This window comes from Eumetopias jubatus, unplaced genomic scaffold, assembly GCF_037043125.1.
Source record: "Eumetopias jubatus isolate StellerSeaLion01/CBP00866 unplaced genomic scaffold, mEumJub1_p1.0 scaffold_11, whole genome shotgun sequence".
In the NCBI taxonomy this organism is placed as follows: domain Eukaryota; kingdom Metazoa; phylum Chordata; class Mammalia; order Carnivora; family Otariidae; genus Eumetopias; species Eumetopias jubatus.
The window spans coordinates 35,730,187-35,874,365 of NW_028274817.1; the positions used below are offsets into that span (position 1 = coordinate 35,730,187).

At 43.2% G+C, this 144,179-nt stretch overlaps 1 protein-coding gene across 5 annotated transcripts; it reads right to left on the minus strand.

Moving 5' to 3' along the window:
• Positions 1–2,291: 2,291 nt before the first annotated feature.
• PAK3 (p21 (RAC1) activated kinase 3) lies at positions 2,292–89,743 on the minus strand. Of its 5 annotated transcripts, none has more exons than XM_028092279.2 (16): positions 89,569–89,743; positions 70,259–70,359; positions 67,643–67,705; positions 65,996–66,040; positions 64,716–64,869; positions 62,846–62,883; positions 53,072–53,203; positions 52,025–52,190; positions 43,016–43,079; positions 27,169–27,217; positions 26,665–26,777; positions 23,941–24,058; positions 22,390–22,489; positions 21,677–21,873; positions 6,446–6,583; positions 2,292–2,381 (listed from the first exon to the last, which is right to left on the minus strand). In XM_028092279.2, exons 1-16 carry the CDS (start codon positions 89,741–89,743, stop codon positions 2,292–2,294), a joined length of 1,743 nt encoding a protein of 580 aa, XP_027948080.1. The 5 variants fall into 5 exon arrangements, with proteins under 5 accessions (XP_027948080.1, XP_027948082.1, XP_027948081.1 ...); XM_088028943.1 differs by lacking the exon at positions 2,292–2,381 and adding an exon at positions 6,017–6,115; XM_028092281.2 differs by lacking the exon at positions 67,643–67,705.
• Between the last annotated feature and the right edge of the window lie 54,436 nt (positions 89,744–144,179).

Sequence of the window (144,179 nt, forward strand, 5' to 3'; positions counted from 1 at the left end):
CAAAAGACCTTTATGACATATAAGGGATGCTAATCAGCAACTAGGACTTCCTGACTAGCCCTGTGGTTCTCTCCACTGGCAGGGCCGAGTTAGTGTACTGAATTCTATTCACACCCCAGGTATTATTTCATTGAATTCCCTGGCACTATGAATGAAACACTAAAAAAAAAAAAAAAAAAAAAATTTAACTTTAAATGAAATAAAAATTAAGGCCTCTCTCTCTCTTTCTCTCTCTCATTGGAACAGTGTGGTGTTAAAAATTTCAGGCTGAACCACCTTTCTGTCAAGTAGAACACAGCATGCTTCAAATGAATGTTACCATTTGATTTTCTTTTTCACATCTGTTGTTTTCTCTCACTGTGGGTGTTTTCGGGGGGGGGGTGTCAAGCCCCTCCCAACTTTTATAGACAAAGAAAACAATAGGAAAATGGGAAATCCACCAGCGGTGCCGTTTCCTCAACATAAACATGTGCACTACATGGGTAGCAGAAACTCTCTAAAGAAAGTGCTTGCATTTTAAGGAATGGATGGATGCTTAGATGGACAGATGTACCATAGCAGAGAAGAAGAGAGGCCCAGGCCATTGATCTCTTTCTCCCCCTTGCTGAATGTAAATAGGTTCTTATTCAGATTCTCGGTATGTTACAAATCAAGAAGCCTTCTATCGCACAAACTGTTAGCTTCTCCAAGGCTTAGATAGGCCACTTTGCAGATTTTATGCAACTGACAATACATTTGAAAGAGAAGCATATCCTTTTCTATGCAGCCACCCTCCAGATATTTTTCTGCTCTCAGAAGATTCAGGAAGCGCCAACTGTTGAATTTTTAATAAGTAGATACATTGTTGGACTGCTACTTCTTGCGATATATGATTGCAAACCCTAATTATTTTTCACTGGAGAATTTCCAGATCTGTCTGAACATGGTTTTGAAATTCAAAAGCTCAAAAGATGATGTCTGACTATGCTATATCCTGAAACAGAAATCAGTGAGACAGAGGGAAAATGGGAACAAGTACTTAGAGCCAAATGTTCACTGGGATGTAGTTTTCATGGACCTCTCATTCCTGACAGGGCTGAATACTTACAATAACTCTGTTCTCCAGGTCTTTTAAGACATTTTCAAAATGTTATAACGTGTCACGTGATTCTGATCATAAGCAAATATTGGTTAATGGGTCTATTTTCTCCTAATGTGCCTATTTGACAATGCCTGTGTTCCATAAGCACGAGAGGATTAAATTAGGTCTCTTGATTTTTGTTTCCTTCTGTCCAACAAAGACCTCAGCATTACACACTCCTTTTGCTTTCCTTTTGGCTCTCAGAGCAAGTCCCATCTTTGTTTAAGAATGGTTTCTCCTATCGGGGTTTCCCAGGTTAAGGACCTGGACTCACCCAATAGGAGGGCCACAAGTTTCAGCGTGTCCTTTGTCAGGCATCGTGAAGATGAACGAGCTGGTTTATAGAAACGATACATCAACTACCTCTTAAGCATTGTCGTGAAAATGTTACAGGATCTCACCATTTGAGCTTTATTTGGATAGACAGTTTTTAAAAGCCCTTCCTGAATACACATACTCCTCTCTGCTTTTGGAAAAATGCCTTAAAAGAAACCTTTTCCAATACAAATGCAGAAAAACAGGTACACAAACCAAGCCACCACTATAGAAGAATAAAAAATTGCAACTCTATTAGGGCATGGACTTCCACATGTTCACACAGTACTTGCTCTGGGGTATTTTTTTTTGTTTTGTTTTGTTTTTTTGTTTTGTTTTGTTTTTGCTTTTTGTTTTTTGCTTTCTTTTTTTTTAAAAAAGTTTTTGACGTCTTTTTTTTTTTTTCCTGGACATCTAATGACAATGCAAGTGAAAAACATCACATTGGGTAAGGAGTTTTGAAGGAGGTTCGAATGCAAGAGGGACTACTCTCTAACTTAAAAACGAACACGACACTATGAAGAGGGAGTGTGCATCTTTGAGAAACCCTTTTTTTCTTCAAAGTGAATGCACAAAATGAGGGGATTCACTACTGGCTCTTTCGCTTCACGGTAGAAGTGACCGCTTGGTGGCCACTTCGACATTGCTGCCCTGGTCGGGCTGCGATTCAGGCTTACAAATAAATTACATAATCCGAGGGAGTAGGAAAAAAGGCTTATAAGAAGTTTCTATTCATTTGAAAGTTAAAGATTGCCCCCCACCCCCATTTGGCTGTCTTTTCTTCCATCTTTTCTGCAGCAGCATCTCAGTTCAGTCTTACTCAGGAGGGAGACGGTGTAGGGTGGGCCTTGCGGTCCTAGCGGCTGCTGTTCTTAATCGCTTCTTTTGCGGCGATAATCAGAGGAGTCAGGCTGGAGAGAGGCTTGGCTAATTTTAAAAATGGATGCTACAAAAGGGGGAAAAAAAGAGGAATTACTGGAATCCTTTCCTCCAACAAGTATATTACCTTACATTCTCAAGAAGCAGCCTTTTTTTCACTCAAATAAATGTACCTTGAGCATCCAATTAAACCTGATTTTATTAAAAATAGTGCCAGCTTTCATGTGTCTGTTGGCCATTTGTATGTCTTCTTTGGAGAAGTGTCTGTTCGTGTCTTTACCCCAAAGACACAGATGTAGTGAAAAGAAGGGCCATATGCACCCCAATGTTCATAGCAGCAATATCTGCAATAGCCGAACTGTGGAAAGAGCCGAGATGTCCTTCAACAGATGAATGGATAAGGAAGATGTGGTCCATATATACAATGGAATACTACTCAGCCATCAGAAAGGATGAATACCCAACTTTTACATCAACACGGATGGGACTGGAGGAGATTATGCTAAGTGAAATAAGTCAAGCAGAGAAAGTCAATTATCATATGGTTTCACTTCTTTGTGGAGCTTAAGGACATTGGGAGAAGGAAGGGAAAAATGAAGGGGGGAAATTGGAGGGAGAGATGAACCATGAGAGACTATGGACTCCGAGAAACAAACAGGGTTCTAGAGGGGAGGGGGTGGGGCGATGGGTTAGCCCGGTGATGGGTATTAAGGAGGGCACGTACTGCATGGAGCACTGGGTGTTATACGAAAACAATGAATCGTGGATCACTACATCAAAAACTAATGATGTACTACTGTATGGTGACTAACATAACATAATAAAATAAAATTGAAAAAAAAATCATGCCAGCTTTTGGCCTTCCGATGTTCTTGTCATTCTGTGTCATGAAATCCTCTGACAGCTGACTGGTAGAGCCAGAAACTCGGAGTAGGGGTCTTGTGAAAAATCTCACTAGGTTTGCAACAGTCTTGTTTGCTGATTTTCTCAAACTGATGCATTTATCTGGGGCAGCTCTCCTGCTTGAAAAAGTGTCTTTGGTGGCCCTTGACCCTGAAGCCAATGGCTTCTCAACCGCTAAACCCCGGACGGAGCCGTGCCTCCACCATTTTTCTTTTGGCCCCTCTGCAGTATGTAATACAAATGAACATCCCTTCTGTTTTTGAAATGTTTTCCTCGTTGGGGGCCTGTGACATTCCATAGTCTTGGTTCCCTTCCCCGTGCAAGCTCACTGACTCCTCCCCTTCTATCTTCTTCCCCACTTTCCCTTCCTCCTTCCACCTCCCAGAACTCAGCACTCATCCTGTTCTTTTTCTAACTTAATTCCTTTGAGAGCTCCCTTTCTTTCGTGGTTTTGACCTCTCATCAGATTAATGGGGATGACTCCCAAATCGATACAGTGTGACCTGATCCCTTTCCTGAAGTCTGGTCCTATTTCTCCAATTGCCTGCTGGGTATCTCCTCCCAAATGTCCTTCCGTGCCCTTGAAATCAACATTTAAAAAGGTATGTTAAAAAGTCTCCCACACAGGGTACTCTTGTGTGATGTAAGCTGCAGAGGCTTTGGAATCTGCACAGCACCTACGTTCCAAGTCTCTCCTCTGCTTATTATGATGGTTAGATGAGGTAAGTAAGTGACAGTTCCTTGTAAGCTACACAGGGGCTAAGAAATGTTAGCCATGGTATTATCCTCCATCATTTTTGCTTTTACTGCATGCTGCCATTGGTTTGATATTCGAAGTCACTTTTATCTTCTTCTTCCTTATGTTCTACATATAATCACCTACCGAGTCCTTTCTCCTCAATGCCTTCCACCATTATCTCTTGCCTTCCTTAGTTAAGCCCTAACCAACTGAACCCTCAACTATAACCGTAAGTCCTCCTTGATCTTCCTGCCGCCATTTTGTCCCATTGCTAATTCTTATTGTATTCCACCAGATTCACCTTCCTATACAAAGCTGTTGCCAGGTGTCCCTCAGATATGGTCACGGTTTGCCCACTGGCTACAGCCCCCCATTTCTATAGCCTGGTGTTCAAGGCCCTCTACGGCCGTATCTCTTACAGCCTCCTGACCGGAACTCTTTACTTCGGCTGTCCGCTTTATTTTCTGTTCCCTTCAACCTTGCCTCCTCCATGCCTCGGGTCACACTATAATCCTTCCATCTGAAATCGCTTCCCTTGTTTACCTCAGCCAGTTAAAGCTGCTCTATCCTTCAAGACTTGGCAGAACTCTTTCCTGTTTGCAGACACTTTCTGATCACCATCACCTATAAAGGTATTTCTCTAATCAACCATGGCATTTATTGTTTGAATAGCCACTGGGTTTGAATGAGTCTTTAAAAAACCTTGTGTTGTTTTTTCATATATCCAAGGACATTGTGAACTTCTGGAGAGTAGGAACCATGCCTCTAAGGTTTGTATCACCCACTGCAGTGAGCCCTGCACATAGAAGTTGCTCAAAAAACATGAGTTGATGGACAGAGACTTGACTTAGGCCATACAGAAGGGCACACAAATACTCAAGACCTGTCTTTTCTCAAGCCTTCTGGGGGGGGGTGAATGTCATGCATCCCTCTGTTTTCTAGTCCCTGAAATGGGCAGTGATAGGCTGGAGTCGGAGAACAGTGTTCTATGGACTTTGGGTGATACACAGGTTATTGCTAACATGTAAAATGAAAAGACGCAATGAACTATTCAATTTAGACTCAAAATATAGTTTTGCATTACTTAGCTGACTGGTTCAGATCAAAGTACTGTCAGGGAAGGAACTGACTTGGTAACTGACTCAATGATCTATGTAACTGCATAGCTAAACTAAGAGAACCCATCTCATCACTTCTCCTTGGAACGTGTATCGGGATGTGTCTGTGGGTGGTGGGAGGAGCGAAGAGATGTGGGAGCGAGGCACTCTCAAGTTCAGGTTTTTTCATCTGTGATTTGAAGCCGGCTTAAAGAGAGGATCAATGAAGGGCCACTGCAGATTTGAAATTCAAGCCCCTGGGACAGCCTGTGAAATGCTCACAGCAGAAAAGCGAAGGTGTAGCCTCTTTGATTCCCGGAAATCAGTTTATTCCAGGTGTGATTTGGGTCGGGGTGGGATATTTTTGACCTGGGTGTGGCGCTCTGTCTGGAGGGGGTTCGGGAGCAACAGGAATGATTTTCTTTCTTTTTTTTGCCTGGAACAGACTGAGTCTGGGGTTAACACACTAGATAACCAAATGTTGCACCTTATGTTTAACTGGATTAAGTGTTCGAAGTCACAGAGAGAATATGCAGTCACTGTTCTTAGATGTTACAGGCTTGATACATGTCCCCGAGGAAAAGTCCCCAGCACTGGAGTTCTATGTGTCGTCCTGGGCGTGTGTTCCTTTATTGATAAAAGCATATTTTTTTTTTCTCTAAATCGGTTTATGTGTTTGTTCAGGGGAGGGTCAGAAAATCCAGGGCTCAAATTCCAGTTCTGCCACTCGATGGCTGTGTAAGCCTCAATTTCTACATCTGTAACGTGGGATAATCCCACCTACCCTATAGAGTTGTTTTCAGAATTAGATGAGAGAATATGTGTAAAGAATTTGGCACACAATTGGTACTCATGATCATCAGATAGACGAATCCCTGAGAGCCATGAAAAGGACAAATGGTTACAGAGGCACTCACCACTGGATGGTACTCACCCAGGCAAGCAGGTGCCTGCCATTTGGCATCACAAGCAAAGGGGCTTTGACCAGTAAAGCATTAGAGTAGCAAATGCCATGGAAATAATTGCATAGTTATGTAGAGAATTACCTCCGGCCAAGAGCACCTGCATACAACATCCAGGGGCACAAGTAAAGTTTAGAACAAAACAGCAACACCAGAGGTTCACAGTTTTCTTTTTCCTCGCAAAATAAGACTCCAGGAAGAACAAAAGAGATTTATAGATTAAACCGCCACCTTCTCAGAAGAAGGGCAACATGCCAATCAATCTTGTCTTAGATGCATGCCCATACTTATGTGCCTGTGGCCTAAAATCAAATGGGTACAGCCCAACTCAAACTAGACATCTCTTGACACAGCTCTTACTGTCACACGTTGAGATAGAAAAGCTCAATATAATCACTCTCTCTTTGTAATTGTCCTATTTTATTTTCACCTGCAAAAGCTCCTTGGCAGATCCTCGCCTGTCCACATCCATCTCAAGACAGCGATTTAAAAAGTCACGGAACACAGCTGACAGTCTCTCAGGATTCTGGAGCTCTGGGGTTCCGTTAGTGGCTATCAGATATAATGCCTACAGGAAAAAAAAGAAAAAGAAAAAAAACAGAAAAATCCATTCAGCACATACAAATTAGGATAGTGAGTTGGCACAGAGGGTACAAATCCAGTTTCTTCCGGTTTATACTCTGGGTCTTAAAAATTCCATTTTAGAGAATGACACTGACATATACTTCAAAGTTTCTACAACATTTAGAAATCATTCCTCTTGGCAGCAACTGAGGTGACATTGAGGGGCCCCACCCTGAAAACCTTGGAAATAAAGTTATAAGATTGTCCTTTGAGAGTTGAGGAGTACAAATCCATTTATAATGAATGTGTGATTAACCACCTAGGAAATTAAGCCTAGGGATCGCCTGTGCATCTGTGACTCTAAAGACGTGGGGAACACAGGTACACCCAATCATGTTGACCTGTGTACAACCTCCAGAAGGTGCAGTGACAAAAGTGATTGTAATTTACTAAGTGTTTATCTTGTTTGAAGAATGTCGGTGAGCAGACCAGGGATGAACAGAGTACATTACAGAATTAGAGAAGCACAAAGAACCAGAGGATGATAGGGCCTGGATGAAAAGTAACCTGTGAGACCCAAAGAGTCAGGTGCTTTCGTCCTGTGGCAGATGTATCCCTACAGATGATAAGGAGATTTCTCATGAAGGTCTACCTATGCTAAGAGAAAATATGAGAAAAGTTGCCATTAGGAGTCCCGGAACCTGATGATTATGTATCCTTCTGTAAAAATAACTGGTTGTTAACAGATCTCTGAGATCTTTGTTCTGTAGGGCTGCCCCTGAGAGACATCGACAGACTCATTGCGTGCTGATGCAATCAAGGGCCCTAGCCTCCAGGGCGAGAGCCGGACCCAGGTGCCTGATTAATTCACAAAGGTAAACCCATCTTTTGAAAGCTCAAGACGGCCAAAGCGAGGTGGCCATTCCTCATGCCTCCTCTAAACAAACAATTCTAGGGCACTATGTATCAGGTATTGTATTGGACACTGGTGACCCAAAGATGAGTAAGAGAATGCCCTGCTTTCAAAGATCACACAATTGAGTGAGGGAGCGAGACATAAGTAGCTACAATACAGTGAGACAAAAGCCAATGGAGGCACAGAGCAAGTGTTAAGTAAATACAAGGAGGAAGCAATTTACCCTAGAGCTCAGAGGAAGCTTCAGAGGAGGCTGGCATCTGAACAGGGTTTTGAAGGATAAGTACTTTTCCCTACAGGTATCGCCACCAGGGTTATGTCTGCCGAGGTGACCAACGCTTTAATTGTTATGAAGCCATGCTCCCTCCTGAACTTGCTTGGGCTTTGTAGCAAATTTTTATGCCCCCTGCCCCAACCCCCTTTTCCCCTTTGCCCACCACGGCTCCTACTATTATTATTATAAGTATTTCTATCAAAGTCCTTTCTTGGGCCAGTTTTCATCAGCTGGTAGGGTCATCGCTCCTCCTGCCTAGAAACTTAGGGTTAGGAGGGGCTGTTTCATCCAGTGGCTGTCAACCTCTAGGACACATCAGAGTCATCTAGAAGGCTTGTTAAAACAGATTCGTAGGTCATCCCTAGAGCTTCTGAGTCAGTAAATCTGAAGAGGGGCCCAAAGAATTTGCATTCAAACAAGTTCCCTGTTAATGCTGAAGCTGCTGGTTCCAGGACCACACTTTGAGAACCAGTTTAATCCACCTGGGTAATTAAAGCAATGGGCAAAACTACAGGTTCTCAGACTTGCTTGCACAGAGGAATCACCTGGGGAGATTTAAAAGATCCACGTGCTCAGTTCTCACCCCTAAACCAATGAAGTGAAAGTCTTTGGGGGTGGAAGGCAGGCCTCAGTGATTTTTAAGCTCTCCAGGAGATTCCAATTTATAGCCAACATTGAGAACCACTAGCCCAGGACTTGGAGCCCACTTAACCCAGAATCTGCATTTGTAAGCTCACCAGACATGAGAGCCACAGAATCCCATAGAGCGAGATTCTCTAACGTGGTGATGGTTGAGAATTTCAATGGCATATGTTTCTATAGAGTACGATGAAACTTTCTGGTTTTCCCCCCAGTACATTAAAAAAAAACCCACATGTAAATACAGCCCCCTCCAAACCAACACCTTCTTTCCCCCTACCCCTCACGCCTCTCTGATTTTCAATTCCTTCGCTGACGCACAGCAAATGCACAGGGCAGCTATTGGGACTTCATGCCAAAGTACAAGTCAGTTGCACATCTAGTCTTGACTAAAAAAAAAAGCCAGTATGAAAATGGAACGCATTTATAAACTCTTTTTAGGAAATCATCAATCGGGCAAAGTCATATGGTGCACAAGCACAGCAGATACATTACATTAAGTTCAAACAGGGTGTTTCATTCTTGGACGATTAGCACTCGAAGCACCTGTCCTCACAAACTGTCTTTGTTCCCTTATTAAAAGAAAATTGCTGGCCATGCACATTACATTTGCTGCCTCCTCTTAAAACTGTCTTATTTCCGCGGGCCACAATTCTGCCACGCTCACTGTCCTTTGCTTGCTTTTTTATCTGCTCTGCAGCCAGGCCTGGTCCTAAGCACGCATGTGTGTGCCTGCGTGCACACACACACACACACACCCCTCTTTTCTCCTTTTCCACGCTCCCTGGGTCTGCCTGCATGCCTACGTGCTTTCATTTCCCCACCTTTCTTTCACCATTGTGGCTCAATACATTCCCCTCCACGTAATCTCATTCCTCATGAGTACGCATAATCCTCCTCACCTCTCTTTAGCTCACGCCTCATTACCTCAGGAAATGCATGCCCCTCTTTCCATTCCACTTAGGAATTTACAAATGACCTTCATCATAGTTGTGCAGCCTGAGTAGGGCTGGCGATACACAGGAGCACAGGAGCAGAAAGCTCTGTGATCTGATGGGGGAATCAGCGTAAAGAGCCAGTGCCATGAACCTCTACAGCACTTCACAGAGAACGGATGTCCTTTTCCAAATTTCTACCAAAAGAACGACTCTGGGGCACCTGGGTGGCTCAGATGGTTAAGCGTCTGCTTTCGGCTCAGGTCATGATCCCAGGATCCTGGGATCGAGTCCCGCATCAGGCTCCGTTCTAGGCGGGGAGCGTGCTTCTCCCTCTGCCTCTCTCTCTCTCTCTCTCTCTCGTGAATAAATAAACAAAACATTAAAAAAAATGACTCTGGTGTTTGCTGGGGGGTGCGGGGGGCCTCAGTTGGTAGCCTAACAAGAGGACCCTCTCCCCGTTGATTGGTGCCGATTTGCTTCCAACACCCTCGCCCCCCAACCTAGGTGTCAAACCGCAAGACTGCCTTGTACTCAACACTAGATCATTCCGAAGAACCTTGTAAAATATCAAACAGTATTTCTGTTAACTGCTGGTTCGATGAAAAACTACACGTACTCAGGAGAAGGTCGAAAGGAAAACACACCGATATGTTCACAGTGGTTCTCTCTGGCTGGAAAGATGACTCGTGACTTCAGTTTTCAAACATTTTTCGATTTTCCAAATTTTCTACAACGGACACGACAGCTTTTATTATTTAAAAAAAAAAAAAAAAACCCTCCAAAACACTACTGAAAAAATAAATGTAAGAAGTTGTGCCAGCCAAACTTACACAGAACTCCTCATCTATGTCTGTCTTCCGAGGATTAAACCTGCTTTTCATCAAGTCCTACCCCTTGAGGGAAACAAAAACCCAGACGATTTTTTTCCAGCTATTGTTTTCTTTTTAATTGCAACAGTATTATTTCCAACTAAATTCCATTGCAAAAAATCCACACTTTCAGTTATATTAGGGGCTAAACTGGCCTTTGTGGGATGGCCTGGGAACGTACTCACCACGCATAATGCTGTTTCTATGGGAAAATGCACTCTGAGTTCCAAATGATTAACTTAAAAATGAACTTTTGGAACACGTCCTGTGTGTAAGCTGGGTACTATCTTTGTAAAAAGAAAATTGCTACCCTCTGCCCTGCTAATGGGAGACAAATACAGTTGCAGCCAATACAACAGTCACCACAAAAAGGCTTTTACTAACAAAGTCAAGTCGTACATGAGGAAAGATCGAGGGAAAAGAGATTGAGTGAGGGATCACATTTGGGTTTTATCTGAGTTAGGGAAAAAACTCAAAGAGAATGAGCTGGCTGTTAGAAGAGCTCTTTGTTGGCACCCCCCACCCCCAGCCCCTGTGACCCATGCATGTGGTTTTCCTACTGGACTCCCCCAAAATTCCCCTCCAGGGCAGCCAAGAAGGAAAAGAGGCAGGGCAGGGAGATACACTGTAAAGACTCTGGGAGCCTGTGCCTACACTTATTTATTTCAATCAGAGACATTTTTCTTTTTTTTCTCTATTTCTCTCTGCTTCTGAGCAAGGCTTCATTTGAACCAATGGCTCGCTACGGTCGTCTGAAAACCAGTGGTCCACAGGACACAGTCATGATCCCCGGGCGTGGCATGCATGGTCCTCCGTGATTGGGCCCCTGGCCACCTCTGTTGTCCTCGGTGTGTGCCCTTCTTCCCCTGCCCCACCTAGGGACATACATTGGCCAAAGCTCACATACCACAGCCAATTTCACTCTCCTATTAAATCTGCCTACCACGCTGGCCCCATTTCCCTGAAATGCCTGGTGAACTTCTCTTTGCCCTTTAAGCTCTAGTTCACATGGCATTTCCCCTTTAAAGGCTTCTCCATCTCTCCCAGACACAGAGGGTGACCAACACCTTGGTTTTCTGGGGACTGTTCCAGGCTTTAGTAGTGAAGCCAAGCAAACTGGGAGTGTGGGTTACCCTGCAGATCGAGTTAGCCGCTCCCTCCTTTGAGCCACCATAGCTGTTTAGTTCAGACATTCATTTTCACATTGTATTGTGAACACCTGTTGCTTGTTTCCAGGCTTGCCTTGCTGGCCTGTGAAGGTAGGAATTGTGTCATGGGCACCTCTGGCCCCAAACCGGTGCCCAGTAAATGTTTTTGCTGCTGAATGAAATGAGAACCAAAATGCTGGAATCAATTTCACTGAGCTGGGACTATCACAGATTTGGATATACACGAAGTATTACAGCTCAGAACCTAAAGGGAACTATTAAACAGATAAGAAGACACACAGAAGAAAAAAAAAAGAAGAAGATACACCGAGAATGAGCAAAGCACCTTTTCTGAGTGGCAGAGGCCTGGCACGTGGTAACTTCTGATGACCCGCCCATCAGTGTGGCGGAAGGAAAAGAGCGCCAGGAACAGAGTATAGAAAAGGATGGTATCAAAGGGAGGGAAAACTGGAAAAAGATGGCCGCAACATGGTAATCTGCTGGGCCGGCAAACCCAGAAAGGTGAGAGAATGATAGTCTCTGGAACTTGAAACATAGTTCAGAAATGGAGTCTCCTCTGATCTTACACAGAGAAGGCGCTCTTGATTAATCTTTTGCTACATCATTAAACAAGGTCTGTTTGATTCCCCCAGTGAGGCAATGCAGGCCCTGGGACCTACTGTCCTTGTTTATAATGTTGGAAAGTCCACCTTGGGGCCAAAAATGGTGGCTTTCTTCATGTTGACATACACATTACCTGTAAATTTCTGATGTTCTGAAATTTTTTTTTTAGATTTTATTCATTTATTTGAGAGAGAGAGAGAGCTCACATGAGCAGGAGGGGCAGGGAGAGAGAGAGACTCTTCAGAAGGCTCCCTGCTGAGCGTGGAGCCTGACTCAGGGCTCGAACTCACAACCCTGAGATCATGACCTGAGCTGAAACCAAGAGTCAGATGCTCAGCCGACTGAGCCACCCAGGCACCCCTGATGTTCTGGAATTCTTAATAATAACTCTAAATCTCTTGGCAATCACACCTAAACATCATAGTTTTCACTGACCCCAATGTGCAACTAAAATTTACCTAAGTCCTCAGAGAAAACTATTCTACCCGGTTGAAGGAATAATTCAATTGACCTCATTGGCAATCTCCTCAGTTAAAAAGGATCAATGCAATCATCTGAGAAGTTACCACATTTCTCCAAGGAGGCTCCCGAACAATCCATATGTGCCCAATAAATTTTCATTAAGGCAGTTTTGCAACAGGACTAACCATTTAATTAAAAAGCTTCAGTTTGTGACTTAAGTTCATTATAATACTTTATAAAGATGAAGATGCTAGAAAACAAACCAGAAGACTTAACATGGCGATGTGTTAGTAACCATGAGAGGCTCCGGCACCAATATAAAGACTCAATTTACAAAGACAATAGGGTGTGGTACAAACATTTCTAAGTTGAATATTTGGGACCCAAAACACATTTTCCTCTGGAAATTATGTTATACATGGTGAACAGGCTCCCAACCTAGCCAACAAAAATTTAAAAAACAATCTAACTGAACTAGAAGACCAAGAGGGCTATTCATCTGTGTCTCAGTATCTCTATAAATACTATGTCCATGGAAAGTATTAAAAGCTAACATTTATTCAGTGATTCCTATCAGGTGGCTTAATTCACACAACAACCCCCTGAGGTGGACTTGATTATGGCCCCCAATGGACAGATGAAGGGAATGAGGGCTGTGGGACTAATATAACTTGTCCAGTATCACTCAGCTAGCAATGAATCCCGGGAATGTGAGTCCGTGCTCTTGACCGCTGCAAATACCACCTCACACTGTTCCCAGTATCTGAGGAAGGAATTCTCCTACCAGAGGTAGACAAAGGCTCTTCAAGAAATGAGGCACAGTCAGCAACTTCACCTCTACCTGTATAGAGGAAACAGACCCTCTTGAGGTCAGTCGTTCTCCACTTGTTTAGAAATGGGGAACAAGGGCAGGTCCCCAGTTAGAGGGTTTCACACTATATTCCCTGGGGTCTATATCTGTGTTGAGAGTTTCTAAGCAGCTCGTACTCTGGTTGTTGCCTGCAACCTCCTGTTGTCCTGGTTCCTTTCTCATTTTAGAATTTCCAACTACCTTTGAGTGTTTTACGAGAGTGATTTGGCAACGAGTGACTTGACACCTTATGGCTTAGTTTACTCATGACCTGGGATTTCAGAGGTCAAAGGCCAGAGCATACTACCGCCTCTGATGTGTTTATGGATTTCATGAAAGGCCCTAATGCTTCTTTCTTTCTTTTCTTCCTTCCTTCCTTACATTTCTTCCTTTCTAAGAAGAAAGTGAATGGGACCAAATGTGCAAAAAGAAGTGACTATATTATAACTAAGTTTTCTTCCATACGTTGACTTATTTATTCCAACAGTCCAGTGTGATAACTGAATAAGCAACATGGGGTAATTTTGTTCCCTACTTGTCTTGCATAGTAGTTCTCATCTGTCACCAAAACATGGTGGGGGGTGGTGGTTGTAGTGCTTGTTGTTGTTTAATCCTTAAAAAGTCATTTAAAATGAACCTATTACAGATCTCTCCCCTTACCGGTTGATGGCAAAAAGTAATTAGGAACCACTGACTGATTAGGTGTCGGCCTAGCTTTAGAGCGCTCCCTTCAAGCATCAAGGACTGGCCATGGCTAGAAAATAAAGACCAGATGACTCTGACAATGGGTGTGCTCATTCTAATCTCTCAGGATTAATAGTGCTTGTCAAGAGACACGGAGCAGGTGATGTGTGCTCAGGACGAAACCCTGGGCAGCCCGAGCAGCAACCCAAGGTTGAGAACCAGACGGGATCTAGAAGTGGGAATGGGGGTAGGCAAAGACACAGACAAGAAGTGAAGCAAAATGGAGCCGGAGGCGGAGGAGAAAAGCTGCGAGAAACAGGGGGAGATGAACACAGGGCAAGGACAGGAGCCAAATGACAATGGGGAGAGAAGGTGGCTGGTGGGACACCGAGGAAGGGAAATGAAGACAAAGGCTAAAGAATCGGGGAGGCCAAGAGCACCTGATCCTAGGTCCCATTCTGCTGCTACTGCCCCATTTCTCTGGTCTTTCCACATAAAATTTCTCAAAGCATTGCTTACAGTTTTGATACGCCAACTTCTTCACCTCCCATTTTCTCTTCAACCCACATCAAATTTCTGGTTCTAAGGTACCACTGAACACTACACATTTGCTCATATCTCACTTCAGAATATGAGAGCAGGCAGGGATCAACTCCCTGATTCTTTGGGGCTTTTCCAAATGACCGTATTAGGATCAAAATGGCCCGACTGTGGCATGATCTGTGAGTCATGCATTAGACTGCTCACATAAACTGGTTTAAACTGCTACTTTATAAGCAGTTTGTCAGGTGAAAAGCGCTGCACCCGATAACATAGAATTGATTCTTCCCCTCACACCCCAGAGTGTGGTGGAGATTATGGATCCCTGTAGCATTTCTATCACCGTGGTGCTTTTTCTAGGTTTCTCCCTAAGAGTCCTGTCAGAGTGGGGCAGCCCGGTCCCCACTGCAGCAGGTTTCAGTCCCATCCTGATCAAGTGTCTTTGCTTGGTAGGAAAAGGGGGATCTTCCTTCTTTATGGGACACAGATTTAGTTGGGAGGTGATGAGAGAGACATCTCTGAGCTATTTCCTGGAGATCACTTCCGCGAAAGCACTCCTAAAGCCAACACCCACTCAAACCACAGCTCTTCTGGTAGTCAAGGAAGGCTGGAGCCTATCTACAGCCTAAGAACACAGAATAAGGGACCCATGAGTTTCTCCTTTTATTTAAGTAACGCTCAGGTGGAAGCCCAATACAGAAAACAAATGAAAGAGGCCCTGTGTTGGTGGAACCAAGAGCCACGTGACCTCCCCCTTGGGCCCTTAAAAGCTCAAGGAGCTCCAAAGAATTCTAGGGCCTTGTGAAGTCCACTGACGACCAATAATCTCATCAACTTCCACTTGTTTGAAGTGCTAAGGAGATGGAGGCCCAGCAAGAAGTAACCTGTGCAAGGTCATGGAGTTCCTGACCGGCAGACCTGGGAACAGGATTCGCTCGGTAAGTCACATAATGTGTACAGCCGGTAGAGACACTAGAAAGCTGTTTGTCTCATCCTCTCACATTTATTGGCCACTCCTGGGTGAAAAGCGATGATGAATTTTGCCATCTAAGCACTGGGGCAACTCCTTATGGAAGGAGAAGGGGATGGAGAAGGAGAAGGGGAGGAGGAAAAAGAAGAAGAGGAAGACTTGGAGGAAAAGGGTAGAAGGAGGGAGGGAAGGAAGGGAGGGAGGAAGGACCAAGAAGCAGCAAAATGATCAGCCCAGTTCTTCGGATGATGTTAGCCCTTTGCCTCTCCCAGCTACAGAGGTAAGACTGCCTTCATCAAGTTAAACTTTCTCTGCTGAGAGGCTCAGGTAAGACATCTCTGAGTATCCTTTTACCCGAATGCAAAGGGCCTTCTAAAATGATGCTGCAACCAAGTTGGCAAAAGTATAGTTCCAAATGATGACAAAAGTCAGAAATGATCTTTAGTTATCAAGAGAACCTGGATTTTCTTGGGGAAGTCCGTTTTTCCTTTGCAAAAACACAGACTTAAAAGGCCATAGGATCAAGCATGCCAGTGGGCATTTCACTAGGCAGATGCCCATCATCATACTCCATGATTTGTCTATTTAGAAGGGACTCTGATTTTGAGGGACCTAACTACTTAGTTCTAGGTCTGGTACCCATTAGGGCAATAGGCCTATGCATCCTTGGCTTACTCCCAAGTTATGCTTTAAGGATACTGAGGAATGATAAGATGATATTAGGATAAGGGCATATCAGTCTTGGCCAACAGTAGGCCCCTGGTCACCCCATTTTTAACCTTTCTTTCCCTCCTCTTTGCCTGGTCAGAGTCTCAGGTTTTAGCTTGCTGTGGAATCAATTTCTTCTTTGGCTGTCTTCTGGGTTGTAACTCACCGGTTTGAGCTGTCTGCTTCTGAATTACAATCTAAATGAGACTTGCAGCTTTCCTATGGCTAGGTCCCATTTTCCTTTGCTAAATTCCTGACAACCAATGATTCTTAAGAGTTGTCTATCCTTTGACAGGCAATATTTTTTTTTCTGATTAAAAAGAAACCCTGTTCCTGTTCTATAATTATTTTAGTTGCAGTTGTCCCAACAGCCCCCTCCTCTCAGGCATAGGTTTGCCCTTAAAGTAGGAGGAGTGTCAACAAACCATCAATAAACCTTGCTGTTCCATAGTGGTTTACGGAAAAAGAAGGGACTGCTCCCAGCTCTTCCTGAAATACATTCAAAACAATATTGACTGAGTGCTAGCAAAGTATGCTTGCTTCTCTGGCGCTCAGGAAGTTTATGTCTGACTTTAATTCCAAATGAGCACGCGCCATCAAACCCAGACATTCCAATCCACAACACAGGTTCCAGTGGTTGGAGGAGCTAGAAACACTCTGGCCCTTAGTTGCTGTTTTTTAGTTGCTAGAGATTCCCTTCTGCTTAACTCCCTTTTCTAGACATATAAACTAACCAGAATTCCCTTAGTTCGATAGTAAAAAAAAAAAAAAAAAATATTTGTGTAGTGCTTTAAGTGTGCATAAAGGGAGACTAAGAAGCCTCACAGTGCAGACAACACTGAGGGCTGATGATTTTAGATTCCTGCCCTCCCTTCTCTCCGGCCATACAGGAGATGCACTCCTAATCATGGGTAGTCAGACTGATAGCTTTATTATCACCAATATGTGCTATGTACTTAGTGGCTTGCACATTTAACGATCAACTCTATTTTTTAGGAGAAGTAAAATTGGAAAAGAAACGGCATATCATGAGTGTACCTGCTGAGCTAATGCCATTTCTTTTTTGATAGTGTTCCTGGACTGCTAAGCCAGAGAATGCCGTAGAGTGCACTGTAGAGTGCATCAGGATTTCAACAAGGCTTCGACAGAGTGATTATATATATATATATATAATCAGTGAAATATGAAATGGAGAAATGTGGACCGAATAAGAGTGTACTCTTTTTTGGTTCAACAACCATGCTCAAAGAGGGCTGATGAAGACTTGTTCTCCAGTTTAGATAGGGTTCTAGAAAGGGCTTGCCACAGAGCTTTGTTTCTAGTTTAGTCCTTGGTGTGGGAACCTGGCATCATTGTTTCTTAAAGCTCCGCAAGTGATTCCAACGCACAACCAAGGAGTAGACCCACTGGTACAGGATCAGTGGTTTACACACTATACTAGTGTTTTGAGCATTCAGAGGTCTCTTATTAATACCAAGAACTGTCTTCCAAATAGCCAATGTTTGCTACTGTTTCGTCGATGTTTAAAGTGAGGGCTGAAAGACAACATTGAACGTTCATTTCAAGTAGGATAAAGGTTTGGAAAAGTACACATAAAAAAGGGCTCCACCCACAGTCCAGGAGGAACTTCAACTGGATGTCATGGAGACATTTCACAGATGCTAGATTCCATCAAAACCCATTGACAAGAACAGCCCAATTACCTGTGAATGCAAAGTTCATAAAGAGGCACTCTTTTGGTGCTGAGAAAAACAAACCCAAGATGTGCTTTATGGAGATGATTGTACCTCTTTATTTAGAATCAGGTCATTATAATCACAGGTTTTAGAGAACATATCTCCAATTAACAAAAAAGTTGGGGAGATGAGCAGAACGCTGACACTGATTTGTGTATCCACAGGGGACGTTCGATTTTAACCCCGGTCACTTTGGCAAATAGAAAGAACAAGGCACTTTATTATTGGAGACCGCACTAAAAATGTCCACGGGCCACAGAACAACATGTTTAAGGCCAATCACGTTGAGTGCAAAGACTTCAGGCAGTGGGGGACGGGTAGAAGCTTGTCTCTTCTCTGTCTCTGGAAGGGTACCAACCTCATAACATCAGGACAGTTAATAACTCTATGACCTTTAAAAGGCATTTTATGAATAAATTAGGTCAATTAGCACAGAGCAATTTACATTAAAAAAATCCCAACCACTTTATAACTGGGGAGGGGGTCGAGTAGCTAATTCCTTGCATGAATGATATGTTAACTTGGCAACATTCACAAAGGGCTTGCTTGGTTGCAACGGACACAACAAAGACACATGCCAAAAAAAAAAAAAAACCCACAATTAAAGGCAAACGGCCTTCAAAGATATAGCCCATCTGCACCTTTAACCTGTCCTGTTCAGTGTTACCTGTTCACTGTAATTTTACTGGACCCTGTAGAGCCCTCTACTCTTTGCGGGGATCAGAGTGTAGCCAGTGTGAAGGGGAAGTTTTTGCAGAAGTGGGGAATCCAATCTCCCTTTATGAATGTGGAAAAAGCACTCTAAGGATCCTTTCTTTTTCCTTTCTCACCTTTCTATTCATATAATGTCTCTCTCTGTACACACACACACACAATATGTATATACGTATTTCCTACAATGAGCTAGACACTGTGCTTGGTGACTTACATGCATTATTTTATTTAGTTTTCACACTCTGCAAGACAGGTATCCTCATTTTATACAAAGGAAAGAGGTTTATAAAGGTTTTAAGTGACTTAAGGAAAGTCACTACAGAGCTTGTAGGTTGTGGAGCTGGGACACGCTAGATCCACCTGACTACAGGGGCCAAATTTTTTCACAACAACGTGCTACCCTCTATTCCACCCATGCTGTATTCCTTCTATGTAATTCCCACTTTCCTCCTCAAAGACCAAAGGGATGAGTGGATGGTAGTATTGGAAGGATTTCAAGGAAAGAAGGACTAACCTACCTCTCTTTTCTACCTCTCCTGAAGCTCTGCAATTTTCCAATCCCCCACACATAGCCTGGTCACCAGGATCCAAGAAAATAAAGGCTCCTTACAGGCTCCTGTTAGATCGTTTTCTTTCCATTCCCTCCATGGTTTCGGTGACTACATTTTTCAAATCCCAAATAAGGGCGTATGGCCTGAGATGCTGTGTTTTCTTTAAGCGAACACGAGGGCAACATCTCTGAAATCAAAACTAAGAAAGTACTTGTGGCACCTAGCAGAGAGGGAGAGGGCTGGCTCAATACGGACTTGTTGATTGATTGCGTCATTGGAGGTTGATCACACATGGAAAGTAATGAGCAAAGTTAGACTAAGTCCTTATCAGTGGAATTCAACAGGGTGGTCTTTCTGACAGGTCTTTTTGTTATAGCCTTAATGTAGGCTTCCTGAACCGGGCGGCTTGTTAATCTGCAAGTACTTGTTTAGATACAAGGCCGTGGATTCTAAGAGACAAGCTGTTCATTATGAGTTCTAATCCTAGGCTAGAAGATGCCTATAAAGATTAAAACTTGTTTCCTTTTTTCTAACAATTAACAGCCCAGCTAAAGAGCGATCAATTGTAATTGGGGAACTGAAGAAGGTAATAAATGCATTACTGAGACCAGTTGCTTTACAGTGCCATTTATGTAATCCTTAAATTTTGCAGGTTGTAAATTACTCATTAGAAGGCAGAAAGCAAAATAGCCGTAATCCGTTTAGTGCCTCCAAACTCCGAAGACTTAGAGGAGGAAATCCAGCGAAACAAGAGGCCTGATGTGTTCTTTCACTGCTATTTCTTAATGGGTAAAGGTGGTTAAACAATAAGGATAAGCCCCAGTAATTATCCTGATGCGCTCGGTCCACAGGTCAGGGGTGGGCTTGATTAAATTCGTGGAGGGCTGACCCACAAACGGTGGGAAAATGCCCCTTCTTTTTCACTCAGCCCTGCAGGCAGCTAATCAATGTGCACATCTCACTTCCAGATTGTTTCACGAGACCAGAGCAATAGCGTGTAGCATTCATTAGGGCATTCACTCCTCTCTGTTGTTTCCTAATCAGTACAGGGACTCAGACAAGAGGCCAAGCGCCAGAGAGGACATAGAAGGAGGCGAGGAGGCTGCCCCCCGCTCCCTACACGGGGGCTGTAGCTCCCAATTACAAAATGTTCAACAGCAAAAACGAGACAATGAGTTTGTAGGTTGCTTGACATCTACAGAAAGCCACATATATTTGGTGTGAATGTGGATTTTATAAGCTGACCGTGTAAAGACTTAACCATTGACCAAGGCCAATTCTTTTTATACTAAGGGTAAAATTCAATTTTAGACTCAGTGGTAATGATGCAGATAGTATGCGAGATGCTGTTGGCGCTGGTAGGCTACATGGGTTCTGAGTAGAATTTGAATCTGTGCAGATTTCCTTTTTCGGAAGTGGAATGCCCTTTAAGTATACAACACAGCTTCTGGCTCACCCTTAGGCAATGCACAACAAAAGAGCTACTGACTCACTCCTGTGCTGAGCGAGCATTTCTTCCATACTCCTTTGCCTTTTACTCTCATGATCCATGGCTCATCTCCGAATAAAGATGGTGGGGTTAGGCTCCGAAATGGAGCTTCTCTCTTGGCAGAGGTAACAAGACCATATAAGGATCAAACCTCTGTTTCTGCAAGAGCAAACTGAGTTACCCAACGCCAACTATTTTCATTCATTTTCTACTAGACAGTCTAATTAAGTTTGTGACTCCACCAGGCTGGCGCTGTGTCTATCCTGCGCTCCATTCAATACCCACCGAGCCACTGCTGCTAAATAAATCATTACTGACAATGAGACAAAATCTAATTTAAAAATTATAGGTGTTCTGGAAATGCATTTATTCACTTTGTTAAAGTAATTATAAAGCAAATGTTTCCTAGATAGATCATTTAACCGTGGCATATGATAAAAATACTTTTCTTCCTATATCTTGCTTAAAAAAAAAATGCCTTTTTTAAAATTTATTTTATTTTTTTTATTTCTTAACAGCAGAAAGTTGTACTAAAGAATTTTAAAGACCCCTGCCATTAGAAATACTGATCTCGGGGCACCTGAGTGGCTCAGTCATTAAGCGTCTGCCTTCGGCTCAGGTCATGATCCCGGGGTCCTGGGATCGAGCCCCGCATCGGGCTCACTGCTCCGCAGGAAGCCTGCCTCTCCCTCTCCCACTCCCCCTGCTTGTGTTCCTGCTCTCGCTGTGTCTCTTTCTTTGTCAAATAAACAAATAAAATCTTAAAAAAAAAAAAAGAAATACTGATCTTCAAGCACTTGGAAAACTGCTGGGACACCTTAGAAGATATTGAGAATAACTCATAGTAATTTTGAGAATCATAACTTGGAGCTTCTACGTCACTTGTCCCAGGAAAGAGCCCATTCTGGCCCCTTTCAGTAGAGATGAGAAAGGACACTTGGCCCCGTTCCCAGGGAGGATGTACCTGAGTTTTCTCCTGACTTACCCTGAGTGGATTTTCATTAAGGTAAGGGGGTTCACCTTCCACCATTTCGATTGCCATAATCCCCAGAGACCAGATATCAACTTTCGGACCATAAGCTTTTCGAGTTACAACCTCAGGCGCCATCCAGTAGGGAGTTCCCACCATAGTGCTCCGTTTACTTTGCTCGGGGGTGATCTGGGCGCAGAACCCAAAATCAGCTGCGGGGAAGAAAAGCCAGTTACAATCAATTCAATTTCTTCTTATTTTTTTTTTCACAATAGGTCACTTTCACATATGGCTGTCCCTTCCTCCATTCGACACAGAGCTTCCACCACTCCCTAGCTCCTAATCATCATTACCTGATCCCTCTGGTGGCCCTGATTTTAAAAGGGTCTGAGATAACCGATTAACATGATGTCATTTTTACTAGTCCTCAATCTGGTTCCCTCCCCATTACTGTCCCCTCCAACTTATAGGATCTTTCGGTTTTCTAGTTAGGTATTTGTCATCTAGCAGATGGCAGTCCCTAGGAATTCTGAAATGTTAAACACCCAGAATCTGGCCACGATCTATAGGAACACGGCATTAGAAAAATAAAATTCTTTACTTCAAATGGGGCTCTAAATGCTTTCAAACCAATCACTTTCAATAGCCACTTTTTTCTCAAGACAGACAGGAAATGAGCAGAAATCCCATGATACTCTTTCAAACACCATCTGAACCAAAATACCTACTCAATTTAACAGAGCCATCCATCCCAAGAAGAATATTGTCACTCTTTATGTCTCTATGGATCACTTGGTTTGAGTGCAAAAAGTCCAGAGCTTGGAGGCACTATTGAAATCAGAAAAACAAGTTCTAGTTATATCGCAAAGAATTTAAAACCATGTAAGTTTCGTTTCTAGATAAATGTGGGGCAAAGGTATAAATTTACATTGTCATGTGAAAGAGATTACTGTTGTCTTATCATTTTGAAATCATGTTACCATTTACATCAATGCTATAACAGCATTATACATTATAAAAGCTCCCGAGTCAGACTAGGACATGAAGAGTGGGGATGTGTGTGTGATAAATAGCACTAAATCCTTAATACAGCCAGACGAACCAATTAATAATCATGCTTTGACCTAGTCATCTGGAGGGTGTGGATTTGGCTTGGTCCGACACAACAGGCACAGTAAGTTTCTGCCTCCACGGTATTTGATTCGGGAGGCCTGAAGGGGGACCCAGGAATCTGCATTGAAAATGAGTGCCCCAAGCTACCTGTGATGGACAGCCGTGGTTGGGAACCACTTCTAGGCTATGAAGTCGCTATAGTCACTTGTTGGGAAATGGCTTTGCGTCGTGCAACATGGAAACCACAGGCTCAGGGTGGAATGGGCTCCCATATATTAGAAGTTTGATTCATTGCATGAATAGAAAATACCTGTGTTTGGTGGATACATCTACATGCTTGGCCAGGAGGAAATGGGGACGAGAAGAGAGCAAGGCAGGAGGAAGTTTAAGTGAACGATTTAAAATAATAATAAAAAAAATGACTAGCTACAATTATTTGGTTTTGTCTTCCTGTCACTGGTTTCCAAGTTTCAGTGGGTCAGAGTTCCTACTTGCGTCTGCAGACAACCTCACCACAACGAATGGGGTAGATGGTCATGTCCGAGATGAGATTCCAAAGAGGAGTGTGTTTTCAAGTACCGAGAAAAATATGATAAAATGTCCTCAGTTTTGCATGAAACTAGGGATATGACACCGTTATGGGACGAGAGGCAGGCACTCAGACGTACTGGAGGGTTTGGAGGGACGTCCAGATTGTCCTGGGAAAGCAAATACTGTCTGGGCGGAGGCAGGATCTCGCTTAAATTGCCTTCTCAAAAATGACAGGGTTATAATGGTTTGTATTTTACAAGGCTCCTGTTGCACATGCAGGACAAAATGATTATCGTGTAAAAATCATGTAAAAAATTGCATGCCACTATCAGTGTTTCCCATGTTCGCTGAGACTACAACATGCAGGCTTAGAGGTGGCACTTTGTGAATGATGTAATAGAACTCAAAAGATTCAGAGCGAAGGGACTAAAATAAATAACAGGCTGGGAAGGGAGAGGATGGAAAGTGCTATTAGGAAAGGATCTGAATTGAAGTTAGGTTCTCCAGTTGGTTTTATTTTTTCGTAGAAAAGATGTGCTATCATTACTTCGATGTCATACGCATTCTGGATAATCAGAGATAAAGAACTGCCAGTTTTGGCATTCTCATCAGCTAGAAACGCTCTATTTTCTTACCTCTCTGCAGACAGCTGCTATCTGGCCTTCATCCATACAGGTCTCTGTGACCACATCAGTCAGAGAGCCACCAGCCAAGTATTCCATGACCACCCATAGTTCATCACCCACTAAGTAGCTACAAGAAGAGAATAAAAAGACATTGACTCAGGCCTAAGGAAGTGGGGACTCTTCTATATTCCCTTTAGGAAGGTAGTTTGCAGGTAGTGTCTGCATTTGGCCATATTCTATAATGGGAGGAAAATATCAATGGTGGGGATAACAGGAAACTTCCTTAGCATTAGAAGAGAATATGAGCAAACATGTTTCCAAAGAAGACATCCAAATGGCCAACAGACACATGAAAAAGTGCTCAACATCGCTTGGCATCAGGGAAATCCAAATCAAAACCTCAGTGAGAGACCACCTCACACCCGTCAGAATGGCTAAAATTAACAAGTCAGGAAACGACAGATGTTGGCGGGGATGTGGAGAAAGGGGAACCCTCCTTACACTGTCGGTGGGAATGCAAGCGGTGCAGCCACTCTGGAAAACAGTAGTACGGAGGTTCCTCAAAAAGTTGAAAATAGAGCTACCCTATGACCCAGCATTTGCACTACTGGGTATTTACCCCAAAGATACAAATGTAGGGATCCGAAGGGCTACGTGCATCCCAATGTTTATATCAGCAATGTCCATGGTAGCCAAACTATGGAAAGAGCCAAGATGTCCATCAACAGATGAATGGATAAAGAAGATGTGGTATATATACACCATGGAATATGATGCAGCCATTAAAACCCCCAAAATCTTGCCATTTGCGATGATGTGGATGGAACTAGAGGGTATTATGCTAAGTGAAATAAGTCAGAGAAAGACATGTATAAACAAATAATACATTATATGTTAAAAAAAAAAGAAGATAGTAGGAAGGGAAAATTGAAGGGGGGGGAATCGGAGGGGGAGACGAACCATGAGAGACAATGGACTCTGAGAAACAAACGGAGGGTTCTAGAGGGGAGGGGGCTGGGGGGAGGGGTTAGCCCGGTGATGGGTATTAAGGAGGGCACGTATTGCATGGGAGCACTGGTTGTTATATGCAAACAATGAATCATGAAACACTACATCAAAAACTAATGATGTAATCTATGGTGATTAACATAATAAAATAAAATAAAAAAAAAAGAAGAGAATATGCGTGAAAACCAAAGGATCATCAGACCTAACTGTATACCATGGAGGAAGGAAAAGAGCAAGGAGGCCTCTGGTGACTGAATACTGGCTCTCATTCCACTGTAAAAGCTTCTTGCAATGAATGGGATCAGTGACTAGCCATTTTGGATAACTTGAGGCATTGTGTTGACGTCTTCGACTGAACTGGCCCCTGGAGTACGGATTTATAAGATATTTATTCAGATCTCAGCATTATTTTTGATTCTACTGAATTAACTGCTGAAATGCTTTCGAGCAGTTTCAGAATCAAAGAGACTCATGTTTGCAATGGATGTACTTTGCTGAGGTCGTGGTCCTATTAGAAGTCAGTAGCAATGTGCCCATTTTCTTTAGGTGGTTACTGAGGAACACACTCCCAAGTGATCAAACATGGGGAGGAAGTTCACCAGAGCCCGACAACTGAGCAAATTCAAAACATCTGAAACCAACTGAAGGCACATTAGCAGCATGATCAGGTCTCTCTTTCCCCCTGCTCAGCAAGAGAGGAATTACGGTGAATGGAATGACCCCAAAGATTCCATCCTGCCCTAAGTTCCACATCAATACGAAGCAAGACTTTCTATCCAGTGATGCTCAAACTGCAGTGCCCTTGAGATTCACCTGGGCAGCCTGGTAAAAATGAACATTCACAGGCTCTAGCTTATTAGTAAAGAAAGCATCTGCGAAATCTACATTTTTTTTTTTTTACAAAGGCAATTTTTACAAAATTAAAAAAGCAGAGTGGAGTCACTTTACTGCAGATAGCCCATAAGTGGCACTTTATGAAGCTCGGATTTCGGCCGTAAAATTTGACTCTTTTTTTTTTTTACTCCCCCTTTCCCCTCTTCCTCTGGTCCACCTGGCACAAAACACAGAAAGCAAGATTTTAAGCTCATCGAGGTTGGAGACCTCATCTTATTTCCTTTATATCCCCCCAGAGTACACAGCACAGTGGTGCTAAGCAAACACTTACTGAAATTGAATGAGACAGATGTTAACCACAAGTGAAGAGTGAGCGCTGTCTTTAAATGCCTATTTATAACCCACCGCTAATACCACTGATGAAAGAGACATTAATTACCTGGTCCAGGAAAAAGGTTTGAGATTAAAGTCTCAATTCCCTAGACCTCACTGTCAGTTAATCACAAAGCACCCATTAAAGCGGGGCTGGTGCAGCCAGCCTTCTTCACTCACAAACCCAGAGATTGTACCGGCTCCAAACACTTGGTGAAAGGTTTAAAACACCGAGACTCTCCCCTGTACGCAACAGTCTATTGCCTGCCAACACGGAGTCACGCTCCTCTAAAGGAAATTACACAAACTGTTCATGCTTAGAAGCAGAACCATAAAATGTGTCTTCAAATGTTTGATGGGTGGGCAACGTTGAGCAACAGATGCGAGACTCCCTATTCTGTAGCCCTTGAGAAGTATTTGTAGAATGGTTGCTACATGACTAGATCCTAAATAAAATACTTTGCCAAGCCAATGACGTCGCATAAAGAAAGCCGGTATGTAATGAGAGAAAACACTTACCTATCTAAATAATTAACAATATTGGGGTTCTTATTTTCCCTCATGACCAGAATTTCATTAATAATTAATTCCTTTTTGGGCTGCTGTTGAAGGTTCATCTGCTTTATGGCCACCTGAAAGATAATGCAAGAATGAGTTAGAGTCATTAAACACACACACCCATGGTTTCGTTTTTGTGTGTGTGTGTGTGTGTGTGTGTGTGTTTGTGTGTGTGTGTGTCTGTGTTTTCGGTGTTGTTGTTGTTGTTTTTTTTTTTGGTACACAGAGTAAGGCATAAACATTCTTTATCCTACTAGCCTCTTTCTCAGCGCCGCAAACTCATGCCCTTCTCTTTGCTCAATCAGAAGTAAACCACCCACTTCAGAAACTTTGGACATCGATGGAATCGATTCCTACGTCAACCCAGTGCCACCCATTTTGTAAGGCATAGCTGCCATCAAAGAAGAAATGTGACCGATACGAATGAAGGGACAGTAAAAATCAGGATCGAATGTGAGCACTCACCTCCTGTCCTGTGGCAATGTCTAGCGCTGTGTAAACAGTACCTGATGCCCTGTGAAGGCGAAAGGTATCAAATGAATAAGCAATCCAGGTGTTATCCATATACTTTATTTGAAATAAGGTGTAATTATTTTTAGGAGAGGGAAATCGGCAAACCTAAGATTCAAGGATGAAATAACAAAGGGACAACTGTTTTGTGTGATAATTACACCTGAGACAGTCTCAGTGTATCCCTTTTGGTGGGCTAGGAACTCCAGTCAGACTTTCTGCAGTAATGAACTGAGTAAAATAGCTTTGCTCCTTTTAGGAAACTCCTGGAATATTCTGAATACTCCTTGGATGTTGCAACAAACAACACTGCAGTCCTCTGATTAAACTGAAGTACCATTTAGGAAAGAATATATCATCTCTTTTTTAGGCAACCGTGTAAATCAATCTTTCCTTTTGGCATACGGACAGAGTAGCTTTTTTTCCCATAGATTTATAATTCTTAGGAATATTTTCACCTAGGGGCGCCTGGGTGGCTCAGTCGTTAAGCGTCTGCCTTCGGCTCAGGTCATGATCCCAGGGTCCTGGGATAGAGCCCCGCATCGGGCTCCCTGCTCGGCGGGAAGCCTGCTTCTCCCTCTCCCACTCCCCCTGCTTGTGTTCCCTCTCTCGCTGTCTCTCTCTCTGTCAAATAAATAAATAAAATCTTAAAAAAAAAAAGAAGAATATTTTCACCTAGGGGCGCCTGGGTGGCTCAGTCAGGGAAATGTCTGCCTTCGGCTCAGGTCACGATTTCGGCATCCTGGGATAGATCCCCACATCAGGCTCCCTGCTCAAAGGGGAGTCTGCTTCTCCCTCTCTCACTCCCCCTGCTTGTGTTCCTTCTCTCGCTGTGTCTTTCTCAAAAATAAATAAAGAAAGAAATAACCTAAAAAAAAGAATATTTTCACCTAACAAATCAATCACACTCGGTGCTGTACTTACCTATTGCTGTAGCTACACAAAGCAATGGACAACATGACTTCACTGTTTTTTTTTCCTTTTTCTAAATTTCTCAGCAGCTTCTACTATGAGGTTTCCTTCCAGCCCACTATCCTTTAAAAATCTATTGTTGGTTAGGCCTTGGAAGTACTCACACTTCCATTCTAACTTCAGTTATAGGGGTACTTTGCTTTTGCAAATAGCAATTGTTTAGTGAGGCTGAAGTCACAGTAAGGTTCTGTGAAACACACATGCATTCCGAACTACCTCCTCACCTCTATCCCCAAGAAAAAGGAAAAGCCTCATCAATTTCACTGAAATGTTTGTGATGAATAAAGGAATAAGGATGGAGATCGGTCCTTGTAATTCACCAGACATTATAATGCTCCAATATTGCTATTTAAAATTTCTAGAAACTATTGTTTCTCCTTTGCTCTCCATTTATCCCTTGCTATTTCGTTTTCTGGGTCCAGGAATTCTTTTCTTTCTTTCTTTTTTTTTTTTAAAGATTTATTTATTTTAGAGGGAGGAGCGGGCAGAAGGAGATAGAGAGAACCTCAAGCAGACTCCCCACTGAGCACAGAGCCCGATGTGGGACTCAATCCCACAACACTGAGATCATGACCTGAACTGAAACCAAGAATTGGACGCTTAACCGACTGAGCCACTCAGGCGTCCCTTGAATTCTATGTCAGCCATTTCATTGCCATACTTCTCTCTCCTTCTACTTGGATGAAGCAAAATATTTCTCACAAGCCTGGGAAGTTTACATTACCTCCTCCAAAGGAGTAAAATGAGTGGGGTAGTATGAGGAGTATTTGACTACTAAAAGAGATCTGAGTTCTGATATTTGTCCTAATGTCAACAAGCTGTGTGACCTTGGGCCAGTCACTTCCCCTCTCTGGGCTTCAGTTCCCTTGACTCGGAAAACAGTGATCCCAATAACAGTAAAAAATATGGAGCATGTTAGACACTGCACTAAGAACTTCATATAAATCACCTTATGTAACCCTTACCATATTTCTATAAGGCAACTGCTATTACCCCCACATTACCTATGAGGAACCTGAGGCTCAGAGAGGTTAAGTGACCTGCCCTAGGTTAAACAGTTTACAATCCAAGTCTGTCTGACTCCCTGACCTGTAAAATACAGCAAATGGGCCACTTTATCTCTAAGGTTCTTTTTTTTTTTTTTAATTTCTTTTTACGTAAGCTCCACACCCAACACGGGGCTTGAACTCACAACCCCGAGATCCAGAGTCCCATGCTCCACCGACTGAGCCAGCCAGGCACCCCGATTTCTAAGGTTCTTTAATTCCGTGATGTACAATCTACAAATTCTACTGCTCTCTTCGTTCTGTGTAGGTATTTAAATATCCATTGGAAGTAGACTAAAAAAAAAAAAAAAAAATCACCCTTACTCTACAGGTACCACCTAAAGCAGGACTTGCAAGTTTCAGAAACTCCTCAGGGTGGAAGCTTATGTTAAACAAATCAGCCTCCCAATTTTGTACGTTCGAGATTCTGGGTTCAGAGCACAGCGGTTGGTGCTCATGAAGTATTTTGTGTGTGTGTGCTCATTAAGTATTTGCTGAACAAATAACTTAATAAAAGTCTTTTCAAGCAAACATGCGATTGCAGTAAAACCTTGCCTTTCTGTGAAGGAAACGTGTCTTCCTCTACTTAAATCAACATAAAACACTTCCCGCGTGGAATAAGCTATCAGACATTCCTGATTTCAGGGGCCAGTCTGTGATTGGTCCTTCTGAACTCAGGATCCCTGGGCTCAGAGGAACAGATCACCTGGACCCCGCGTGTGTTTCGGCTGCAGGAGCTCTGAGATTCATAACTGCCTTATCCTATTATCATCTGTTGCTGTTACTGGTTTCACAGTAGAGAATGCCTGATTACTAGGTGTTGGCCCTTCCCAATCTCTCAGTCAAAACACCCTTGCTCGTGTCTGTCCCTCTTTTCTAAAAAGGCCAAAGGCCAAAGGGGACCCTACTAGATCACCTTTTAGAGGTTCCACAACCTTTTCCCCTCTAGCGGGTTTGCCTTTTTCTTTCAGTTTGGAACGCCTTTATCTGACGAGAACATATATAAAAACCCTCCATATAAAATGGGAACTGTTCCAGTTAAAGCTAGGAAGGGGGGCCCAAAATTTCTGCCCCGGCGGCCTCCCCCTTATTCACCACCCTGTCCCCGACCTCCAATCCCATTTGCACTGTCCCGGGGACTAAAATTGTGATTGACTTGGAGTGCAAAGGGGATTAGTGTTTATCATCTCCAGAGATTTACCTTTCAAATCCTTGGGTTTATGGCCCCCAACCACCCTCAACATTTCATTGTCTTAAATTGCTAACGTCCTTACCCTGGAATCCCAATATCCTGGGTTTTGTGGCATTCTGTGGTATAGAATTGCCACAAATCCCTACTCCACAGAGGTTTAAAGGCCCTGAAACTCTAGTAGAACATCAGTTATTAACTCAAAAATTAGCTTTTCTCCTCTCTCCCTTCTTCTACCTTATCACATATATGTAATCGTCTAGTGCGAGCCATTCCCCTTCTTCAACCCTTGTTCCCAGCCTTAAAATGGTGATATCCTCCTCTACCCCACTTCCCATCCCTCACCCCCTTCCACCCCCACCAAACAGGTTGGCCACTTGCAATTCACCACTCTGACCAACACATTATTTGTTGGCCCAACTTCTAGCCTTCACAGAATCCTCAACTCAAATGCACAAACTTGGGTGCTAACCTGGAGAGTGCCCTGTCTCCAACTCTATCTTGGCACCTCAAACGTTTCCCCACACACAGATCTGACGCCTTCCCATATTCTAGCAATTTAAGACTCTGCCAGTATAAATGTCAACACCTCTCCTTCTCTTATTCATTTACCAAAGTGCTCTCTTTGCCCACTGATAGGTTATGAACAGTAGTCCTCATCCCCAACTCCTCAAACCTTCCCGGGTTCAAATGCCACCAGTTCCTAGCTGCGTGTCCCTGGGTAAGTAATTTTACCTCTCTGTAGCTCAGGAATAAAGGATTAAATGTATACAGTGGTTAAAGACAGTTCTGATATACACATTGCCAATATGTATGAGCAATAACAACCATCATCATTATCCACAGACTACAATTTTATTATTATTAGGTTGACTGTTCCCTAATATATGCATTAAGCTCCCAAACTGTAATCTGTGGCTCACGAGGAATTTCTTTTAAGCATCTGGGAGTTTCCAAGATATTTGATTTCCAAATTCCTAACAGAAATTTTACATTTACCTATGGCAGAGCTAATTAAAATATCACATACACTTCTTTTTAGCCGGAATGATACCAACTTTTGATTACATTGCATAGCTCACTGATCAAAAGCTCTGAGCAGTGGTTAAACACTGTTTCCTTAACCGAGTCTGAGAAGTAAGCAACTATTTAATAAATATTGCTTAACAGTTGTAATTACTCATAACACAGAGTTCTTAAAGACAAATAATTAAAAGGATCCTTGGTGGTGAAGCTGGGAAGCAACCTCCTTGTAGTAAGTGAAGCATAGTAGTGTCTACTAAAGAAATGATCTTTGAGTCAACAACATGTCACACTGATTCCCCAAAAACCAGGCCTTGTCAATGGCTATCTTTACAAAATCAATCAATCACTTTAATGAAAAAAAAAAGAAGTCAGTATCACTTTAGGACATAAGGTTGGCAGGAATTAAACTCACAAATGTGAAAGTTAAAACTCACAATTCTCTAGTAGATTGGGCTGGTATGCTAAAATGGTCAACGTTGTCGATCTGATTTTTATGCCACGTAATTATATTGATCTTTATTTTCTCTCCATTCCAGTTATATTGAAGCCAGATTGCTGTGAGGGAGAACACTTGCTTATGATGGGGATTTTGTTTATACCAGCCCTCAGTCACTCTGATGGTAGAAAGAAACCATGCCTTATCAGGACTCCAAGGAAAATAGAGATCATTCAGTTTAACCTCATCACAGATGAGACATCCGAAGCCAAGAGAGCAGGGGGAATGTGCCCCAAGATGACACAGCTAGTAAGTAACAAAAGCCTCCTAATTTTGAGCAAAAGATATTTCAGTGAACCTACACTACGGTTCAAGAATATTAAACCAATAGATTGCTCAACCGTTGGGCCTCATCATCAATTACAGCATGATGAGTACTGCTGGGTTCTTGGCATCACATTAGCTGCTTTATCAACAATTTCTTTTTGACCTGGCCAAGCACTTAATACTCAAATGGAAACACTGGCATCTAGCCTAAAGTGTCTAGAAAGAAACAAACAATTCACTATTTCTCCCTTTTCCTCCCAAGACGAGTCCGTTTAATTATCAGCAATCTTCATCAGGTTTGGATGTTTCCTGCTAAGAGCCAATGTCAAGCCACGATCATGAGTAGTTGCCAAGGCAGCAACGCGGTTAAGACTTACGATTTCTATAAATCACTCCGATTTCAGCATCGAAGTGGATTACGGGAGGGTAAGAAAGGCAGGCAAGTGAGGCGAGGAGGAAGCTCAAAGGCTGAGAGAAAAGGGAAGTGGGGGAGAGGACCAGAGAGGGCTCGGTGAGGTCTAAAGGAAAGCCTCGTGGTAGTAAGAGTGAGGAAGTCAGAAGGATAGGGTGATAATCACATTTAAGGTTTTATAAGCATAAATCCGGTGCTAATGAGGTCACAGTCAGAGATTTAATCCACATTGAGGATGGCTGTGTTTTAGATCTACTCGTCCTTCTGCCGCTGCTGCTAGAAAAGGCTGTCTCGTTTATGGACATGCCTTCCTTTCTGTCTGCTCTCTGTAAATGGGTGAGCTCACTTACGGCTCGCCCTATGCAATGTGACAAATGAAGATACTGGAAGGGGACATGGGAAAGTAGCCTGTCCAGGGTTACACAGTTTGTCAGCAGCTGAACTCAAAACCGCGTGAGTCTGACTCCACGGCCCATTGCACTTAACTACCGCTTCACCTTCTCTTACAGACCTTTAGCATTTTTACGTCAATGCTAAGTGCAAGCGTGGCACTTCCTAATGCCCACGTTTGTATTTACTGTGCTATAAAGTGCCTCCCTAGAATACTGCCTCTCATTTCCTGCTTAACTTAGTCCACGTGCCCCTTGGTAAGGCATTTATTTTATCCCTGGACACGGTACGGTTGACTCCTTTGGCATAACCATTAGGAGCTGGCTCTTCTGTTTCCTGACTCAACTAAGCTTGCTCACGTGGCCAAGAGTGGATTAGTTCTTAGGACTGGACTTTATGTTCTGCTGAGTATTTAAGATATGGTTACTACTTTGTAGGCCCTTATCTTGCTATATTAATGCACTTGACATAAAGACACCTGGATATCATATTGTCCAATACTACCGTGCCTCTACGCATCCTGTGGGGGCATATGCCCTCTGGGCTTCTGGAATGGTGATGAACAGTGTCCCCACTGCATGCAGTAACTCTTTCAGAGAGGGCCCCAGGGTTTCCTTTATGTAATCTGCCTCTTAAAAAATATATCACTAAATTAAAAAAATAAAATAAAATTACATAAAAGGCATGTTCTTGAAGTACCGGGATGTGGTCCGGTCTTTAATTACTGGGATGATAAATTGGAACATGGGATTTTGTTCTTTAGCTAGGGTGTGGCTTGCCCCAGAGCGCCTGCGGTCCTTCAATTTTAAGGGAGCTGTCACACATTATGGGTGTGGGGCCAGGGAGCTCAGTGGGTTAGAGTCCAGTGATAATGAGGCCACTGTTCCAGGCCTTAATCCTTGGAAAGGCCAGATAACTCAACGACTCACTCCAACATGAAGTCTAAGCAGCTGTTTCACAGTGCGTGCCACTGGTCTCAAGAGGGCCTAGACAGGCAAGGGGGGCAGGCGGCTTAATACAAGCTCATTACTATGGCTGGAAAAAACAAAGTGCAAACTCCGCTAATGGTGGCTGATTGAGTGGCACCATCTTTCTTTGCAAGGGACAGCACACAACACAGAGCATTTAAGAGCATTAAGTAGAACAAAGAGCATCTTCCATGGCTCTATAAACATTGTTCTTCACAAATGCTAATGTATTTCCAATCTCCTTCATCACAAAGCCCGTTACAAAGCCCAGGCGACATCTATTTAGTGCCTTGTAGGAGTGCTCTACCTTGTATGGCCCAAAATAGATCCGATGAGGAAGCAAATACTTTTGGGGTGGGTGGTCCCACCCGACGAATCACCGCTGTAAGCACACTAGACACCACTTCTGCTCTTGCCCATAGTTTCTTGAACAAAGAGAAACAAGTCAGAGGTTTTATTCTCAGCACTTATCCCCGAGTTCCATGCTGTACACTGCTTTGTCGGGTTCTCCAAACAAGCTGTTATTCATCGAGTCCTTTAAGAAACAAGTTTCAAAACTATTCATCTTCAATATGGGGACTTCATGTCGGCGTAGGAAGAAGAGGGCTCCTCACTGAGTAGCCAAGAGAAGTCTGAAAAATACCTAACAGGATAGATTTACTTTCTGAAGCCTGAAAACTAAAACTAATTTAGAGGACAAGGACTGAAGGCTTACAAATAAAACAAGGTTTGTCCGAAATTATGGATGGATTGATCGTATCATCATTCCATAGAATTATATGATCGGCAAAGATCCAGATGGTAGACAAAAAGCCTTTGGCCAAACGTGTTATCTTTAAGTGCAGGAGGAAAACGATTTCAAGAAATGCTCTCATTGTCAATTTCTGTGACAAATTTAGCTATGCGGTTGGTCCAATCTTTGAAGAGATGCAACATACATCGAAGGTATACTTGGGCATAATACAGACTTGGACTCTGTTGACCAAGAGATCTTTCACGAGAGCCTTTTGTTTGCCATATAGTTTCTTGTTAAGAGTTCCTTTCTTAAACACTTTCCCTTCTGAAAATCAGCGTGGTGATGAGTTTTTAGTATAATCCTAGAATCCCAAATAAATGAAGACGGCTGTGGCAGTGCGGGTGTGGGCAAACAGGCCCTCCCGAGCGTTGTTAGTGGGCAATGTCAAGTGGAATGACCTCTATGGAGGGCAACTTGGACATTAAAAATGCACATATCCTTTCATGTAACAATTCCGCTTTCCCGGGCAGTTTAACTTAATGAACAATTTGCATATGTATGAAGTGGCTTGTTTGTAAAGATCTCCACTGAAGCCTTGTTTATATGAGCAAAATATTGGAAACAAACGAAATGTCTATCAGTGGGGGCCTGATTAAATACATTATGGTCCATCCAAATTAACAAACAAAAAAAACCCACCACATCTGTTAAAAACAATGAGGTACTGATATGGAATCATCTCTTAAGACAAAGGCAAACAACAAAATAGATTTCTAGTATGTTACCACTTGTGTTAAAAATAGAGCCATGACACAGACACACACAGGCACACACACAAATACACAGAAATGTACCATTTGTGCCCAAATACAAGGTGAGGTATTCCCCACCCGCCGCCAATTTCTTCCTCAGGAAAAAGGGGGAATTGCCTTATATTCAAATCCTTACAAAATCTCTCATGCAATATGGTAATTCTCCATATTCATTTATTTTTATCCATAAAGTACTGTTTGGGAAAGACACATTAGGTTGAGGTATTCTCAGTCAATGCCAGTTTTGGATGCTCATAGAGACAGTCAGAATTGGAAAGGATGTAAATAATTTCTGAAGGTATGAACAGAACTGCAAGTGTTAGATGTCATAAACAAGCTTTTTAAAGGTCACTTTTGAAATTAATGCAGTGAAAAGGTCACCTGTTAGCTCAAGATATGATAGTGTGACTATCAAATACAACAGTGAATGCAACTGATTGAAACATACTGAAAACATAAAGACCCATGAGCTTATAACAAGTTTTTTAATAAAAGAGAATGCCTCCTTCTCCTACTTAAAATAGAATCAAAATACCCCTCATTGGACACTTTAGGAAGTAACTTGGGTATCAACTCCTTACACTGAAATTGGCAATTATAAACTTAATGAATTTATCTTGATTTGCCTGTTGATGAACTATATTTCAGGGTGACCAAAGACCCTCAGCTGATGAGAGGTAAAGTTATTTTCAACAAAAGCATTGTAGTTAATAAAGTGAGGAAGGTAATTTTTAGAAAAGGTAAGTTTTAGAAAATCACTATTTTGTAATGCCTAATTTAATAACTGATTTGGGCAATATAGTCATCAATAGATGAAAACATTAGATGAAAGGCTGACGAGGAAATTGGCATTGGAGGGGACAGGGAGTCCCCACTGAACCTTCTGATCAATCAATTCAGCACTACCCAATGGGTCGATCAGACACTGTGTGCCTTCTGATGTAATATGAAATACACAGCACTGACCTATGAAGAAATCTTGCTAAAAGTTGCACCTGAATCTTATTAAGCTTTTAGAGCCAACTTCCATTTATAGGAAATACAGGGAATAGAGGAGCAACTTAAATGACATCAAATGAAACTAACAGACAAATCCAGAAAGTGGTACATTCTACAAGACAATGACTAGTTTCTTCAATAAGTCGATGGTAGTGGAAAAAGAAGGGGGCCTGCTTTAGAGTACAGAGATTTAAGAGACATGACCGGATGCCATATGTGGTTCTTCTTTGGATGCTGATTTGAAGGAATCAACTATAAAAACTGCATTTTTGAGACAACTGGGAACTCTGATAATAGATGATATCAAGCCATTGCTGAATTTTTGTAGGTCTTTTTATGGTATTGTGATATTAAAATACTGATCGATGTTGAACTGGGGCGATAAGAATATGCACATTTCTGTACTATTCCCTCTACTCTTGTATATGTTTGAAAATTTGCAATAGAAATTTTAAGTGATAGAGGAGAGAGTTATGTTGTGAAGATGTAAATATACACCTACAAAACAGATTCAGAAAGCAATCATCTTAATGTTATAGGAACGGCTAACTGCAACCAGAAATAAAATATCCTGGGACAGAACAGTATGTGGATTCAAAAATATTATATCTGAAGATGTTCGATGAAATTCAGATGATGTACTTGGATAACTGCTGGGTGACTCAAAACGGGGCTCTAATGATTACAAAAACAATGATATTAAAGATACACAGGAAGATTTTGAATTATACTCCTCATGAAACGTGAGAGTAGAAAAATCTCTCCCAATGCACACATTATATAATATGTGGTTTTAAATATATAAATTAGAGTGATTAACAAGTTAAATATCAGAAATAGACATTCACCATTTGTGTATCTAACAGTTTACATATTCAGATAAGTCAAAAATCTGTTTTAAAAATTACATCACGGTGTGACCTTATATTCACGCATGTGGTGTGTGCCTGCATGCGTGCCTGTGTGCGCAGGGAACCTATGAAAGTTTAACCTAAGAAACCAGTAAAAAATCCTTTCTGGAGCTTTCCTTTGTACAAGATAACAGGGAGGCTAAGGCACAACGCTTGGAGGGACATTTACTTTTCACTGTCTACTCCTGTGAACCTCCTGGTTACACCATGCCCAAGTATTACCTACTTTAAAAAAATCGAACAAATAAAAATCACAGTGCAGCTCGTATCTCTCACTTTGTTTCATGACACAGTCCCAACAGATCCTTTTTAGCATTATTTCCTGTTAACTCCCCTGCCAAGCTGGAGGTTTGACTGTCCATGAGACTGGTACCGCTGATTTCACTTGTCTGGTCTTTCTGATATGCATTCATCAAATAGTTGTTAGGGATTTCCTTTATGTCAGACACTGTTGTGGGCCCTAGGGATACCAAAGCGAATACAACCTAGAGTATGAAGCCAGTGTTCCTTTGGTTTCCTTCCAGCAAAACTGCCCATAATCCCCAAGTGTTCAATCCTACCCTTTCTCAAGTCACGATTCAAATGCACCCTTCTCTAAGGATCCTTCATCATACCCTCTCCCTGGCTATAAATGGTCTGTCCCTCTTCTCCGTCCCCATGGCTCTTTGTAATTATGCTATGCTACCTGCCCTATCCTGCTCTACAGAATAGTAACAGTGGGTGCCTTTCACCTCTAATGATACCTAGCATTTACTGAGCCCTTCGCTATTTGCCATGTTGTGCTGAGCACCCAAAATGCCTCCCATCCTTCACTTCCCTCAACCTGATGAGGTATGTATCTTCTGCTTACTATGGATGAGAAAACAGATGCTCTAAGAAATTAATTAAAGTACATGCATTTGGGGGGGTCCCCCGCTTATTTCTCGATACAACTTTCCTTCTCTCCCTGTTGGATGTTCCAAAAGGCAGTGAGCCCTAGGCTCACTGTGACTCTCAGAACCTGGTTCTTAACTACGATTTTATGTTTTGTGCATTATAGGTAGCAGGCATTCAGTCAAACTGCACCAAATGAAACAAGTCACTCCTTAAACTGGATCCAAACCGTCTCCGGGTTGCATCCTCAAAAATATTTGTCTATTACAATGTTGAAGAGAGAGCAAACATGAAAGCGAAAGAGAAAAGGGGTCTGCTTTTCAGTGCATTCTCTTGTAAGAAAAGGTCTTAAAAACGAATTCACATATATTAATGAGAAATCTGTGAGGCCCGCTGTAGACGTTAGTAAACTCAGCTATCTGCAATCACACAGCTGTACTGCTTCTGCGAGAATTAGGCTTTGCCAGGTTGATCTGACAAACTCATGTTGTTAATGATAATTTGGAGGATGCCAGGCCTTTTTACTTTCTTCCTTTCCTTTTTGTTAAACTTTACATACATCTGCTCAAAATATCCAGATTTGGTGGCCAGTTATAGAAGTCTTTTCACAGAAATCTGGTGAAATAATGTCATTTTTAGCCTTCAACTCTCAGCTATGGCCTCGAATGATTAGACATGCAATTCTGAACTTGATTTATGGAAGATGGAGGCCAATTCTCTGGCCCCGGGCCTGAACGCTGGGATGGCAGAAACCCATACTGGAAAATTTTAGTTTTCCAAGTAGATGAGGGTGATTAATGGAGAGGTTCTTCTCAAATCCGGCTCCCAAGAGTAAGCTGCTGTGCTCCCTGAAGCTGAAAATGGAATACGGGGGCTGATTATTCCTAGCACCAAATGATTACGGACACAGGTTTGATTTTCACAATCATAATAGGTAAAGCAAAACAATAAAAAACACCCGGACTTAATGAAAAGAAAATACAAACTCTATACACTGAAAGCAGAGGCGAGTTTGTCTAATTTAGGCCAGTAATTCATGGAAAAATCCATTGAGAGCAATTTAAGTAAAAGGAAAACTAATTTAAGTGGTTTTCGTTTTTTGGCCTAGAGAGAAATAAATCAGTATTTTGCTCACTCACTTTTAGAAATTAAGAACAGAGAGCAAAAATCTACTAGAAACACAAAACCAAAATTAGTAAATTAAATACAAGCTGAAATCACAGTAAATAAGTAGATTTCAGTTACTATATTATATCTTAAAAGCTCTTCAGATGTGCATCTTGATTTTATTTTGCGACCATCTGGGTTGAGTGTGTGTGTGAAAATGGGCAGTGCAAGGTGAAGCCAACATGAATGAAAAAGACAGCTGTGCAGCACACACAAAGTACCCAAAAGATAAGGAATCAGATCAAGTTATTATGGGAAGAGATGAAGACACACCGAGACAGAGAAAGAGATAGGGAGATAGGGAAACAGGACAGAAAGAGCAATACAGACAGGTACACACACATGAAAAGACAGGACAGAGGTTTTAAAAGGAGAGCTAGAAAGACAAATATTTTTCTTGTTTGTTTCACAAATATTTACTGAGGCAAAAACAGATCCAGAGAGATGGGAGAGGCAGACAGGAGAAGCTCTGTAGATCTTTGACCTTGGCCAAGTAAACTCTTGCTGTTGACTGAAATTGTACAAAATTGTTTCCTTTGTTTTTTGGAGGGAGGGGGCTACTACGTAAAAAAGCCCTGTGCTAGATACCAAAGGAGACAAAGGGAGGAATAAAATAGACTCCCTACCCTCTAAGGACTTATTTAGAAGTAGAATTGGGCATATGAGTGAAATATCTACTGGTTTCAACATTCTTTAAAATGATGAACTAGCTGGGAATTTAAAACAGACCTTCCCACAGTGGCAGGCAGGATTTCTGCTTTGACTTTTCAATTTAGATTATAAAGGTTTTACAGAGTTACGGAGAAATACAGAACTTTCCTTTTGCACCTTCAGAGGTCAGAGGCATAAATAACTAGGAGGGGAAATCTCTTTGGTATGCCAAGTTGCTTGGCGGCCTAATCTTTGTTCTTGGAGAAATCAGTCTTGCTTCATTACCTGGGTATCTGGGAGATATTTGAAACCATCTTTTACTTTTTTCTTTTTTAAATTCAATGCTATTTTTGGCTCAGTTGGGTCTTAGTGGGAAAGAACAATCAAAACAAAATTATAACATCTCCTACTTCCCACTCCCCAAAAAACAACTCTTGAAACAAACCTACTTTTTTGAAAAAATAAACAAATAGCTCCCATTTAGACCTACAACTAGAGTGGCGCTGCCCTTTAGAAATATAAGGTGAACTGTATTTTAAATTTGGGGGGAGCTATATTCTAAAAAGTTTAAAAGATAAAATTAATTTTAATAATACATTGTATTTAACACAATGCATGTAAAATACCACTTCAACATGTAACCAATATATAATTAATTAATGAGATACTTTGCATCATTTTTTCCTCCTAAGTTTTTGAAATCATGCATATTTTAGACTTGTAGCATATCTCAATTTGGACTAGCCCCACCGCAAGCGCTCAATGGTCACACGGTTACCATATTGGACAGCTATGATCTAAAATGCTGCTTCTCTGTGGATTGTGTATCCCTTCCTATTATTAGCTCCACCAAAAACCCAACCAGATTACAATAAAATATAAAAGGCAACTTTTGCTTTCCAAGCTCCCTGAATACTGTGTTGTTTTAACTGGCCTTGGGGTGTTCACCTTTTGGGCATTAAGAAAGCGAGTTGAGGTGTATGTATGTGTATACGGACTGGAGAAGGTATGGCTTCCTTACTTAAGTAAAACAACCATTCCACCAGAAGTTAAGAAGGAAAATTCCAGGTGGGAAATAATGGCTACAGAAGCCAGCCCTGCCCTGCACTCAGGTGAGGGAGACTTGTCTCAATGTTTTCCTTGTTCCCTAATGTATCCCTCTGTCAAGTGTTTACCACTATAGACTCTAAGTTCTTTGAGGGCCCACATCAGTACCTATCTCTGTCTCTCCAGCCTTTAGAAAAGTATCTGGCACACAGTTGGCAGTCAATAAGTGTGTGATAAACAAATAAATTAATTTAAATACATAGTGTTTCTCACTTGCATCAGACACATTTCAAGTGCTCCATAACCACACGTGCCACTGGCTATTGTATAGGACAACACACACAGACAACATCTCCATCATCACAGAAAGTTCTGTTTAGATAGCACCAGTCTAGAGCAATCGGGAGAAATACTATTTGACTGGTTAGGTGACAGGGGTCCCTAGGGACTAAAAACTTTTTCCCCCCATGAGCAAGTAAGAATACCAGTGATACCAAATGTCAAAGAAAGAGGCAAAAGCACAAATATTTTGACCCTTAGAAAGTTCAAATGCAACAGCATTATGGTTTCCACTGGAAGAAGAAACTTGGTCATCTATTTCTCCCTGAGTTTCTCCCTCCCTGTTCTGGTTTTCTTACCATAAGAAAGAAACCAGGCACATTCCCCACAAGTGCCCCAAGACTCTTACCCCCTGGCCAAAATATCTAATGATGAATGCTTTCCCTTATTTTGTGAGATAAGTCGGCAATTTTCAAAAGAAACTTTAGTGCCAAAGCTAGAGGGAAAAAATAAATAAAATATAGAAAAATTGTCAAGCTTATGTACAACACACGATTTTCTGAACCTAAGAATCCAAGGAAAAGTAGTGAAGTAACCGAAGACAAAATCGTCCATTCCCTTATCTGAAAATAGACTCCATTGGCTGAAGGGCTAGCATAATTCCGTAGGGACATTAGCTGTATCCCTTCCTTCTCAGCCAGGAGACCTCTGGGCTACCATCTTGGTTCCTGGCATACAGTAGTTGATGCATCTAAATATTTGTCTCCTTCCCCATTTAAGGACGCCTCTTAAGAACACTTCATTTGACTTTAAACAAAACGTTTCCCTGTTTCAAACACGGTAGCCCACTCTCAGTTTCACACTGAGATCTGAGAAACATGCCTAGTTACAGTTGACTTAGAGAACGGATGACTTCCACCTTTAGCTCTAGTGAATGATTCGGCCCTGTGGTTCCCTTGTCTTGCCGAGGATCAGGATTTTCGGAGGGATTTTCCCAAAGTTCAGATTCCTGGGCCCCACTCCAGACTTCTGAATCAGATCTCTGGCAGCCGGGCCTGGGGAATCTTTATTCTTAGCAAGCACGCTAAGTGAAAATGATGTACTCCTTCTCATTTAGGGATTATTGATCTGTTTCCTCCTTGAAGAGTCAACTCTGCCCCCCTCTGGACTGTTAGGTAAGGACTTCCCCTGCCCCCACTCTGTCACTGTATAGTTTGACAATGAAACAGAATCTGAAGCCTAACATCCGTACGGATGTAGTGGGGACAGGGATAAAGGGGGTTTTCATACAAGTTGAAGGTTTCTATAACCCTACGGCTTTTCCGGAGAAATCAGTCTGAATCTTCTAACTCTATGGGATTCAAATATCCTTAAACAATTCGCCCTTGGCCCGACAGAAGTGCAGATTCCAGCAGGATGTGTTGCTAGATTAATTAACAGTCTGTCAGCTAGAAAGCCCAATATTGAGAATGCAAAACATGAATATAACGCAGGCTGTTACTGAATCTGAATGTATATCTCTGGTGCTTATCTTCTGATATTTTAAATAACAATCACTTACCCTTGGCCTATTTTTTCAAATCTTGTGTATTTTTTCTTTGGGTCACCGACACTCACAATGCTTCCTGAGTTTGGGGGCGGGGGGAGAGGAAGAGAGAGAGAGAGAGAGAGAGAGAGAGAGAGAGAGATTTAAATTGATTGGTTGATTTCCCTTTATTTAATACTAAAAATTACAATGCCAGAGTCAATGACAAATAAAACATTAGAGCAATATTCCCATGGAATTTCTATAATTTATATGGCTAAAATACATTTTATTAAAGTAACAAACAGTAATATATTAATTAAAATAGTAGTAATAACCCATGCTTTTATATTCAAAATTGATGATGTTTAGGAAACAAAATGGATTGGACACAACTCAACATTTATAAAACGTTCCCATAAAAGGACACTGTAGATCAGGAGATAAAAACATCTAAGAACTTGTATGAACTATTTAATAAAATCACTATCTTCTCTGAATTGGAGTGAAGTTGAGCTCTACACTACATTCAGTTCTGCTGGACAAATATCTCTTGAGCCATTACTATGTACCCAGTACTGTGCTAAGGGTGATGGGGTCTAATAAAGAACAAAGTTGACTCATAAAGCAATGAGACTCATGCTTTCTGAAAACTACATCCCCAAACCCAGGACAGTACCTGCACTCCACACATTTTGTAACTTCATTGTAATATGATTTCCATACCATAAAGTTCACTCATTTAGAGGGTACAATTTATCAGTGCTCCCAAATATATGAAGCAAACACTGACAAGACTGAAGAGAGCTATTAACAGCAGCACAAATGGTCGGAGACTTTAATTAACAGACTGAACAACCAGAGAGAAGATCAACAAGGAAATGGAGAATGTGAACAACACTATGGATCCATTGGAGCTAACACATTTATGGAACGCGTCACCCAACAACTGAAGAATACACATTTTTCTCAAGTGCACAGGGAACGTTCTCCAGGATAGACCACATGTTAGACGGCAAGACAGGCATTCGCAAATTTTACAAGATTGAAATCATACAAACTGCCTTTTCTAATCATAATGGATACAAACTAAAAATCAGTAACAGAAAGATGACTGGAAAAATCCCAAGATATTTAAATAAGATGTGTGAAAGAAGATACCTCAAGAGAAATGTAAAAACAGTTTGAACTAAATGAAAGTTAAATACAACCTATCAAATTACGTGGGATGCAGCAAAAGCAGTGCCAAGTATTTTTTTTAAAAAAGAAAAAAAATTAGTGTACAATTCAATGGCTTTTCGTAAATTTTTTGAGTTGTGCAAATTCATTAAATTTCACCATGATCTCATTTTAGGGTGTTTTGGTCACCCCAGAAAGAAACCCTGTACCTGTTTGCAGTCACTCTTCATCCACCCCTCCCCCTGGCTTCCCTACCCACCCCCAGGCAACCGCCAATCTACTTTGTGTTTCTATAGACTGTTCCAAACATTGTAGAGTAAGGTTATAAACCATGCAAGAAAAACATTAATTTATCATATTTGGCTCTGGGAAACAAATACTGGTTTTGTTATTTCAAAAGAGCAAATCCAGTACTCAGAGGATGAATACACCACTCAGAACAAACCTAAAAGAAGGGCCATTGACTCTTCAATGCAGTGCTCAAATAGGTGCAGAAAAATTCCGGGGCATAGCAGCATCATGGGAATACAGGTTTAGATTCTCAAGTGGACTACCTCAAAGGGAATCATTTATTTGGATGTTTCTGGCTCTCCTTTTTTGTTTTTAAGCAAACATATCAGTATCATTACCTTTGAGTCATATTTTACTATCATGGCCCCTGTTCCAAAGAAGTGTAGCATCCGTAGGATAAGATTTACAGCATGAACTAATCAAGAGAAGGTCTGTAGATTCTATCTCCTAATGGTCACTCTTATTCCTTCCCTCCTTTTCATGCCCATGGTCAGTGCCATTGTTCAGGCCCTTAACATCTCTCGTCCAAACAACTGCACTCGTCATTACCTACCTCAACACTCTGTCTTCTCTATCTTCTGCAATGCTTTTGGAATAGGGTAACCATGTAATTCACAAACCAAGACCGTCTGGGTACATATTCAGGTTAAAATTTCTTAGTCTGGCATAGAGGGCTATTTTCCATCTAGCACCAACCAACTCCTACCTAACCAGACTAATCTCATATAATTCCTCTACTGTCCATCCCTCCTTCTTTAAATCCTAGTAATGCTATCATTATCCAAGGCTTATGTCTTTGCAGATGCTCTCCCTTTCCCTTACTTATCTAACCCATGAATTCCTATTTATTACTTAAACATTATCTCAAGTCATCCTACTTTGTGAATTCTTCTCTGATTCCTCTAATGAGATTCTCATGTTTCTTCTTGAGGGCAGGAACCTTGTCTTTTCATCCCTGTAACTTCAGTGCCTAGAACAATGGCCATCACTGAACGGTTATTTGTTGACCAAATGAATACCCACATTTAGCATGTAGTCAAGTGCTAAACTGCGTGCTACAAACAATACCTGGTGTTAATTCAGACCTACCAGTAGATGGTATACCTTGAAAAAAAACTGTTTCAGTCCTGGACTGTTCATCAAGTTGTTAGATTTACTGTTGTTGTTGGGGGTGGTGGTTTGTTTTTTACAACTGAAGTCCATGTTTCAGTGAAATTAAATAAGACGTATACAATATGTGAGTTGTTAAAATTCTTTTTCTTTTCCATTTCCAATCTTAGTCCATGGAACTACCATCTGTCTACTCTTTAGCCCAAGTCAGAAACTTGGGAGTTAGCTCTGACTCATCCCTCACCTTCACTACCCCCATGCAGCTGTCCACCAAGTCCTGAGCCTGTATCTGCTTACCTCCTAGAGACCTTGTCAATCTGTCCCTTCCCCTCATTCCTACTATTCTAGTTGCGCACTCATTGCTTTTTGTCTGGGCTGTTCCAACAGCCTCCTCACTGTACTCCCAACGTCCAGCCTCTTCACACTCCAGTCCACGATCTACACCTGTCTCTGGCAGGATGCTCTAAGTGGAAACCCGATCAAGTGATTCCCTGGTTCAGGAGTCCTCCAAGCTGCCCTCCCTCCCCCCAACGCCTACAAGGGTAAAGCTCAAACTCCTTGGCATGGAGTGCAAGGCTTTTCATCTCTGACTCTTGCTTCATTCTCCATGTCCTCTCCACCACTTCCCCACTCAACCCTCACTGCCATTGACCATAACAAATTGCAGCTCATGATCAGCTCTTGCTTGACCGCTGAGCTTCCTCTCTTAAGACTCTGATCCCTCCACCTACCACCAATGTTATATTCAAGTGATACTGAATAAGCTAGCATTCCCGGGTGCACACGTTCTATACTTGCTATTCTCCTGCCTGGAACATCCTTCTTAAATTTTCAAGTTCCTATTCATGCTTCAATTCAGCTTCGATGGTGCCTCTCCTAGAAAGCCTTCCCTGATTTTTTTGAATAAAGTTAATAATTCCCCTTCTCTATTCTACTGTACCTTCTCTCTCTCTGTCTCTCTTCCCTTTGCACTTACTCTGCTTCTCTTTACTTAATACACCATGTATCCATCTCTCTATATTTGACATCCCCTTATAGACTATGTCTTAAAGACAAGAGTCGGGTCTCATTCATTTCTGTATCCTCAGTACCTCCTCAGACAATGCTGTGTGAGAAATACATTAGTTACTCAGTAACTGTCTGTGGAACTGAACTCAAATAAAATTAGGCATTTCCTTTTGTAAATGCCCCATATTTTAAGACAGGGGCTGGAGAACGTATTTTACTTGAGTTACATCTATAGAATGCCACCAATTTAACAATTTCTGAATTGCCACTTCACCTTTCAAATTGTATTATGGATTTCTACATCACTGAGAACTATCCTTATTCAAGTCAGCTATTAATGGATAAGGGCCTGGACCTTTTTCTTTCTTTCTTTTTTTTTTTTGGTAACGAAATGACAATTTTAAAGTTACTTGAAACCATCATTTTATTAAGGAGTTTATAGTCTTCTAAGAAAGTTATACTATTAAGTTGCTGAGCAAACTCTTTTCCATAGACTGAACAAAAGCAAATAACCTTCGGCCCAAGCCACTTTCTGAATTATGATCAATTTCAATTGGCAGGGCTCAGTTAATGAGGTTTTATGGTAGTAAATTACTCAACCTTTATTTCCTTGGAATGCAGAGTTAAAAAAAAAAAAAAACCTGGAAATAAATCCTTTCATGAGGAATACCAAAAGACAGCCATTTTGAGGAGCTCCTGCCTCTGGATTGAACTGCGGTTCAAATAAAATGGCGTCTCCACACCCACTACCCTTCACAGGAGAGTGTGTGCTGCCATCTACTGATGTGAGGCAAGTGCACAGGAGGTCTTGTTTACAATTCCCAATCACAAAACAAGCTTTTCGAGTGACCTCTTTCATCAGAGCCATTGTAATCTGCTTTTATAAATTACACTAAGGAAAGGGGAAAAAAAACCCCCACTGTGACACAATAGGGGAAAAACAGTGACAAAGATCAGCAACTCAAAATCAAAAAGGACAAAAAAAAAATAGCAACACCAAAACAATTTTCCTACCAGGGCAATTTCTTAAATAAGAAGCCAACTCTTCATTTGAAAGTATAAGGATTTAAGAAATGACTAAATAGTAGTATTTGAAAATAGGGTTCATGATGTGGTTTCAGGAAAGCCTATCAGGGTATTTTCCTGCATATTAAGCTAAGTTGAACTCCAACCATTAAAAAGATTATTCCTTTAGCATACTGAGGAGTTTTGATTCCTGAGGAAAAAAAAGCAACACTAATTCTCTAAATTAATATTAGTCCTATCTGAGGGGAAAATTAGAAGAGTTTTGAGTGAGGAATGCTGGAGAAGGGGAGAGACAAGGAGAGGGGGTGATGGTGGGGCCCAAGACAAATTTCCTGCCTTGTACCATTTTGCTGACAGTGCCTTTTGGAAATTTTCTCTAAAACGTAGGGGTTTCTTTATTTTCCAACAGATTCAAACAGACCACAATGAACAAGCCAGACCCAGGCTATCTGTCTGTGTAAAACTGAAAGATGATCTGTTTATTTCAGCTATTAATGATCCCATGGTCTGGCCCCCACAATCAGCATCTGCGTGGAAGAGGGATAGCCTGGCAGCTCTGTGGGCTGGGCTGCCCACCTCACAGTAACTGGATCCCTGAGCCCGAAGAGGGCTGCCCTCCCCGCCTTCCCCGTGCTTATGGTGGGATCCACTCTGGTATGGGCTGTAGGCTCTTCCTCAACCTCTCTGGCTCCCAGCCTCCTCTCCTTTGCCTCTCAGCACAGGCTCCTTTACTCCTTCCCTAAGCTCCAGTGGGGGCCTTGATTCTCTCAATGACTTCTGTATAAGGACCATACATCTTGGCTCATTTCTGGTTTCAAACATTCTGTCCCACTGGAAGACCCCCACTTTTTTATGTTGCAAAATACGGTGGCTCTCATTTGACAAAAATAACACAATGAATTTGTACTACTATTTATTGTGCTAGGTGTCTTCCATACTTCACCTTGTTTAGTCCTCGCCAAATCCCTATCACACTGGTACTATTATTACCTCCATTTTTCAAATGAAGAAACTGAAATTCAGAGGAGTTGAGTGACTGGCCTAAGGACACACAGCTAGTCTGGGCCTATGACTCAGACTCCTTTATGATTCATTCCAAAGCCTGGCCTAGTGTATGATCTTACTAAGGCTTTATACTCATGTAATAAAATGGTAATTACCATTAATTGAGCCCGTACTGTGTACCAGGGACTGTGGCTGAGGTTTTTATGTGCCCTATTCTCATTTAATTATTATTACGACATGAGGTTGGTACTATTAATATCTCCGTATTTTTCTTTTTAGATGAGGAAAAAGAGGTCAAGGAAAGTTAAATAACTTGCCCAAAGTAACACAAGCAAGGGGCTTGTCATTTGAATGTAGGCCTTTCTGACTCCAGTACTTGTCCTCTTAGTCATAGGCTGAGTTACATAAAATCCATCCTATAGACAGAGTCCTGAAATGCAGTTATGATTCTTCTCCCTGATGCTCAGAGGGCTGAAATAAATCATCTGAAGTTATATGGCGAGGCCGTGGCAAAGAGAGAGGGCACACAGGGAGTGCATGCCCAGAGGTGCAGCAGAAGCAGGAAAGACCCACTTTGCAGCCTTTGCAGTATAGCTCAGCCTGGACCCGCTTCATGAAAAGCATTCCCCCATTTTTCTATAGGTTCTCCCTACCAAGATCTGGAAGTGCGAGGTCAGAAAATGAGCCTCCCGAGGCCCGAGCAGCCTCCAACAGAGATGAAAACACCCAATTCTTCATTAAAAAATGTAATCAAAGGCAGTTTTCTCCTCTTCACCATGTTGCTCGGGGCAGGGCAGAATACACGGGCAACGAGAGTGACCACAGCTCCGGCACCATTGCAGTCCGCAAGCAAAGCCAGATTTGGGCCCAAGAGGAGAATGCTTGTCTCTCTGTCGGTCAGTATAAGAAAACCAAAAATGCATCTGCACTCTAATAAATCAATTGAGATTTGCAACAAAGACCCATCACAGTTATTTTTTTATGAAAGCGATGCTGTCAGATTTAAAAAATCTAATAAAATCTCATAGGTCATGTCTACATGTATAAAATAAAGAAAAAATTGAAGTAACTGTCTGAATAACTGAACTGGAATTATCCAGGCAATTCTTTCTTTCTCCTACCCTTTTCCATATACAGACTGTTGGGATATGCAGCAAAGTGGGTTAATAGAACTAGTGTCACTTTTTTTTCTAAGATTTTATTTATTTATTTGACAGAGGGAGAGAGTACAAGAGGGGGGAGGGTCAGAGGGAGAAGCAGACCCCCCGCTGAGCAGGGAGCCCGATGCGGGACTCGATCCCAGGACCCCGGGATCATGACCTGAACCAAAGGCAGTCACTTAACCAACTGAGCCACCCAGGCGCCCCCGAACTAGTGTCACCTTTGAAGGCAAACAGAGTTGAGTTCAAACTCTTGGGCTCGGCCGCTCCCTAGTTTGGCGACCTGGTCGCTTTAGCTTTTTGAGGCTTACTTTCAGCTATCTGTAAATGACGACATTGAAATCCACCCCAAGGTATTGTAATGAAAATTAAACCTTATGACATATGTAAAGTGGCCAGCCCAGAGAGTGCTCAATAGATGCGAATTATTACTACTGTTATTATAGCAAATAGTAGGTATTAGCCCCAGAGGCATATTTAATCACGTAAAGTCAGTTGGCCGAAGTCCCAGTGGTGCCAGTTCCAAATGCTCACTGCCAACCTTGGCATTTCCAAGTACCTTAGCTCATGATGTCTCAACCTCAACACTGCCGACATTCGGGGCTGAATAATTCTTTGTCACAGAAGGGAAGTTGCGGGGGGGGGGGCAGTTGACCTTAGCATTGTAGAGATTCTAGAAACATCCCTAACCACTGGCCACTAGAGGCCAGTAGCGCTCCCTGTGCCATGACTATAAACACGTCTCCAGACATTGCCAAGTATTTCCTGGAGGGGAAGATGGCCCCACAACCATCTATGCAGTCTCCCTGTGGCCTCTAGCTGGAACTGCTCTCTTCTTTTCCTGAGGTCTTCGAGATGGAAATTTGCATGAAACCAGACGGCTTCCTAGTCTCTAATTGTATCACGTTACTGAATCTTATCATCCAAATAAAATTGTAAAAGGTTCCTGATGGCAGGAAATTGTTTTTTCTATGGTTTCCTCCAAAGATTCTTACATAGAACAGACAAGTAGGGACTCAGTCAAGGTACATTTTTTTTTTTTGCTCATTTTTTTTTCATTCATTCACTCAAAAAGCATCAGTTAAGTGCCTTTATGAACCAAGCACTTTACTAGGAGCTGGACATATAGGAAAAGGAGACACAGTCCCTTCCCTTGAGGAGCTCACAAGTCTAAGTGAAAGAGATGGGACTAGTATGGTGTGATTTGCTGCCATAAAGGCAGTAAAGAGGAGGAGCCCTTAACTCACACTGGGAGAGGCAAAGAAGGCTGTCCTGAGGAGGCAACTTTTGAGTTGGGTTTTGAAGGATGAATAGGAGTTAGTGAGATTGGGGGCACCGATTGCAAATAACTAGAAATATGTTAGATGTTTCTGTAGTATGAGTTTTATGACTATGTTTTACAGACCTTTGGCTCTTTTGAGCAGACAATGTCCTTTTCTTAAATCTCTTCGATCCAGAAAGCTAACTGAAAGAGAATTGTTTCGTAAACCTGGAGTGAGTGTGTATGCACAAGCGTGTACACAATAATGACACCAGAGGAGGGAGTTTGCTAGCATTTGCTGGCCCTGCTCCCCTTCTCCACAGAGAAATGCTCCTAAATTAAGGGAAAAGACGATATTACTGTGGCTGTTGGTTTTGACTGACTGCTTTGGGCTTTGAGGTTGACTTATCTATCATGATTGATCAGTTGGGAGACCTTGGGGGATAATCAAAAGATATGTCATCAGATTATTTTATTCCTTTCGGGAGCATCATCTTAAAATAAAACTCAATGTTTAATTCATCGTGTCAAGTTTTCACCTTAACTGATTTTGTCAAGTGAAAATATTTAGTTTCTGTCAAATTTGGAGTGTGGGGGAAGGAGTGATCTGGAATACAGAGCAAGTTCCAACCTTTACATCTTTTGACTTCAGGGAGCCTGCAGTTTATGCAAGGAGGCCAAAACTTTGAAAGAATCAGTTCCCAGGGGCGCCTGGGTGGCTCAGTCGTTAAGCGTCTGCCTCCGGCTCAGGTCACGATCCCCGGGTCCTGGGATCGAGCCCCGCATCGGGCTCCCTGCTCAATGGGAAGCCTGCTTCTCCCTCTCCCACTCCCCCGCTTGTGTTCTCTCTCTCGCTGTGTCTCTCTCTGTGAAATAAATAAATAAAATCTTAAAAAAAAAAATAATCAGTTCCCATTTCACATGTTTTACGAGAGACCATCCCATGAAGCAATGATGGCTAAAAACAAACAAAACAAAACAAAACAAAAAACCCCCAAAACTCACTTAGCTTCTCTAGGATCTCCTCGTCCGTCATCTTGGATTTTTTCCTTTGCCGATCTGTGTTTCTATACAAAGTACTGGAGTTGGCATTCTCAGCAGAAGGTGGTGTGACCTCTTTATTTGGTGCTGCCGGTGAAGCAATGGATTCCAGCACAGAACGAGTGTAGATCTTAAAGATAAGAAAACAAGTTCTACGATAAAAACAGTAGGCCAAGTAAAGGGTATGAAGTCAAGATGCTGTCATGGTCAATGAGGTTTTATTTATTTTTTCATTAAGACAAAATTTTAGAGCAGTTTTTGGTTCACAGTCAAGTTGAGAGGAAGGTACAGATTTCCCATCTACCCCCGTGCCCACACATCATAGCCTCCCTCATTGCCAACACTCCCCCACCCAGAGTGGGACATTCATTACAACTGATGAACCTACATTGATGCGTCATAATCACCCAAAGTCCGTAGTTTACATACTGTCCTCTCTTAAGGTATACATTCTATAGGTTTGGTCAAATGTATAATGACATGCATCTGCCATGAAGGCAATGGAGTTTTGTCACTACCCTAAAAATCCTCTGTGCTCTGCCTATCCATCGCTCCTCCACACCCCAACCCCTACCCCCGATAAGTTTTTAAAGTCAAGTGATTAATTAAGTATTAAACAAGAACTTTAAGTTGCTTCAAATATACTGTCCTTGAAAGCTCTCAGGATTCTGTCTTCTGAGGACCCCATACGTGCTGTGCTAATTCTGGTCTTGGTGCCTCTGCTTAGGCAATTCTTCCTACTCGATTCACATGGATTTCCTTCTCTAATTTAACTTCTGCAGCGATCTTATAACTTAGCACTTTTTGTATGTCCTTTGGTATCATTCTCTAATTGTCATGTACTATCTCGTATCCTCAAAGAGCAACCTCAACCAAGGTCGTACCTGATACTCTAGATCAGGGAACACAGTGAATACTCAAGAGGTAGGAGCTGATTAACTAGATTCTGACTCTACAATGGTTTCAGAGGACATCTTTTGAATCATTTAGAAATAGTCATTTGCGACTTACTGATTTTGTATGCTCGGGTCTTGGTGCAATAACTGGGGGGGGCTCATTGTCATCTTCTTCTTCTTCCTCTTCTTCCTCTTCTTCTTCAGACACAGGTGGAGCCAAAGGAGGCTCTGATGCTGTTTTTGTACTCTTATGACAAAAACAAAGTTTAGAGACCAGGTATTAACTCCCCGTTGTTTTTCTTCAGAAATGAGAAAAGGGAAATGAAATATTTAATCACATAGGGATATGAAAAAAACCACACCTTTTACAAATGAGCAGAGCCATCTACAATTTGGTGGCCAGGACTGCCCACATTCAGAGGTAAATTCAGGCCATGGTTTTAAACATCATGAAATTGCTTTAAAAAATCTTTTTATTTTCCACTGAGCTCAGAAGCAGTGAGCTATTCATTTAATATTTGAAAGTTCAATGTTTTTGAAATCATTGAATAATATATTTTTAAAATGCTACTAGAGCCTTCAATTTGTACTGGGCGGATTGTCAGTTTGCTGACTGATAGTTTGTCAACCAGAAAAGGGCTATTTTGTGCCTGACGATCAGAGCATGCATATAGGTATGGTAGTAATACAGCTCTGCAAATACTCACTAAGTACAAGCAAGCCCATAAATGTTGCTTCCCTGTTCAGCCTCCTGGAAAGAAGCACTCAGAAAGTAACAGACATGAAGATCGAAGGAATATTCATCAACATAAATATTCAGTCTTAACCAACAGGTATAAAATGGTGATTTGCAATGTTAAAAACTGCAGTAACACCACCACCACCAAAAATAACAATAATTGTTGTATCTCGGATCGGTTCTTGATCATTCATATTAATTCAGGGGTAAAAATGGTTCCCCCAAAGCTGAATCTTGAAAGCCCTTTGGCTATGGTTCTCAAAGTGTGGTCCCCAGACCAGCATCACCAGGAACTTGTTAGAAATGCAAAATCTTGGGCTCTATCCACACTAATGAATCATAATTCTGGGAGTGGGCCTAATAGTGTGTTAATGACAAGCCTTCCAGGTGATTCTGGTTCAGGCTCAAGTTTAAAAATCACTGAACGATGACAGAGGTCTGTGCTGTCCATGGTTAATGAATAGTTACAATGTGGCTAGTCTGAATTGAGGTGGGTTGTAAGTGTAAAATATGTATCGCATGTTGAATATGTAACATGAAAAAAATTGTAAAATAGTTCCTTGGTGAAAGACATTTCCTTTTATGTTGCGTATATGTTAAAATGATAATATTCTGAATACACTGGGTTAAGTAAAATATCATTAAAATTAATTTCACCTATTTCTTTTTACTTTTTTTCAGTGTGGCTACTAGAAAATTTAAAGTTATGTATATGGCTTTTATGATATTCATTTCTATTGGAAAGCACGATTATAGATGATTTTTTATTTTGTGTGTGTGTGTGTGTATGTATTGGTTTTTTGTTGATGTCTTTGGGTATACAGGCTCAAGCTAATCCTAAAAAGAATTTTTATTTCTCGAGGACAAAGCTCCTGAGGTAGATACAGGGAGCCCTACTAATAGACATATTACATCAAAGGACCTCAGCCTATGAATAAAATTCAACACGGATCTTCTACAATCATGTATAAACCGATGGTAGAGCTATAAGGTGCAATCATAGATCTAATCGGAGACAGCAAGATTTATCTACTGTGCCAAGGAAGACAACTTAGAATTTATAAAAGAGTATTTGAAAGAATATTTGCTTGCCCTGATATACATACTGAGTGGTTTACAGACTAAAATTCATGTACTTAGTTGATATTGGTTTTCTTATATTTATACACCTATATTTATTCTTAATTTGGCCAAAATAGCTAAGCTATGCTATTGTACCGTGGCTGTGTGGAAAGTGACATGTGTTAATGCCATTAAGTTCTCAGGAAAAAAAAAATTCAGTGGGCAAGCTTAGAAACTGTCTTTAGTTTATTGGTGTTTGCTTTGAGATTATTTTGTTTCAGAAAGTTCTGCTCTATCTTATGCCAGCTGGGATCAAGAATGCACCTAATCATTGTTCATTGGTAGAAGGGCAGAACCTGCATATAAACGGACTACTTTTTATATGGCAAACAAAGCTCGCTTCTCTATTAGGCAATATGCTTCAGAATAGTAAGCTTTCCATGGGCCTATGAAAATATCTGAAGCCAGAAATAAGTCACTGCACTGCCTCCAAAATGTGACAAAAAACTCTAAAACCTAAAGTCATTAATGTCTAATTACATGTCTACGAAGTATAACTATATGTCAACTTCATTTAGTGACTTATAGTTAGTAGCTATGGAAATTTCATTACATTAAAAACCAAATTGTGGATTAGATCGTCTTCTTTAGCAACAGCTCCTGAGTATCATACTGACTTCCAATAAATGATACCTAACCAAAAATTCAGTGTTACTTGTAATCAAATAATTTCAAAATCGATACTTTAAAAAATCACTTCAAAAAGTTTACAGCAAAAAAATTAAGTGGGGTAGAGGAGCCCTTTAATATATTTGGTACAACTCATCATGCAGCCTCCATAAATGAGTGTATACACAGCCTATGAGGATCTAAAAATGGCCCTGGTGGCAAATAAAATGGGCCTAGGTCTAGGCTCCTCAGACTGCTACAAAGACCAATCAGTACTACTGACCAAGCGGTAACCTTGCACATCTCAACGGTGGCTATTTCACTAAAGAACATCCGCCTGCAAAATCTCACTGTTTCTTAACATTCATTACTATCCTCACTCTTCTCATTTCATATGGAGACCTCCCCATCTTCGATGACAGACTAAAGGACTGTTAGAAAACCTAAAGTCTTTCATCTTCTGAAGGTTTGTGGGGCAGGAGGAAGACCAATGTTTCTGTTTATCTGGGACCAGACACTATACTGTCAGGTTGGCTGGTTGGTTAGAAAGAATGTGTGGCCTTCAGGGGACACTGTTTTTTTAAGATTTTATTTATTTATTTATTTATTTAATTTATTTTTTTCTAAAGATTTTATTTATTTATTCATGAGAGACAGAGGGAGAGAGAGAGGGAGAGAGAGAGAGAGAGAGAGAGAGAGAAGCAGAGGGAGAAGCAGGCTCCCAAGGAGCAGGGAGCCGATGCGGGACTTGATCCCAGGACCCTGGGATCATGACCTGAACCGAAGGCAGACGCCCAACCATCTGAGCCACCCATTTATTTGACACACACACACACACAGAGAGAGAGAGAGAGAGTGGGTGAGCATGCATAAGCAGGGGGAGCGGCAGGCAGAGGGAGAGGGAGAAGCAGGCTCCCCACCGAGCAGAGAACCCAATGTGGGGCTCAATCCCCGGACCCTGGGATCATGACTTGAGCCGAAGGCAGATGCTTAACCGAATGACCCACCCAGGTGCCCCAGGCGACATTATGTTTTGCAGGATGGTTGGGCCAGGGAACATTAGTTGACCTAGTAACACCAGGCTTTGGTCCTGAGAACTGAAATCAACATAATTTCCTGGCCCCATGTTAAGTAAGACCAGGACCGGGCATATTTTCCCATCCCTGTGTAATAATACTGGGGCTGGGCATACTTTCTTTTCCTTGTGTTAAACAGCATCAAGTGAGAGCATATTTTCCTGTTCTTATGTTAAACAATACTGAGAACAAGCAAAACTAGCAGCTTCTTACTTCAAGAAATGCTTGCTCTTGGAAGATACGACTGAACCAACTGAAGTATTTTGCTTAGTAAGAATAACAGCTTGCTCACCAAGACTCTCCTGAAGACTCTCACTTCACCAACCTAAAGCTATTTAATCACAAACGCTGCACAATCCTAACCTGTTCCTTGCCTTGTAAGACCTGCTTTAAAATCACATAGCCACGGGGCGCCTGGGGGACTCAGTGGGTTAAGTGTCGGACTCTGGATTTCCGCTCAGGTCATGACCTCAGGGGCCTGAGACTGAGCCCCTCATGGGGCTCTGAGCTCATGGGTAAGTCTGCTTTTCTCCCTCATTCTTCCTTTGCCCATCACCCCCCCATCTCTCTCTCAAATAAATAAATAAATCTTTAAAAATAAAATCAAGGGCCGCCTGGGTGGCTCAGTCAGTTAAGTGTCTGCCTTCAGCTCAAGTCATGATCCCAGGGTCCGGGGATGGAGCCCCATGTCAGGCTCCCTGCTCAGCAGGGCGTCTGCTTCTCCCTCTCTCTCTGCCCCTGCTCCTGCTCTCTCTCTCTCATGCGTGCACTCTCACTCTCTAATAAATAAATAAGTAAAATCTTAAAATAAAATAAAATGAAATCACATAGCCATGCTCTAAAACCCTATAAATGTTCTCCCCTAACAGCCCCGTTCTAAGACACTGCTAAAACTCTACAAAGGGAGGGCTCTTCCTTGCTGCTAGAGTTTAATAAACAGCTTTGCCTATTAACAGGTTTTTCTGGTGGTCTTTTTGGGAGTCACAGGTATAATGTCGCTACACTCTTCCTTCTAGGCTGAGAATGACTATGTCTGTCTAAACTTGAAAATAATATAGATAGGTACTCTGGTTTCTCTTCAGATGATAACCGGAGGGGAGGTGTGTGGGGGGTTGGGTGAAATAGGGCATAGCAATTCAGGAGGGCAATTGTCGTGATGAGGGTCTGGTGTCCTATGGAAGTGCTGAATCACTACATTGTACACCTGAAACTCGTATTAATTACGCTGTATGTTAATGGGAATCAAACCAGCAAGTAAAGACTATTTTTGTCTTACTGAAAATTTGTGATACTCTTCTTGTGCCACACGGTGGGGCAAGGGAGGTAATTCTTTACTTGCGCGGGGTCCTGGAGTCTTTTAGAACTCTCAAGTGTTTGGCTGATCTCTCCAGAAGCATACAGGTAGGTATGTGCTTTTCCATATCATTTCAAGGGTTCAGAGATCTTTATAAAGCCCATCCGTATGGACTCTAAGTTACAAACCCTGCTCTAGAGCATACACTAGCTAGAGGAACTACCTTAGGAAACTCTTCTTTCTTTGAGCTTCCATGTTAAAGGTCAAAGGAATTAGAAGGACCTTGGAGTCTCCAGATCATGGGAAGCGTGGTCTGTGGTGCTTGTTTAAGATGCAGATTTCAGGGTTCCATTCCATTTTGACTTGTGCCTTCTCTAGGCAGTTCTGCTACACACTGAAGTAAAGGGACTACTAATCTAGATGAACAAAATAAACCAGTACTTCGAATCGAAAGCTCAATCTGTGTCAACTGTATACCCAGGTTCTCTGGGCACAAATCATGATGTATTCATAGTATTGTTGCTACCTTCCACTCAAAATACTAGTCCAGGATTCTAAATGCATTACTTTACTCTCAATGGTCCAATACAAATATAAAATTTTAAAGTAGCCTGCAATTTAAGAGTAGATCCCTGAACAGTATTTAGCATTTAATACACTCATATCAAAGAAGCTACTACGAGTGAGCAGTAAAGCAGATGTCATAGGACTATGGGAGGTATTGCTGAATTCAATATTAATGACGTAGTCACTCATTTAAAATATTTAGTGACTACAACACTGCTTCTGTGGTAATTCCCACCCAGGCTATTAGAGGATGCCAAAACTGGTAATCAGTTTAGGCTATGTCTATAAGGGACTGGCCAATCCCATTAAATCAGATCTTACAGGATAGCTAGCTGAGTCTACTTGGGAGTGTTTCTAATGCAAGAAAGCATAAGCACCATCAAGGCAATCTCCTCCTGGAACCATAAGGAGAGCACGGGGTTCTCTCAATTCCCCATTCCTAAGTAGCTGAGTCCCACTGAAGGGATCCAATCTAAACTTAAGGTTCTAATCCAGTCCATTCGATCAACAGAAACCCAGCCTCTGGGCGCCTGGGTGGCTCAGTCATTAAGCGTCTGACTTTGGCTCAGGTATCCTGGGATCAGGACCTCAGGGTCCTGGGATCGAGCCCCGCATCAGGCTCCCTGCTCAGGGGGAAGCCTGCTTCTCCCTCTCCCACTCCCCGTTTTGTGTTCTCTCTCTCGCTGTGTCTCTCTCTTTCAAATAAATAAATAAAATCTTAAAAAAAAAAAAGAAACCCAGCCTCGGTTAAACAGTTTAATCAGTATCTCCACCTGGGAGTCCTGCCAGCCCTTCAAACTCCAAACTGTCCAATAGGAAACTCAGCATCTGCTCACGGAAATTTGTAACTCCCAAAGGATGGCATCCTCACCCTTTTGGCTACCCTTGTATCATTTGAAGCCTGCAGTCACCTTTGACCTTGACCCTTCCTCCAACATCCAATCAATAACCTAAACACTTGAACCTCATCTCCATTCCTGCTGCCACCATCTCCCCTAGGCCCTCGTCACCTACGGCTTGGATGCTTGTGCAACTCCTCCAGCTGGTCTCCCCTTCACCCAGCCTCACCCTCCGCCCTTAATTCACTCTGGACATTTGCTATTAGGTTAACTGTTCCCAAAGCATAAGCTTTCATTGCCTAATTCTCCTGTTCCAAAAAACTCCAAGGGCTTCCCAATGTATACCGGAAAAGGCCAGATTTCTTTTTTTTTTTTTAATTTAAAGTTTACTTAGTTAACATACCATGCAATATTGGCTTCCAGAGTAGAATTTAGTGATTCATCACTTACACACAACACCCAGTGCTCATCACGACAAGTGCCCTCCTTAATGCCCATCACCCCTCTAGCCTATCCCCCCACCCACCTCCCTCCATCAACGCTCAGTTTGTTTTCTACCGTTAAGAGTCTCTTATGGTTGGTTTCCTCTTCTCCCTTTGCCCGCCCCCTTCCCATATGTTCATCTGTTTTGTTTCTTAAATTCCACATATGAGTGAGATAATATGATGTTTGTCTTTCTCTGACTGACTTACTTCACTTAGCATAACACACTCTAGCTCCATCCACATTGTTGCAAATAGAGCAGATTTCTTGGAATACCATTTAAGGGCCGCTATGATTTGGCTCCAACTTAATGTTCAAGGCGTAATTCCTATGATTCCTTTTCTTGCATCTGTCTTCATTCAAAACCACACCATTTTGTCCCCACGTTCTCCTCACTACTGTGCCCTTTCTTATGTTTTTCCTTTTGCTTAGAATGCCCTTCTCCGTCTGTTCCAGATCCAAATCCCCTCGGACCTTCACGATCTAGCTCAAATGTGACCTGTTATATGAAGCATTTTCCAACTCAACATTCAACAAATATGTACCAAGTACCTACTTTGTACCAGGCACTGAGCTTTAAGCCCTTTGAGACAAGAGCCTGCTTCCTTTTTCCTACCCAGCTGAAAGTAATCTCTTTTCTCTGAGTTCTCATAGCAAATGGACATATTTTGTGGTATGTAACATGGTCCATATTATACTGTGTTTCTTGATGTGCATACTTCTCTTCCCTTACCAGAATGAGCTCCAGATTTCCTAGCGCTTGTAAGGAGGCACTCGATAAATATATGTGAAAAAAGTAAATATCCAGTTGTTTCATCTCCAAACAGTGAGAACATCATTTTTTTCCTGATTTGGTGGAATATTTTGATCATTATGTAGATTTAGTTTGAATTCCACAAGCAGAACCAGTAGAAGCAAGTTCAAAAGAAAGGGACAGTAGTTCAGGAGATATAAACTGTTGACAAAAATAAAAACCAATCTACCGACCATCCTAACAGGTTAGCGTTTAAAATAACTGACCTACCTAACTAAAAAAAAAAAATACTATTTCTTTGCCAGAATACCCAGCTTGTATTTATTATATAATAATGATATTAAGTAAATCAAGGGAGGAGAGGTAAGTATTCAGCATGGAAGGTTGGAATTTTTGCTTTAGCTTACATTTAATAAACATATAGCCTGTGCTAGGTAGTATACTAAGTATATTATATGCATTATCACATTCAATACTCATACAATAAGACTAAACACCTATGTCCAGAGCCTTCATTCTTTTTTTATTTTTATATTTAATTGTGGTAAAATATACATGACATAAAGGTTACCATCTTAGCCATTTTAAATGTACAGTTGAGTAGTGCTAAGTATATTCACACTGTTGTGCAAGCAATCTCCAGAACTCTTTTCATCTTGCAAAAACAGAATTCAGTATACAGAGTATTCTGTATCTCCTATGAGTAGAATCATACAGCATTTGTCTTTTCATGACTGGATTATTTCACTTGGCATAATGTCTTCAAGTTTCATCCATGTGCTAGCATGTGTCAATGGTCAGAATGTCCTTCCTTTTTTTTTTTTTTTTAAAGTAGGCTCCATGCTCAGTGTGGAGCCCAACATGGGGCTTGACATCATGACCCTGAGATCAAGACCTGAGCTGAGATCAAGACCTGAGCCAGTATCAAGAGTCGCATGCCCAACAGACTAAGCAACCCAGGTGCCCCAGAATGTCCTTCCCTCTTAAGGCTGAATAATATTCCATGGCATGGATATACCACATTTATTTATCCATATGTCTGTTGATGGGCACATGGGTTGCTCCCACCTTTTGTACATTGTGAATAATGCTGCTATGAACATGCGTGTATAAAAAATGTTTGAAAACCTGCTGTCAATTCTTTTGGGTATCAATCCAGATGTGGGATTGCTGGATCACATGGCAATTCTATTATTAATTTTTGAGGAACTGCCACAGTATTTCATAGCCTTTACTTGTTATCACTAATGATCTACTGCTATCACACTTGTCACCCAGGGTGACATCAAGTGGGCCAGCATCTGTCCTCTATAAAAGGTTGATTATCCAGGACTCTATGAATCAACAGTTAGGAAACTCTCACTAATGCTAATTATTTCAAAATAAAACCACACTAAGTAAGCCTTTTCTAGGATAATTGTCTATCTAATGCCTATGGGTATTCTTGCAGATACTCTATCATTTCTAAGAACTTTGAACTAGGTTACTTATTTTCTAGTCACTTCTTTGATCAGACTATCTACGTGAGTTTGGGCAAAGTCACCTCCCCCACTGCATCTCAGTTTATTGGAACAGGTGACGCTCAGAAGTATAGTGGTATGACCTCAGATGAGTTATTTTACCTCTCTGAACCTCACCTATAAAATGGAGACAATGATAAGACTTCCCTCATCTGGTTACAAGAAAGGTTAAGTGAATGTAAAATGTTATCATCCGAGTGCCTGGCACATTGTAAGTGTTGAGTAAAGAGAAGCCACTATCAAGATGACTATTATTTTCATGATTCTTTGTATAAGAGAAATAGAAACATTTATCTACATAAAGATGTATACATGCATGTTCATAGTAGTGTTGTCTGCAAGAGCCAAAAACTGTCAATGGTCCAGAAATCCTTCAATGGGTAAATTATTAAAACAAACAGTGGTACATCCACACCATGGAATACTACTTTGCAAGAAAAAGGAACAAACTACTAATAACGCACAACTTGGATGAACCCTAAGAGCATTATGCTGAGTGAAAAAAGCCAATCCCCAAAGGTCGTATACTGTATTATTTTGTGTACATGAAATGTCTAGAAAGACAAATCCCGTAATACCAGATCAGTGACTGCCTGGGGCTAGGGTGGGATGGGGAATAGCTGTAAGCAGGTATAAGGGATCTTAGGAGGTGATGAAAGTATTCTAAAGCTGGATCGTGGCAATGGTAGTGCTGGTATATACATTTACCTAAACTCATCAAACTATACACTTAAAAATGAGTGAATTTTATAGATTTAAGTTATACCTTTAAAAGACTTTTTTTTTTTTTTAAAGACTCTCTATCTAAACTGAATCTATGTGACGGTATTCTGTTGGACTGCCAGAAACACTGATCACTCCAAACCATTTTCCGTTTTTCACTTACCGAGGGATGGGCTGCTATGTATCCATGTGCGCTTTTATCTGGAAAGTAAAGATAAAGATGTCACCTTTATTTCATGAAGCCTGCCTCACTTAGAGACCAGGGTTAACAAAAAATTAACCTGCATGCCTTTGACCAGAAGGAAATTCTCCAGTTCAGTATTGAATAGATACTATGACACATGACATCACTGTTCTGAAAATAGCTCACACCCTTGCCCCCTCACATGTCATTTTATAGACCTTAATGAAGGCCTCCAGCAAATCTCATCTATATGGAGGAATATCAAGATCAGCTACTCCTTTCTTTTTTAAGATCTTATTTATTTGAGAGAGAGTGCATGCGAGTGCTAACGTGTGTGCAAGCAGGGGGAGGGGCAGAGGGAGAGGGAGAGGGAGAGAGAGCCCTCAAGCAGACTACCCGCTGAGCACAGAACCCAGTGCAGGGCTTGATCCCAGGACCTTGAGATTGTGACCTGAGCCAAAATCAAGAGTTGGATGCTTAACCAACTGAGTCACCAAGGTGCCCCAAGATTACCTACTCTTGGTTGGTATGAGTCTATACACCTATATCCAGAATGTCTCCCCTACTTCCTCCCTCCCTCCCTCCTCCTCCACCCTCCCTTTCACCCTGCCTTCCTTCCTTTCTCTTTCTCCTTCCTCCCACCTCCTCCCACCCTATTCCTCGGTCTCCAACACTAGAGCATCCATGGAGTGTCTGGTGAGTTTTACGCAGCTCAGAGAAATACTGGAACGAAACACTTTTGGTTCTGGTCACCTGTGGTTCTCCAGTGAACCCGGAGGACAGTTCTAGACTTCCTTACGTTAATTAAGCCCTGTTTGAAGTGTCACTAGGATCTCTGAGACATTTCACTCTACGTGGAAGACTAAATATCATAAAACCTCTCCTTGCTGGCTTTTTTTCTTTTTGGTTTCCTGCTCTGGAGAATAGCAGTTAAGCTATATTCTCAGTTAAAAATGTCCCGTGGAGCCCGTGAATTACTATACGCCTTAAGTTTGGGCTTTGACATGTCTTATGACCAAATGAGACACTCCTCCCCTTCCAAGTGTCCCCTTGCCCCATCCTTGAAGATATTTCAAGCCTGCGCTATGTTAAAACCAATGCCAAGAGGTAGGGGCTCTTTACAGGTGGGCCACTAATGATAGGATGCTCTTCTTTTTTTAGATGTTAAATAATAAGTTGTTCTAGAGAGGCACCCCAGATCATCTTTCTCAAAATGCAAAAATATTGTCTGGCACATATTTTTCAGTTGCTTATAGTGCAAATGTGAACCTCAAAGCTTCAAACAAAGGCTAGGTCTACGTGCTAGCAACTGAAGTCAGGATTTGGCAGGAACATGGCCATTTCGATTTCTTATAAATAGCCAGACATGATTTCTTTTTTTAAGCCTGATTTTGAGGTTGGATCAAAATAGCCTGGCAACCACAAAATGCATGCTGTATCATTAGGGTCCAATTCAATGAATCGGAGGGATAAAAAAACTTCAGGAGATCATGGCTGGATCCATACACCTCTTATCTCATGGACACATCACAAGGCCTGATCCTACGTGACTAAGTGTCGTCTTCATGCCAGTGCAGAGACCAAACATTTGTAATTGCTGATTCAACCTGACAACTGCTGCTTCACTGAGCAATTAATTCCCCCTACTTGAGTTCTAAAAACAACCAAGTGGTAAACCTCCTCATATCAACTTCACCTTCCAACCCATCTTTCGATTTACTGCCGCTGAAGTCATTTGGAGAAGGCACTAGGACTGGCTTGAGATGCCCTACAGGCATTCTGTTCTAATCCTGAGGCTCTGAGATGGGAATTCCTTCTTCTCTCTTTGATGCCTTGGATTTCCTCTTACCTCCTGACGTAAAGCTCATGTATTTCTGGTTGTTGACCGTTTCTTTGGAATCGTAGAATTTGAGAACATCCAGGACAGCTTGCGGGTTCTTCTTCTGTTCCAGTTTTGTTATGTTGGAGGTTTGGAGTAACCGTGCCCACTGCTCAGGGATTCCCTGTGGACAACCAGAGGGAGAGAATGGCAGCTCAGAACATTCAGCAGCTGCATTTTTATGTTCCAGTAAAGTTCTTCACCAAGAAGCCCATGCTACCTGTAGGATTACACTTGGGAAACTGAAGTGACACTCTAGATTTAAAGTTAGTAACTTAATAATGCAATCATTCTCTTCTCTAATTAAAACACATAGGTAAAACTAGGATCCAACTTAAAAAGGGTGGGTGGGAGTATGACTGTGATAGAAAAAAAAAGCGCATGAAAATCACCTCCATATTAATTCTGCTCATCCATGAAATGATGTTTACGGCTTAGCTTATATTTTCTGGCGACTCAGGGCAGACATAGCAAGACTTCTCTAAATTTGTGCACAGTATAGTATAGTGCAGATCAATGGATTTTATATGACTGGAATCACATAAGCTGTTTCTGGGCATGTCGTAATCGGAAGATCTTTCCGAACAGAAGAAAAGCCTCACCTTCGGGCAGTTTACGCTTTGTGATTATAAAATGTAATTTTTTTTGGGGGGGTGCTCTAGGGCTTTAATACAGAGGGGGATTGAGAGGAGGCAAAAATAGAATAGTGGAGGAGCAACACCACAGAGGTGCTAAATAGTTTCTCCTCTCCTCCCTCCATGCCCTCCTCCCCACTTTGTTCGTTGGCCACATGGAACCTGGGGACTGTGACGCCCGTGCCAAAGCCTCGTGAGAATTGGCAACACTCTAAAGCATTTAGAGCAGACAGGAGGGAGTGTTTGGAAATCTAACCTGGAACAATTGCACCAATTACGCTGAAAGGTTAGTTTCACGTTGAGCGTTTAGCATTCTTTCCTACATGTCCAGCCTACGGATGTCCCCATTTCGTAATTGTCCAGCCTCCAAAGGCAGTTTGGAGCAAGAGACAGACACATCGTTCCTGAAGTGCATCTAGACACAATTTATGTGGCCTTGCCCTCTGAAGTCTCGGCAAAACAATGTGTGACGTGGGCCTCCAGAGTTTGGGAATGACAACAAAAAAGTGAGATAAGCCAAGCAACAACTCTACTGCACACACATGAACCTGCTGCAGTGCTATGACATCTCAAAGAAGCACTTTGATGCAAGCTTCTTTTGGGCCTGTGACGCACCTCTGGGAGCTTCCCTGGGCACATCTGTGAGCCATAGAGATCTGGCTGTAATGGACGTAAATAAAGAAAGAAAAGAAAGTTAAAACAGAATGTGGGACAACTTAGAAGGTGGGAGGAGATGAAACCAATGGGTCTGAATGGGGGGGGGTCATCCCTTCTCAAGTGGGGCGGTTATGAAAATCGAGAGGTCTTAACTCCATCAGGGGCAGGACAGGCTAGGACAACAGATTTGAGGAAACAGAGGAAAAAAAGACAACATTCTCAAGTTGGGACGCATAATTCCACTTGGGGCCAGATGCTTCCTCCGTAAGTACACAATAGTAAGAATTACCGTTAAAGGACCGGAGAAATTACCAGAAGGCAGAAACATGACTTTGGAGGGAAGAAGGATGGTATCATGAAAAGCTCTAACGATAATTTGTAAGTCTGTATTTACAACCAGGTGATCACAGGTAGCCGATGGCCATGTGATGAACTTACAAATCTCAGCTCTCAATTCTGGTTAACCGTTTCTGGTTTCAGCGTGGAAGTGTCTGTGTGGCTAAAATGGACAGGATGGCGACATGGGGATGCTAAATTTAACTGCATTCTCATTGATGCGACTCTTCTGCACGTTGCAGCGAGAAAGTCGTGACTGGTTTAGGGAAAACTAGATTAAGGATTTCCCACACAGCCAGACTCTACCTTTGAGTTTCTTTAGACCAGGGAAAGGGAAACCATTTCATTTCAAACCATATATGAACAATTTCCATTTTAATGCTGCAGTTCGGAAGTCCCGGCTTCCCACAAAATAAGATCGGGTATAAGGTAATGGCTTTATCTAAATAAAGAGATTGTCTCCAAAGCTACAGAAACATGCTTCAACCCAACTGGTTTGATTTGGGATACAGGTCTTTGATTCCTGGCATTTGGGGTTACTCCAAGCACAGTGAAACGACACTTTGACATGCATTAATCACGCAATTCGATGCTAAAGCCTTAAGCCACATATTTGAACTCAGGAGCCCATGCATGATCCCAGTTCTGATTCTAAGTGCAATTAATAGCATTTGGTTAATACTGTAATGGCCAAAGGAGTTATTAAGTGTTATAAAACCAGGTATGCATTGCACATAACCACTAGGGCAGACATCACTGGCATGATCATTACCGTAGTTATTAGAATATTTGCAGTTATTATACATTCTGATGGCAGTTCTAAACTTTTGTGATAAATAAATGTCTCGTGATCACTAGACAGCAGGAAAACATGCTGTCAATTGCAGAAGATCCTTCAGACAACTATACTTACCACATGACTACCCTGCTGACATAATTTCTTGTTTCTTTGAGAAGTTGAGATAAGCTAGTCGATCAATGAGACCTGACACTTAAATTTGAATGTATGCCACAAAGGCACATCATCAGATAGCCATCTCATTACTCCAGATTGAGGTACAAATCCCAAAAGTTAAGACAGCTAATGGAGACCTAGAAGTATGAGCATCAGAAGCAGGAGCACATATCAATGCCTGACCACGTGTACAATAACAACCAGATGTACAACAAGCTGGGGATTGTCCGGTGTAGCCCAGGAGAATGGCAGCATGATACAACAGGCCAAGCATTTATCTTATCATAAGAAATGATCATGTATATCACTCATACCATTCTTCCCTCTGATTGACTTGAAGCGACCGTCACAGGTCTAGAAGTCTGGAAGGGGGAGTTCTGAAGTATTTGGGACAAAAATGGCAATATAAAGGGTAAGGACTTTTCATAGTTTAGTACCCCAAATCTCACCTCCCAACCTAATTTGAATCTCAAGGTCCAAACGTATAACCAGGTGTACAAGGGTATATGGGCCAACTAGCCATAGGACAATCACCAAGGGGCACACCAAATTGGCGTCCAAATATTCACAGTGACAGGCCCTTGGAAGACAACTGAACAAGACAGTCAACAAATTGCTCAAAATTCAACCTAAACGACAGCAATAATCAAATTTGGTAATGTGTCCCTCCCCCTCCTCTGCGTGTGCATGTGCGCTGGCGCACACACACACAATACATTAGTGGCACCGTGGCAAATAGGACCCAATTTTAAATGCTACCAACAAAATGATTTTAAAAGCTTATTATCATTTGGCATTTTTAAAAGTTAGTAAATGTAAACCAAAGGTGAAAAGAGTTGAAAAGGGCAGAATTTGGCATCTTTAAATATAATGTGTGGACAAGTAGTTTCAAAAGACCACCAAGAGGACAATAAATGCATCAGATTTCCAAATTTAGCCTGTGTCTGTCTGTATATTCAAACAACTGCCTGCATCCAAACAGCTGCTTTATTTTAAATTGGGTGTGGGGGAGGCGGGGGTGGGGTGGGGTGGGGTGGGGCAGGTTTGGGTTTGGTTGGGTTCAGGTGCATCAAACTGTTGGTCACAATTGGAAAGAGTGCCCATCACATATCCCACCCCCAGCCCTCTCTGGTGGGTTCTTTGGGTTCTAACCGATGGCCAAGTGAAAATGCAGTCAGCAAGATGATGGTGATTCACTTTTTTTCATTTCCATCCAGAACCCCAAAAGAACAAAGAAAGAGCTCAAGATATATTGTATTATAAGATGTCAAGCAAGTTGGAAAGAGCAGAAAATATTTTTAAAAAATTGGAAAGGAACCAGAATGTCACATGAGAATAGTGGAGGGAGAGCTTTCACATCAGACCAAAAGGAAGGAAAAAGAAAACGTGGCATGACAGCAATAAAACATAAGAGAAGTTAAAGCAGAAGAAAAGCACATAGAAAACAAAAAAGGTCACAACTGCAAGCATAACATTCTTAAAATAAAAACAGGGAAGAGTTATTAGACCACATTTACAAAGTTGAAGTGCTTTGACTATTTCAAATGTCAAAAAAGTCGTAACATCTTTGTTCAGATTATAAAAATCATTATTATTATTATTATTATTATTATTTTTGGAGGTGACAGCAGCCAAGGCCATTTGAATAATGTTTCTGACTTCATGGATGAAACTGGTTAAATCCTACCACTGTCTCAACTTTATTAACATCAGTATTTCTTTACGTTCTCTTCTGCTTACTACTGGGAGTATAGAAATAATCAGCTCATGTCACTTTACAAGGCCAAGATGTTTACTCCGTTTTGATTTTATTCTCATATTACGTACTTCTGGAATTGGAAAAAAAAAAAAAGGCAATTTGGCAGTCAATTCAGAGACATGGTTTGCTTCTCCAAATCCAGTCAATTTGTCCCCCGCCCCTTTTTGGTTCACTCAGTCATATGATTTTACTTACTAACCGTCAAGTTACAAAACAGAAAATTTAATTATTCAACATCTAAAATTATCTCTGGTTTTAGAACCCAAGAATCAGTGGTGATGATATTATAAAAGATTTTTCTTCTGAATGCACTCAACATTACTCATTATCTCAGAATGTACATTTTTATTGAGATCCTTACTAGTATGAAAAAGATAGCTGATCCTCCTGGGGACATATTTTTAGCCACATCTTTTCCTTCATCTATCTAAAAACAAAGATGCCAGATCTTAAAAAAAAAAAAAAAGTACCAAATGCCTGAGATCTTGTGCTATTTGAGCACTACAAATATCCAAAGAAAGGCTGACTATAGCTATGGTCTTTCTGGAAAATTCGTATTGGTATTTATTGTGGATTGTATATGTGTAAAGCACATAACCACTAAAGCACACATGACACATTCATAGTCTTCCTGAAACATGGGGTTCGTTGTTTTGAAGGCCTATGAAATATGCCTGTTAAAAGGCCTAAAAATAAGCCATGTTCTTGAAATCAAAGGGAAGACCAGGTCAATCGTACAGAGATTTTTGGTTAGTGTGGTTAGCTGATCTGGGTAATCCAGGTTCCAATGTCAAGCCTGAATTATTCAGATGGACTGTATTCACTGGCCAAGGTGAGTCAGTTGATTCTCTGATTCACTTCAAACAATAAAAAACAGGCTCAACAGAGTCCCTCTACCAGGACTGCCTCTCCTGTGCCATGGAAAATTCGCATTTTCAATGACATTGAAGACTAACTGCGATCAGACATTTTTATGATGGACGAAATAATTTTGCCAATACTCTTGCCACTCTCTAGTTCCAACTGGGATTGACTCAGCATAGTCCATCTTCTTGAAATCATCCAAAGCATCAAGCCTGACATTCTGGGACATGGGCATGTTTTCTTGAAACCTATTTTCACAAAGGAATCTTTTTCATGGCTTGCAAAGCACAGTAAGGAGCTTACTTACAGTGAACTCCCCGGTGACTGCGTCAAACCCCACATGAATCGTATGTTCAAAGTCTGAAGGAAGAGAGATCTCTGGGCGTTCTTTCTCCTTCTTCTTATTGGCTAAAGGCAAAATGTTAACATGTATTTATTGGGGATATGGTTTTGTCATCCCTATAGTTGTACAATTAGGTTCATCAAAAACAATTACAAAGTTGAAAGACAACTGATTCCAACACAAGCTTAACAGGATTTAGCTCCAGAAATTGTAATTTCATCTGCAGAAGTAGCTGAGAGTTTGACAAAAAGTGTTACATCCAGATAATATACAAATTTCCCAAATCGAGTTCAAACAAAACTTACGGTCACACTGACTTATGTCCTTTACCAGTCTAATAATGTAACCAACAGGTATGTAGGTGTGTTGTGGTTAACTGGCTTTGTTGGATCAAATAGGATTTACTAAAGAAGCAATTCATTATGATCAAGTCAAGCTAAGGCTTACTTTACAAAGAAAGAACAGAAAAGTGCTGAAGCTATCTATAAAAGCGTTGTTTCAATGATAACCATAGCGAAATATCAAGCAGCTAGAACTTGTTTAATTTACATGTTTACATTTATGAAGCATATCTTAATAGACTCTTGGTCTTCTTTCAGTGAAAATACTACTGCAAACCATTAATGTTACACATCTTTATCACTAAAAATGTTTTTAATCATTTCCTACCCAGCACTTTGCTAGTAAAAAAAATACAAATGGCTGATTTTTACTGAATTAATTTTATTTAGTTCTTAGTAACCTCAAATCAATGCTTTGGTTTAATCATTCCAGTGTGTAGCTATTTTTCCATGTCCCTAATATATTTTTTGTCATATTAGCCATTCAAAATCATTGTCCTCAAGTAGATTTTTCATAGTGACACAATTATGAATAAACACATCCACCATTAAAATGGCAAAAACCTTTAAAGATATTATCATTGGAGAAATTAAGTTGGGAACTGTAATGAAATTAGTCTATCTTGGAATAGATTCCAGGAGGAAGTTACTGTGGAAATGTAAAATGGCATCAGGTAGGTTCCATATTAGACACATAAGCAAATCAGAGCATGGATCTCTGATCCGGGTGCATTTCACACTCAAAAGACAATTAATAATAATACTCACCCTCCTAATAATGGGAAAGTCAGCATGGTTTGCCCAATTGAAACCAGTCAATCTCAGAATTGCCAGGGTGGCCAACTTAGAACACTCTGGTTCAAATAGATGTTTCCTTGGCCTGAATTTCAGACAACATTCAATTAACCATATATGGTTTTGTGAGTTACCCAGGATAAATTTTCAATTCAAGACATTTCACGTTCAAATGTCATTCTCATGGCCTCTTTTCTCCTTCTACCCTCTCTCACTGCTCCCTATCTCCAGCCAGAGGACAGAGAGATGGGGCAGAAATATGTACATTCCAAGAGTCAGAAGATTAGGATACAGGATTAGGAAAGAAAAATTGGAGGTGGGGGTGGGGGGGTAGGTGGGGGACAAGGGTCACTCGAAGCCTCTGCCTGGCCACGGAACACATTAGGACTCAATTTTGAAAAGTACATATGTGCCATTCAGCTTGACTTCGGCATAGATGCCGTGTTTACAGCAAGCCTACTTCGTGGAATATGATCCCAACCGAACAATGAGGTAGAGAGTTTTGTGTGGGTACCTACTTCCGCTGTGTGTTTGGGCCCCATAGCTACCACTCACACTTGCTTGGCCGCCAGGCAGCTATCCTAGCCACTCCTGTAATTGTGTCCTTGGTTTTCCTCTTCCCGGCTCTCCCAACCATGTTGGACGTGGCTGACTCCCTCTCTTTTTACTTCCTTCACAGTGTGGTCCCATTCTCCTCCCTCGGTGACCATTCTTTATTTGACTGGCATCGCTTCTCCTTCTGCCTTTTCTTTTTTTTTTTTTTTAAGATTTTATTTATTTATTTGAGAGAGAGAATGAGAAAGAGAGAGAGAGAGCATGAGAGGGGAGAGGGTCAGAGGGAGCAGACGCCCCGCCGAGCAGGGAGCCCGATGCGGGACTCGATCCCGGGACTCCAGGATCATGACCCGAGCCGAAGGCAGTCGCCCAACCAACTGAGCCACCCAGGCGCCCCCTCCTTCTGCCTTTTCTAATGCAGTCTTTGGCCTTTAACAATCCTTTCTTCACCCCTGTTCCTCCTGGATGGGAGCCAGTCCCAGATACTAACCCATGTGGCGTAACTCCCTGATCTGCAGTTGGCTGGGGATGATCCGGGTACTGTGGGACCAAACACTTTATGCAATTTGAGAGGAATGCTCCCTTTAAGGAAAAACACTCCAAGACTACCAGGGCCCCTCCTAGGCCCTTGGAAGAGCCCCAGGCTAGTGAGGAACTCTAGAGAAGTGTTATTCACTTCATAGTGAATCTACTTCTAGTGACAGGTGACTCTCTTGGGGTCAAAGACCTCTCTGAAAATCTGAAGGCGGCTATGGAACTTCTGCCCATAAATTGCACTGAACATATCTACACAATTTCCCATATAATTTCAGAGGTTCAGAACTCCCCTGGACTCCGGGTTGAGAACCCGTAGCTCAGTCTATGTCTCCAATCACTGTATCAACTTGCATTCATGACCTCTCTTGCCAGCAGTTTCTCCTTAATTTCCATTAGCAATGGCTGAATGTTTAAAGCTTATTGACTTAGCCCTAACCACTCCCCTTGGGCTGAGCTATAGGAATTGACTTCATGGAGTCTCTCCAGAAGGCTACCTGATTGCCAGTCTCTCACCAGCCTGATCATGCCCTTCCCTTCACTCAGGGCTAAGTGTAACAAAGGCAGGAAGCCCAAACTTGCTCTTCCTTTCTCTCAGTGAGATGGTACCACTAACCACGCAGATCAAAGAAGGATTCAGGCTTTAGACCCCTCTTCTTTTGGGAGGCCCCGAGCAATGAAAAGATTACGACCCCCTCCCTCTCCAATATATAATTCAAATAAAAACAATACTAAAGCATAAAAAGGTAAGAAAGTCCACAAAGTTCTGCTATTCCTGTGGTGATGAAGTCTTTCTGAAAACTACATATACAAACTAAAAATGTGGCCAGGTTTTGGGGGCCCCTGATTTGCAGGGCCTGTAACACACGTTAAGTCTCTTTATTGGGTAATCCGGCACTGGCCCAACAGCCCATGCCATAAATTTGGGAGCTTCTCTGACTCCCACTGCATCTCTACCTTAATTAGTCACCAAGTTCTATGCTATCTCCCACACTCCCACACTCATCTTGAATCTCCCTTCTTCGTTTCATCCCCACACACCATTACCTTAGTCTAAGGTACCGCTATTGCTCACCTGGCCTTATTGCCTCCAATCTTGCCTCCTGCTCTTCATTACTTTGTGGGCAGAGTAATCTTGGAAACACACAAATCTGACCACATTCCTGCCATTAAGATCCTTAAATGCCCCCCCCACTCCCCATATGGTATAAGTTCATGCTCATTTAGCATGCTATCCAGGGGCCTGCATGATCTGCCCCCAGCTTGCTTCTCCATTGTCTATTCTTGCCATAGCCCCCACTGTCCCATACCCACGTCATGCTCCCTAAACTGCTGGATTTTCTCTTACTGCCAAGACTTTCATGCTAGGCCAAGGCCTGGCAAGTCTTCTCTCTTACCAAGATCCCTCACCCTGCACTTTGGGTGGGTAACTCCCGTTAGTCCTTATTCTTGAAGATTCACTCTTGGGCTTCCTTTTTTTTTTTTTTTTTTGGCAAGTCTTGCCCTGTCTTCCCTCTGCAGACAAAGTTAAATGCACTTCTCTTCATGCTTCCATAGAGCTGTCCGGTGCATACTCGGAGCTTGGCATGTATCAACACTGGATTGTTATTTCTTCTTTACATACCTGTATCTCTAGCTAAAATTGGAGATATTTGACAGCAGAGACTGTATCTTATTCATTCTCACAACCCTTAGCACCTGGCTTATGTCTACGCACTTCATGATTTTAATTTATGGAACCTTTACCATGCGCAAAAAGTGCTTCTAGGGTCATCTCATTTAATCTCCATCACAATCTCATTAAGTAGACCTTATTAGTATTGAATTATTGTTCTATAGATAAGGAAAGTGAGAGTGAGGTTCAACCACATATCCAGGTATGTGGCAGGTGTCAGAGCCAGAATTTGAACCTAGATCCCAATTGTGTCTACAGGGCCCAAGTTCTTAACAGCTACACCATTTATTATTCAGTAACATTAAAAAAAAACCAAAAAACAAAAACCAACATCTTTGAGCCCTAGTCTTCAGTAAGTGTTTAGTGACTAAATGGAACTTAGGTGAGAATTTTTTGTCCTTTCGTTTCTGGAACACTAAAATGTCTGTATCTCCCCCAGAAAATTGTTGAGCATTGGTCATTTATATTAATATTCAATCTAACCTGAATTTTGGCCTGATAAAACTCCGTCTGATCAGCTCTGGATTGAAGTTTGCAGACAGCAGAAGCCCAAATGAGTACCACTTTCTAAGTTTATCGCCCTTACCCTACTGGAACATAGAACGAAGGCCCCAGGTTGCCAACTAGACCACAGACTGCAAAGAATTTGGCCTTGGGACCCTCTGGGTGTGCATGAGTTCTGGTTATAATTCCAGGGGCCAGCGAACCTCCCCAGAGTCCCTCATCGTGACATCTTTCTCCATCCCACTACATGTTAAAGAAAGAAAAGCCCTCCTAGTCATCTGTCATCTCCTCTGCGCCCTACCTCAATCAATGTCCTGCATTTTCCCCAGTGCCTACAGCTTATTCCATTACCAATTCCCCTACACCTTCAGCCTCTTCATTAAATGCTCTCTTCACTTCTTGCCTCGGGTTTCAAACTTCACTGTGCATCACTCTCATCTGGAAAACTTAAGAGAGTGGTGTCCAAACCTCACCCCCAGAGATTCAGATTCATTTAGTCTGGGGCAGACCCCAGCACCTTTAATTTGTAAAGCTCTTCAGGTATTTCCATGAAGCAACAGGTGGAGAAAAACAACTTTCAGTTCTACTCTCTAATGAGGGTACCACTTCCTCAGATAATCCTGATGGACGCTGCTCATTCTTCCCCATCCCAAGTTCTTTGGGGTGGAGGAATGGGGAAGGGTAGGGTTTCCCCCTTTTAATTCCAAGCTGTTGATCTGAGATCAGTACTCCTGCACTTGCCTCCAAAAGCCCCTCCTTTGAGGTTACTGCCATTCAGTGCTCTTGGCCAAGTCCCCATATCCATTGAGGATTCGGGCTCCTGGTCTTCCTTCCTACCCTCAATGCTGCCATCACTCTGTCAAACAGGATATATAAATGGACATCTCTTTCACACTCTTTCCTTTTAACTCCTTGACCTTCCTCAACGCTAATGAGTTTCAGCTCCCTTCTAGTTCAATCTGCTCCCATGGCCACCACTAACCCAGTGGTTGTCAACCAGGGCTGTTCATCAGAATAATCTGTAGAGTTCTATAAGAGACCATTGTCTAGGACCCACGCAGAACCTACTGTAGCAGGATTTCTGGGGGCGGGGAGACCTGGACAAATGGTTTTCTAAGCTCCACAGATGATGTGCAGAGTGGAGGACCACAGGTACTCCAGGCCTTTTCATTATCCAGAATTACCCTTTCTTTGAAAGATTAAACCCCGTTATCCCAGGCTCCCATCCTGCTAGCTCTCTTTCCCGCCCTTAATCCTATTTTACTTATTCTCTGGTCTCAACAAAAAATTCTAGTCCCTGGATCCCTCCATTTTTAAGCCAAATTCCCAGCTTCCTCCTGGCCTAGACTCTTTGGTCCATCATTCAAATTGCTCTTAAGCCACTGCTTTGGAAGTAATGCCACTCTCTGACTTACTCTTGCGACTCTCCTGCAAAAATCTATTCTGAGAGAATCCAACAATGAAACCTCCACTTCGAGACTGAGGCAGATGAACTATTGGAGGAAAAAAATAAACCACAAACTATGCAGATTGGTTCATACTATAAAAGTAAGAGGCCATAGTTGGGTCATCTGTGGTGCTTGACAATATTCTTCTTGTCCGTTCCAACTTCCTTTCCCACTTCTCTTACGGAATATTCCAGAATTTTCCCCACTTTGCTCAAACTTCTGCTTCACCCTCTCCTCCTTGACTTTCTGCATATCAAATTCCTTCACTTCCCTGAGAAAAATGGAGGCCATCAGTTTGGAACTCCTTTGACTGGGCTTCCTGTCCCACCCCAACTGCATTTTTTCTCCATCAGTAACATCTCATGTCTCACCGGAAGCAATGTCCCCCCCCTCTGCCTGAGGCTTCTCTCTCCACTGGTGCTCTAGATAGCAGTCCCTCTCACTTTTCCAGGGCTCTCACACCAATTATTGCCTATTTCTTCTTGTATCTTCAAATCTCTCCCTCCCTACTGACAACTTCCTATCTGGCCAGCAAGAACTGCTGAGATCTCTTTCGTCCCTAAAAATTAAAACCTTCTGCCATCTCACATCTTTCTCTTGCTGCTACAGCTCCGCCTTTCCTTCTGGAGTTTAAACTTCTAGAAAAGGCAGCCCAGACTTCCTTAAGTCTCACTCCTCAAACCCGTGCAACGAGTCCCTAAGGTCTCGAATGAATCTCCTACTTGAAAATGCGCACTTTTCAGTCCTTACACCTGTGGACCTTTCAGTCAAAACTGACATTGCTGACCCTGAACTTCATGAAACGAAATCCTTCCTGCCTTCTTTCACACAGTCCTTTCCTAGAGCCTGTTGCTGAATTTCTGGGTCTTCTGTTGACTCTTTCTAAAGAGTACTCCGCAGGAGCTGTCCTGGGTCCTCACGTCTCCGTACCAACACGCCTCTCCCTTCAGCCACCTCACCTACTTGTACAGTTTCACTTCCCAGCTATACTAGTGGCTCCCCGTGTGGGTGTCCAGCCCTGACCTCTACCCTGACCCCATGGACTTGCACTCTGAACACCTCTATTCTGGTATTTTTAAAAGTAAATGAATTTTCCACTGCCTTCTCCCACGCAAAACAAGAAATGACAACTCCTCCCGTGTTCCCTACCTCACCCTTCTCTTCTCATCATCTGCTTAGTTGCCTACTCTATTAATGCTTCCTCATAAATATTCCCTCTGTGCTGTCCTCTTCTGTTCTTACCGATAATGGCCCTTAGGCTAGGGTACTGTCATTTCTCACCTGCATAACTCCATCTGTCTCCTTCTGTCCCCTCCCACCGCCACCACAATCCACTCTTCTCCTTGGCTGGAGTGGTATTTTGAAACACAAAATCTGATAACATTCCTCTGCATCAATACTTCCCCAATGCCTTCAAAATCAAATTCAAAGCCCTTAGCATGGCGTATATAAGCCCTCCAGGATCCTGTCCCCAGTTACTTCCACGGCTCAGTCTCCCACCCCTCGCCCACTCTCACTCTATGCACTAGCTATTCGTGAGTACTTGTAGTTGTACTCACAGCACCCCGATGAATAATGTGTCATGCCTACTGCCTTCGTAATGCTGCTCCTTCTACCTGGAATGCCAACCATCCCTGACATGGCTAGCTCTCTTCCTTCTTTAAGACTCACCTCAGTTCAGTGGTCACTTCTTCCAGGAAGACGTCCCTAACTTCACCTCGGTCTTGAAGAGCTGTCCCTCCGCAGTGCTCACTTCTGTACCGCACTTACCACGCTAAACTCTAATTGATGACTGACTTGTCCGTGTCCCCCACTAGGCCATCAGTTTCTTAAAGGTAGGAACTGGGACTCAGCCACCTCTGTATCCCAACATCTATCTAACACAGTGCCCGATTCAATAACTATTTGATGAATAAGCACATGCACAAATGAATGAATGGATGAATGACCTTCATTATGTGAAATGAGACCCAGTAAGATGGAGACAGGTCATGCCTCTGTGCCTTTATGTGTTCATGGGTGAGGAGACTAGGATTCAGGTTCCCTAAAAAGGCTGTGTGGTGGGAGGGTATGTTTTAAAGTACTTGTTACAGTTGAAGATGTTGGTGGCAGCTTTGGGGCTGTTCTTCCTCAACAGCGGGGAAGACTCTGAACTCATTCAGGCATGCATCTTGCCAGATGCCAGCCTGGGGCCAAAAGCAGATATTGGCAACACAGCTGGGCAGGGTTCAAGGTACAGCAAAGCGACCAATTCTCACCCACATGGAATGGCTGGAGGATGCTATGCTTGCCTTCTCAAAGCGTTTGAGAAAATGGTCACCTGAATCTTCCTCGTTGTAGGAATTCCACTTGTCACCTTCCCCTAAAATTCCTGGAAGTTTTGTTGGGCCTTCTCATTGGATGATGTCATATGGTCATGTCCAGAATTATGTTGTGGAGCACTGTCTAGCTCCTTAAAAATACAGCATGCAGGAGAAGAAAGGGAATGGCAGAGAACATAGGAAAATGCTTTCCTACATGAATGGAGCCTAAAAGCACAGAATACCAATCATTTTTTTTTTTTTAAAAGCAATGGAAAGCATGCAAGGTTACGGCATGGGGCATAGAAAAAAAAGTGACATTTAAAGCCACATTAATACAGAAGGCTAAAAGCAAAATATGATGTAAAAAGCAGAAATAATTTTTCCAAAGGAAAACACACACACACACACATACAGGCTGGCTAGTTCTAAGCAGAAAGCATTTCACATGCTGGTAGTGGCTCTAAAAGGAACAATTCTGTCTTGCTACTGTCCCACTTTCCTTTCCTTTGAAAGTATACACAGCCTTGTGGATCAGTGTAGTGACAGACTGTGCTAGGTGGCTCATTAGGAACTGAAGTAATATTCTAGACTTGTAATCTGACTGGGGAAACACACTTAGCAAATAAGAAATAGTGATCGATACTACCAGACCAAAGACAATTAGGTGCTAGGTTGAAAAGAATAGAGCATAAATGATGTAGCATATGAAAAGGGGACAGAAGGCTGTGGTGGATAGTGAGAGCTTACTGGAGAAGGTAAGACTTGAGAGATGGTCTTAAAAAATGGCTAGGCACGGGTCATGATCTCAGGGTCCTGGGATGGAGCCCCGCATTGCATCGGGCTCCCTGCTCAGTGAGGAGCCTGCTTCTCTCTCTCCTCTGCCCCGACTCCTGCTCTCTCACACTCTCTCTCTCTCTCAAATAAATAAATAAAATCTTTAAAAAAGTCGACAGGCAGGAAAGGGTAAGGCATGTAAGTAGAAAAAAATAGGAGAAGCAAAGCTTGCAAATAGGAACGTATATAGCATATCGATGAGGAAGTGGGAAGACACACAAGTAAATAGACAGGGTATAGCCTTGGAAAGCAGGAAGGAAGATGAAATTGGAGATGGTAATAAAGAATGTGCTAGAAAAGGTTTTTGAGCAGGTGGATGATATAATAGAGAAGGTACTTTCTGAAAGACAAGCCAGGGAGCTATGTGCTGCTAGCTAGGTACCTAAGGCATGGTGGGGGCGGACTTCAAAATGGTAGCTTACTTCACATAGGTTGAGAAGAAAAATATACAGTGGGGATGGAATGGGGAAACCTCTGCGTTACTGCATCTGTTGCCTCTAAGATCACCTACTAGGCATTTCTTCTAAACTGTGTGTGTGAGTGTGTGATCTCTGCAACCAGATTGAAAGTCGTAACCTAAGGGAGAGGACAGGGAAACTTGTCTTCTACGTACTATGCCCCACAACACTCAGCACAGAGCTGGGCACATAAAAAGCAGACACAAATCTTTTCTGAGTGAAGTATACCAGGGAACTAGAAACAGTGCTCCAGGGAAGCCTCTATTCACATCCCATTCTGGTCCGTCTCCTTTTTACACGGAGATAGCTAGTAAACTTGATCTGTGCTTCAAGTCAGCACACAGCCTAGCTTTATGCATTGGCTGCTTGCACGTCTCTGTCCTGTGATGTTCCATGAAGTCCTTTGAGAGAAAGGAGGTCTAATAAGATATGTTGTGAGGAGGCTTGTACTGAAGTTGCGGGGACTGGAGCTCTCTTGGGAGGGACCCTCACCCCGCAACCCTCAACTTGACACCAGAAACCCTCCCCCCTTCTCCCTACACAGGTGCAATCTGTACTCAAATGTACTCTTTAGCGGGGTGATAGGTGTTTCCTGTGGTTCACTCATTTCCCTCATTCACTAAGAGGCTGCAAGTCAATGCCTCACAAAGATCATTTACAGAATGTTGCCCTTGTGGCCTCTAAAGAAGCAAAACGCCTCAGTGTCTACCTAACTACCAGGAAAGTAAATTAGGTAGTGGAGTTGTTGCTTTTTTTAATTCCAACAACAACAACAAAAAAAGCCATTCTGCTCCATCCTCTGATGCATGGGTCACAGAGCACACTGTGTCTTAACCTCCCCGGAGGGAAACATTCTGAAGCCTTATACTTGGGTAAGAAGAAGTATTCCAGAGCAGTTCTGGGATATAGTCCCTCCTATGGCAACAGCAGCCCTGCACGTGGTGTCAGAGCAACAGAGCCAGAGGGACTGATTTCTGCAAAGATGATTCTCATCTCTGACACTTCTGCTCTGTAAACAAATATGGTTTGGGGGTATAGGATGAGAGGGTATCTGACAATTTCTTATTCATTTCATGAAATGTGCATTTTTCCCTTACACAGGGGAGGAAATAATTCTCTAGTTTTCCTCTACTTTGGGGGGGGCATAGACAGAATGTCACTTGCAGGTCTTCAAATTTATTTCTCCCATTGGAACTACTTGAAGGTACTATGTGGTGACTACACTGGAAAGTTAGGCACAAAAATAGATTTTATTCTTGGTGCTAAGTATTTAAAGAAATTGACAGTGCAAGGTGGGTAAAAGATTTAAAAAGAGATTCTACGTCACAGATGTATTTTTGGCTTCAACCTAGCATCTTGGGCAAAATACATACTGATTCCGAGCAGAAAAGGAAATTGGTGTTTATTAAATGAAAAAAATACGCAAATTTTTAAATACTGGATTATAAGTGAATCTGAGAGAAGGCGTGAGAGGTGACTGTCGTGTTCTATTTTCCTATGGTTCTTTCATAGTTTATCTGTAAAAGCATGAGTTATTATTTTTGTAAAAGAAAAAAAAAAGATTTAAAAGCCCCCAGAACCACATTGGAATCAGGAAGAATTAAACATTTCCTTTTTTTTTTTTTTACAAAGGCTGTTGCTTTTTGCTAGCCAGTCAGACCCCCAGGAGTCACTTTTAAGACAAAGGTAAGGCCCCTGTTGTCATTGCAGATTGAGAAAGGGGGTGAGAATCACCTGCATGTTGCCTGCTTCTTTAAAAATTCCACTTTTTCATATGCCACGGGCTAAAACCCTCTTTTCAATACAAGTTAGGTGGCCCCCATTTTATGATAAGCAGTGGGATGTTCAACCACCGCTGGACGAGAAGTCAGGGAAGATCTAAATTCCAGGTCTGCCTTACTTTGTAACCCTTAGTGGGGCATCTTTGTGGAAGTCACTTGACTTCTGAGTCCCTAACCTTTTGCCTTCCTCTATAAAATGGCGGCAAATCCTTGCTTCCACCATAAGAGATTTGAAGGTGGTAACTGGTCTGAAACCACTTTGAACTCTGTAATATCCCTCTAACTGCCATCACAAACACATCATCTCATTAGTAATATACTCAGCAACTGGGTGACTCTGTTGGCTGGAGAACTAATCTGCCACTTTTTTACCCAGGATTTCCCATCCTATGAGTGATGTCTACGAAAATATAACTACTGAGAAAGAGGATTAGACTGGGCTGTTTTAAACACTCACTGCTCTTATAATCTTTTATTATGTTAGCAAATCCCTAAGTATATAGCTGGGAGGGCCCAGGGTGGAGGGTTCATTGTCCTGCTTCAGGTAGAACCTGCTAAAGCCATGAGACCTCCAATAGAAGAACCCAGAAAATTTCACCCTCGGTAATTCATAGTATTTAATCAGCATATCTGGAATTTCTTTATGCCTAGTTCGTTCCTGCCGGTGAAATAGTACACCTGTTTCCTCCTGCCAGGTCTTCGGGGGCTATGGAAAACAATATATACTCTCCATAAATTAGCAGCCTTTAATGTGCAGATAAAAACTCAAAAGTGGTACTTGATTCTGCAAGAGCTCCAGGCCCAGTGCGTACGCTGGGTGTTCCACGAGGATGATGGGCGATAGGAAATGAGAGTCCCATGTGAGCCCTTCTAGTGACCTTCACTCACGCACAGACAGCCCTCACCTGCAGGGGTATCATCTGCAAAAACATTCAGCAACAGCAATCATTCTGGCAAATCATTAGGACTCTTACCATTTCCTGCCAGGCAACACACACTGGTTCCACTCTCGTTTACACCCGGTTCACACAGGCCACAATTTGAATGGAAAATGTTTGAAAACAAACAAACAAACAAACAAACCAAACATGAGGCAATGTCCTAAACCAGACGCTCCTGATCACGTGGATAATTATATAGGGCACAAGTCTGGGGGGGGGGAGGGACTCATTTGCTTTAAGGAGGAAAGCAACGGCATATCCCTTAGTTGTGTCCATTTTCCTCCACTTGCAACACTTCGCTTTCATGTTTGAAACAACTCTCTTCAGCCTTCCCCAGTATCCTCCCTACCCCCAAACTCCCCCTCACATACTGCTTCCTCTCTCCATTTCGATCTCCCTGTTGCTTCTATCCTTTCGTGTATACATCTCCCTATCAGGAATTCCATACCTCTCTTGAATTTGACTGTCTGCTCATTTTAGCGGGTCACCATATTGGTGCCCAATTTCCCTCTTTATTGGCCTTGATGTAGAAACACAGGCCCTAGCAGGCAGAGGGCATCACTATCCCACCTTCTTCCCACTTCAACCACAGGGCACTTTTAGGAGTAAAGGAGGCTCTTCTCCCGGGGCACGGCACTGACCTTGAGGACAGGCAAGATGCCACATCCTTGAGGCTTCCCAAAGGGCAGGGCAGTGATCTCCAAAGAGCACTCCACTGAGCTGTACGGTTTACATTTGGAGAACCAAGAAGAATGTAAAAACCATTCAGGATGTAGCAGTCTCTGACATCTGGCTGTCTGATATAACGGAACCCTCAATTAATTTTGACTCCCAATCACTGCTGGTGCAATGATAATAACCTTGGGCTACTGCAAGATCCCAAAGGGTCTTCAGTATCACTGAAGAAAGATCGCATACTGTTCAGTCTAGTTATCACACTAAGTATTTTTTATTGTGCATTAATTAGATGAAAGTAACGTGCATTGACCAGAACATTTGATTAAAACGACCATAAAGGATCACTGAGAGTCTTCTTTAATATAACTGTTGCACAGCAAAGCTTTTCTGTGTAGCATATAAAGAGAGCTCACCCTAGGAATCAAAACAACATATATATGTGTGTGTGTATACACACACACACACACACACACACACACACACATATGATACAATAACAAAACTACATGGCACTTGAAGAACTTTTTCACATATATGAACACCCTCATGCTGAGCCCTTTCTCGAGTAAGCAATAAATAGCCTGTCAAGTACACACATCAAATGAGAATAAAACCCACAGAATGCCCAAATCCAATGTTAGCACATCTCTCTTGTCAAGAATATTTTCCCACCATCATTTCTTTAGAAAGAAAAACAAACAAACATGAAAAAGTTTTCTTTCCCTCTGAGCAGTGATGGAAAAAAAGTCCCCCTTCCTGAAATTCGGATATGCTTCAAAGTACACCGCCGTCTTAAGGGAAAATGAGAGCCACCGCTGGCTTCTGGAGGCTAAGAGCAAACTAGAGTTTACCACGTATCCCCTACAGCCTGTTGCAAGGTAGTGTGATGAAGCAGAATATGCACAGGGCTGGTAGTCAGAGGGACCTGGGAGACTCCTGGCTTCCGTTGGCTGCTATGTGATTCTAGGCTGCCTACTTAAATGCTTTGAACTTAAATGACCTCATCTGCAAAAAGGGGATAAATACAGAGTAGCTGTGAGGATGAAAAGACTCAATACATGTAAAGTGCCTGGCACAGTTTGGCACCTGGGAACTAGTCAGTAAATGGGAGATGACCTCTTGTTTGTCTTGAGTTGACTGCTACCCACCTAACCCCTTGTACTCCTCCAGGGAGAGGGGCCTTCACTTCATTTCCAGGCTCACCAGCTCCCAAATCTCTCTGGGTCCCCCGCAAACAAAGGGCACATCACCTGTGCTCTCTAAAGACACGGCCCTTCACACGGCATCACAGGTCCTCTGCAACCCACCTAATGCCCCAGTGCGGCTTGCGACACGGGACACATAAAGCGCGCCTCAGAAGACAAAGACGTCACGCATACCATGTCACCTCCAAATGCAGCCTCACCTGCTTCTCTCCCACATGTTCCTCCAAGCTTCATATGCTTCACACTGATTTTTTTAGAGTCCCTATGCCGTCTGCAGGATCCTGGCTGATTCATTTGCTTCACTGCATTTGCCCTACTGGTTTATTTATCCATGTATTTTCATATATATATATATATATATATATATATACACGTATATATATATATTTCATATATATATATACACGTATATATATATATTCATCCATGTATTTAGTCCCCTCCTTGTTCCCAAATGGATATAAGGCGGCTTACAAGAATACACAAAATACAGTATGATAGCATAAATTCAAAGTAGGTAAGAAAAGGAAAAGAAAAAAAAAACCAGTAACAAAGACAGAAACATAAAATGGAGCCTAGAAGAAAGCCAATACAAAGTGCATACATACCGTAGGGTCCCATTTCAAGCGCTCTGCATGGGCCACACATTGGGCTCCAAGCTCTGTAGCAGCCGAGCAACCTGATCGGTCTCACCCTTCACGGGGACCGTAAAATCAAATCAAATCACTTGTTCAGGATGTCCTTTTTCCTGCTCTACATTCTGAAAACTTTTCTATAGTGAAGTATCACCAAATGGTGGCAAAAGTTCTCTCCTGATTCGCTCTAACGCCAAGATCCAGCTCCTGGAACAGTCTCCAACAAAGACAGATCCTCAATCTGGAAATTACATCCACTGCTTCTTATTCTGTTTCTGCCTTGTCTCTTGAAGCTCCATTTGGTCAATGACATGTAGCTATTAAAAAGACTTCTTAAATGAGCAAAAACCTCTGCTTTCATTTAACTCAAGAGATAGACATTGTGACGTTATTTATAACGAAAGTTTAGAAAGGACCCCAAATATCCAACAAAATATCCTGGTCAAACAAACCAGGATGCCACTATATGGTGAAATATTACACACCATCAGAAATGGTATTTATGAAAACTTGTTAAAAATGTAGGAAAATATTCATGATAAAACTTTTAAGTACATGTTAAGTAAAAAATTAAGATATAATAAAAAAATTTTTAAAAATTAACATAACAAAAATAAAGATATAAAAGAGCATTATTAGGATTTTAACTATGTAAAAAACTGTGTATAAGGATATATCATATATATTAATATATATAAATAATGCCACAAAAAAGTCTGGAAAGAAATCCACTAGAATGTTAATATTGTTTCTGGCATTTGTGAATATAGGCAACTTTTATCTTTTCTGTTTTAGTTTCCATTTTTTTTTATATATTGATAAACAAGTTCTATATGAAATGAAGGAGGAGGACTAGGAAGAAAACCACCAACCCAGTTGGTTATTTTTAGCTTGTAAAATTATGGGCAATTTTCATTTTCTTTGAAGTTTTCTATAATTAGCGTGTAAGTTCTAGCTAGACACAAACGTACTTCCGTTAAAAAAAACAACACAAAGAGTTCTAAAAATATGATTGTTTGGTTGTTTTGTTTATAAGGTCCAGAATGATACAAATGTAATACCACCTCACTATTATGTAGCCCTTTTTAATTTTAACACCTCTCTAATACTTAGAATTGCATTTGGCTACCAGAAGATATCTTGTGAGGTAGCCCGGGTATCACTCCCTGCACTTAACTGGTGCTGAAACTCGGTGACTAGCCCAAAGTCACAATCATCAGTGGCAGCGCCGAACTCCAGCCCAGGTTCTTCAGAGCCCAAATCCAGTGCTCTTCCCATTCATTCAAGACTGATCGTGCTATAACCCAAGCAGTCACCAAGAGGCAGAAACATGGAAACAGCGACCCCTCTTTACCTATGAGGGTCAAGTTCCTGAGCAACCCCCAAGATAGTGGAGTTCAGCTGAAGAAAGTATGATTTTAGGAGGTTTCCAAAAAAAGAGGGGGGATGGGAAGTGAGGTCACATGCAAACTTTTGAAACCCCTCATGGGTAATTTTTTGCACAGTGAAGCAAAACAACAACAGCACATTACATAAGGAGAATGACAGTTTACATAGCTTAAATTCATAAAAATGATAGGTTCTACAGTGTTTCCATGTAGATCCTAAGACGATTTCCAGAGGTGATGAGGATGTCGCGCTCATTATGGCAGGGGGACAATGGGGGTGGCAGTGAAGTGATGAACAGGGGTGAACTGTTAGCTCAAATCGTGGATCTTCATATTCTCCCAAGTCATCGGAATCCAGTCCTGAGACTGGAACAACTTGCTCGTGCCTTTCGCCCTATCAAAGCAAGTGGTTTTAGTGGTAAAACTTCATGACAGGCTCTTCTGAAGATACCGTCTCCTCAAGTCTTTCCTGAAGATACTTTAGCACTTCTGTACAGAGTTCAAATTGAATCGCTCAAGCCTTCTCTGAAGGTGGCATACCAAGTGTCTTATTGTGGGCACTTAAATAGCACTACTTGAAGATTTAGGCTCTTCTGAGGGTGCTTTCTTCCTAATATGGTAATGTAAAAAGACTCTTAGCACCTCTTTATAGAGAGTTCAATGAAATCCTTCACACTTGGTCTGAAGGCAGCTTATCAGCTGTCCAGCAACGATATTGAATGGTCCTCCTTGACGACTCAAGTTCTGTGGAAGACAATTTCTCTCCAATGTGATATCTTTTTTTTTTTAATCATTCGAGACACAGAGGTACAAAGAGAGAGAGAGAGAGCATGAACAGGGGGAGAAGCAGACTCCCCGCTGAGCAGGGAGCCCAACACAGGGCTCGATTCCAGGACCCTGGGATCATGACCTGAGCCAAAGGCAGACGCTTAACCATCTGAGCCACCCAGGGGCCCTCCAATGTGATATCTTGAAAGCATCACAGCACCTCTCTACAGAGTTCTTCTAAACCACTCAAGCTTTGAACAGGTTAAGATTTGATGTGTAAATGTCTCAATTTGCATTACTTTCTTGGGGGAGGTTTTAATTGTGTTCTAAAGGCTCTGCACCTGTTGCTTCTAACTATATTTGTCTCCAGTCCCAGAGCTTCCTAAGTATCTTTGTCATAACTTATGATAATCACCCCTGGGGTACTGGAAGCTTCCTGAGAGCCATCCTCTAGCAGCATCAACAGGTTCAGTTTCAACTTCAGCCAATGAGTGCTCTTGTACCAAATGTCCCTCCTCATCTATAGGTTCTTCTTGATCCAAAGATTCTCTGTCTTTGGAACAGATCATTGAAAGGTATGTCACCCATCTCTAGTCAGATTTTTTTGTCAGCTTGCATTACTGACAGGTCTGTTAAACTAGCTAATGCTTCTTTTATTAAGAAGACAACATTAGTGATAGTGTCAGAACCCCATGCATTAGGATCTTCAGACAGAGAAGCCTTTGAGATTCTGAACAACAAAGGTATGCATTAGTTTGGCATAAGTCCTCTTGAATGGCTGGATCATGCAATGATCTAAGGGCTCAAGGATCTGTTAAGGTTGTCTTTATAAGGACTGGGAAGAATCAGCAGGACTTTTTTTTTTTTCTTCATACTGAACTTCCAAGAGAAAGCAGTGTTCAAACCATTCCTTAAGGAGAGGAGTTATCCAGACTTTTCTGTTTGTGTGCCAATACACCAGAAACTTGGCTTGGCTTTTTGTTTCCCCTGAGAAGATTTGGGCATAGTTTTGTGTCAGGCAGCAACGGTTTCGCAATAAGGTCACCCCAGGTATTGGCACAAAACAGAAATGTCGGCCTCTCTGTTTTTGCTTAACTCATGTCGGCATTGGTTGGCTCTTTTTCTTCAAAAGGGCAAGTGGGATTATTCAAAGGTTTCCAAAGCATGGTGGTCTCAGCAGCAGGGAAGATTCGGGCAGCCACATAATCTCCTGATTCAGTCGCTTCCTGCACTTGTGGCAGATACAACACAGGAGTGGCAGGGTCTTGTGGTTCTTTCTTCTGCACCACACTCACCGAAGACTTGGTCTCCCGGGCATGGCGCACCAGAAATTTCTCAAAGCATCCCTTGCTCTTGGCAGGGTTTTTTTTTCTGGGACCCACTTCGGTGTCTGAAAACACATCTTTGGCCATCCCTCGTGCACATTCGCAGACCCTTGTGTGGAAAGTGCTTTGTTGTTCTTTTGTTTGTCTTCATATGCAGGGGTTTAACACTTCCATCGTTTCCATCCGGGTCACCAGGGATAAAGTGCCTCTTAGGTGACAGAGGCATACCAAGAGGCAATCTTGGTCCTAGTAAGAGTGTTGGCTTTCCTTATGGTACGAATTGTGGGACTCATTCCCACCATGTAAGTGACCTGCAAAACTATTTGTTTTACCGCGAAGGAGCAGATGGTGAATGTCTCTTTTCTAAAGACACCCCCTTTCTTGCCTTTTTGGCAGCTTGCTATGGGCTTGCTTCACTCTCTTCTGCCTCAATAGTCACATTTACAGAAGCCATGTTTAAGTTTACGCTAATTAATGCAACCTGACCCCTGTTTACTAGAGATTCTCTAGCCCCTCAGTATCACAAATGGTTTTATGAACAACACATGGATAAATGTTAATATATTGTTGGGATGCTCAGTGCAAATGGGGCTGATGGTGGAGGAATGAGAGAGAGAACAAAGGACTCAGAAGGGTCTTCCCACCTTGTGATAAAGCCAGAGAGACAATCACGTGACGACTTGGACTGATCCTGTTTACGCAATTCAGAATTTTCACCATTGTTAGAAAGGTATACTGAAGTAAATCCACCTATACTCAAATCTCCAATAAGGTCAACTTACAGTTAGAAAGGGATTACTGTAAATTCCCCTCTAAGTTATGGGAAAGAAAGTCACTATTCATATATTTAAGACAGTGCTGTTGCTATGACTTCCCTTGGTCGAACATCATGAAAGGCAAACACGGCCTAAGTGAATTTTCTGTAAACCCGCGGTTAAGTCAATCACACATTATGCGCTGACAAAACGCAACCTCTCGAGGTGTACACGGAAAGGTCAGGCAGGCCCCGCACAGCCAATGCTCCAGAAATGACTACCCAAGAAAGAAAGTGACAATGAAAGAAAGAAAACTAGCCCCTTTTCAATGCCCGGCCACTGATACTTTACTTTTATCCCCTCCTCCTGGGAAGATAGAGCGAAGCCTGGCTTTCTTATTCTTCTCTTCAGGGGCCATGGGAAGTGGTTTGGAACTGTGGTTGAGTGCCGAAGAATCTCGGTTGTTACTGTTCATTCTCAGCGGTGGGGCCGGGGGTTTCTCTTCATTATCCAGACTGTCAGACATTTTCAGGGACAACTGATTGCACAGCTCCTACAGAACAGGAGGAGAAAACAGGAATTGAGAAAGAAGCGGCCTTAAAAAAAAAACGACAAAACAATCCGGTAAAATGAGGATTCTGCCATCTTAGACACAAAAGCGTTGGTCTCACGTGGTCTCAGGTTTTGTGATGACCTTTTGTGGAGGTTTCTTTTCTAGAGGGGAGGGACCTGTATCCCTGAAGACCAACGACGCCATTTCCCAAAGAGGAAAAATGAAGGCAATAATTAATGGCTTTTCAATACATAGACACAAACACAGAAAGTCCCTTTCTGTTTTCTGCTGTCCACTCACAATCTTCTAATGAACAATTTACAACCTTCTTTAAAAATTCTACCCTGATTTTCGTGATGCTCGGGAAGCACAACCTCCTCAAAGTCTGGGGTTGACACGGGTTTGGCTGTTGATTTTTAATGGCCCCAAACAAGGATTTGTTAGCTGCTTTGACACTGGGATGCCACCGGCGCCAGATTCTTACCTATGTGTACCTGATGTACAAAACACACTCTACTGTTTTATGAGAAAGAACTGGAGCGTAATCCAGTAGGCCTGACAGTTGCAGCAAACTCCGGATGTAGCAATGGGGAAACAATGCCCCATTTTCAGGTAGTGGGTAGAATATAAAGCTGAGCCAGATGTCCCCACGAGCAAAGAGGAGCTAACTCCAAGGAGAGGACCAGTTCCTGAGGAGACATCATACCCTTCCTCCTTGTCATGTTTTATGTCCTGAACCGGGGAATGAGGGAGATGGCCTGGGTAACAGGGTTGAAAGAACCAGTCAGGGTTTTAGCAACTTACCTGCTCTTAAATTCATTACTCGTTAGTATCTTCTGCTTAGGGCCGAATACGTTCAGGTTTCATCCCACTGGAAGGTAAAATGACCTGGAAAAGCATGGACTCCCCGAGGAAATGTTCCTGCTTCCAACTGTTTTCCTATTCTAATTCAAGTCCCTCCACTAGGACCCCAATGGAGGCTTGCCATCTCAAGTCACGTCTTAAAGAGTATCTTCCAAATGAATCTCCAGTTTGAACACAAGGCAAATGAAATCCCAATGCAACAGAATCTATGTAAATTCATCAAGTATTAACTGGCGCTAATTTAGGAGCATAAGAGCTCTCCAAAAACGACTTAGCAGATCACTTTATTCCAACAACATTTACTGTAAACAAACTTAAGTACAGCAACAACCAGGGTCTTCTCGTTACCTGCTGTAATGAGAAAGAATCTGTCATAATTATTTTTATCTCTTTAGTGGTTACAATGTGTTTATTATTCGCAGTAATGAACTCTTACATCACGTGACGTGGAAGAGTTTCAAAATTTTACCATGTCCCAAATTTTCTCCAACTTAAGTATTCAAGAATAGGTGAGTACCGATTCATAGTTTCTCCATCTGCACAGGTGACTGCCAACTAACAATGACCAGCTTGATCTTAATCTGGGCAAGAGATCTCTTTTGTTTTGGGGGCATGGGGATGAAAAGCAAGGCAATGATGTTCTTTGGAACAATATCCAATACTTCCCTTATGTACGGACATGTGATTATTGGCCCTGATTTCTCATCTAGTAAGATAACAGCAGTCAGAGAGTCTTGCCCTCCTGTGAACTGTTGCAGTCCCTCCTTTTCTTTAGCACTCTTCGTTTTGCAATACACATACCCTGACTTGTTTTGTAGTTGCATTTTTATCTGTATATTTAATAAACATTTATATATATATAATATATATATTATATATATATATATAACGTGCAGCCAGAGATGATGAAACCCCACTGCTCAAGCCTATAATCTCACTTCCAGTGCCTAGCATGGCACCTGACACAGAAGCTTAAATCAGTATTTGTTGTTCGAGTACGTATGAATGGAGACACAGATGGGTTACTTAAGAGACATATTCTTAGAGTTACTATCGGACCCCTTAAAGGATAGTAGGTTTCTGTTTCAGTCTCAGAATTCTTTGAAGCAAGAGTCAACTAGAAATCAGTAAGAAGAACCCATGCAGTTGTCATGTCTTACATTATCTTAATGAATTTAAGACCCACTCTGTAGTTTTTTCAGTAATCATGCTAGGGGAAACACTCAGTAATAAAAGTTTGGTCACCAATGACAACTTGATTAACCTTGCATTTTCCTATTTAGGTGAAACCCAGCACAAGATAAAGTGAAAAACTGTGATTTTAAGGAGAGAGTATACTCAAAACATGTTTTGAGTAATCTATGAAGCCAGTGCTAATGCGTCTGCATTCCCTTTTGCATTTTAAATTTGGTCCTTCTAAATTCATTGTTTCTCCAGAAGAAAAGTGAGTTTAACACTGACTTCACCAGCAACACTATTCTGTAGTGGATGGGTTCCATGGTTTTCATTTAGTTACTGAGAAGAATTTGCCACAGAAAGCACTAATTTTTTTGTGTGTGTTTTTTGTTTGTTTTACTTTTGGGGGTTTAAAAATAATGCTTGAGTATGGAGTGATTATTACATAAAGCTCAGATACACAAAATATAGCTTGGTAAAAATAATAAATTTTGAAAGCCATTGCAAAAAAAAAAAAAAAAAACCACCTGAGGATTTAAATAGAAATACCTAGAAGCTAGGTTTCTCACAGAGAGAGAAGGCGGGGGGAGAGCTGGATGATACATATTTTCTGATGACACATTACATAACTTAAGATGACGAAAGTCAGAGAAACAGGCATGGCCTCTTTAGTATGATATACGAAGCTGACCTTACGTAATAAGGCAAGCAAGAGTCTGGGGCGGTCAGGGTTCTAGTACACCTACGTAATTCAAAATACTAGGCTCCTTTGTTCTTGATAATTAGGTGTGGCTAACGGAGGGGTGTTTTTGTTCCTAATTACTCTCTCTCTGGCTAGAGACTCAACTGGTAGATGCCCTGCTTCTTTTCAAGCTGCCTGATTATTCTGACCTTATTTGACCAGGTATGTTTTAGGCTGGGGAAAAAGGGGGTACTTGGGATAGAAAACCCCAACTATACTCCCCTATGTTACACTCAAAATCCCTGACCAAAATTTCACCACCACATGCTTGCCGTGGTCCATAACACAGGCATTTGTGAAGGACCCAGTTTACATGGCACACCTTTCTACTGCCCAGCAAACTGGAATTGTTTTCACTCTAGTCAACTCATCCGGGGATTGTAAGAGGAGCCAGAATACACCTTTCACAGAGATGGAAAAGAAACTGAGGAATCCTTGTCTAGTTCCACACTGAAAATGTGCAGCATGAAGCAAATCATCGTTTAGTTTTACCTAGACATTTCAGATTTGGTTTTGCCTGAGTTGTCCTGATATTACTTCAGTTCTTTATTACTCTTTACCTGGCACAACCAACCTTCATCTCCTAATCATTCCAGAGAATTCTGATTTGGTGACAAAAGAATAGTGCAGGAGGCTCTTGTTATCTTTAACTCACCTCCAAAGCAAGCGCTTCAAAGCATGCTTTCAGAAGACCAATGGAAAAGGGGTATGGGCCGGTAAGGAAGCTCGGCTGTTAATATGTTTGTTTCCCAAATGGGAAGTGTCTCTGATTATTCCAGAAACGTAGAAGAACGGGGGATTCTATTATGTTATGTTTGTAAACAATGCCAATTTACTAATCCAGGTCCCTCCCCTGAGACAGCTTTCTACAAAGGATACTATTAATGGATTGCTGGTTCAATCTGCCTATGATGTCATTATTTCCAAGATCTTGAAAGAGACTATTTTGTTCGGGGCGGCTGTAGGCTCTATTTCAAGAATTATACAAAAGCGCCATTATTCTCTAGGAACCCAATCAAAAAAACTGTTTATCTTTAAAGTTTAACTGTTCTCGTTCACTTCTGCAACAGAACAGAAACTGGCAAGTGAGTGGCACCCTGGAGCTAGCCCCAGCCCATTCATTCCACTTTTAGAACATGGCCCTTCGCATTGTGGAGAAAAAGCTAACTTTAATGGATAACCAGCAACAGTTTATATCTGCTCACAACTTGATTTACTACTTGGCTACTAGGTTTTTCAGAGAGGATTCAAGTGGCTCCTGCAGATGGTGTATAGTATATTTTTGATCCAGCCCTTGGAACTTAATGTGGTTTACTGATGGTCTGTAATTATAATTGAAATTCATCAGCAACAAGAAATAAGCCTCTTGTTTCAGGATAACCAAGGAGCCTGGACACCCCTTTCTTCAGAGTACTAGGAACGATTACTTCTCTCTTCCCCTTCCTCCTTAGAATTTTTTCTCTTTACTCCACACTCCACCCAATATCACCCCCAAGCGTGAGGGCAGGCGTGTGCATACAGGCAGGCGCGCGCACACACACACACACACACACACACACACACACACACACACACACCCACCCCACATAGCCTTTCACAGACTTGCGTTTTATTTATTATTTTTTTAAAGATTTTAGTTATTTGAGAGAAAGACACAGACAGCATGAGAGAGAGAGAGCAAGCAGGAGCAGTGGGAAGGACAAGAGGGAGAGGGAGAAGCAGACTCCCCACTGAGCAGGGGAGCCCGAGGCGGGGCTTGATCCCAGGACCCCAGGATCATGACCTGAGCCAAAGGTGGACGCTTAATTGACTGAGCTACCCAGGCGCCCCTGACTTGCGTTTTAACACAAAGATTTGGTGCAAAGCATTTTAGAGGAAAACTTTAATCAAGCTCTATGGCTAAACTCTCATGCCTCAAAAATCAGTGCAGTGAGACACCAGACACTCAGTGAACCCTCAGTAGATTCAAAGAGAAAGCCACCAACTTGCATGTTGCAGGAGTCAAGAGGAAAGACAGATGATCAACTGTAGCTAGTGTGGCCAAAACTCATACTACGGCATCGGTGTTGAATTGGATACAATCAAAAATGCCCATCGTGCCCATTTGCCACGGGTGTTCTGCCCAGGTGTGTGAAGGGTGAGAATCCAGAAACACTGACCTTACAATTTGCAAGGCCTCCTATTAAGTCACAAGCAAATGAAAGAAATGTTGTCATCCGATCTGGCGCCATCAGAGACAACCCACATGTCTGTATCATTCTGTCTGCTTTCAAAATCGAAATAATGGTATATTTGCATATTTCCCCAATAAGAAACAAACTAATACTGGCCTCGTTTCAAAACCAAAAGCCCAGGCTAGCAGATGTACAGCCATGATCTAAAAAAGCCAGAGGTAGAGCTCCCAAACCACCAGCCACACGAGGCTATTACTACAGATCGGTGAGCACACCAATATTGCTTAACACCTTCTTCATATCAAACTAGAGGATCTAACATAGAAATGAGATGTAGCCGAGGGGAAACTTCCAGGGGGAACTTCCTAATGTTTCTGAGATACTACCTGAAGAATAGGGTTGCAAGACACCTCGAGCTGATCAGATGACAGCCAAACTGACAAGAGCACATATGAAAGGAGATGGATTCTAGGATCTCAAAAATAGAGTAAACAAGTCACGGAGCTCTATGTTAAAACATGTAACAACATAGGAGAGTATTTCAAATTTCTAGAACTCGGGAGACCTTGATTAACAAGAGCTAGCTCTATAGACCAAGAAATAACTGAGCTTTTAATGACAGCCTCCAGACTTGGAGATATCATGTAAATATAGATGTAAAGTCAGCCAAAGTGTCTCCTGAGACAATGGTATCAGTGCTGGGCTGTTCTTTGTATTTGAGGATGAGGTTGCTGCTTTCACCTACCAGGAGAACGATGGACACACTGAATTATACTTTGGTGGTGGGGAGAAGGGATCCAAGAGCTACCTGTTGGCTCCTTCCTTGGCTCCCCTGTAAACAAAAGCACCCATTTTCAAGATGGCTCGCTGACCTTCCAGGTATGCTTTGTTAACTAGCCTGCGCTAATATGAAACCCACTCATCCTGGACACATCATTGGCAACTGAACCAACCAGCTTATGATTGACAATGCAAGAAGATGTAGGGGACTGTTTTTAATTGCCAGAAAAACCAAGAACAATCACCAAGTCTTTCACAAAGGGGACAGTGTATTATACTTTGGAAGATACTGCTTTGCACTTTGACAACAACCTGCATCTGAAGATTTCTAGCAGCTTTTCAGAGATTAATTCCCATAGTATGCTAAGATGTCAAAGAGGAGGGAAAGAACATTCACCTAGTTTGACAGGGAGAATGAGCCAGGTCTGAGTCTCCCAGCAGCTCCGAACCCACACTCCTCACATTCCCAAGCTACGTGAACGAGGGACAGCCCAACCACCAAGGACAGGCAGCCAGATGGGCCTAACTTGGCAGATCCGTCACCTGGTCTCGAAGTGCACATAGTTCTTATACATGCTATTTCCCCCACTAGATCATAAGCTCCTTGAGGGTAAGGACCCCCCAGTCCTAACTGTATGCTTTCACACTGCCTCGTTCGGTGCCTTCTTCCCAGCCGGCATTAAATACACACGTGAAGTAGTAACCAGATCTCTATACATTCTGTGCATTTATCACAGCGCTGAGTACGTTTTTCATCATGTTGCAAAAGCCCGTATGCCCACTCAAAGCAGGTCTGAGCCAAGAAGCCATGTTTGGAAAAACTGGCAGTAGTCGAACAGCCAAGCCACTGGGCACGGCGTAGAAGTCAGCTACCAGCTGATGATCAACACCTCATTTTTTTTCTTTACTCCGCAAATCTGTAACATCCCAAGAGCTTCTACCCTCATTTGAGCTGAACACCACTATGTGAAGAAGGGAGTACCAGCCCCATCTCCACCACGAGGAATTTACAGGGCACTGACGTTGACTTACCCAGGGTCACAAAGTGCAAGAGGGGAGATGAGAATCTCAAACGCTCAATTTCCCTTCCACGACACCCATGCAATGTGCACCCAAGTAAACCAGCCCCACATACATACCCCTCATATATACACTTCTATCGTCCCCACATACTCACATGATAGTTCTAGCTTTCTCATTTAAACCCGCTGGGGGCCGGTACTTACTGGTTTCACCTGCTGTTCTCATCCAACGACCCAAGGTTAGGTGATTAACTGACAGAACTCCAACAGGTTGCTTTGGCCAGTAGAACCAATTCTTAGACGGCCTTGTTTTGGAGCTTGTCTGTTCTGGGGCACTCACCAAGGGAACTCTGCTATCAGAGACAGGGGTGTGCTGTTTCAGAGAAGCCTCGCCTGGGAGATACCATTACAGTGGGTAATGGAGGGAAGCCATTTCTAAGATCATTTGATCAGGAGGAACTGAGCTACTTGTTAGGCATATTTGCAGAAGCAGCCGGACAAGCAAGGGAGGCACTAGCTCTTTTTACAGCTGCCTGGTTTCAATCTTAGATCCTGCAAGAGATAGCTCGCTACTGACATACATACAGGCACGGTCACACAGAATACATTCGTGTTCGCTCTCAGACACACAAGCAAATGAGGTCAGTTCGGCTGTAGTCCTGTTCTCGGCTAACGTCTTTAATGAGTGACTTCCATTGTGTGTGGCAGGAACTTGACATTAATTAAATCCAATAAGCCAGCCTATTATAGTTGCAAATTTCAAAGACAGGCTGCAAATAAGGAAATCAATAGGTAGACCCCAGCATCCAGACCTCATATACTGCATATATTATGTGGAACCAATAGTCCTTATTCGAATGACTTCTTAAGCTTCTAAATGTATGCAGCGCCACACTTTAATATTCACTGTGTATGTTGTCATGAGCTAATGCCAAGAAAATGCTAATGATCATGGGATGTGTATTTATATTTGCAAACTGATGCATTATTACAGGTTTCAGCTTTTACACTTACAACACTGATGCTTCTGAGAAGAGAAAATAGGATGCGTAAAGAACAGAGGTAGACTATTTCTTTAGCACAAACAAAACAAAACAAAACATAACAAAACCACCACCACCCAAGGTGATTACCCTCAAAGATGCCTCTAAGAAATGTGTGGGAAAAGGAAAAGGGAAGCAAAGCTTAGCAATAAAACATTTCCTAATTCTCAACAGAACGTGGTATCTTTGGAGGCATTCAGATGGGAAAAATTAGATGCAGACGGACAGCCCCAGTGAGCAGGATATGGTAAGCCCACGTCTTGAGTCTCTGGGGTTTTAGCTGCTGTTACTATGCATGGGTGATAATTACACCCTTCCCTGATCCACTCCAGTGAAAAAGCCACAAATTTCCTCAAGTTCAGGCCTCAAAATTCAATTCCCAAATCTGTTAAGGCTTTCTGTACACCGAACAGATGCCTGAATGTTGTTTTCCAACCCATGTGCCATGGCTCACCATCCCAGGTCCTTGCTCTGTTCTCAGTTACTCTGTCCCCAAATCGGTTTTCTGCAAGAAGGTGGCCGCTGCAGGTTGGAAGAGAGGAGATACACGGGGGTCGATGGAGACCTTCGTATCATTTCTAAAGCAGGAATTTAGATCGATTTGCAAAGCTCATATTTCACCCAAATGAACAAACGAATGAATGACATCTTGTCAGAACTGGAGGTCAAAGAGGGTGAGCCGGCATAAAGTGCAGCCACTCTTTTTCAGGCTTCTGCCCTTGACCTAAGTTTCCATGTCCACATTTGAAGAGAGTTGCGTGTGTATCTCAGCATCTTATTTGGGGGCTATGGTTAAAGAAGAGGAAATACTATCTATTAAAAAAAAAAAAAAAGGCTTCCCTCCAATACTAAAGGAAGCATGGGATGCGACAAGACCTACTTTCCATCTATCCCACTTCACAGATGGTCAGAGATTGAGATTCAGTTGGCCAGAGCCTTGGTGGTTGGAATCCCCCGTCTCCTCCCCCGACCAAAGACAATATTTTGGTCTTCATCAAACCGGCCATGGGTCTATTGCTCTCAGAGAAATCCCTCGAGAATCCGAAAGCCTGATCTGAAGGATGACCTCACAACGGAGCATGCTGGTTTCCCCAACTTACACAAGTTCTTCATTTGCTGGTTGTTGGATCTACCAAGCGGTCTGTTCCCCTTGCCACGGATTACTCCACTGCATGGGGGCAGCTGCTACAGTCCACTTACAGAAGACACGGCTCACCGGGGGTTCATGCGAGAGCAGATCCGCCCTCCAGCACGCAGTCGGCTTTGCTTCCCCAATGCTCACACACACACAGGATGGGAAGACTGCCCTGGGCGTAAGACTTTCTGCGGCCCTGGGAAGCCCCTGGGTTGAGATCACGGGGCCCGGCCCTCACCTCAAGGGAAGATACGGTGTCCCGGCAGGGGAACTGCAGATAAAGCAGAAGCAGGGTTTGGTGCCAGGAGCTGGAGTCAGCAGACCTAAGGGGGTACCCATCGGTAGGTTCTAAATTTCTCCTGTGGAGCCTGGACTGTGGCCCGGCAGACATCTGGACCAAAAAACTCAGGAGAGGAAAGCCGGTGTTCACAATAAATTCTATAACTCTGTATCATAACTCTGCATCAGACAATGTCCATCTCAGAGTGCTCTTTCTGCTTTAAGACTGAGCCTAATACGCTGCCTGCACCCACGGTCACGTGAGCCAACCACCAGCTGCTTCGGGCCTTTCGCGGGTTGCCTAGGCATGCCCTATCCTCTTCTGCCCTGCTTAAGAATGAGGGGCTACAGGTTATACGGCTGTATAAAGAAAGGACAAGTAAAGATCTTCCATCAGCCTAACGTTGCTTTTTCTAGAAAAAGAAACCAACTGCATGGGTTCTTCATGTTGATTTCTGGTTGACTCTTGCTTCAAAGAATCCTGAGACCAAAACAGAAACCTACTACCCTTTAAGGGGTCCGATAATAACTCTAAGAATATGTCTTGTAAGTAACCCATCTGTGTCTCCATTCATACGTACTCGAACAACAAATACTGATTTAAGCTCCTGTGTCAGGTGCCATGCTAGGCACTGGAAGCGAGATTATAGGCTTGAGCAGTGGGTTTCATCTCTGGCTGCACATTATATATACATATATATATATATAAATGTTTATTAAATATACAGATAAAAATGCAACTACAAAACAAGTCAGGGTATGTGTATTGCAAAACAAAGGGTGATAAAAAAAAGGAGGGACTGCAACAGTTCACAGGAGGGCAAGACTCTCTGACTGCTGTTATCTTACTAGATGAGAAATCAGGGCCAATAATCACATGTCCGTACAGAAGGGAAGTACTGGATATTGTTCCAAAGAACATCATTGCCTGGCCTTTCATCCCCAGGCCCCAGCACCCATAGGCCCCCAGTGCTGGGTCAGGTACAGAGGGCATACAAAGAGAGATGAAGAGCAGTCCCTGTCTTCAAGGAGCTCACAGTGCAGTGAGGATGACAGACATACCCGGTAGGAAATACAATGCAATGAGACCCTTGGCATAGGAAGCTTTGGAGGAACACAGCAGGGAGGATAATATGTCCCCAGAGGGGTCAGAGGATACAGCACTTGAGCAGGGTATTGAAGGATGAGGAGGAGTTCACCAGGATGTGAAAAGTGAAAAGCATGGTTGGTGCGGGCCATTATTCAATAGTATATTCCAAGCAACAAATACTCCAAGCATGCTAGAGTAGCCTTCTTAGCTTTAGGCCCCTGTTTCTGCTGAACTAAATGAGTCCGGGGCTATGTAAGAAAGAGAACAGATCTCAAACCTCTGGAAAAAGGAACCTGTATGAGACTTTAAAAAAGCCAAGTCACTGGCTCCTAATGAATTATGGAAGAAGAGGTCAGTATGGTCTGATACAAAGCATCTTCTAGAACGGTAACCATATATGAGCGGAACAGACCTCTTTTGGGGAATGCATTAGGAAGATAATACTTGGAAAAAGAAAATCCTTCCTTTCATAGTTCATTTCAGAACGAAGTTGCATTCTGTTGTGCAGTTTTAATTTCAGGGGTTGATGCTTAGCTACTCTTTCATATACCCAAAAGAATTCTCTCCAACAAAAGAATAGTTCATTCCAGTTCTACTTCTGGATCATTCTGTGATCTTGGGGAAATCACTGAATCTTCAGAAATAAATTCATTCATTCAGCATTGACAAAGCATCTATCTGGTATGTGCCCAAGTAGACAGAGGATGCTTTGGAAGTACAGTGCAGGAAGGGTAGCTAATACTGCCCAGCGAAGTCAGAGGATACAGCACTCGAGCAGGGTATTGAAGGATGAGTAGGAGTTCACTAGGTTCTAGGGCAAGCCATGAACAAGGTACAGTCTGCCCTTGAAGAGATTTAAAGTGCAATGGGTGTTGGCCATGACAGCTCAGTACAAGGATGGCAACAGGTGGCTACTAAAGGACAGAGTAAGGGACTCTCCAAAGCATGAAGGCAGCTTCGCAAAGGAAGGACACTTGAGCTGAATTCGGCAGAACAAGTAACCACACCATGGCGAGGACATGTCTCAGGCACAAGGAACATTATGTGTTAGGGCCCAGAGGAGATTAGAAATAATTAGAACTGCAGAATTTTTACCTGGGTGACAAGGTGGCAGATGTCCAAGGCTGAAGACTCGGGGAAATTTTCCGCCACAGGGTGGAATGTTCCAGGTAGCAACGTGGACATAATTTGGAAGAAACACTACTGAGCAGGTGAGCCAGAGGAGAAAGCAAGCACAGGTACCAGGGAACTAGAAAGACAGTACGAGGGACATTTCAAGAGGGGCCTCTGTTGTGGGCATTGGCCGAAGACAGCAGGGATGTTAGGCCTGGTGGGATTAACTGGTCTCAGAATCGTGAATGGAAATACAACTCTATCCCAAAAGGCCCAAAAGAATGCGGGAGGCCAAATTCTTCTTCTTTTTTTTTTTTTTTAGTCTTTGGGGGTTTTTCCAGCTTTCCTGAGGTATAACTGACAAATAAAAATTGTATACGCTTAAGGTGTACCATGTGATGGTCTGATATATGCATATGCTGTGAGGCGGTTACCACAATCCAAGTTAATTGATACAGCCATCACCTTACACAGCTACCTTTTTTTTTTTTTTTTGGTGTGGTGAGAACACGTAAGATCTGCTCTCTCAGCGAATTTCAAGTACAAAATACAGTATGATTCACTATAGTCACCGTGCTGTGTATAAGGTCCCTGGTTTAACGTTTAGTTTCTGTTGGGGATTCCAAATAGAACTGTGTCTCAGTTTCTGTTTTGTTTGGGTTTTATCTGTTTTGGGGGGGTCTATTCAAACAAGAGTAAATGACTAGCTTAGAATGGTGGGAGGAAAAATTAATGAGGCTGGTACGCTGATAACAAATATGATTATGTTGGAAGCCCCTCGTGTTAGCAGTCATTAAAGCACCAGTAATGACTGTATTCCCACAAGAATAATAAGGACAAACTGTTCTAATGATTTTGGCCAATATGACAGCATTTATGACTTTTAGAGAAAATGCCTTTCAACTTTTATATAGTCTCTACTAACAAACATAAAAATTCTACAAAGACTAATACGTATCTGCAAATGGACCTCGAATGGGTAACTTTTATAAAAGTCAACGTACAAAGAAAAGAGAACACACACAGGGACACGTTGTATATCTTGGCCAAAATTAAACTAGGGCTATCCGGAGGGAAGCACAACAAATACCTAAGCATCTTGACTCTGAGAGGTAGAGACCACATAGCAAGTCATAAAAAAGCAGGAGGAAACATCAATGCACAGGTGGTGGAAAAAAAATCTCTCCAGCTATCTAGCCCTCTCAAAAGAGACACCGAGATGAGAGACAATAAATACAAACGTAGCAGCTGCTCTAACATGTTGATTTGGCATCATGAGATGGTTCAAGAGAGATGGACACGTGCGCTGTGGATATGAATCTGAAGACCATCAGCACGGGAGGTACACAACTGCCCGGGAAGAGTACAGAGTAAGAGAGAAGAAAAAGAAAAAGCTACAGAGAGGTCAAGAACGCTCCACTTCCCGTCCTCCCATCTTTTCCCTAGAGTTTACTAAGGTTGACGTCATGTCACTACCATGTCAAGAGAAACGGCCAAGTGGCACCAGAGGTCTGTGGACGTGTTTCAGAATGTTTTAAGGAATCCCACACTCCGGACATCTGGTGTCACTTGAGTAGCATGAACAAAACCACACAGCATGCCTGGAGAAAGATTTTCCTTTTGGTGGTAGAGTACCATGGCGGCAATGGATCACTCAGCCTTGTTGCAAAGTGTACTCTTATGAGGCCGTATTCGTTGCACTCCTGCAACGTGTCGGGCATTGCACAGGGTACAAAGAAAAATACAATATGTTGGGGCTAGCAGATAAACCGTAGCTAGCGTTCAATTTTCTTCGTCCACAAGAGGGATTATGCTCAGTTCAAACAGCTCTTATTTCTTATTTATGGGGCTAGCCCCCCATAGCCCCCAAAGGCTTTGCCAATAGCCAAGATGCAAATGTTCAGTGTGGCCGGGTCCCACCTCCGCCTAGTACTGCCGCTAAGGAGCTTTGTGACCTTGGATACATCCCGTGGCCCCTTTGAACCTACTTCCTCAGGTACGACAGGGGACTACCTTGCCGAGAGGTTGTGAGAATCAAAGAATCCACATGTGGGAAATATGTGGAAGCAATTCAAGATATTCGACCCAGAGAAGATGCTTATGATTACGACCCTAGATTTCACAAGCCATAAACAAAATCGCCAGCATCAAGATGTCATGTCCCAGGCACTCCGCTGAAAGTTACTCCTGCCCAAGTTCATGCCACTTGTGTAACTACACTAGGTTTTATTATTTCCATTTTACAGACGAAACAGACCTCCAGAGACATCAGGTCACCTAAGGGCACAGAGTGGGAGAAGAAGACTACAACCCCATGTCTGTGGGGCTCCAAAGCCCATGCACTGATGTTTGCTTCCTCAACCACACAACAGTTCCATGGGACATGACATGTTCTCCGTTACTCACAGCCTTTGCATGAACACGGACGTTCTCAGGGTTTCACAGTGAACTGTGTCTCCACTGTGGCGCTTAGGACCAAAGCCTGGAAATGGGCAGACCCTCTACCCACAAAGCAGACATTTCAACATTAGAATCAAGGGCAGAGGGGCATCTGTAGTTAGACACCAGACTTGTGGCTCCCCCGGGATCGGGAGTCTCTCCTGTTCCCCTCTTCAAAGGTTCTACACCAGCAAATGAAGATGACATCACTGGGGACTTCCTGATTTCAAGGAAAATGTTGTAGGACTAGAGGGGACATGGACATGAACCAGAAACCCTGTTGAAATGGCCAGATAAGCATGTCCCAGAAGGACCCAGGAATGGAGGCAACTCTCCATAGGTTAGTTCTGTTTTTCCCTCATCTCCTTAAGTGGGGATGAGCACTGCCTCCTAGTTTATGGTTAAGCAGAAATGTAAGGAAAGTAGGCAACCAGTTGTGTGAAAATCAGCTCCTTGGCTGCAAAGAACCTTCTTCTTTCTCTGCTATCTTGGGGTTCCGTCCCTTTGACGGTGCCTACCTCAGAGGGCTGGGGTAAGGGTAAGAAGATCTATCATTTGTTGAGCACTTGCTGTGGGCTGGATAGTGTGCTACAGGCTTACATACATTAGCTCATTCCATCCTCATACCAGCTCAGTGAGGTAGAAGCTATCAGCGTCTCTCCCATTTTACAGATGAGGAAACTGAGCCTTAAAGAGGGATGAGTAATTGACTCAAACAAGGTTCTGCAGCTAGGAAGTGGCCAAGCTGGGATTCAAAGGCTCGTCTTTGGACTCCAGAGCTGGTGCTCCTAATTCCTCTATCGTAAGGATGAATGGGTTATTAACTGTTTTGAAAAGTATAAAATATTGTATAAATGCACGGGGGTGGGTTGATTCACTTAGCACTTCGCAAGGCATTCAAGTGAATTCAGGCAGGTGCATTTTTTTTTCCTCCCTAAAATTCACCCAGTCCTGTAAAATTATATAAATTGCTTTTGGTGACTCTCAGCATATCCACAGAAACGACCGAATGTAAATTTGCCAGGCTATTTCTCTAAAGCCATCTCTTGGAGGAGGTGATGGCTAAATTTTAACTCAGTACAAAATTTCCATTAAGGTCTGTACCTCACTTTTCTTCCTCTACCTTAGGCATTGTTGACAAAAGGCTCTGTTACACCATCTTCTGGAAAGATGGCACATCTCTGGGCTGGGCAAGAGGTCTACGAGGAGGTCTGCTTTGGGAAGTGACTGCCCCACATCCTGGCGGCTGTTCCCAACCACCCATGGGCCCTCAAGGCCTTGGGAGCCTGAAGACCACTAGATGATAAAGAGTCCCCCAAATCCCAAGCTTCAAGACTGCTGCCTTGTGCTACTGTTGCATGGTGACGCCATCTTTCCCGCTCGAATGAAAGTACCTCAAGGGCAGGGTATGTTTCTTTCCTCCATCGGAATCTCCTTCTGGGTCTAGCACTCGATAGGGCCCATAGAAGATCCTCAATCTACGCTGGTAATGCCATTGGAATTCCAGGACTGAGAAAGGCAGGCACTGGATCTGTCCTGGCACACTGCCGTCCACCCACCTCCTTCAGTTTCTGACTGGAGTTTCACAAGTAGCTGCTCTGGGCCTGGCATCACGCTAGACCCTGGGAATCTAAAATAAGTTAGACAATGTGGTCTCTGCTTTCCAAGAATGTCTCAATCTAATCGCAGGTGTAGAAGGTAGTGTGTGGTATTTCAGAGTACAGGCTTTTCCCCATGGTGCGAGAGTCCATTATCAAATGGCAGCTTGGGCCTAGTTTGCACTCATCTTTCCTCCAGACAGGCTCCAGCAGGGGAAGCCACAGATTAAGGAGGCTTCTACAAGGTGCTCTCATGTTTCTAAATCTCTTGTTGGGAATTGGGGTGGCACAGGATTCTGGCACCAGGCCCCCGATCTACTGGTTGGTTCACTCCTGGGATTTGCACTTCTTTTTACCCTCTTGCAGGGAAATCTACAGTCTGTCTGGAGCGCAAGGAAGTTTCTTCAGCTTGCCTTTATCCACGCCTACTGAGAAATTTCCTCTGTTAACTTGTCAGTAGCAGCTGTTGAAATTCCAGTGGGGTCTATGTATGCACATGCACACTCACGACAGAAACTTGAATACCACGTTCCAGGGCTAACAGGGTAGAGGTGCCTACCAGAAACAGCAGGGAATTCCAGATCAGAAACATAAAATCAGAGACCCACACTTTTGCCTAGGGAACCACTGCGAGTGCATAAAGAAATATATGCTTTAGCCTGCCCTCCCCTTGGGAGAGAAAGGAGGTGGCAAGTTAAGCCGTAAACTTCCAGAAAACAAACCATCTAAACCCCAGCCCCTTTTGGATAGACCGGCCAAGGTTCTATTAGAGATGACTTCCATAAAAGAAAATTATGGCAAAAGGACATAAGATTTGATCTGTGGGTTTGAGCTTTCTCTTTTTAATGCTAGACATAAATTCCACTCTTTTTGGCTCTGGAAAGATCTAGTCCCACTGGTGCCTCGGCTGAGACCCAACACTCTTCCTTTGGCCACAGGTTGCTGAAAAACCTTCCAGCAGGGGTGAGGAGAGCACTAGTGGCAAGTAGGGGCAAAACAAGTGACAACTGTACTCCCCGCAGTGGGGTGTGTGATGGTGTGCGTGTCAGTGAAAAAGTGTGTGGATGTGGCAATATCTGCGGGGGGGGGGGGCATGGGTAAGCTTGGGGATGTGGGGTGTGTGCCTGAGTGTGGGGTCACTATAAACCGTGTGTGAGTCACAGATGTGGGGGAGGGAGTGGGATCACCTCAGTGAGGAGGTGTAGGTCCGTGTCCATGTGAGGATGTGTGTCAGCGTCAATGCATCCGTGTGAGAGTCTAGGGAAGAGTCCACGGCCGTTCAGGCGAGCAGGTCAAGCTAGAGGCGATGTATCTTATGCTTCAGTGACTGTGTGGGCATGTGGGCCAGTGTGAGCAAGTGTATCCCCCTCAGGGGGGACGTTGCAGGGGGAATGAGAGTGTGAGTGAGTGTGAGTCTACGTGGCCGTCTGTGGCATCACCAGCGGCCTGTGAGTGCATGAACTCATTTATGGGAATCGAGGGCGACAGTGTGGACTGTGTGGCGTGGCGTGGTGTGTGCTAGCATAAATGCAGGTCGGTGACTGTGCAGGTCACGACGTGTGTACTGGTGTGCATGTGTGTGGCAATGTAAGGGTATGCCAGTATGAGAACACAAGAGTGAGAGTGGGCAAGAATGTGAGCGTGTGGGGTGTGTGCCAGTGTGAACGTGTGTGATGCAGAAACGGTAGTGGGAGAGGGAGAGGGTGTACATGTGAATGTACATGAGTATGAGACAGTGTGACTGTGTGCCCCTGGGGATATGTGGGAGCGCAGGGTTCGGAGTGCGTGGCTGTGAGCGTGAGAGTATGGAAACCCATAAAAATGTGCAAACGTCAGTATGTAGGCACGGGTGTGCCCTAAGTGTGACTGCATGTTGATGTGAATTAGCGTGAATACTGAATGCGAGTGAGCAGATGGGTGTGTCGGTGTGTGTCAGTGTGAGTGCATCATCTGTGTGACTCTGAGTGTGAGGGCAGGGCAATGTGTGTCAGCAAAAGTGGCTGAGGTTATGAAAAGGCGTGTGTGTGACTACCTCTGAGGGCACATGCTCGTGAGTTTGGTGAATATTGCGATCAGGTCTCAGCATGAAGGTGAGCGAATGAGCGTGAATGGGTGTCAAAGTGAGCGTGTCTCCATGTGTGTGATTTCGTGTGAACGCGACAGAGGTGGGGAGGTTGTGTCCGTGCTGAGCAGGAGTCCCAGAGCACGCAATACTGAGGGTAAGACTATAAGGTGGTATAACAGCGGAAACGGTGAGACTGCGCGTACGGTGGGAACGTGTGCGCATGTGTGTGTGTCCCTGTGAGGAGTCATGAGCTGTGTCAGGGTCTTACTGTGAGGAGGAGACCATGACAGTGCGAATGTGTTAGAGCGTATAAAACTGAGGTATGTATGGCCGTATGAGAAGTGGACGAGGGAAAGTCGGTGTGGGGTCTGCGTGTAGACTGCGTGAGCATGGAGGGATTTGTGGGTTAAATGTGATTCTATCATCGGTGTGGATATGGATGAGAAGGTGTGACCGTTGAGTGTGTGAGAACGTGAGAAAACGTGAAGGTGTGAGTGAGTGAGAACGTGAGGCTGGGGTGTATGGCAAGTGTGGAGTGTGTGTCACTACAAAAACGTGAAACATAAAAATATACGTGGCAGCGTGTGGCCGTATGAGCGTGGGCCTGCGTGCAGCATGTTTGTAAGTATGCGGGTGAGGGGGTGGGAGTGACCGTCACCACGAATGTGTCCGGTGGGAAAAGTGTGAGCCAAGGAGGCAGAAGGATTGTGTGAAGGTCCAAGAGTACACGAGTGCGCTCATGAGAGTGTGTGTACGTATGTGTGAGCACTGAAGCATTTGGGATGCTGAGAAACTCTCCAGGAAGTGTCTTTCCTCCCAAAGCCATTGCATGTGTCCAGTTACAGCACGTTACTTAGCCCCTCTCAACCCCGGTCTCCTCGTGGGCAAAACCATGATTCTAGAACCTACCTTGAGCTAGTCTCACTTTTATAATCAGAAACAAAAACAGTAACTACTAGGAAAAAAACAACAACAACCACCACCTACCTTGCAGAGTTACTGTGGGATCAAACAGTCCCCTGCAAGTAAAATGCCCAGCCCAGTGCTGGCAACAGCAGACAATAAATACACGTTATTATTGGAGCTGCCACAGAACACCCAGGAGAGACCCCGGGGCTCGCTTCTGACTTGAGCAAGTTCTAGTTACCTTCTGTCGCTCGAGGTCTATGGAGGATCCCCTACCGCAGCATCTCTAGGAAGCTGAATACATCAGTATCAGCAGGGCTGTAATTTCATACCCTCAATATCCCGGCCGAAACTCTGGAGCTTCCCCTTCATGAGGAGGCACCCCAGAAACACCTGCTGCTGAGGTGTGCTTTTCCTTTGTCCCACCGGGCCGGGAACTGCACTGCGTATTCCTTGTTTGTTCTCTCTTTGTTTTTCTTGTTGGGGTTTTTTAGGGGGTTTTTTGCTTTTTTTTTAAGTTTGGTTGGTCACTCGCTTTTGACTTGGGTGCTATGAGAGATGCCCGGGTAACCGACATATAGAAGTGCAGACAAAGAGAAGGAGGCACGTAAGATACAAACAGGTAGCTGGATGGAGGCATATGGCAACAGAAGGCCAGAGGGGGCAGCTGACAGCAGAAGCCCTATCAGCTGCCCGAGGAGGGAAAGAGGTCGATGATCAGAGGCAGGCCAGGGAACCTGAAAGAAATGGAGAGGAAGAGAGGGGCCCAAATCGAAACGCTGCCGGGGAACTGTCAGGCACTTGGGAGAGAGACGAGAGACCTGTGAAATCGAGTCCTTACCCCTAGTTTATGGTCTACTTTCCCTGCCAAGATGAATACTCCAGAAACCGTGCAAGAACGATCGACGGCAGTTGAGAAATAAGGGCTATGCGATACTCTATGGGCTCAAGTGTTGTTGGGGAGCTGGGGGGAGAAGTGCTCCCTGCTTGGTTGGGAAGGCAGAGAGAAGGTTTTGGAAGCAGCCCATCAGGCCCGGAAGCTGGGATAGATGGGGTGGGGGTATGCCTTGAATAGGAAGGTCAAATGAAAGTTGTGGAGGAGAAATTTCGGGAACTGACTGGTCAGTCAGTGGCATGTGGCTGAAATGCCACGTTGACATCCGGAAAACAGGAGGAGAGGAAATGCCAGCTTGAAGGGAAACGTGTTGGTGGTTACACGGAAGCTCTTAGACGGAGCCTGACAACTGCAAAGGACTTGGCCATGACCATTCAGTTATTTCTCCTACTCACCCCACGATGTAGGTCACGGCTATCATTCCCATATTAGAAACGGGGAGAACTGAGAAACCAAGGGCAGCTATACGGGCCACAGTGCCCCAGAAAGGAGGGGCTGTGCACCCAGTCCCGGCTCGTGAGGCCCAGGCAAGGTCTTTAATACTGGCAGCTCTGGTGGAAAGGTGGCCTTTACCTGGATTTGGAGATCCCTGACTCCCTGCCCTGGAGTCCATTACTCACCTCTTATTGCCACGACCGCAGGACCTCAGCACAGGTGGGCGCTGCCCATGAGAAGGGGCCGGGCTGCCTTCAGCTCCCACGGACTCAGGGCTGGGCACGTCAGCTGCCACAAGACGCAAGGACTCCGCTGCACTTTCTTGGGGGCAACCTGCCAAGAGAAGCATCGTGGGGGTGCAGGAACCTCTTGCCCCAACTGCTACTATTCCCTCAGCCAACCCGCCCAAACCTCACACACACGCTACAGTGGATTTCAGAAAACCCCTCGAGAAGGCAGAGAATCAGAGAGGGGAGAAGCATAAAAAGGGCTTTGAGAGGTCAGAGGCCAGCAAGGGCACTGAACCGGGGGTTTCAGGTTGAGAACTATCACCTCGCCACTCACTCTGGCCCTGCCTGCTAGCTCGCAGAGGAGACCTGCCCTAGCCGCCCTGGACAAGTGTCAGGAGGACTAGATCAAACAGGACAGACGGGAAATAGCCGCATATTCGCAGGAGGTGGTCCAGCCCAGCGTCCGACAGAAAACCGAGAGATCGTGGCAAATGCACGTTGGCTCTGGGGACACCTGAGCTTCCCTAAGATCTAGCAATGCTGTTTCACTTCCAGGCCCCCACCTCCACCTCCTTCCCTTTGCAGCAACCTCCTTCACTGGGTGGCGGTGGGAGGCGCTCGGGGAGGGGGGGGGCGGTCCCTAATTTGCTATCAATACACAGCTGCTGAGGGCCTCAGCCTCTGATCCTAACTGGAACCTCCTTGTGCCTCCCCTCCCCCCCCAACCCAATCTCCACTACGGGGAGGTCTTCCACAGTCTTTCTCAGACTTCTTAGGGTAAGTATATCCTGGGGTTTTTCAGGGTGACGGTTTACCCTATCTTCCCCACAGAGGTTTCCATGTCCAACTGTGGAGGCAAGGTCTTTAACCCCTCTCTTTTCCTGCCTTCCCCCACAATCGCTCGAGCCTCTCAAGGAGGAGACCGCTCTTCCCTCTGCAATCCTTCCTACCCTGCCCCCGCCTTCCCTCCACGTGTCTGTCCTCCAAGAAAAGCAGCACCTCTATGTGAAATCCCAGCAAAGCCGGACCCAGGCTAGCCCACGTTCTATCAGCGGGTATGGGAATGTGCCAGGTCCTAATCCAAAGACACAGAGGGAGGGACAGCTAAAGGTGGAGAGAGAAAAAGTGAAGCCTCAGGAAGCCACGAAAAGCCCCAGGATTCCCCACTTCCCCTTGGTGAACGAGAAGACCAAGCCATACCCCAGATCCACCACTTGCTCCTGGCGAGACTCCAGAGCCCGGCTGCCTGTGTCCCCCAGGGGGCCGTGGCATTCCCTGAGAGCTTCCCACTCACATACTCCCAGTAGCCTTTCCAGATCCCACCCACTGGGCCACTAAGTGGTGTGCCCACCCCCTCCCTGGCTTCCTGAGCTCATCCTGCAAGGGGGCGGGGTGGGGGGTAGGTGAGTAACGGCTGCCAAAGTTCCGGAGAGGGGCAGGACTGGAAGGGGGCTCAAGAAGGTTGGCCACAAAATGTCCCCTGAGCCCAGGGGGATGGCAGCAAGCACCCATGGGGGTGGGGAACAGTGCTGGAAGGCCAGGTGGGGGTGGGGGGCAGTGGAGGCACCAGCCTGGACCAACCAAGCACCTCCAGGTTCCTGTGCAAGACCGAGATCTTTCCGTAGGCCTGCCTCCACCTCGCCTCAGCCTCCGATGAACTGCAGGGCTCTCTGCTTCAAATATACCAGTTGCACGGCCGGAGCCAGTGTGCGGAGCCTGGCAGGAAGCAGCGCTCCACCTGGTGGCCACAGGCCTCTTGCCTGTCCTGTTGGCAGGGGGGGGCGGGGAAGAGTATTTTGTTGGGAGTGTGAAGATGAGTCCTGTGTGTGAGTGCGCACTGTGGGGGGGGCGGTGAGTGTATCTGTGCTGCTTCCTGTACCCCCACGGTATCTGGGTGCCTGTCCCCAGTCGTGTGTGTGCCGTACCCTATCTATGCTATTTTGTGGGTGTCACGTCTGTATCACGTCGTGGGGTGTGTGTGTGTGTGCAGTCATGTTTATAGTATGTGTATGGATACAGTGTCTGCACTGTATTGTGTATGTGCTACGCATCGCACTGCGTGGCCTGTGCCTTGTATGTACATGGCACGTATCTAATCCCTATTCTGTATCACGTGGCTCTGCCATATTATGTGTAGCTTGTCGTGTGTTTATACTGCCCTGTGTCTGCACCTGGGGCTCAGCCTCTTCTGGGGGTAGGGATCAGTGTACCCATTTTGTGCCTACCAGCACCCCAGCTTTGCTGCGTTCCAGCTAAGCACTAGGGAGATGGTGCCCTTGCTCAACCCCCAGTCCCATCCATATAGAAGGGCCTGCAGGGAGCTGCAGCTGCCTCAGTTTCTCCTTCAGGCCATCTGGAAGGACTGTTAACTGGAGAAGGGAGTTAACAGCTGCACAAGGGATTAGCACTGGCAAAGGGAGCTGGGCCATGGGACGCAGGAGGAGCTCCGCCAAAGGTGTCCCTGCTGTGGTCACTAGAGGGCGCGATTGTGCTGGCAGTTAGGGGTAGTGTGTCTTGAGGGTGCGAAATTCCAGAAAGTCCACCTGGCTCAGAGAGAGATGTGGGAGAAAGAAGCAAAAGGATACACACGCTAAGCCCCTGGGCCTTCCTTCACCCTCAATCCAGGGCCTTCGGTTTTGAGGCTGAGTTAGGGAGTTGGCGCCATGAGTGCCCATCTGCCCCCCACCCCACTGTATAAGATCTGCATCAAATCCCCACAGAGCTTCTCAGGGGCTTGGTTTTAGGGTCCCTAGGGCTTCTCTTCTCCCTCTCGTTTCCCATTCGCATGAAATAAAAATTAAACGATGCTGCGCAAAGAGATGAAATGTGTGTAGGGGTTGGGGGTTTGTTTTATACTCTTTCCCCCCCAAATCAGAGGGCGTACCAAAAAGTGTGATTTAAAAAGGGTAAATGTTTTTTTGGGGGGAGGGGGATGTTGTCCCATGGTGGACCTGCCTTCATGACCAAGAACAAATGGACCCACTTCCTAAAATCTCCTGACCATCTCAGAAACCACCTCGTCCAACCCCATCACTCAAAGACAGGGAAACTAAGGCTCCGTGGAGAGGGCAGAAGCAGACGGCAACACCGGACTCCTGACTCCCAAGGTTTGTTCCACCCCAGCTCCATGTCCTCTAGTCTCGAAAAAACCTTCCTTCTCCAAACCCAGCACCTTCCCAGCTCAGGGCAAAACCCTGTCCTCCCTCCCCGCTGTGGGCGCTCCAGGATGGTCCTGTTCCATCTCAATGATCAGCCGCCCAGGCTCTGCTGTGACCGCACCTTGGGAACGATCTCCATTCCCCACCAGTAAACTCTTCCTCTCTTCCCAGTCTTCAAGGTCCCCCTCCCCCATTTTGCTTCCCGCCCGCAGCCCCAGCCGGATAGCTACGCCATTTTGCGCCTCATCACGTCTCCCGGGTGCAGCACAGATTGCCCCAACCTGCAGATAATTGACCGAATGTGCAAATCAGACATGGATCCATTGTACTGATTAACATTTCCAATTAAACTCTGGGGTAGGCTGCGTGTATTAGTGACTGGAGTAATCACTGCGCCGTATGTAAAAGCAAATGCCTTCCAAAGTCCTGGGGCGCGGGAGGAAGCGACACATTTGGGGAGGGAATGGAAACAGACTGCCAGGCCCCGGGGGTTCCTTTGGTTCTCTGGTACCCCTAAATCAGATTTTAAACAGAAGTCTGTTACTTGATCCCAAGGCTCCCACTTCACACCGGAAATGGACGAATCCGGCCCTGCCACCGCTGCGTGCCCTTTCCTGCCCCCTGCTGGATAAGCAGCAGAGCGCCGAGTTGGCAGGGGCGTCCCCTGGGGGCCCTGCAGAGGGAACCGCCTAGCCTCTGGCAGGTGGAGAGCTTGGGGGACAACAGGGCACCCCAGAAGCCTCAACAGCTGCACTTACCTTCTAGGGCAGGGGTTTTCACCATCCCTCACCTGCACGGGGTCCCACTGGCCCCCGGGGAAGGAGGGCATTTTTGGAGCACAGCCAGATACCCCCACGCCTGCAGCAGGGACCCCAGACCTGGCCCTGGCCCTCCCCATGTAAAAATAGTCAACCTACCTGTCTTGGGCAGATTCAAAGCTCCCCTAACCGCTTTTGGGACCCTGCCCCCCTCTTCCTTCTCCTTACCCAGGAGGAAAGAGCCACTGTGGAGTCGGCTATTCACAGAGTTTCTTCTCCTTCCTATGACCAAAGCTACTAGCTCCTGAAGGCAGGTTACACGGATGGAAATGCTATCGAGTCCGTCAATACCAAGAAATTGTCCCCCTAAGTCTGGGCTGAACCACATGTGCCTCGACCACCACCATTTCCCCATCTCACCAGGGAAAACGGGGCCTTCGAGCTCCTGGTTAAGACCATAGCTTTTCTTCTTCTCTCTATGGCTTTGTTCCTACCTGCTCCATCCGAGCTTACCTGCGTCTACATTTCTAGCCCTGATTTCTTTTTGCCTTGGCCCCCTCTTTGACCTCACAGTAGCTTGTCTCTGACCTCAAATAGCAGAGTCTCTGATGGGGGCAGCACCTCCCATTCCCCCCCCCCCCAGTTATTCCTCATTTTTCTCACTTGTCACGTCTGCTGCCCTCTCCCCAAAGACCTCAGCACGTTCGTTTGCTTTGTAAGCCAATTCTGCCTCTAAGCAATCTGCAACCTGTGGTAATGGTCAGAACGCCTTTGGGATGTCGTGGCCCCTTGCCTGCATCCACATCACACGTGAACCTCCCGTTTTCTGTTCAGTCTCTCCTACAAGGCCCACTTGCCTGCCTGGAGGCTTGGAGGGTCCACTCCTTGACATCTCAAGGTCCCTCTGGCCTCAAGATTCCCAGCTGTTGGCTTTTACCCAGCATTCACACCAGTCTCTTCCCATTTTGCCTCTTTTCATGGAGTAGGGAGGTATAACATTTGTACCCAGAAGCGGAGGCTTACGTGGCTCTCCCTCTTAGTCATCCATTACCAGATTAAGCCCCTTTACCCAAAGGTGCCCCTGGTTAGGGGCCTCAAGTACCCAATCACAGACCTGCCCAATTATAATTTTGCAAATGGCCCAGTGAAAACCGCACTGACCTTTATACCTCGGTCATCCCAGAACAGGGCCACAGTGTTGTCACCAACAGGAATGGACCTCCTTCTGTTCCAACACCTCAGACAGCCATACAGTTGGCCTGGATTTGAGTCTGCAAAACCATGGGGGGAGCAAGACTAACATGGCTAAGGGCTTCCCTGCTGAAAGCCATTAAAAAGAAAAATAACACTGCAACCACCCCCTTCATGCTTCCCAAAGCCAAGCCACTCACCCTTCTGTCCTTTGCTTCTACAGACCACAGCCTAGAACCCTCAAGTCCAGAGTCTGCCACTGGATTCTGGAAGGTGGGACCAAAAAATCAAGTGGGGCCTCTGGCTCCCTCCCTCCGGGCACCGCCCTCCCACCCCGTCCCTAAACCACCACCTAGGGAAGGAAAGCCTGTGAGAGCAAGATTCTAAAATGTTCAAACCTCCCCGAAGTGTGGCAGTCGTCTCTCCAGAGCCAGTTCACAAACTGAGGGCAAGGCCCCCTGCGTGACGAGGACAGGGTGGGGGGGGGCATGGACCTAATGACCCCTAATGACCCTTGCCCCCCTCGACAAAGACAAAGGCCAACTGAGGGACCCCAGGCTTTTTAGAGATAGTACTGCATCATTCCAATCTCCACGTGACAAGAAATGAGTCGTCCTGTCATTACCCTCCCCAGACCAAAAAAAGGGAGGAAGGTAAAGAAAAATAAAAGAAAGGGTGCCCCGTAGAAGAAAATCGTCACTTTTTATGTTTGCTCAGGTTGGGCTTTTCCCCCTCCCCCGGCCTTGCCCCGGCCGCGGCCACACCTCCTCTCCCTGGTGGGTTTTTTTTGGGGGGGGTGGGGGCTGCCGTCGCTTCCGTGGCTGGGGGAGGGGGCGGGAAGATGGTGTAAGACTAACAGACTGACGTTGCTTTGGGGGCGGCTTTGGCCTCCAGTGGCCCAGGCCCGAGTCGGCGAGTCTAGGGCTTGCCCCGGCGCCGGGGTCCAGGCCCTCCGAGAGTGGCCCTGACACACCCACTCGTCCGCGTCCGCCCAGCGCGATCGGGCGAACTGAGCGCCGGGTCTGGCGGCTCCGGGGGCGCCACGGAGGGAACCCGAGGCTGGGGCGCCGCAAGAGCAGGAGGGGGACCCCCCCCGGAAAGGCAGAAAATCCGCCCAGCAGCGCCACACCCTCCCCCGAGCAAGCCAGGCGCCGTGAGTCGCGGGATTTACCTGCCACTGGTCCAGCCACCCTGTCCAGACCTTTCCTTTCTACCTCCGAGCGCTCGGGCTGGCGGGGCTGGGGGGGGGGGCCGCAGCCGCAGCCGCAGCCCCGGGCCCGGCCCGCTCCCCCCGGCTCTCCTCCCGGCCCCGCACACCTGCTCCGGGCCGGGGAAAGCTGCAGCCCCCCGCGCAAGCCCCCAGACGGTGCGCGGCCGACAGCTGCCCGCCCGCGGCAGAGCCCGGCTCGGCAACCGCTCCCTAGCTCTTGTCTGCTATGACGTCACCCGGGCTCTGCGCCGCACGCGGGCCAATCAGAGAGTGAGCAGAAAACTAAAATCGCCCTGAGTGGGCTGCTGGGGACCAATCTTTTGTTTCCAGGCAGGAAGCGCCCGGGAAGGGGGGGAAAAAACTGAAGGGGAGGGAACAGAGAGAGGGAAAGGAAAAGGAGATGGAAACTTCTACACTGTCGGGGTTGTCTAGACAGAGGTGGGGCCGTCAAGAGAGAGGCGCACCTGACAGTAGGAAGGGGCGGGGGCATTTCATGGATCTTCCTTAACCGCCCCCCCAACCCCGGGAAGACTGGAATTCCGGATAAATTTCCAGCGGAGGGAATCCGTCCAGCTACACGGGCACTCTTTACTGGGGAAAATGGTTTGGATTTGGGACACCACCTGTCAGGCCAACAGGTTACGCTGATGGAGTCTCTGGACTACACAGTAGACTCTGGCAGATATGACAGTGGCATTCAGAGATGACAATCTAGGTAGGGAAACTCTTTCTGCCCGTGAAACACACACTTCAAAACACGGAGCGTTATACTAAATAAATAAATAAACAAACAAACTACTTGAAGTAGTTTAGATACATAGATATATACATACATTTAATTTCATTAAAATGTGGCTCTCCCTAGAACCTTCCCTGGCCTCTCGTCTCTAAGAAAAAGTTCAAATTTTTGCCCGTGTGCAAAGCTTAAAATGTAACTCTGAAAGCTACTCCAAAATCCATACTCCCCAGGATTTGGCTAGATTATATAAATTATGGTAAATCCCAGGAAGGAGACAGTAAGCTGTCATCAAAAGTGACAAAGAATGCAAAATACTAAGGACCTTTGAATTATAATGATGTAAAATACACCCACAGAAATGATCCGAAGAGAACATAAAATTACCACAGTCAGATAAAAGTTTATGGATGATTTTCCCTCTCCACTTTCAAACTTATTTTTATGAAGAGAAATATATCCTGCCATACTTCAATGATCAAAATGGGTTATGACCCTCCACAGTACACTTTTCTCCAATTTTCTCGACACCCCATAACGTCCAGCCATCATCTCTCCATAATGCTAGCAAAACAAGTTTCACGACAGAGAGTGAACTAATATATATTTGCCAAGTTCCTTTTAGGAAAAGTCACACAACAGGCCTCTAGATTCACAGAGACAACATCTGGGGAAGGTGAGAGAATGGAATACCTCTTTGGACTAATTCATTTAAAATTACGATCATGCTGGAAGTTGAAAAAAGAACAACGAAGACCCTTCTAATCTAGGATAAGGCAGGAAAGAGGGAGGCAAAGACTAGTAAACTACATACTCCAGATTTTTTAAAGGATCACTTTGCATTTTACTTTTTATTTTCCTTAATTAAAAATATATTTATGCCTACATGACTATTACGTGAACACTGTAGGAAGTCGCAGAGCTGGAATTTGTATCTAGATCTAAGTCCAAGGCCCATGCTTTTTCTAATATGATACATGGTATTATTGGTTTTGTTAAAATATGTATTTGCTTGGAACAAAAAGAGTATACTAGATTGGTGTTTTTTTTTTTTTAAATCAGGCATTTTTAAATAGCTTTTTGTGTGTGTGCTTGGTGGTTGTCTTCCTAATGTAAAAACACCCCTCACCCTCCTCCTCAAATCTCTGATTAATAGGTTGAAATCACGAGGGTTCTGCTTTCAATTATTTCACAGATATCTTTTTAATTAACTTTGGGGTTAAAGAAAGTAGCCCATCACATTGATTTTTTGTTTTTACATCATGGTAAAAGTAATCTAAAAATCACTGATCTAAATGAATGAACATTTACTTAATGTTACATCTCTGATTTGTAAAATGCACTTATTTGGGTTATTTTAAAGAATAAGAACATTCTTATTTTTTAAGAAATAGATAAAACTGGATTTTTTTTCTGGCTAATGATTTAACTTGTTCTTCTGGGCTACTGATTTAAATTGTAATTAAAAGGTATTTGATTTCACTCTAATCCTCCCATATACCTCAGCTATAACTCAGAGCTATTTATGCAGTCACCGCACACGGTTATTTAAGCAATTCATGTGTGTATTTCTTCTCTCACTGGAGATTATAGAAAGTAGCACGGGGCCAAAATCCTATTAGGTGCCTGACAAATTAAAGCATAGGGTTGTCATAGAAAGAGGACTGGACTTAGGAGCCAGGCCCAGCACAGAAGACTTCGGTGTTCCCATGAAAGGGCAATAACCTATATTCTTCCTTTTTTTTTTAAAGAATTATTTATTTATTTGGGGGGGTGTGCCTGCCCTCGTGAATGGGGTAAGGGACAGAGGGAGAGAATCTTCAAGCAGACTCCCCGCTGAGCACAGAGCTGGACTGGGGGGCTCGATCTCAGGACCCATGAGATCATGAACCATGAGATCAAGACGTGAGCCAAAACCCAGAGTCAGACGCTTAACCACCTGAGCCCCCCAGGCGCCCCAATTCTTCTTGATACCATAAAGCAGTCTTTACTGCCAACGCGGTTCGTTCTCCAAGAATATAGGACGACGGCATGGGAACTTTCAGGGAAGCTGAGAATGTCTTAAAGATTTCATCTGTGTAATTTTTCCCACTCAACTCCCACTTCCCCGTTTCCTTCTCCAAGCCCATTGATTTAAGGATATAATAACCACACTACTGGAATAACCAGTTGGCATGTGTATCCTGCTTCTCGGGTTACAAACCACTTTCGTACCTCCCCGTTTGATCCTCACAACAACCACAACAGTGTATTGTGGCAAGTACAAACTGCATTCGATAGATGAGCAAATGGACACCCAGGGATTTAAAGTAGCCTGTCCAATGCCTCAGAGAGATCCTAGAAGCCAGCTCTCCTACTCTCAGCTGTGTTGTTCTTTCTTGTTTTGTGTTTGTTGTATTGCTCCTTTGGCTCTCACCAACCCTACCAGCCCCTAGAGTCACCCGAGAAGTGACAGGCTCTGGGATGGGGCTTAGAGCAACAGAAGTAAACTACAACTATCTTCAAAGCCTTCCAGTCAAATCCCAGAGAAAAAAAAGCATTGCTCACTCTCATGTACCACGGATGGAAGTGTAAGATGGCAGAGCCTTTTTGGAGGGCAAACTGGCAATACCTAGGAAATTTGAAGTGCGTGTGCCACTTGACCAAGCAATTTCAACTCAAGGAATTTGATTATGGATACACTCATAAAAACACGCCGACATATGTTCGAGTGTGTTTGCTGTTGAATCTTACATAAGAAAGAAACACTCATCATATAAAGGCCAACCTAAATGTCCCTCGATAAGGGAACTGGTAAATAAGATACGGTAGATGCAGATTTTAGAATATTAGACACCAGGGGCGCCTGAGTGGCTCAGTCAGTTAAGCATCTGCCTTTGGCTCAGGTCATGATTTCGGGGTCCTGGGATCGGGCCCCACATCGGGCTCCATGCTCAGCAGGGAGTCTGTTTCTCCCTCTCCCTCTGTGCTCTCTCCCTCTCTCTCAAGTAAATAAAATCTTTAAAAAAGAATATTAGACACCAGCTAAAAAGAATCAAGTGGATGCTTATGTATTGAAATAGAAAAACGTCTTGACACATTCTTGAGTGAAAAAAGATGCAGAACAGCACGTGTACTATTATTTTATTCTTGTTAAAAAATGTGTGCATGCGTGTTTGTGTTTGTGTGTGTCTTTCAGCTGGAATCATACACACCAAACTGCTAATAGGGTAACTCTGGAAATTAAAAAGGTGAGAAGGAAGACATGTGGGTATGTGTATATGGTGGAGGTCATCAACTGTTTTCTGTATATACTTCCTCATTGTCTGTACATGTTTTTGTAATAAACATACCGAACATGTAAGAACCCTTACAAAGTGAAAACATAGCTTTCTCTGGGATGAAGACAGAAATAAAACAAAACAAACAGAATGAAAAAACTGCTCTCCTGAAAGGGGTCGGAATGCGAGGCCAGACTGAGCCGAGCCATTCCTGGGCAGGCACGGAAGGCGGACATGTACAACCCATTGGGCGAAAGCCGCCTGGATATCGGAGCTCCCTTCCCACCCCTGCCTCAATCCTGCAGCCAGAAATCATTCCCCGTGGTGGACTCTGCGTCTTTGTGGCTCTCAGTCTTCACAGCTTTTGCTAAAGCAGCTGCACTTAAAATAAAACAAACACAAAAACAAAAAACTCCCCCTCCTGCTCTGAATACAAAAGAACCCAGCTGGGCAGCTAGTGCAAAAGGCAGTTTGGTTTGTTAGCGGAGAGCACTGTGCCCGCTCCTCCTTCATTGGGGTCTGCTCACTGCACCTTGTGGCCATCGCTGCAGTCAGATCCGACTGTGCCCCTTCCTTCCTGCCCCCAACTCCCACTCATTAGGGGCTCCAGCTTTCCTGTAGCAGGCAACGTGGTGGGGAGCCTGCTAGGCAAAAAGCAAGGAGCCTCAGAAGTGCCAAAAGGCTCATCCTAGCTCCCTTAAAAACCAGAGGCTGAGGGAAGAGGGAAGCCCATGGCTAGAAAATCACTGTCCTCTCCGGGCTTCAGAGTTCTGGCCGGGGAAGGGGGAGACCCAGATTCCAGTCCAGCTTCTGGTCAGGAAACCCTGAATGAGACTCAGATTTCCCTGGGCTTTAGCTTTCTCCTCTGAAACTTGACCTGCTATCTCCCTCGACTCTTGTAAGGAGGCAAACAGCTAATGGAACAACAGTGGATTTAACAAATTTCAGAGCTACACACCTCCTTGATAGACTTGATGAGTCTCCGTTTACATACGCTCCCTGTACTGCGGGACCTTGGGAATGGGGCGGGGTGGGGGGGGGAATGCGTCTCTCCTCACCTTCCTTCACTGTAATTAGCACCGGTTAGGGACCTGCCCTGTAGAACCTACAAGCTTTCAGGAGCTCGCAGCCTCTGCCCTCCTCCCTCCCACCAGGGAGTTAGCAAAGGAAAAGCAGAAGACAATTAAATGCAGGTGGCTCTGGATGAATTAATATAAGAATTAGGAAGTTCCTCTCCTCTGACTTGGTTTTAATTAGCCCCACTTCCACCATGGTCCTACATAACAAACCACATTATTTAACTGAGCTGATGCTCTGTTTGATTTTGCTCCTAAGTGGATCACATTATACATTCTTTCCCCCACACGCTCCGATCACTGCACACTGCCTGAGCCTAAGTCAAACTGCAGAGTAAAGTGAATTTAGAAAGTTGGTTTCCTTGCTCTCCCCGTTTCACTAGGGGAAAAAAAAGAGAGAGAAGGAGAAAGTGGAGGACAAAATCTAGGGGACAAAACCAAGGGGAGAAATAGAAAATCAAATCTTAATTTTTTGGACCGGCTGGACTATGATGTCATGCTTTCCCAGCTCACCTGTGATTGGCTTCTCAGTTCAGCATCTGCTGAGTGCTAAAGGCTGATTATTTGCCAGAGATACAGACCTTTCACAGAAGCTTTGAATCATTGCTGGTTGTCGTGACAACCTGGGCAGTGTCTGTTCCTGATAACCACATAATGAGGTTGTCAGGAACAGAAGTGCCCCCGTCCCCACACCCGGCCATCCGAAGTGGTAAGCAATGCAACATTTCTTTCAGGAGGTGAAAGAGGGAAAAAAATCACCAAGGGGCATGGTGGAGATCCCCTTTGATAACGTATGTCAGCCAAGTCCTGGAGAAAATCTTCTTGAAGTGTTCCTTACCTACCATCTCTAGGTCCTGTCGGAGCCACTGTATTCGCTATAATTCAGAAAACTGAAGAACAGGTGGTGGAGAGGTAAGGCATCTCTGCAGCCTCCCAGCAAAGCTAAACCGAAGAAAGTGTGAGTGGAATGCTAAATCGATTAGGGCAGGCACATTACCTCTTTTCAAAGGATGCCATCCTGGCACGGTCCAGGAGCAATGGGGGGCATGTGTCAAAGATGACAGGGCATCACCATACCCGGTCATCAAAACCAGACACAAAAAGAGCCTGAGGGGGATGGGTTGTGTGCTTTTCTGTGGGCTACCTTCACTGTCCCGCGGGCAGACACCTCACCCAACGTTATCTCGGGGCTCCAGATGTCATTGAGAGGGACAGTCAATTACATCTTTGTGATACGGTATTCCTTCTTAGGACAATTTTATTAGTACCTACCAGGTGCAAAACACACAGCTAGATGCTACAGATGCTATACAGATGAACCAAACTTGGACCACCTCCTTAAGAAACTTGGAATCTGGTTGGGGAGAAAAGATACATATCCAAGTGACCAGGACACAAGGCCGATATAGGAAGTACTACAAGAGAAGTCCCAAGTCCTTAGTTTCACAGAGAGGAAAATCACACCCAGACTGTCACATTCCAGCTCCATCCCATCTTTCCAGGTTGTTCTTCCACCAGTCCTCGCATATACCCCAACCATCAGCCCCGTCAAACTATTGTCTCCCTGATATACCTTGACTTATGTATTTCTCTGCCTTTCTTCCTGCTCTTCCCTTTGCCTAGCACAGCTTTCTCCCTCCTTTCCCTACCTGGTGAATTTTTTAATTCAAGTGTAATTAACATACACTGTTATATTCGTTCCCCGTGTACAGTGTAATGATTCAACAAGTCTATATGTTTATCGCAGCATTATTTACAATAGCCAAGATAAGGGAGTAGCCCAAGTGTCCATCCATAGAGCAATGGATAAAGAAGATATGATATATATACCTATGAATGCAATGGAATATTACTAAACCACAAAAAAGAAAGAAATCTTGTCATTCGCAACAACATGGATGGACCTAGAGGGTATAATGCTAAGTGAAATAAGTCAGCCAGAGAGAGACAAATACTGTATGATTTCACTCATATGGGCAACCTACCTGGTGATATTAACACGTATTTTCCACACTTTATTCAAAGGGCGTCTTGTGGATGCGCAAACTGGTCCCAACTTAATAAACCCTCAGGGATCGGTACCTGGTAGACATGGATATTGACTGATAGCACAACTGGCTGCTGTAGTCAAATCCAGCGGATTTAAATCCAGCGATACATAATAGGACATTGGTGCAACCAAATTTGGATTACTCAGGGAAGAGCAGAGGTAAAGTCAGACTGCTTTTAAAAAAAGTCGTATTTAGATCATCAACACAAACCTGTTCTCACACTGAACATGTTCTTTGTTGTTGTTTTTTTCTTCAAAAATAGTTCCAGGCTCACAAGAAGCTGCTGAAATAGTACGGAGAATCCCTAGTTATCTTTCTCCAATTTCCCCCAATATTTTGATATACTGTATTACTTATTTTACACAGCCACAGTACATTGTCAAAACCCTGGAAATTGACATTGTTGTAAGACACTAACTGAACTATAGGCTTTTATTCAGAATCTACCAGTTCTATGTACACTCTTCCATTAAAGAATTTACCAACAGAGCTGAAAAGGTGCAAAACTATTAATAGTTGACCTGAGCACCAACTTTTTTTTTTTTTCTCTTATGCCCATCCCTGCTGAAAAAGGCCAAAACCTGAAAGAGTCAAAACTGGCCCGGGACTGAATGAGAAAAAATCAGCTCGGACTGTGATTAATCAGGCTGAGGGAGCAGACTGACAAAGCCAGCTGCAAAGTGAGCAGAAAACATGGCTTCTCCCAAGGTCACACAGCAGATGCAAAATGTTAGGACGACCCCCACCTCCGTTGAGTGCCAATTGCTCTCTTCCCAGGGATGCCCTAGACCGGCTTTGCTTTTTCATGTATCCCTGGGGATACCCGATTGCCAGCCACCCACTGCCTCATGATAGTCCCCGATTCCTAGTCAATACCCCCTTCTCCCGATCCCACCTCAGGAACTACCATCAATCCCGAACTCATCCCTGCTTCTTTAGACGATCCTCAGAATCCTTCAGTGGGAACTCATATGTTACAAAAGACGTTCCCTCCTCCCTCTTTTTCAAGAGCAGCATCCTATGGTTCCTCTGGAATGCACTTCCTCAATGCATCAGGTCACTAAATTTGACTCCAGGGGCGCCTGGGTGGCTCAGTCGTTAAGCGTCTGCTTTCAGCTCAGGTCATGATCCTGGGGTCCTGGGATCGAGCCCCGCATCAGGCTCCCTGCTCGGCAGGAAGCCGGCTTCTCCCTCTCCCACTCGCCCTGCTTGTGTTCCCTCTCTCGCTGTGTCTCTCACTGTCAAATAAATAAATAAAATCTTTAATGAATAAATGAATAAATAAATAAATTTGACTCTGTCCGACTACAGTTTTCTCTCTGGTGATCTTTGGCTGGTTAAGCTTTGACATAATTGACAACCAACCTATAGATATCTGGAAGGCCCCTTGAATTATCCGGGATTAGCCATGTTTCCTTAAATCTATGGAGAATCACACAGTGTGTCTACAACTGATTTACATAGTAGGTGCTGAATAAATTTTCACTGACTTGATGTAGGATTAACATATCGGATTTGTTGGAATGGTGCCAGATACAGGGACAAAAGCCTCAAGAGACAGTACTGCATGGAAGTTCAACATGCAGACTCTGAAATTAAACTGCTGGTATTCAAATCCCAGAGTCGCTATTTAAACAGCTTTTGGAACTTGGGCAACTTGTTTAACCACTCTGAACCTCAGTTTTCTCATCTGTGAAATGGGGATCTAATAGCACCTCCTTCTTAGGGTAATTGGGAAGATTAAGTTAAACGCATGTGAAGCAGGAAAGCCTTAAGGCAGTGGTGTTCCCAATTTGCTATACTTGTAAATCACCTTGTGATCTTTATAAAATGCATTTGACACGCCCCCGCCCCCAGACATCCCAATTTCATTGTATGGCATGAATCTGGGCATCATAGTTAAAAAATGTCCTTGGGTTGGGGCGCCTGGTTGGCCCAGTCGGTTAAGCATCCGGCTCTTGATTTCGGCTCAGGTCATGATCTCAGGGTTCTGAGATTGAGTCCCGCATTGGGCTCCACAGTCAGTGGGGAATCTGCTGGAGATTCTTTCTCCCTCTCCCTCTGCCCAGCCCCACTCAAAATAAATAAATAAATAAATAAATAAATAAATAAATAAATAAATCTTAAAAAAACATCTCCTCAGGTTCTAATCTTCTCAAGATTGTAATGTGCAGGAAAATATGGGAACCACCGGGTTAGGAATTTCATTACTTAAAGATTATCTTTTCCTCCTCAGGTTTGTGTGAAGTAGAATCGGGAAACTGAGGCTTCACCTGGCTTTTTCCTGCAATCCCCACCCCATGGTCCATATGGTTTGTTCAACTTGTACAAGAACATAGCCTTTTTCTTCCATGCGCATAGCAAAATGATGAAGACATTGGGTATTTGGGTAAAGCTGCAGCTGTATTCATCTCTCTCCTTTTTCCCCCCTTTCCAAACATAACTCAGTCACACTTCAGATTAAGTGGTCTCAAGTGTGAATTTGAGAACAGTTAATATGTGCATGCAGGATTGGCTGACCATCATAGACCTGTTTAATAGATGCGGATCTCAATGTGCTTTTGTTCCATATAATTAAGCACCTGTTGAGCCTCATAATCAATCCTTATTTTGTTATAATCCAGGAACTCGTTATATTCAATGTTCCCTGGTGTTCACTTGATCAGGTCACTTATGGGGATGGAATATTCAAAACAGCTTGCCCGTCTTCCTCTTTTTAAAGATTTTATTTATTTACTTGAGAGAGAGAGAGAGAGAGAGAGAGAGAGAGCGCTGGAGGGGTGGAGGGGGAGGGGGAGAGGGAGAGAGAGAAGCCTCAAGCAGTCTCCCCGCTGAGCACGGAGCCCGCCCGCAGGGCTCGATCCCAGGACCCTAAGATCATGACCTGAGCCAAAACCAAGAGCTGACCGCCCAACTGACTGAGCCACCCCACCCTTCTTCCCCTTTTGAATCATCCTAGCGAATACATCCCCTCCTCAGTAAATAATAAAAATGAATTCACTGATGAGTTTAAAAGTTAACTTCTAGTTAAATAGAAGTTTAAAATATGGTCATATTGAGTTTTATGAGGAGTTCACGTCCCTCCCTCGCCCCCCCCCGCCCTTATTCATTCCACCTGTTAATAAGGAAAACTGAACAGATTCTGACATGCTAGGGTAAAATTTACTGCCAAAAAGGAAAGGGGGCAGGTTGCTAGGCAAATTAATGCTATAAACATATGAAAGTGACAGCCTGCTAGGGGAGTGTGCTAACGCGCAATTTTAAGCGCCACTCAAACAGCTCTTTGCATTCAAATGACCAATATGCTAATTACAGTCCTTATCTGTTTGTTCAAGGCCTCAAGAGTCTCAGCGGCTCAGAGCGCAGACCCCAGCCAGCAGTTTGACTGCAGGTTTTTGGAAATAATAACATAGCATTTCTTTAAACATATTTTTAAATTCAAGCTTCTTACAAATCAAGATTGGCCTTTCCCCCATTCAGGGAATTAGCGAGGCTTAACCATGTTCACTATGGTGCCGGCTCCCCACAAACCCCTGCTCAGGAAGTCTCTGACTCCTACTTGAGCACTGCCTGTTGGGGGCAGATTTCCATGGTAATTTGCTGGCTCTCTTGAAAGATGTGGGACATCTCTGTAAATGGGAGGGAGGTGTACATTTCCACGAATCTTTGGGATCATCATTGACCCTTTTTAGTTTTCGCCACCCACGTCAGGCCAGAAAGAACGCTCATCCCAACTTTTCTGTAATTTAAAGCAAGCGCCCCCCCCAATTCTGTTCTTAACAGAGAGAGGTAGAAAGAGCGTCATTCTCTCTACACTCCAGTTGAAATTTTCAGACATTTATCAAAGCTAACTATTGGGGGCGTGAGGAGCTGAGGATTGATCACTATCCCCCCACCAGGGGTGGAATTTGTATTTCTCTGGTGGAGGGGGTCGATGGTGAAAGTTTCCTATTCTGGTTATACTCCACAGCCTTCAATTCCTTAGATTTTTAGGAAGATCTAAATGATCCAGAATCTCAAAAACAGCATCCTGTATAAAATACATTTATATTTTTTATTATATTCCACTTTTAAGCACCCCCATACACACATGCGCACACACACTGACATCTGAGTCTTCTCTCTACAGTTTAAGACAATGATCCATGACACAATTATGCATTCAAAGACACGTAAGCAAGACTTTTCATGAACTCCAAGAAGCTTAAGACAAAAAAAACAGGGCTTTTCTTTAAAAAGGAATGTAAAATGCCTTATAGTACTGTTGATGCTCAACTTTGGTTAATTGCAATTGGACCACGTTAGGAGTCAAGACCAGTCCCTGGCTTGGAGCATCTTTCTTGGCTGCCTTGCATTTTATGCATGTTGCTTTAGAAGGCTGGGGGTGACAGGGAGTTGGGGAGCAATGTCATGGCTACTTTAACCTAGTTTGGGGATAACCTGGATTAAAACAGACTGACTAAATTGAAAAACCATTTTCTGGTCTGGGGATTTTGTTTGGCTACAATGCACTGCTTTGTTTTTCATTTTTAAACAATCACACTCTCTTGTTTTAAAAATGGCATTTAAAAGTAATTCAGCACTTGAAGATAAGTTGGAAGCTTTCTGCAACTTTTGGAAAACCTGCTTGTACTATGACCACCAGTACTACTACTAATAATAATCAAATACATTTTCCTCTAGAAAGATTCTCTCTGGCCCCTTCTGGATGAACTGTGAACCCAAAGCTATTTCTACACTGGCCCTGAGAAACGAACCAGGACATTTACCCAATGGGTCATATGCAAATGCTCTAGAGAAAGGAGTAGTAGTTTTTCAAATAATTTACTATGCCAAAACACACAAAAAAGAAAGGCGCAAAAGCCAAAACAAAACCTCCCACATCCCCCTGAGTTAGCGAAGAGACCATTTCAACGTTCTGAATCAGAAAGACAAATAAATTTTAGAAAGACTTAGAAGCTCAATAACTCAGCTGCCAGGGGCGCCTGGGGTGGCTCCATCAGTTAAGAGGCCGACTTTTGGTTTTGGCTCAGGTCATGATCTCAGGGTCCTGGGATGGAGCCCTGAGTTCGGCTTTGCTCTCAGTGGGGAGTTTGCTTGGGGATTCTCTCTTTCTCTCTCCCTCTGCCCCTCCCCTCCTCAAATAAATAAATTAATTAATTAAAAAAAATAATAAATGAGCTGCTGCACAACATAGTTTGAACCTACCCTGGGTGTGAACCATCGTCAAGCTTGACACCAGGACTTACCATTTCCTCTGCTCAACTAGAAAACAATTGGATGCCATCCATCCACATCATAGCATGGGAGGCAGGGCCCAAGGAAGCAACCTGGAGGAGAAAATGCTATCTGACCCATAGCTTGAGCTGAGGGGAGAATATTTAAATCCAGAAGGCAGAAGGCACAGAAGAGAAGCAGCCATGTTTAGAAGCCACCCCGCCCCTGGGGTTAAATACTTATAGCCTGTGATTAGTTTTATTTCATTTCATTTCATTTAACAGTCACTACTTCTCTTAGAAAGTACAGCAAAACATCTGAAACTAAAGATGTACTATATGTTGGCTAACTGAATTTAAATAAAAAAATTTAAAAAAAAGAAAGTAAAGAAGAAGAAAATGAATTAAATCCAGTAAATCGGTAACCTCTTGCACCCATTATTTTATATGCAATGGAACGACATGGCTCTGAGCTAGTTTCCCTACCAGTCAAGGCAAACAGGTCTAGTTCCTGCCCTCTGGATGCTCACAAAGATGGATAATCCAAGAAGCAATAGAAGTGTGTGCGCAAGAAATATTGGACAAACATTAGGTGGTATCCCATGGCCCCTTCTGAATATTTCATGGACAATTTGAAGGGACCAGCCAGGCAGTTCTCCAGCACACCGGAGGGTTGTTGAATGCTCTATCTCAAGAAATGTGAATTAATTTTTAGCATGGGATTAATCAGGCTGGGTACGTCCACAATCAAAAAGATAATAAAACATGATTTTGAAGTTGCCTTTATCCACGTAATGGGTAAAAGAATTGAATGTCCTTCAATGAAATAATTAAGCTCAATGCTAGGTGGTAAGGTCATGTTCACTGCTCTGTCTCCAGTACCTAGCACTCTGTAAGGCATCAGGAGGTGAGCAGTATTTATGAACCAAGTGAAAGACATGCTGTATACAGAAAAGAGTGGTAAGACCCAAAACTATAAACGTCCTAAAAGAGAATGTGGGCAGTAAGCTCTTTAACATAGGTCTTAGTGATATTTTTTTATCGGTCTCCTCCAGGCAAGGAGAACACAAGCAAAAATAAACAAATGGGACTACATCAAACTAAAAAGCTTTTGCAGAGTGAAGGAAACGATTAACAAAACAAAAAGGCAACCTACTGAATGGGAGAAGATGTTTGCAAATCTTACATCTGATAAGGGGTTAACATCTAAAATATATAAAGAATTCACACAAGTCAATATTGAAAACACCAAACAATCCAATTTAAAAAAATAGGCAGAGGACCTAAAGAGACATCTTTCCAAAGAAGACACCCAGATGGCCATCAGGCACACAAAAAGAAGCTCAACATCACTAACCATCAGGGAAATGCAAATCAAAACCACAAATGAGATATCACCTCACACCTGTTAGAATGGCTCGTATCAAAAAGAGAAGAAATAACAAGTATTGGCAAAGCGCTGGTGAACTGTTGGTGGGAATGTAAATTGGTGCAGCCTCTATGGAAAACAGTATGGAAGTTCCTCAAAAAAATTAAAAATAGAACTACCATATGATCCGGCGATTCCACTTCTAGGTATTTATCCAAAGAAAATGAAAACACCAATTCAAAAAGACATATGCGCAGCTATGTTCATTGCAGCATTATTTACAACAGTCAAGATATGGAAGCAACCTAAATGGTCACTGATAGATGAATGGATAAAGAAGATACGATACACACACACACACACACACACACACACACACAGGAATATTACTCAGCTATTAAAAATGAATGAGATCCTGCCCTTTGTGACAACATGGACGGACCTAGAGGGCATCATGCCAAGTGAAGTAAGTCAGACAGAGAAACACAAATACTGTGTGATTTCACTTACATGTGGAATCTAAAAAACAAAATAAAGAAACAAAGAATACAAAACAGAAAAAGACTCCAATCCAGAGAACAAACTGATGGCTGCCAGAGGTGAGGGGTGTGGGAGGATGGACGAAATAGATGAAGGGGATTAAGAGGTGCAATCTTCTAGTTAGAAAATAAATAAAACACAGAGATGTAATGTACAGCGTGGGGAACACAGCCAATAATATTGTAACAGCTTTGTATGGTGATAGGTGATAACTAGACTTACTGTAGTGACCATTTCATAATGGATATAATACTGAATCACTACGTCCTACACCTGAAACGGATACAATATTGTATGTCGATTCTTCTCCAACTGAAAAGCAAAAATTAAAAAAAAAAAAATTAAAAGTAAAGTTAAAAAAAAAAAGAGCTGGTGCCTATCGTGGGGAAAGCACAGGGTCGAAGTGGATACTGTGTGGATACTGCCTGGATGGGGAATCCCTCCCTCGCTCATTGTCAAGAGCATAGTGCTGCATCTTCCAGAATGAAAAATTCAGAGATGAAGTCTTTTGTGCAGCCACTGATCAAAGAGGTCAAGAGTTGGCTGCGATGAAAATAAAAGGAGGAAGGACACAAACAAGACGATAATTCATCAGTTCAAATGTTTAGACTGTACTGAGGGTGGCAGGGGAAGAAGGAAAGGCACCACTTAAGAGGTCAGAGAGAACAGAAAGGGTTCATGTGAATAAGTCAGGGAAAAGAGAAAGAAACCAAAAATGAGCCTCGTAACAAGCGAGAGAGGATATGTAGCGAATAATGATCCAAGCCTACAAGAGTGGAGCCTTTTTAAAAGTCCACTGGCAGACAAATATATAAACTAATTTAGGCAAGCAGCAAGCCACAAAGGCCTCATAAAAAGAGCCATCCACCAGGATGAGGTGAGGGACTACCTAGGAAATGTGAGCCCACTAAAGCCGGCAGCCATGATATACCAAATCATATGAAGGAAAGGCCTCGATTTTCCTCTCGGTGCTGTATTCTGATTTATGGGAAAGTAATGTCAAAAGGCGTGACAAGAAAAATGGGACAACCCCATTCATTTGCTTCCAGCCAATTCAGTTTCATGATAATCCAGCCCAAGGGTAGTATAAAATTATCCTTTGCGTTTCCTACCAAAGAACTGTTTGCTAAGCAAATTATGAGTGTTGATGTTAGATTTAACCAGTTTGGGAGGAGATAATTTGTCTTTTTTTTTTTTCCTTAGGTAGGCTCCATGCCCAGCGTGGAGTCCAACACGGGGCTTGAACTCACGACCCTGAGATCAAGACCTGAGCTGAGATCAAGAGTCGGACACTTAACTGACGGAGCCACCCAGGCGCCCCAGAGAAGATAATTTCTTTTCATTATTTCTGTGGCATTGATTTACAATCCGTGTCCTAATTATCAACGTGTCTCATTCATTCAGTGGACAAACTTCATCTGTTTTTTTTTTTTTTTTATTAACACCTATCATGTATCAGGAAACATGCTCGGCATCAAAGAAACACAGAGAAAGCTGTATTCTCTGCCCTCAAGAAGCTCATGGTCAGGGATCAGAGGCAGAGAGGGATTAGAAGGAATTATCATCCATTTAAAAATCACTACTCAATGTCTACCGTATGTCACAAGAAATGCCGTATATTCGAGATATGTGTAACTTGCATTTCCCTACGTTTAGCCAGCACATGGGAGCAAATGAATTCACTTTAAGTATAATAACTCAAGCAAAACTGGTCTCCTCTTGGTCCAGTGGAGAACAACAACAAAAAGTCTTTTCTCTTTTCCTTTCTCCCCCCAACCAATTACTATTGGCTCTCCCTTCCTCCAAACTAATAGGCACAAGGGCTAATGGAGTAGCTAACTCCCAAAAAGAAGCTGCCAGAAACAGCCCCTGCTCCTCCACCCTCATCCCGCCTTGAAGGTCTTCTTTATATTTAGAAACTTTCCAGTAGCCACTTGGTGTCTAGCTATCTAAGAACGCTCCAGAAAACACTTCAAAACTTGTGTGAAATAGTATGTCTCAAGTTTTCTCGAGGCCATACCTGACCTTGACTACAAGTGAAATCGCCTGCACTTTACAAGCTCACATGTCACTGACTTGTGTCCCCACCTGCTCAACAGAGGGCCTCAGTCCCCCGTAACATCTCCTCGGTTATTTCTGAGAATCCTCAAGAACAGTGCTTTCATTTGTTCTTCTACTCCCGCTCTCCTCATGCATGTCAACTGCCAACACGTTAACTGAACAAATGTTTCCTAGGCATAGACTATGTGCCAGACACTTGCCCAGTTGCAGGAGATCCGGTGGGGACCATGACAGACAAGGGTCCCTTTCCTGGGGGAGCTTCTATTTCCAATGAAAGGCCATCCATGGCAGCCCCTCTGCAAATCCCCTAAGGGCCTGAATGGTGCTGCTCTCCCTGCAGGAAGCTTTGGCTGAAGCCACACATGGGTCTACCCAGAAGACTGGAAATGCCCCCTTTCTGTTTTCTGCCACACCTTGTCACCTTGTACACTGAAGCCACATTGCTTCTACCCTGTGGCTCAGGGAGGCAGGCCCCCGTGGAATAAGAGCAGCTTCAGCCTCTTCCTGCAGCAACACCCCACCCCCACCTAGAGCCCCCACCACACTGGCTCAGACTTCCCAACTCGGTTCCTGTGCGTGGAGAACAAACACCTTCATGTCCTACCAGATTGTCTTCCTCACCCTCAGAGCCCTGGGTTTCTGACGCAGCCCTCCTCATAGCACCTTTTCCTTTCCATGGATCATCTCCAGCAAACAGACATCTAGGGATCTTCACATACCTGGCTATGTCTGAATCTCAATTTGGGGTCCACGGGACCCCTGCAACACAGACAGTATGTCACGTAACCCTTACAGTAATCTCATGGGGTCAGGCACAATTCTTCAGTCCATTATCAATAAGTTGCAGAGTCCAGAAAGCTCTGAAAACCAGTGTTTTTATAAGTTGTCTACCGAAACTTAATTTTTTTAAGATTTATTTATTTATTTAAGAGAGAGACTGAGAGAGAGACAGAAAATGTGAGTGGGGGGAGGGGCAGAAGGAGAGGGAGACAAGCAGCCTCACCACTGAGTGGGGAGCCCCACACGGGGCTCAATCCCAGGACCCCGAGATCAGGACCTGAGCCGAGATCAGGACCTGAGCCAAGATCAAGAATTGGACAATCAACCAGTCGAATGAGCCACCTAGGCGCCCCTGTCTACTGAAACATGCTGACAAACCCTGTGAGGTTCTCTCAATGTAAATATCCATAGGTCTCATGGCAGAAGTATTGATGTGATTGATTAATGGATCCTGTTTCAAATTTCACTGAAGGTATCATTATGCACTGTGCAATATTTTTTAAATGAAAAAAAAAAATACTGAATTATGAAACTTATCTGGCCCCGAATCTTTTGGATAAGAGGTTGGGAAACTATTTCCATACCAGTTTATAGACCAGGAAAGTGACATTGAAAGACCTGGCTAAGGTCACAGAACTGGCAAGTGGTGCAGCCTGGAGTAGAATCAAGGTCTTTCTGACACTTACCCCCTTGCGATTTCCAATACACAAGTCTGGCTGGGTGTTTATGTAGGAGGTAGGGTATGTGGGTGGATGCTGAAATCAAAGAAAGGTTGAGAACGAGTAATCAGAGCACATGTCAAAATCCTGCCTTGCAAAATTTGTGTATCTATTAGTCACTTTCGTCGTATCACTTGTCACGATTCTACTCGCAAAAGAAATGATTTTCTGAGAGTACATTTGGGTACCGCTTTTAGAGAGGGTTAAGGGGGAAAACTCAGAAACAGGATCCACTTCTAAAGGATTCCCTGGCCTTTACCACTCTGCTCTCTGCCAGGGACATGGGAACGTGCCTTAAAAAAATTTCTTGAATTGTGTTATTTGCCCGAGGTAAACTACCCGTATGACCAAATAAGCCATCTCCAGCCATGTGACAGCTTTGTGGTATGCTCCCAGCACCTTAATCACCGTAATCGTCAGAGTTACTATTTTTGAGACTCTATGAGGAATGAGAAATTCTGCTGCATAATTTGTATCATTTTACTGAATAATCTTTTGACACCCCTCAAGTGTAGTTAGAGATGGGGACGATGATGATGGCGATGGTAGTGACAATAATAACATTGTATTAAGTCGTCACAACATGGCAGGCCTTGTGTGGGCGAAATTCTTGATGTAGAAGATCTCAATCCTCACAGCAAACCTGTGAGACAGGTACTATTATTATCCATTATTATCCCATTAAAGATAAAGAAATTAAGGCACAGAAAGTCTATAGTAAAGCATTACTAGAAGCTAGTTAGGGAGTCACCAGGCTTAGAATCCAGTTCTACTGATCTCCAAAGACCAACATGACCTCAGTGAACTAGTTTTCTCGATGGTGTGTATGAGAACTCCCTAAAACACGTTTAACATGCAGCTAAATGGTATAACATGCAACGGGCTGTCCCATTAGGTTGGGCCACTTACGTGGATTCTGGAGCCTGATATGCAATCACTTATTAACTATGACAGGCACCTGATAACCACATGCACCCTAGGAAGCATCATCGGAAAGAACATTCTAGTACAGACATGAAAAGGTTGGGCAAATGGCAAGCTGCACGTGAACAAACCACATGCGGCTCAGGAGGCTGAGGGAGAGTATCACTGCGTTAAAGGATACGATTCTCTACAGGCAAACAAGAGTGAGTCAGATCTGCCCTCAATTACGTGAGTTGGGAGTGAAAATTTTCCCCACTAGGTGCCCAGCATGTAACAACATGGTCGGACTCTTTGGAGAGCATCGTTGGATCAAAGCAGTGACCAAGACAGAAGATCACAAAGTAGGCAAAGTGCAGACTGTGGCAGGGTTATGTCTAATGTCTTCAGATGCTCCTGGGATTACCGACCGGTATTTTCTGTGGGCCTCATTGCCTCAGCTATAAAATGGGCATCATATTAGCATCCAAGCTGGAGGAAGCTCCATGTGTTCCCTCCATCAGATAGCCACGGGGGCCGTTCCGGCTCTAAGCTCTGTGATTCATTTGAAAGAGCCATTTGTGAGGTACAGTGATGACTCCAAGTACACAAAAGCCCGAACATTTGATTAGAACGTTCTTGTCCTGCGCCCCAGTTTAACCTGCATTACAAAGATTTCTCTGCAGTGACGAAATTGTGAAGACTTTTCTGCAGCGAAAGAACGTAGCTCAGCCTCAGAAAGGCAAGATGTCTCCAGCGGAGGTACGCCCTGACCTAGACATGTGATCACAACCATTTTGAAGTCACAGAGTACTGGTCACCTCCCTCAGAAGCACACCCAATTCAAGACTAACCTGCTTTGTCCACGTAGGTGATGAAATTCAGCAACGAAAAGATAGGGGCTTCACAATCACAACAGCTCTGGGAGTTCTGGGTGGGTGCAACTCCCCTGGCAGCTCAGCCAATTTGTTCCTTTGTTTCAGGGTTACCTGGTCCTCATGGAATGCCAAGTCATTTTGTAATGGCTTGCATGAGTAGAAAATTGATCAGAAAAAAGAGAAAGAGCTAATAGATAATCTAGTGCACAGTGTAGGGGTACCCGGCAGGGAGGTGAGCAAAATGCAGTGTCAGGTCGCATTTTATCTTGCACTATCATTAATGATACAGAACGGGGCGGGGGGAGGCAGTTGCACTGGGTCTACAGAAGAGCCCAATTAAGGGTCATCAAGGAAGCGTGGACATGAAAAACAATGGATGCGGGAATGAAGACAAAACACTGTGGCTGGGGTCTAGTGGGGGAGGAATTGGCCCTATTCATCTGAAAAACAAATTAAAAGCCACCATTCTCAGGATGTATGGATCAGGCAGCTGTGGGGGATGGGCAGTAGCAGTGGGAAGAGGAAAAGAACACACATGCAGCCTGAAGCAGGCTCCTGTCCCAAGAGATGATATACAGACCTGTGTCGCAAGGCAATGAGACTGTGTTCCTGTAGATAAGGTACAGAAAGAGATGAAACACCCATCCAGACTGTTAAGCAGGAAAAAGATATATAGTGTTTGGGGTTTCTTTGATTTTGCTAAGAATATCTGCCCTATATCGGCCCATCCCATTTCTTCTTCCAACGCCCATTTACTAACACCTGTGTTTTGCTGAGCTCTGTCAAAGTATGTGAGGAACTACTGTGGAGACAGGTTAGTTGTGGTCCTTGCCCTCAAGAAGCTTAGAAGGTAAGTGAGGAGACGAGACAACCGCACAAGAGTTATAAATGCAAGCAAAGAAATACCATAGGTTACAAGAAAGATACAAATTATCCCCTTTGCTGTGGACACCATGGGTTTGAAGAGCAAGAAGGCAGTGACGTTGAGTAGAATAAAAATTAATGAGGAGTCCTAGCCTCCGTGGACAGATGGCTTATTTCTTAGGACAGGGCTTTGAAGATTCTACCTCCTCAATCCCACATGACCTATGGGGATGTGCCCATAACCAACCAGCCAGGATTTTTTTCAGCGTAGCTACAAACCACCAGAATTAGTTGAATTAACATGGCCAAGTGTGTTCTGCCTGGCAAACAGGGCTCATAAGGCAAAACCCTACTCTCTGACCCTGAAGAGAAAGCTTTGGTTCTTCCTGCCCCTCTCTCAGTGAATCAACGGATTTTTTGGAGCTGAAATTCAGTCTCATTTCTCACATCCCCAAGCGCTCACTCCTAGGTGGTACTGAATATAAAAAAGCCAATATCGCACTGCCTCCAGATTGGGAAACGGGCAGAGACACACACTGGGACAGACAATTACTGTTTGTATTGATTGAGAATACAGACTCAAAAACCAGCCACGCGGGACTCAAAAGCAATTAAAAATCCGCAATAAAAAAATAACCAAACGGCCCACTCCCATCACATAGACCCAACACAATGCACACCTATAAATTAAAAACAAACACACTTCTAAATAACCCTTGAATAAAAGAGGAATTTAAATTGATATTATAAATGCTTTAGGACTGAATGATGATGAGAGCAATCAAAGTCTGTCAGATGCAGTCAAGGTAATATACAGAGAAAAACACAGGGCCTTAAATTCACATATTAGAAAATAAAACCAAATGAAAAATAAATAAACTAAGCTATCAACTTCAGAAGAAGTGGAAGATAAAATCAAAAAATGGTAAAATAGAAAAAAAAATTTATAAAACAGAACCTTTTTAAAAGTCAAACTTTCATTCAATAAGTACTAAGAAGAAAAAAGTCAGAAGGCACAAATAAATACCACCAGGGAGCCAAAGAGGAGCATGAATCCAGGTACCAGGGCAATATTAAAAATAAGACAATACTAAAAAGAAAAATAAGACAATACTACATAACATTTTAAACTAATATGTTTCAATGGGAAAATTTCTAGGAAAAGACAAATTACTAAAATTTACCCAATCAGAAGTAGAAAATCATAGACAAAGAACATAGAATGGATTGAAAGGATAAGCAGTTTTATCCTTCCAAGGCTTTTTAAAAAAGATTTCATTTATTTATTTGAGAGAGAAAGCACACAAGTGGGAGGAGAGGGAGAGGGAGAAGCAGACTCCCTGCTGACCAACCGGCCAGCCTCGGTGCTCGATCCCAGGACCCCAAGATCATGACCTGAGTCAAAGGCAGATGCTTAACCAACTGAGCCACCCAGGTGCCCCGGTCCTTCCAAGCCTTTAATCACTGACAACACCCATTTTATAGAAATGGCTCCGTAGTCCAGAAAAAGATGAACTGCTCCCACAAATCAGACAGACAGGACTAAAAAGGAAAAAAAAAAAAGTATCGACTAATATCACTTGTGGATATAAATACAAAAATCCTAAGGCAAATGGAATTTAACAGCTTATTAAAATGACACATTCTGCCCAAGTAGAGTTTATGCCAGGAATGTAAGGATAGGTCAACATTAGCAAATTAATGTACTTCACTACAAAGATAGATTAAAAGAGACAAACTATACAATCGTCTCAACAGATGCAGAAAAAAATCTGACAAAATTTATAATACCCACTCTTGATAAAAACCCATAGCACACAAGGAACAGAACTTCCTCAACGAACCTCGAAAAACTACCAGGGGGTAATTTTGGCTATGAGCACAAGAAGCTTTGGAGTCAGACCACTTAGGTTTGGATCTTGGTTCCACCGTATATAATGTGTATGTCCTTGGGCAAATTATTTAATCTCTCTGAGCTTCACTGCCCTCATCCACAAAAATGAGGGCAATAAGAGCACCTTCCTCATAGTATTGTTATGAGGATTAAATGACATGAAATATATAAAGGCACTTCCCAGAGTGTCAGGCAATATTAAGTACTCAATAAACCTTAGTTGTTATTGGTAGTACTTACTGAGAGAACATTAAGATGAGAAATAAGACAACGATGACCACTATTCCTACTTACTACTCAACACTCTGATGTCCTAACCTATACAATAAAGTAAGAAAAATAAACAAGAGAATAAGTATTAGAAAGCAAAAGACAAAATTGCTGTTATTTGCAAACAATATGGCTATACAGAAATCTGAGATTGTTAACTGATAAAAATATCAGGACCAGTATGAAAGTCCAGCAGGGTGGTTAGATAAAGTATCAGCTTACTAAGAATCAGTAGCTTTCCCTTATGTTAGCAAGAACTTACTAGGATATCTGAGAGAAAAATACCTCATTTACAATAGCAATAGCAACAGAAACTATAAAATACCAGTAAGGAGATCCTGAGCAAGTTATTTAGCCTCTCTGGCCCTCCTCTTTTTTATTTTTTTCCTTTTTTAAGATTTTATTTATTTGTCAGAGAGAGAGAGGGAGCACACAAGCAAGGGGAGTGGCAGGCAGAGGGAGAAGCAGACTCCCCGCTGAGCAGGGAGCCCGATGTGGGGCTCCATCCCAGGACCCTGGGATCATGACCTGAGCTGAAGGCAGATGCTTCACCAGCTGAGCCACCCAGGCATCCCACCTCCATTTTCTCTTATGTCACATAAATATACAACAGTACCTGCTTCATGGGGTTCTTGTAAGTACTGAATGAGCCAAACCATGCAGAGTACTCCAGCAGTGTTCTCACAGACAGACTACGTACTCATTAAATGGTAGCATTATTATTACTATTGTTATTACTGTTGTTGTTTTAAACTTGTCTAATTCTCTTCCTCACAAGTCCTGATGGAAGAGGTCTGACTCACAGTGTCATCCTCTTTCTACAAGTACGAAATTGTTCAAACAGAGTAGGGGAATGGCTTAGCCAAAGCAGGAGCATGTCAGAGCCCAAATTAGACACACCATCTGGTTTCCCCTTTAAACAACCAAGGCACTCTGATGTTCAGAGCAGTAAACAGACGAGCATGGTTCGGGGTGCGTGGGAGGGGTATATAGCCTCAAGCAGTCCTGGAATTGTGCTCTTCACCTTGCTAACAAAACCCCTGGAAGACTAGGGCAAATCGTGTTATTCAGGGATGAAATCAAGGCGGTCCCAAGCTCATCTTGAGCAGTGCTGAGGCCTTTAGAGCTTCTGTTCAGGTCTAAGGAATCGCTGCTTTTGCAATGAATGCCCACTTTCATGTGCTCACCCTTCCCACGAAGAAATGGCTAGTCTACAAGCAGGGGGCTCCTGAAAGCCTCTTTGGGGGAATCTTGGTTCTCTTTAGTTAGGCTCAAATAATTTAGTGAGTGACTGCTTGCAAGTCCCTGGAGAGAGACGGGTATAGAATAAGAGTGTCTCTCCCCTTTCGCTCTGAGGCTTTTCACGATTCCATTCAGTACTCCCTTCTTACAGATAGCATTCAGAACACTGCATATTGCCAGATTCTTCGCTAAGCATCTTATACCTATCTCCTTTAATCATCACGATGCCTTTTGAGATAGATACTGTTTTTATCCTCCATTGGTAGGCAGGAAACTGAGGCACAGAGCAATTAAATGATCTGTGCCAGCTCATAGAGCAAATGAGTAAAAGGGCTAATATTGGAACCCAGGTCTGTGGACACCTAGCTCCTTCCACTTGCCCACGACCTGACTGAAGAGTGCTTTGTTCCATTGTGCTTTTCAGGTATTTCCCAAAAGTGTGAGGGAGAGAGGTTCTTTTGAGGAAAGCACCTGTTAGGCATTTGGCTTCAGCCGCCAGTTCTTCTAAGCTCGGGTAAGAAGCATGAGTTTTGTTGTTGCTGTTGTTGTTTTTTCAGGTAGCGGGAGCTGAAGCTGTCATATGGCGCTGCAAATAAAATGGCATGTAAAGAGCAAAGGCAATAAGCCCGAAGCGGTGGCTGCCGCAGGAACACTACGACAGTCTTCAAGATGGTAGTAGCCTTTCTCTCCCAAGGCAGTAACAAACAATCAAAAACAAAAACAAAAACAAAAACAAAAGCCCAGATAATTTCTGGACCCAAGGGCTTCTACATGCTGATGGTGTAATGAATCACAGTTCCCCATTCTCTTCTGCTCCCAATTGGCTTGATAACTAAGGCAGGCAGGCAACAGCGTCTGCAGAGGAATTCATACCTAGCTTCGATAAGCAGGGTCCATCTGCCCAGAGCTCAATTCAACACAAGCCAATGCTCTGCAGTCCAGAGAAGTCCACGCTGCCTATGCAATTCTTTTCTAATGAAGATGAGACTTGGTCTCAAGCTTGGAACTACATTCAGTATACCATACATCCATGATTTAACAAATCTTTTAGTAAACTAGGAACTTCTTACCTGGAGGAAACTTATCCACTAAAAACCTATAGCAAGCCTGCCTTACTGGTGAAAATTTAAAAGCATTTTCATTAAAATGCAAAAGAAGAAAAGGATGATCACTGGCAACCACTATTCCATATGGTACTAGATATCCTACTGTCAAAACTTGGAGCTCATAGCACTTTTTAAATTGATGGGGTATATGGTTCACAGGCCAAAAATCAATAGTTTTCTGTATATCAGCAATAACCAATTAGGAAATGTAATAGAAAAACATCACATTTGTAATAGAAAAAAAAGACTGATATAAATAGGAATAAATCTGACCCCCCAAATGATCAAAATTTGAATGGAGAAAACTCTGAAACTTTACTGAACAACCTAAAAAAGGACCTGCTTATAGATGCAAGACATGATGCTGAGGATACAAATTCTCACAAAAGTAATCTTATAAAAGCAACACAATGACAATCTAAATCCCAAAAGATACTTCACAAGATTTGACAAGCTGAGTCTAAAATTTAAAAATAAAGTGAATATGCAAGAATAGCCAAGATGATTCTTATTTTTTCTTTTTATTTTTTTAAGATTTTATTTTTAAGTAATCTCTACACCCAATATGGGGCTCACACTCACAACCCTGAAATCAAGGGTGACACACATCACTGACTGAGCTAGCCAGGCGCCCCTAGCCAAGATAATTTTTAAAAGACATAGAGAAGATACTTGCCCTAATAGATATCAAAGCATATGATACATCTGAGTAATTAAAAATGTATTTGCATAGCACTGGATAAAAATAAATCAGTATAATGAAAAATCAATAAACTGATTCATGTATAGATGGGAATTTAGATAATGATAAAAGTGGCATCTCAAATCAATGAAAAGCCTGACTGTTCCAAACTGCATCTGGACAACTGGTTATCAATTTAAATAAAGAGCATACTTACCTGAAATACATCATTTGCAAAAAATAAATTTCTCATGAATTAAAGACCTAAATAAAAAATACATATACAATCATCTAGACTATACAATAAACTCCTACAAATCAACAAGACAAAGATAATCAACACAATAGCAAAATGGGGAAAGAATAAAAAACAACACTACAGAATAGTAAACCCAAGTGGCCAATGCGTCTAAAAATGCATTCAATCTTCCTAGTAATTAATGAGATCCCATGTTCATTCATCAGACCGTCAAAATGTAAATTTTTTAAAACACTGAATGTTGGCAAGAAAAATGTTTAACCAGACCATCAGATGTAACTTCCAGGTGGGAGGAAATACAAGGGAAAGAAGAACATGTTAAATGACACTATCATAAAAACAATCACACACATATAGAATATAGAGACACGACAACGAAGTTGGTTTCTTTAAAAAATCAAGGTCATGGGGAAAAAAAGAAGGGAACATAGTTCTAGAATAAAAAACTTAAAGAACCATAACAAAATGTAAAGTGTTGCACAAATGACCAAACTGACTATAAAAAAGAAATTCAAAATCCTGAATAGACCTATATAAAGAGATAGAGTTAATAATCAAAAACTTCCTACAAAGAAAAGCCCAGGACAAGAAGGTTTCACTGGTGAATTCTACAAGATGTTAAAAGAAGAAATAACACTGACACTTCAAAAACTCTTCCAAAATTAAGAGAGGAGGGAACACTTCCTAATTCCTTCTATGCGGCCAGTGTAACCCTCAAACCAGACAAAGACATCACAAGAAAACAACAGACCAACACCCTTTACAAATATAGATGTAAAAATCTTAACAATATAGTAGGGAAGCAAAGCAAAAAGCATATGAAAAATATTATACACCATGACCGATGGGATTTGTCCCCAAAATGCAAGACTGGTTCAATACATGAAAATCGATCAATGTAACACACAATATTAATAGAATAAAGAATATCCCCACATGATCATCTCATAGATACAGAAAAAAACATTTGACAAAACTCAACAGTCCTTCATGATAAAAACACTCAACAAACCAGAGATAAAAGGAAACTTGTCCAACCTGATAAAGGGCATCTATGAAAAATCCAAGCTAACATCATAATAATGAAAGACTGAAAGTTTCTCCCTAGGATCATAAGACATGAATGTCAACTCTCACTATTCCTATTCAACATTGTACTGGAGGATCTAGCCAGGGCAATTAGTCCAGAAAAAGAAATAAATGGTGTCTAGATTGAAAAGGAAGAAGTAAATCCACCCCTATTTACAGATGACATGACCTTACAATTAGAAAATCTTAGGGAATTCACTAAAAAACACTATTAGAAACAATAAATGAGCTCAGCAAAGTTGTAGAATATGAGATCAATATAAAAATTCTATTTCTACACATTAGGAATAGAACATCTGAAAATGAAATTAAGAAATCATTTCAACAGGATCAAAAAGAATAAAATACTTAGGAATAACTTTAACCAAAGAATTGAAAAAGTTGTACACCGAAAACAATCAAACATTGTTGATAGAAATTTAAAAATAAAAGGAAAAACCTCCCATGTTTATGGACAGAAAGACTTAATATTATTAAGATGGCATCACTCCCCCAAGTGATCTATAGATTCAATGCAATCCCTTCCAAAACCCCAGTGGCCTTTTTTTTTTTTTGGAGAAATTAATAAGCTGATTCTAAAATTCATATGGGAATGCAAGAGTCCCAGAATAACAAAAGAGCTTGAAAAAAAGAACTAAGTTGGAAGACTCACACTTCCTAGTTTCAAAACTTACTACAAAACTAGAGTAATCAAGACAGTGTGGTACTGGCATAAGCATAGATGTATAGATCAATGGGATAGAATTGGGAGTCCAAGGCCATTTAAAGAGAAAAGAACAGTCTCCAACAAATGGCTCTAGGACAACTGGATATCCAGATGCAAAATAAGAAATTTTGACACCAACCTTACATCATACACAAAATTTAACTCAAAATGGTTCCAAGACCTACATATAAGAGCTAAAACTACAGAATGTAGAACTCTTAGAAGGAAATAGAGGGGTTGATCTTCATGTATTTGAACTAGGCAACATTTTCTTGGATATGACACCAAAGTATAAGCAACCAAAGGGGGAAAAAAATAAACTGACCTCATAAAAAGTTTTGTGTGTCAAAGGGCACTATCAAGAAAGTGAAAAGACAATGCATAAAATAGGAGAAAATATTTATAAAT

What these genes read in the sequence shown, in the direction of transcription:
- PAK3 (XM_088028943.1), bottom strand. Translation starts at nt 89,743, where the DNA reads ATGTCTGACAGTCTGGATAATGAAGAGAAACCCCCGGCCCCACCGCTG. An exon ending in CATGAGCTTTACGTCAGGAG is followed by an intron (nt 62,884 to 64,715) that starts GTAAGAGGAAAT and finishes TTTACTTTCCAG; the next exon opens with ATAAAAGCGCACATGGATAC. An exon ending in ATTGTTAATTATTTAGATAG is followed by an intron (nt 24,059 to 26,664) that starts GTAAGTGTTTTC and finishes CTCTTCTTGTAG; the next exon opens with CTACTTAGTGGGTGATGAAC.